We start from the raw sequence: 133,112 nt of genomic DNA, 5'->3' as shown, positions 1-133,112 counted from the left end.
TGGCCGGCGGCGGCAGATGGTGGCAGCCACTCCTCACGGTGGTGGCTGTGGTGGCTTTTCTCACTAATTTCGGCAACCACAACACCCAAACACACATATTGCTAACGGAAATACAACCAAACACACCTATACACGAAGTAAAACACACACACAACCACCACCCACGGTGGCTGGTGGTAGCAACCGGCGGCACAACGAAAACCCCAATGAAACAGTTGTAGCGGCGGCGACGGCTTGGCAGAAGGGAAGAAGAAGCACGTCCGAGGGTGGTAGCATACCACCATGGCATCGTCTACAGCACTCTTGGCCTCGTCAACAACACTAGCGACGACGATAGCGGTGTTTTACGACCACCACAACAGCAACACCCACCCGATGGTGGAACATCGAGCCCTTCACGATGGTAGAAGGCAGGAGGAGAAGAATAAGAAGATACAGAGGGACGGTGGCGGTGGCACGGTCATGCTTAATATCCGTCGATGATTCTCGGCCTCACCACCCGCCGAAAGGCAACAGCAAGGCGGAAATGGCAGGATCTAACGGATGGAGGTGGCGACTGCAACCCTCTTCCCTCCGTTACCAACTGAATGGCAGCATTACGCAATGGTCTCCATCTTCAGTAGCACCGGAGAGACACAATGGAGGCTCGGTGGTTGGAGGAGCAAGAGAAAATGGGTGGCGGCCGGCGGGTGGGAGGCATAAGGGGGGGGGGGTGTGAGTGACGGCTGCAACATAAGGGCTTAGGGTTAGGGTTTGACGGGTAAGGAGACTATATACCCGATCCCTCATCATGTCTTTGCCATAATGACAGTTCAGACCCCTCCTCCATAGAATCCCTTCAAAACAAGTCTAAGATATTCCATTTAAACCTTACCCCCTTCAATTCCTTTACAAATTAAGTCCATCTTTCACAAAAACGACCCCCAATATCTTAAGTATGACATAATCATCCCCTCCACCTCATTTCCTTTTAAATTAAATTCAATTAATTACTACAGAGCCCCTATCTTTATAAATATTTATAAAATGAGTCCCAAACTCACGCTTTTAACCCCCGACTTCTAAAAATGATAATTAGCCCTTCGAACCATCCTTTGGTATATATATAATTATTATTTTAGGACTACTAGCCATTCATTAATTAATTTATTTATTTAATAAATAAACGGGGTTTTACAACTCTCCCCTACTTAAATTAGATTTCGTCCTCGAAATCATTCCATGCTAATCCTAACATACCAAGCCACTCTAATAACATAGTCATCATCATGGGCACACCCTAGCCTTCCCAGGGTAGCTATGACCAATCTTCATAAAGCCATAATATCCTCATATGTACGAATTCCTCGCAACAGGATCACATCTACTTCATCTGAATCTACTATCTTGAGATGATCTGATTCCTCGACAGACCACTCATACTGAATCATTATCATTGAATCTAGTCTCTTTATCCCTCAACTAACTACTCAACTTCTGTTAACCTGTGGTTCCTATTATAAAACAAGGTCATAGGCCCAATTATCCTCGCAGACCACTAATACTTGGCCAAGGCTCGGATACTCTCGCTGTGAGTGACTTGTCACTCCTCAGATCATCTAGCTATTCCGTCCATACTCGGAACCTGAAACACAATTGCTAACACTGCCCATTGCTAAAACTGCTTAAACACTGAACTGCCGGAAGCAGTATGCTGCTACATAGCTGCTTTCCATAATCTATCGAGACTTTCCTGGTCTCAATTTACCCGTTAATCATCTGAATTTGCCGGGTTCCAGCCCGGTTGCGGAGCCAAAGGACTCCCACTTAGCCGCCTCTCACGACTCCTGAACGAAATACTTCCCTGGAACTAGTTGCCACTAGTTATCATGCCACAATGTCTCAAACAACTTTCGGGTCTAACCGATCGGGTCCTTGCGTCGAATCCTGTCATCATCAAATCCAAGACTAAAAGTGATTGCTACTTGACCAAGGGTAGCCTTATCTCACATGACTTCTTATACAGTCCATTTCTTTCCCGATCCCATAACTGTAGTGGCGCTCTTACAGTCCTATCACTGGCTCAACCAGATCCAATCCATCTGGGTAATTCCGAAATCCAATCCGTGGATTTCCTTATCCTTACCGCTACACCCGAACTGGTGGGTACGACTATCCGTTCTACGTCCTAACAACGCGCTCACACTATCTACAAACCTAATGAATGCTACAGCTACCCCATAGTCTTACAACACTTTCCAAACCGGGTCGAACACGCACTCGACCAAACACACCACTACACTTGAGTCCTAACCAGAACTCTAACCTGATTCCCGAAACCTGCTATCATGTGACCCCATTGTATTAGTACCGTACCCATGCTCGTGATCCGAGCGTCACCATAAACCACAAAATCATTTACATCCTTTAGCAGGGTGAGAATTGGTGCCTCGTACAACCGCTGTCTGAGAGCCTCGTAGGCTGCCTACTGCCCAGGCCCCCAATGAAAGGCCACCGACTTCTTGGTCAGTCGGTTCAAAGGAACCGCAATCTCGGAGAAGTCCCATGTAAATCTCCGGTAGTAACCTGCTAGACCCAAGAAATTCCGAATCTCAAATGGAGACCTCGGAATCTCCCACTGTATCACGGCCTCTATCTTGGCCGGATCAAGTAGAATATCCTTCTGATTGACAAAGTGCCCAAGAGATTGCACCCCGTGCAACCAGAATTCACATTTGGATATCTTTATAAAAAGTATCTCCCCCACTTAGATTCGACTAAGTCTTCACATTACATGAGAATTGAAGGATTTCTAATCCTTCTCGCTTTCTAATATCCCACTGATGACAACTTGTACCTACCAATGCTAGCGTTTAATCGCCGATTAAACCTTGAGATCTCCCATCCTCGGAAATCTCGATGAGTACTCTTGAAATTTGATCCAGTCTGACACCTCAATCCATCTAACATGTTGTCGATTGAAGACCTCAATCTTCACTCTAGCTGACGAATCCTCATTCCCACTCCCAATCTTGCAGTACCACTAAGCTCTAACCGAACACAGCCCACGCAAAAACACAATTCTCTTGAACATCCAGTGACCAACCACTTATGCATATAACACCCGTGACTGACACTACGCTCTTCCTGTCACCAGTTCTGTCCTAGCAAAGGTAGTGCCTTGAACTCCAAAGTTCATCCATAAACAATTACCGACCATACCTGAACAATGACAGAACCTCTGAATGCTGACTTCATTGGAGAACAATCACTCCAACCCTGATCGAGTATCCTCTAAATAATACTCCTGCATAGATCCCGACAAAGATCCGAAATGATAACGGTATGCGCGGAACCCACTCCGCAAGACACATCCCTCTTTGGGTTCATCAAGGACCTTTCGGCATGTAGGATGGCATATATGATCCTTGATAACCCAAACACTAGCAGGAAAACCAACCGAAGTCTAAGTTATCCGACTCACTCACAATTCCAAAGCGATACATATTCCCAACATCCAACTAGTAGCAGTAAAATATGACATACCTGCAACATCTGGAGGAATCCGAGTCACCTCCAGCTGATATGATCAACCCTTCCACACCTGTAGCATCCTAAACCCTTGGAGTGACAAACTCCCTCGTACACTTTCTTGTACGCGTTGCACTGACTCCGACCCTGCTGGCCTTTCACCCGATGATTAGAAATCATGGGTCTCTTCCCGAGACCCCTACTATACGCACCTCACACACACCTCTCTTTTCAGGGTACTCCCAAATCGATCCCGCATCTACAATCCTTGGAAATCATATCATTCAGGATCTGACACCCTGTCACGCTCGCTAGCTCGCTTGCCAATGGCTAAGCTGCAACAACTAGAACATCCTCTGTCCCCAAATTGGGTCATAAACTCTTCCCTGAAGCTTCTTAGATTCTCCAAGACTCTTACTGATTCGAGTATGGATCCTATGCTTTCAGTAGTACGGGCCCAATACTACCTTCCACACCTATCCATACTTTCCTCAGCAATCCTCCCGAATACTCCAAGTCACTTCCTCAACTGGTACACCCAAGTCTAACTAAGCCTCACTACTAACTCACTGAAATATATCCTAGGCTTCCGTAGGTTCCCGAACTCACCCAGTCCTCAGTTGCTGAAAGATTCCCAGTAATGTCAACTAGCTACCTCATGAATATAGCCACATGCAACAGAGATCAGATAATCCTTCAAGTAACAGACTCATCCCTATAACGGTTAGACTCAAACGAGAGCTGCGCAATAGGGTCAAATCTATCACTCTGAGATTATCCAGCCCGTGCCACATGTGACTTAGCATATTCACTTAATAGCTAACTCACATTACTAAGAGTCCCACAAAGCACAAAGCAAGCAGCATTCAGACAACGGAAAATCTAACCATCATATTCCAATCAAATCATTTTATCCTCTAATCAGGAATCTGTACATGCAATTAAAAGGCTCGTACAATCAGGCATAACCTAAACAGGCAATCCTATCGCTGACTGATCAGTACTAGCATGCAAGTCTACAAGCACAAATAAACAGGCAATCCTATCGCTGACTCACCAGGAAGTAGCTTGACATCTGCCGCATTGCAGTAGAGAAATCTAAATTCACTACTGCAGAGGTCAAGTTTGAGATCCTGAGGAGAATCACATAGTTAGAGAATGTTAGGAAGTTCTGGTGGATCTTGATCAAATATCTTCGTCTTGATAAATGATCAGAAGTTAAAGAGGTCACTTAGGGGGAAATTGTTGAATCGTTAAAAGTGACTCTCTTGAACTTCTCCCTACCGCAGTCAGCACCGCAGCTGCAGCTAAGATTTTCTACTTCAGTCATCCACAACCAAGGTCCAAGGATCAGCAGTCTTGATTTTGTACTTAGTCTATTTTGTCTTATCTCTTTTATCTCTATTGTCCAGTAGACCTTGCATGACTACTCATAGAGAACTTTTGTTGTAACTCTTATGTCTTTATAAATAGAGACCATGCTCTTTGTATCAGATACGCATCTTCACTCTTTAATACATTTTCTCTGGATTTATCCTTTCTATCTCCTTCTTACTCAACCATACTACTTACTATTACATAGCAGATTACAATCACTCTTCGGAGCAAGTCTTTCTGACTTAATCACTAAGTTTGATCTCACTCACTAACATTGGTTTGAATGCATTCCATGTTATGAATCAACTTATGTGTATACTTGATATAACAATTGTTGTCATTTTCTTTTCTTTACTTTCTGCATCTAACTATCTAACCTTCTAACAATCTAACTTAATATTATTGTTGAGCTTCTATATCCTCTGAGATTAACTATTCTGCTAAATACTCGTTCTAACTTTTGTTCAAGTGTGTCTCAAAGTTTTTCTCTCAACAATTACCAAAAAGTTGAAGAATGTTTGGAGCTATCAAGATTAAAGTTTGAAGATCAAAGATCAAAAATTCTGAAGAAATTCAAAAGTTAAAGATACCAAAAATCACACAAAAAGGTGATGAATTCAAAGTACAAATTGAAGATCAAATATCAAAGAAAGTGAAGAATTCAAGAGCTCCAAAGTGTTATAAAAAAGTTATAATTCTCTAGATTATGTATGCTTGGGCAGCTTTACAAAAATACCTTGAGGTTAAGAGAGTTTTCTGAGGATTGATTCGGAGGAATGCATAAAATGAACATTGTTCGAATGAAGTGGGAAAGTGTTTATGAGGATTGTGAGTATTTAGAGTATGGGGGTTCTTTAGGAAAAATTTTAGACACAAATGCATGCGTTGAGGTCTTGGCAAAATGGTTGGGTTTAATTAGGATTGTTTTATGTGATGTTAGTATGTTTAAAATTCAGTTTTGCTTGGGGGCAAGCAAAAGTTAAGTGTGGGGTAATTTGATATGTGCATATTTAGTCATATATTTTGTATAGAATATTAATATTTTTTGGCTAATTTATTGCAATTATGCAACAAAAGATGCTTAATTACGTTTAAATTATATTTTCAGTTCAAAAGAAGTGCTCGGAAGCAAAAGAAAGCAGGAGAAACTGTCAGGAGCTCGGGGATCAAAGAAAGAAGAAAAGAGCAAAAAAAACCAAGAAGGACTCAGTGAGTTAACCCTAGACTCGACGAGTTCCCACGAAAATTCTCAAAGAAGAAGAGTCCTTGCCTTGCCGTACACGGGGATTTAATGAGGGACTCGACGAGTCAGTTAATGGACTCGACGAGTCGCCCCTAATCTATAAAAAGGGACTTCCAGATCGATACTGGATTTTTACGAGAAACCCTTGGAGGAAAAGCTGCGATTAGAAGACCTGCTAAGGCGCTGGAAGCCAGAGAATCAATCCTAGATCCAATTCTGAGAAGAATCAAGGAAAATTCAAGTCCATTCTTACTTATTCTTTAAGTTGAACTATGTTGAGCTACTTGAATTCGTTTTTGCTCATAGTTTTACTGTAATCATGACCTAAAACTGTTATCTTCTATTTAGGATAGATGACTTTATGGTTATGGTATGATTTTATGGTTGGATTAATTTAATTTGGTGATTATGTTTTGTTAAGTTTGTCAAAGAACCTTATGTGTTAACTACAACTATTTTGTTGTTAATTAACCAGTATATTAAGTTGCATGACCATCTCTTAATTGCTAATCTCATATGATTTATGTGAAAATATTGTTATATGCCTAGGAATAGTGAATGTGAAACTAGGGTTAATAGAGAATAGGTGAGTTAATATGTGAGCTTGTGCGACGAACTATCAGCAAGAGGTTAATTGAACGACTAATTTAATTAACCACTACAAGTCTTACTTAACCCGAATCAATAAAATAGAAAACCTGTTAATTTAACCAACTGACTACTGTTTGAATTGATTTGTTTTTTAAGGATTAGTAATAGTGAACGTGAACCTAATCACACTAATCGGTAGCCAATGAAAAGTTAATCCATTGCACTTGCCATAAAATCAACCATAGGAATAAAGGATTCAAACCTAAACAGAAGTCTTCTTTATTATTGAATTTAGTTGATCTTTGCTTGCTTAGTTGTTAGTTTAAGTTTTAGTTAAATTGCTTAAGCTTCTAGTCTTGCAAAAATAGAGAAAACCCTTCCTTTTATTATTTTCTTTTTAGATAATTCTAGTAATTAGTTTAATTTGATGTTCCCTGTATTCGATACCATGCTTGATTAATTATACCACCAATTGATAGGTACACTGCCTTTTGTGTGTCAAATTTATATTTAAAAGTAGTATTAAAACTAGTTTGTTATACACACATCACTCGTCCCTAGCATATAGCAACCCCCAAGAACGTCCAAATCTATTTACACGGCATAAATACCACTTTTTATACCTAGAACTAATAACCAAGCCCAAGCCCAGAACCTAAACAAAACACTATTAAGCCCAATTGAAATCACATGCGATTTTGGTCCAAACAACACCAAAACATGGTGTTTTCGGTCCTAGACTGAGAACTCTAATCGCTTAAGAAAAACAAAGTATAAACCACAATTTATGACCTAACATTTATTGACCTCAAAAAATATTTTATGTAAATTAGTACTCTATTTTCTTGCAAAAATTATAATAAATCGAGAAAAATGATTTAATTTCTAAAAATTTCCAAATCATCTTATTTTGTTTTGGATTCTGGGAAAATTGTATTTGTGCAGAAAATGAGTTTTAGATATTTATTTTTGAATAAATCCTTTATAAGCATTCTTAACAATGTACTTTGATCATCAAGTCTTTAAGCTTGATGTTCATCACATGCATCATGTTTTGAAGACCATGCATAGACTTATTTTGTTCAAAATGATGTTTCTAAAAGAAAAACTCGAATTCATGTGGTTGATGAACCTTAAGACTTGTAAAAAAAATCATTTTTTTGGGTTTGAAATAGGTTTTGGTCCTTGGATTTCATTTACCATCAAGCAACATGCATGTTGATTTTGGGTGAAATCCTACCATGATCATCATCAAAATCGTGGGTATGAATGCATGTATTTGAACAATCATGAAGAAAGGTGTAGAATGAGAAAAAGATGCAAGAAAACTTGAGATTTTTTGAAGGAAAAATGAAGAAAATATAAGGAAATTGATTTTACCTTGAATATCAACTTCAAATGATGAATATTCTTGAGTAAAATAAGGCATATTTGTTGAAAATTTTGTCGGTTTTGGAGTTAATTCATAGAGGAAAGAATGAGGCCTTTAGAGAGAAGAAAAGATAGATTTTGTCTCTCTTGATACCCAATCTCTCTTGTCATCTCTTTGGGGTTTCTTTCCACCAAAATCGGTCACCAAAACACAAAGATATCTTTAAGCTCATGAATATTTGAATGGAAAAATCTCTCCTAGTAATTTTGTTCCTAGGTTCGAATTTTTCTAGAGAGAAGAAAGAGAGATATTTTAGAGAGAGAGAAGTAAAGAAACGAGAAGAGTGTGATTTTTGGGTTAAAAGATTTAAATTGGGAAAAGAGATGGTGGCAGGGAACGATGGCCGAAAGTATGAAATATAATGCCCTTTCTTTCTCTTTTATCTTTATAAAATTTAAATATATTTATAAAAATATCAAAATTTTATAAAATATGCAACTTAACCTAGTTTTTATTCATAAAACCTTGATTTTTGACTTATAAGTTAAGGTTAAATGTTAATATATTAATTTTTATTTTCATTGATTATATTTTTTTTGAATTTATTTATTTTATATTGATATTAGAAGATTCATAACAAATTTTATGGAGTTTAGGTGTTAAAATTTATAAATTTGAGTTTTTTGGCTTTTAGGGTTTAATAAATCTTTGGGCATCAAAACAATTTGAATTTTTGAGTCTTGAAATTATTTTAGAGTCTTATAATTATATTACAATTGATAATAATGTTTACCACTTGTTTTTGTCGGTTTATTGACATTTCTATATAATGATTGCGAGATTCAAGTGAAATTGAAGAATAAAGTATACTAGTCATACTTTTCAACTTTGACTTAAGTTCCTATGAGACACTAACCTAATTGATCCCTTTTCATTAATCAACAATATATAGTACATAATACAAGTTAAGGCCATAATACATAAACCAATATGGGCCTAATAATACAGAATAATATAAACATCATAATACACATTAAAAATTTCTACTGCCAGGTCAAGTGTATGATATATCTACATGAATGTTCAAAGATGCTCGAGTCAAGGAATGACCTGAATTTGATAGTCACTGCAGTTAAAGTAGTTGTAGAATTCACATATAAATATGAAATCTAATCAATTATCCATCGTTTCTAATTGTTTCCAAGTTTCTAATAGGTCATAACTTAACTTCTGGTTTCTAAGTCTAGAATGTGGCATGCCTACATGTACAACTGAGTTTAGTCAAATTTATAACCGAATTGAATTTTGACAATTATCACAATAGATGACACCTTATACGAGTTATGTCGGTGTTTTACACATGGAACACAAAGTACATTCTATAAGTAAGCTAAATAGACCCAGCCATTAGGTGGTGTGGTCCATGGCTTTCTGTAGAAAAGTACAACATGGTCCAAACTCGATATATATTGAGCGTGACTCGTATAGTATGCTCTAATTCCAAGAATTTAAGGGATATAATCTCTTATTTGACTTAATCCAACCTGTAGAAATTTCTAGAGCTTATATAGGGTTTCAAGGTAGTTGTGTAAGGTAGTTAAGTCGTTATTAAGGGTGTTGATGTGGACACTCCACTCTAATCTAGTCTAATAGGCTCTAATCTATATAGGTTATCATGTTACCTAATATTTTACTAACCTTTACTATTTATTATCTTATTATTATATAATCATTTTATTAACTTAATTTATTTTTCAATTATTGGCACAAACTTTTAAAATTCATGGTAACTTTATCAAGTCATATATATATATATATATATATATATATATATATATATATATATATATATATATATATATTGTGATTTACATATGTTAATACAACTATTTTTTTTAAAAAAAATTGGACAATTTATTCATACGTTTATAAGATAAATAAATAGTAACAAATATGATTTTTCTGTTTCTATGTACGTCGTATTTTTTTACAGTAACATGTTTTAGTCTTTAACTTATTATTGTGATTTACATATGTTAATACAACTATTTTTTTAAAAAAAATTGGACAATTTATTCATACGTTTATAAGATAAATAAAATAATAACGATATAAATTTCAAAAAAAAAAAATTCTAAACAAATCCTCACCAATCTTTTTTTTTCTTTTAAATTTCAAATATTACATAGCAAAATTTTGATACAAAAACAAGCAACAACTAATCATTTATAGTCATAAAAGATCTTTCAGTAGGTTTCAGATGCTTATAAAATTCTAGCCGTGACTTATACATAGTTTGTCATTCGGTTGCTGACGGGGCTTTGTTACGGATCCACAATGTCGCAATGGGATGCATTGGGTACTCTCCTTCCAATTGTACCATCACATAATGATTGGTGTACACAAGTGCAAATGTAAGGACTCGATGATTTTGAAACTCTCTAGGACCTCTCCAAAGAGGAAAAAAAGTTACGGGGCCTTCAGTGGTCAAAAACTGAACGATCACACCAAACCTGTTGGCTATCAAGATGCCTGTCTCAGGCATAAGCATCCAATGTTCTGTTGGTGCTGACTCATTCTTCGTAAAAAAAGACAATGAAGTAAATACTTCATCACATCCAACGAAAACTCTTGTATAGTCGTCATATGAACAAAATAACTCGTCTAACAATTGTTGACGAATGTAAAGCCACTGATCTTCACCATATCCAAGACAAACGGCTACTGATCGAAAACCACAATTTCCATCACCCAATACATTTTGTATATGTGCGATGTATGGATGAAATATAAATGTAATTTCATCCAACAATGAATTATTTCCCAATGGTGGTTCCTCGTTTAAGTCAATCTTGTATGAACATTGGCCTATCGGATCCTCGTTCATGTCTGTCTGGTATGAACATTGCCCTATTGGTTCCTCATTTAAGTCTATGTTGTATGAACATTGACCTATTGGTTCCTCGTTTAAGTTTATATTGTATGAACATTGGCCTATTGGTTCCTCGTACGAACCCATGACGAATGAACTATGTCTGTTCGGATCATCGTTCAAGTCCATAAAGGATGAACTATACCATGGTGGCTCCTGGTTTAAGTCTGAACAACTGTATCTGTGAGGAGCTTGACTTTGATGTTGGACACAATTTATTTTTAGGCGTCCACGGTTATTTTTCTTAACCGAAGGTTCATTGACCAAATTTGTTGATGGATGAGTTATCTCCTCCATTCTCCTTAAATAATTATATTTGATATGATGTGGTTGATTGTTGTATATCTCTTTAAACCTTTGCATACGATGATCACCATTAAGATCACCATATTCCACAGATATAGAAGGCATCAAATCAAGCTTTCTCCAAAAAACATCAACCGAATCTAATGGAATAGGTGAACCTATAGTCAAACAGATAAAATATCATAAAGTGGTTATAAGTATAAAAATGTCAATTTAATCCAATAGATTAAACATACCTGTACCGACATACATCACAAGTTCGTGACCACATGGTAATCCAAAACATGTCCGCAATTGACATCCACAATTCTCAAGAGCTGGTACAAATCTTTTTGACCGATGAAGCTCTTCCAATATTTTATCCATAGCATGCACTGAAACACGTTTTCACAGTACTTCGAATATCTGATCCTTAAACCTTGGCATATAAGTGATTATGCAGCGTGTGAAAGTTTATTTGATAGCGGTTTCTTGTGATTGTACAACTTTTTCAATAACACTTACGAATTTGTCCAAATCACATTTAACAGATTCCAGGTGTTTTTTCAGCTTGGCGTGTTGTCTCTCGACTCTGTTTGTTGTTGAATTTCCAAAATTGACATGTTTGTCAGTCCACAACGATACAAATCTTTCAAAAAAATACTTCCCCAACCAAACAGTATAAAGATAATCAAAAACATCTAAAAGGTGAAAAAAAAACAAATTAGTTTGAATGAATTAATAATAATTGTTAAACAAATTAAGACTTCAACAAATATAAGAATAATACATGCATGTTCGAACAATAATGTTTGAAGGTCTGCATAATTTTGCATATATGCATTTAGTGTTGGAGATTCGACTAACTTCGTCCACTTTAGATGAAAAGAATTCGAAGTCTTTTGTGGTTTGATTCGTTGTCTACAATGCTTTGTTATATCGTTGAATATATGCCACCTACAAAGTAAATGATTACTTTGTGGAAAGACATCTCCACATGCTTTTATCAATGCCAAATCTCTATCAGTGACGATAACACGAGGACAAAAAGAATCGTTAATCGTCAATTTCAAACAAGTCAATGCCCATATATAGTTGCTCGTTTTTTCATTATGCATGAATGCAAACACTATGGAAAACGTCTTGTTTGTAGAAGTGACACCAACAATTTCTAGAAAAGGAAGATTATACTTGTTTGTTTTATATGTAGTATCCATCAACACCACATATGGAAATGCTTGCCACATCTTTAATGATGTTGGATGAATAAAAAATAGATCTTCTAACTCGTTAGTAATCGTGTTTGCACGATACTGTAAGTTGTACCCTTTAGTTTGCAAAATGTGCATAACATTATGCATCGGGGTTCTACCCTTCTCGCCGAGATCTCCCCAACTTCTGGACAAAATTATATATAGTTCTCAATGAAGACACATTATTTTGATTTTGCGCTTTTAGTGTTGGCAAAATATTTCGCGGTTTCACATCCAACTCTGTCAAATCTTGCACCAAACGAGCGTCTTTATCCGACAAACGCATTACAAAAGGATGACCCTCCATATACATTGATGGTTCATGATTGTGTTCATCACGTACGACCCTTAACTTCCAACCATCGTGTGCTTTCAAATAATTTCCTATCAATTTGAATGGATAATTAATTTTTTTTGTTTGCACATCTTTATTCCTGGCTACACTACCACGATCACAACATGCCAAGTACTATTTTAGAATTGAAGTTCTTAGTTATTGCCTTTGATCGTTTAGTGACGATAACGTAACCTTGTGAACATGCCACATTTTGCACCCACATCATTAAATCCCACGAGATCTAAAGACCTAACAATTGAAAAAAAAAACCATGTTAAAAAAACCAATAAAATACATCAATTAATTACAAATAAGTAAATAATAAGATTAGAGACATACTTGGTCCGTTGAAAATTCCGAAATATTTTCCATTTTTTTCTTGCAAAAATAAAAAACAAAATAAAAATATTAATTAATAACCTAAATTTTATTTAAAAATATATATTATTTTATAAGTTAGTGTTAAGTAAATGTAAAGTGATCATGAGAACTTCAAATAGCATAACCAAAACAATTATTTTATAGCACCATCTGATTTTCGGTAATTAAGTTTTAGAAAAGGGATAATGACTTAGGAGGGTAATAACGTTTCCTGTTTGTCCATTTTAGGTCTCTAACGTATTTTTTGTGCGTATTACACCATTAAGGTTATTATAACCGTTTACAAATAGTCATTTTAACAGGAAGAAGCCGGTAAAAGGATTATTTATAAACGGTTATAACAACCTTAATGGTGTAATATACACAAAAAATACGTTGGGGACCTAATATGGACAAACGAGAAACGTTATTACCCTCCTAAGTCATTATCCCATGAAAATATAAATCCCTATATTAAATTTTTACTTTTTAAATAAGAAACTTGTAGGTCTTGAGGTTGGTAGTTTGGATGTTTTTAACCTCGGCTTTCTTTATAAATGGAAGTGGTGGTTTCTTAATGACAAGGGAGCTCTTCGGGTTAAAATTGTCAAATTTTGTCATGGGGAAGGTGGTGGTTTTTTGGAAGATTCAAGAATAGGAATTGGAGGGGGTGTTTGGCAAAAGATTGTAGAATCCATTAATCACCTCCATGAGAATGATTGTATTCCTTCTAATTAAATGTATAGAGTGGTGGGGGTGAGACTCAAACGAGGTTCTAGAAGGATGTTTGGTGCTTGGATATTCCTCGTAGGGAGCGGTTCGGGAGGCTCTTTGCTTTGACCTTTAATCAAGATGCTCGAGTAAGTGAATAATGGGATCCAGAGGGATGTAATTTTCATTGGCGTCGGTGGATTAGAGGAGGGGCCAATGAAAATTACATCCCTCCGGATCCCATTATTCACTTACTCGAGCATCTTGATTAAAGGCTAAAGCAAAAACCTCCCGAACCGCTCCCTAAGAGGAATATTCAAGCACCAAACATCCTTCTACAAGATAATCAAATTGGGTCGATTAAGCCCCTCCTCTAATCCCCGACGCCAATGAAAATTACATCCCTCCGGATTCCATTATTCACTTACTCGAGCATCTTGATTAAAGGCCAAAGCAAAGAGCCTCCCGAACCGCTCCCTAAGAGGAATATCCAAGCACCAAACATCCTTCTAGAACCTCGTTTGAGTCTCACCCCCACCACTCTATACATGTAATTAGAAGGAATACAATCATTCTCATGGAGGTAATTAATGGATCCTACAATCTTTTGCCAAACACCCCTCCAATTCCTATTCTCGAATCTTCCGAAAAACCACCACCTTCCCCATGACAAAATTTAACAATTTTAACCCGAAGAGCTCCATTGTCATTAAGAAACCGCCACTTCCATTTATAAAGAAGACCGACCCCAAGACCTATAAGTTTCTTATTTAAAAAGTAAAAATTTATTATAGGGGTTTATAGTTTGATGGGATAATGACTTAGGAGGGTAATAACGTTTCTCGTTTGTCCATATTAGGTCCCCAACGTATTTTTTGTGTATATTACACCATTAAGGTTGTTATAACCGTTTATAAATAATCATTTTACCGGCTTCTTCCTATTAAAAGGACTATTTGTAAACGGTTATAATAACCTTAATGGTGTAATACGCACAAAAAATACGTTAGGGACCTAAAATGGACAAACATAATACGTTATTACCCTCCTAAGTCATTATCCCTTTAGAAAATGGACACCTTGGTCCATGTTGCCACTAGGCCCATCCTTAAAAGGCTTAAAGAATTGTCTAATATATTTATAAAAAAAACCCTAGTTTTCCCTAAATCAGTTTCCACACCATCTAACATAACGTATCCTCTTCCTTATCTATCTCGTCGGATTGTAGACCTCATTGGCCACAATGTTGCCGCCACAATATATGGCATGTTCCTGTCTCTATCTCGACGAAGCATTGGAGCAACTAACTCGCCGTCTCGCCGGATTTTCGATCTTGTTGGCCACCATGTCGCCGCCGCAAAATGTGGCCCGTTCTCTCTCTCTCTCTCTCTCTCTCTCTCTCTCTCTCTCTCTACGGAGCACTGCCACCACCAACTTACCTCCATTTTTTTTTCTGTCGAAGAACTGCCACCACCAACTCGGATGGCAGCCTCTAATGAACGACCCCGACGAACAACATATAAATGAAGATACAAAGTTGGAAAGAAAGAACTTACCGTTTTCCGGCGAACAACGACTGCGTTGACTATTTTCCAGCGAACATGTTTTCTTTTCCGGCAGCTTGTATTAAGTTTATTGATTTTGTATTAAGTGTACTGAATTAAACTTCTATTAAGTTTACTGATTAAGTAAACATACTTAAATTTAATTAGTTAATGTTTTTTGTGTTTTAATTTTGGAAAATAAAAAATTAAGCATGGGAAAGTGAGTAATTTTCTTGGAAATAGTTATGGAATATAGTCAAAAAGCCAACAAAAATTAGTCAAACATTCCACTAAAAAGGAAGTCAAAATAGTCTAAATAGACTGAAGTGTTTAGAGAGTAGAGTGTAAAAATAATAAACTGTTATTAAAGAGAGGGTTGATCTTAAACCCTAGTAGGCTACCATAACACTTTAATCATGCATGTGTATATAGACCAATAAAATGGAGCTAGATATGTCCCTACTTTTCATAATGTTATACCTACATAACACAAAGTGCACCCAAATTTAAATTGTTACTTTGAACACCTTTATGGACGATAAATTTTGCTTCTTTGCTAATGGTCGATTTAACATGTAATACTTTCGCTCTGTCTTATTTGTTGAGATGCGTGTTAATTCTATGAATGTCATGACCCATATTAAACTCAACATTAAGACATTTTATCTTGAAAATCTAACCTAATAATATATTTTTGAAAATCTAAACTTGTTTAATATGGTTTACCAATTATAATATTGAACTTTAAATCAGGTCACCGTATTATATATAAATAATTTTACTTTTATGAACTTTTATGTCCTTATTCTATCAACAAGTTCATTCAATGTTTGGTTGTAGTTGGTATTATGCCAACATATATAGGGTGTTACAAGCTTGGTATCAAAGATCATAAACTTAACCGAATTGGGTTGCACTAATGCATGCATGGGGGTGAATGATCGTGAGTGTCATAATTACTTTGAATTTATGTTATGCATATAAGATGTTTGATTTAATAATGTTTCAATTTTGTAAACAAAGTGACAATGGCATCTACATACCATGTTTTATATGATGAGATTGTGTTCTTGCTAGATGATATACCATGAACAAATGTGTCGAGCAAGACGAGTGGTTTTTGCACTTAGTGAATGTATCTTTCAAGAATATGAGTACTATCGACTTACACAATATCTCAAGCTTTCAACATACAATATTGGATGTAAAACATGTACAAACAAAACAAGTATTGAGCAAATATACAAGACATTAAATGCATAAACTTCTAAGACAATTTACAACCAGGAACATCAATCCAATGAAGCTCGATTTCGACTTCACCACATTCCACGTTTCTCAATCTCAAACACAAATCTTGAACAACAACGTTGTTTCTCCAAGTTATGCAACTATCTTCTGCTAGGCAATTTGACTTGCTCGGTTTTATCCGATTAATTACAGTGCCACTTGGGGTGTTCTTCAGATTCATCTTTAGACCCTCCAAAAATGGCTTTAAGTGAAATTCTGCGTCTCCCATTTTATCATCCATGCTAAAAAAGTCATGATCCAAGACTGCCTACAATTTATATACACAAAAGTTTGTTACACATGCCAAAACAATCACACAAAAATTGCACCTATAAAGTTGGAATAACATGTAAAAATGCTTTAAATATAAAAAAATTACCAGCTTTATTGGAAGCTCGGGATCATAAACGAAAATAGTCAAGTCTTCGTTCCACACGGGGTTCACATCCCTCTCCATGACTCGAGTCTTAAGTTTCTGCATTAAATTATAAACATCCATGGAGCAAACAATATAACGATGAAGCTCTCAGTGTCCCAGATACAACAGTATTGAAATTTAAGTATCGAAGCAAAATATTGATTATTAGAAGGTAGAATCAATAATTATCTTTCATTAGATTATGTAAATTTGATTACTAAAACCGAAATAATCAATTTGAAATAATTTAACGTAATGCAAGATTATGGCACCAAAATTAATGTATCTCTTCCCAAGAATACAACTTTTTATCAACATGAATCCATTCGTGACAACAAAGATTCAAAAGCATGTATGAGAATTTTGAAATGAAAACCTAAATGGAAGAAACCATGAGGGCTGACCTGTTTACCCATTCGGATGACGATGTATGGATCACTGGAATTGATATCACGAATTGCGAGATTCACACCTCTTTTGATTCGAATTCTGAGAAGCCCTAACAGACGCTCCATCACAATAGGCTAATCGACCAGAATCGTATTGAAAGGAAGCGAATCGAATCACAAATGCAAATGTTTATGGTGATCTTCCTGTGATTTCCGAGAAGATACAGCAGATTGATTTGGTGTTTTTGGTTAGAATTCACAAGTAATTTTCTAAATTTGGAAATTTCGAGGATTATCACGGCTTCATCTCGCCATTCCCCGTTTGGGGTGGTCGTAAGATCTTACCATACCTGCCCCATCCCATAGCATTCAAAATCTTGAATCGTTTGCAATTTGATAACTGTTTGCAAAAATGGGTTGATTCTGAATTCGTTTGTAAAAATTGGTTTATTTTAGGTGGCCCACTCAAAAAAAAACAAAGGATGCATGATTAATATTTTCACACTCGGCCCTTTTATTTTTTTATTTTAAGCCCCACAATTTCATGTCATTTTCTTTTTGTATCTTTTATTTTAGAAAAGTTATTCTTTGATTTTTATTATACATCATATGTAATTTTTTATATTAAAAATGAGAGCTTTTTTTTTTTTTTTTTTTTTCATAAATATGATAAAATATTGACGATTTTTTTTCAAAATAATGGATGTATTTATTTTTTAATTAAATTTTGTTATCTTATGATAATTTTAATGTAATATTTTCCATGTGACAAAATATATTATCTTACAATTATTTTGTTGTATTTATCATATAAATTTATCTTACATATATTCCATTTAAAGTAAAATCAATAATAAAAAAAGTTATCTTAGAAAAAAAGTAGTTGTCAAACAAATAATATCGACGTTGTTAAACACAAACAAGGCACAAATACCCATTTGTCAAAATATATATATATATATATATATATATATATATATATATATATATATATATATATATATATATATATATATATGAAACACAAATTTACACGATACAAATTTATAAAACATGAACATGATACAATTTTATAAAACACCAATACGACACAAATTGTAAAACATGTTTTAGGGATAAAATACGAACACGCCATGTAACTAATTTGTATGATACGTGACACAACACCAATATACATGTGTTTACCGTGTTATACGAAAACACATATTTACACGAATTTAATTCATGTCTTATATATGTTTAAATAGGTAAATTCGTGTTTGACATGTTTAAGACACGAAACAATAAATTTAATACTTTCGTTGACATGAATAGATATAAAACACAAATTTCTAAAACCATACTCGAAAAACTCATGTGGTGTATCAAATTGTCGAGCCTACCTGATCGTAGGATTATATAATCCTATATAGAATATTGATTTTGACAACAACAAATAATATCATTTGTATGAAAACTATAATAAACAATTGATTTTAAAAGAAAAAAATTCGTAATGGATATTTCCTATCAGAAAAAAAAAAGAATACCATAAATTAAATTAAGATAATACAATCCGTCAAATCGATATAATATAGGCAAAACAGCACACAGGGTCCCTGTTCCTCCAATTGAGGGTTTTCGAGCCCTAATCACACATAAATCAAAGTTTTTGGGGCAAGCTTCAATATCTGGTAAAATCACACCGCAAAGAGAGGGTAATTCGAACCCTAGAATGTAGAATTGGAGAAAGTCAAAAGAATAGAAACCGAAGATAGTGGCTATGACTAGTGATGGGGGAGTGGGTGACGAAGGCAGGAGCTGCGATGACAGCTTGTTGTCTGGTTTTTTCTTGTATCTGACCGTTTACGACAAGGGGGAAGGCAGCAGATCAATAAAAGCTTCATTTGATAGAAGAAGAGGGAGAACGGGGGTGGTGACAGAGTTGTGGTGGTTGCACGGTGGCCACACAGTCGGTGGTTTTTAGTGGAGGGTGATGGCAGGTGAATGTTGGAATTGAGGGAAAAGGTGGAAGGCAACAACGACGTTGGGGTGTTTGATGGCAATGGGTCACAACAGGGGGAGGGCGGTATGGACTGAGAACTACGGTGGCAGCCGGTGGTGCTCGTTCCGATGACTCCCGCTGCTTCTGTTTATTTCTTCCAACGAGGTCGACGCGTGATAGATGAGGGGAGGAAGGAGTAAGGGTCGAGGATGTTTGGGGCTGCTGTACTTGACAAAATAAACACGGTGGTGGTGGCTTTTTACCATGGCAATGTCTAGTGGGGAGTGACAAAGGGAGCATTTTGGGGCATTATATATATATATATATATATATATATATATATATATATATATATATATATATATATATATCAAATTGGATTAAAATCGAAACAAATAATATACCAAGGGTAAATCCATCATTTTAAATATTTCTAAATCAAATTGGACTAAAATCGGAACAAAATTAAAACTTTGGACACGTGGGTGCTAATTAAAACTTTTTTTGACCAAAGTAAAAATTTTGTGCAAACCACAGAGATCATTTGTGCAGTTTAGTTTAAAATATACTAAGATAATATGAAAAAAAAAAGAGCCAAAAGAACCCTTAAATTTTAATAATATTTATGAAAAAAAAAACTTAATATTTAGTTTTTGACCGATATACTTGATAAAAACCCAAATAGGTAAACAATACTCGTGTTTTTAGCTTAATTGTTAATAAAAAAAATTATTATAACTTAATAAAATATGGGATCAAAATTTTTTTTTCTGTAAAGCTCCCTTAAATGTTACATAAATTACGATTATATATTTTTAATAAACGAATTAAATATTATAGGTACTAAAGGTCAAAGAGTAAATTAAAAAAAATGTAAATAACAAATTGATAAGTTAGAAGGCTCAAATTATTAAAGAGTCAAAACATTATTAAAAAAAAAAAAAAGTCTATTGTTATAAAAAAAGTGAATGATTATATATATATATATATATATATATATATATATATATATATATATATATATATATATATATATATATATATAAAAGACTTATTTCTCTTATCTAATTCTAAATAATTACCCTTTCAATTTTCAATTTCTAATATAATCACATACCACATATTAATATTATATTATATTAAAAACATTTATTAATATTATTAGTTCGATTCAGCTTATAGTGGTTCGCTTTTAGATATGTATTCAGTTAAACAAAATTAGAATAATACCATATCTTTTAGTAATGATTTGGTTAAATTGGTTCGGTTATATCTGTTAATTTGGTTATGATTTGGTATTTTGGTAAATATGCTCACCGTTAATTTTTGACCTAATATTCGATCAAGACATGCATGTATATAAAACATTGATTTTTAGAATGATTTTGGAGTAAGAAGGCCCTATGGAAAGTTGGAATGGATGTCTTAAAGGATTAAGTGATGAATACATTAAGTTGTCCCAATTTGCTATAGTCACGATGTGACCATATGGAGGTCACAACGTGAAGTGGAGTTTTCCCAACTGTTTTGGTCCGGCTCTGTCATGACGTGATGGCATGGCCACCACGATGTGATGATGGTTTTGGATCGGGGATGGGCCTGTTAGCCACGATTTAACTATGGAGTTTCCCAACGTGAATATGGAGTTTTGGATCGGGGATAGGCCTGTTAGCCACGATTTGACTATGGGCTGGTCACGACATGAGAGTAAACTTTTAGTAGTGTTGACTGTTAACTTAGACTTTGACCGTTGACTTTTAGCATGGGTTTAATTTTAGTTAAATTTCTAGTTTTAGAAGGTAGACTTAGGGTTTACCTTGTGTGGCTTATTAGGAGGTGTTTAGCACCCATTCGTTGGCTGTGAGAGTTGTAGCTGTGGACTATGTTGACAAGGTGAGTCTTCTCACTATACTATATATGATACTAATTGTCTTTATGGTACTTGCATGGAAGACAAGGTGGTGACCCTTGTCATATCTATGAAAGATCAGGTGGTGGCTCCTGACAATTGTATGGAAGACCCTTGATAGTTATATGTATGATGCTAGTTGTATTTGTGATGCTTGCATGGAAGACCAGGAGGTTGCTCTTGGCACTTGTACGTATGACCATGATTTTGGCTCCTAGTATGGAAAGGAAAGACCATGATTGGATCATGGATGATAGTGACAATAAGATTATGGTTGGTCTATAGCATTCTCTATCATATGTACAGTATATGGTATTTTGGGAAACTCACTAAGCTTTGTGCTTATCGTTTTGTGGTTTAAACATTTTCAGGTACTTCTAGTTCCAAAGGGAAGAGTCCGAATTGACTGCACAACATCCCTTGATGGCTTTTTTCACATTGATCACTATTTATTTACTATGATTCTTGAAAAAGGCATGTTACTTTTTTTTGGTTTTGGAACAAATGGTTGTATGGCTTTGATGGTTTATTAATGAAATTTTTATTGGCGTTTTAAAGATGTTACAAGTTGGTATCAGAGCCTTGGTTTGAGGGATCCATGAACACTTTTGGGTGTATCTGAACTCAAACATTGGAGTTGATAATATTTTTAAAAGAAATTTTTTTTTCTAAAAAGATTTTTACAATGAAAGGGGGTGTGATGCGTGCAGTTATTCGAGCTCAAGTAAGTGATTCATAAAATACCCATACATGTTGATATGTTATAGAACGTTTTTCACGCTAGAAGTTAGCATAATGATATGTCTAGTGTTGCATGCTAGAATGCCTATTAGGAGAGAGGCCTATTAGGAAGGATGCCTTTTGATGTTTTTTGTCCATATACACAACTCTTATCTGATTCCAACCGTTGTAGGGCTGAGTCTTTTACTCGAAAGATTGTTAAAATTTTGTTGCAAGTAATTGTATTCATGAAGTAGTTAGCTGACAAGTAGGAGTTTTTCAGCAGTTGATGGCTGTGTGAGATGAGGATCCTAGGAGAGCCTAGGAAGTGCTTTAGTATCAATGGTATGCTGTTTGGCGGGTTTTGGGAGTATCATTATAAGTATGCGACTTAGCATATTTGAGATGATTCTTGAGGAAAATATGGATAGGTGTGGAATGTAGTATTTGGCCCATACTACTGAAAGCATATGATCCGTACTTGAATCAAGGAAAGTCACGAGGTCTATCATCCCAAAAATCCATAAAAATTTCATTTTTAAATCAACCAAAATCCATCAAATAATCAAATTTAATGATCAAAGTATGCCAAAGGGAAATTAGTTATCAGAGTACAAATCCCGAAATCACAAAAATGCTAAATACGAGGGAATACACTACGATCAGACCGAGCCCTTCCCTTTTCAACCGGAAGTACGTGAAACATAAACTTAAACCATAAGCACAAAACTTAGTGAGTTCCCCAAATACCACATACCATACATCATACACACATATCATGCTAAAACATGTATGCGTCTATTTCACCCTTGAGTCCTTTTCGGCTCACTGAGTCCTGTTGAAACATGAAGTGACCTGTAACGCCTAGTTTCATGTTAGTGGAAGAAGAAGAAGGAGCTAGAAGGTTCAAGGAAGCAGTAGATCCAAGGTTCAAGCTACATTTCCAGTCCCTTTAAGGTATAAAGTTGCTTCCTTGACTTTCCTATTGCTAGATCTCTCCATGTTGAGTTTAGGGCCATCTTTTAAGCAATTTTGTGAACCATTTTGAGTATGGAGTGTGATCTGAAGTTGTAACTGCAGATCCAGATCCCTTTCAGCCCCTATAGCCATAAAGTTCACGAATTAATTATGCTTTAACCCTTCCCTTTGGCTTAGACTTCATTTTCGACTTGGAAAGGGTGTTTTTGGCTCATAACACCTTGCATGCACGTAAAGTTTGTAACTTTACGTGTAATATGGACCCTAGGAGGTTAGATCCACGTTTTCGATGTGTTAAGCCTGACTGAAATTGGCTATATGGATTTAGACATTGAGTGACTCGATGAGTCGCTCATACGACCCGGCGAGTTAGGTCACAACTTCCCCAAATCTTTTCTGATATTGAGCAACTTGTTGAGTTTTGAATAGGACTCAGCAAGTTGGGCTCATTTATGGACATGAATATCATGGAACTCGACAAGTTCAAGGCAATGTCCCACCTATATGAAGAAGAACTTGACGAGTTCAAGGAAGAACTTGGAGAGTCAAGGATTAAACACTTCAACTTGTATGATGCAAGACTCGACGAGTTCAAGGATGAGCTCGGCGAGTCATGAGCAAAAGGTCCCGATTCTGTATGAAGAAGAACTCGACAAGTTATTAAAAGACTCTACGAGTATGATCGAAGTCTAGCACTTTAAGGATTATGTAACTCGATGAGTTGGTGGACCAACTCAGCGAGTTGAGTTAACTAGATGTTGACTTTGACCAGGGTGTTAACCTTTATTTTGACTTTGACCTGAGTTGACTCTTGAAAGGGTTAAGAGTATGAATGGTAATTAAGGAAGGTTGGTGTGTGTAGGAGTTGATCCCATCATCGAGGATAGTTTGGACACTTCACGACATTGATGTGAGTTACCTTCCAGTAGAAGTGGGTCAAAGGCACCAAGGCCGACCCACTAGTAAGAGTTATAGTATAAATAATTATCTTCATGATAATTATCTGGTATGTTGTAATCTGTTATGATTATATGCTAGCCTGATATGATGTTATGTGATAGTACGTAGTAAGGGGAATAGTCCCCGTGTTACGGTCATAAGGACCGAAGGGTAGGTCGAGCACCCCAGATATGCTCAACAATATGTTTATGATATGTTATTATGTGGTAGTAGTTGGGGATGAAATAGTCCCTGTAGCCGAAAATCTTGTGTGTGATGGGGTAACTCACTAAGCTTCGTGCTTACAGTTTTCATTTTTGTTTTCAGGTACCTCTTCATTGAAGGGGAAAGAGGTGGCATGGTAGCAGCACATCACACACAAGATTTCCGCATTATGAGATTCTTGGGATTGTACTCAGACATTGTTACTATTTTTATGATATGGTTTTGAGACATGTGATTATGTTTTTAAGAAACGATGTGACTCGACGATGTTTTCTTATAAATGTTTTTCTAAATCTTATATCAAAAATGAAATTTTTGCTTTTGAAAATTGGGATGTTACAAGCTGGTATCAGAGTATTGGTTTGAGGGATTCAGACACACTTTTAGGAGTGTCTGAACTCAAATCAAGGGTTTGAAAGATTTTCACAAGAAAATAGTTTTTCCAAAAGTTAAAGTAAAGAGTTTTGAGAAAGAACAAGCTGTGTGATGCGTGCAATCGGTCGAGCTCAAGTAAGTTTTTCCCCATGATACCCATACATTTTATGTTATGATATGTTATGATTCTGAGATCTGCATGCTATATTAGGGCTAAGGATATAGGAAGGATGCCTTTTTTCCCTGCTGTATATGTATGAGAAGTGCATGCTAGATTAGGCCTAAGGATCTAGGAAGATGCCTGATATTCGAGTTATATGTGCTTATTGAGCCGCATGATAATACTGATTAGTTAGTAATATGATAGCCTGGGTAGGATATGCTTGGTTTGGGTTACTCAATGCCCGAATGCTGCTTGCTTTGTGCTATTGGGAGTTCTAGCTATCTTTGGTTAACTAGTAAACGAATACATTACATTACATATTGCAAGGACTAAATAATTTCAGAAGGTTAGGTCTAGCCCTATTTCACAGCTCTTGTATGAGTCCAACCATTGTAGGGTAGGACCCCTCATTCGAAGCATTATCTGGTCTTAGTGATATGTAATGGTATTCGCGAGCTAGTTAGGTAAAAGTAGCAGGGACTTCTTATGCAGTTGATGGTGGAGACTGAGTCAGAGAGTTACCCTAGGGTAAGCCTAGGATGAGATTAGCAAAGAGTGCAACAGTATTAGAAAGGACTTGGTAAATTCGAAGCAATCCTTGAGGAATGTACGGATATATGTGGAAGGTAGTATGGGCTTGTACTACTGAAAGCAGAGGATCCATACTCAAGTCAAGGACGACCGAGATGGAACCAGGGAACTTGTAGAGTATGTGAGACCTATCGAGATTATGTATGACCCTGACACTTATATATTTTGTTTCAGAATGGTGGTGATTGCGTGACTCGGATCAGGAGGATCGGGATTAGGGTCGGGATCGGGTTCAGATTCAGGTTCCGAACCAGTTGATGAGGGACTATACGAGTTCATTGCATCTGAGATCACGAGAGGCATTCTTGAGTCGACCCTGATGATTTTCGGGTCAATCAAGGAAGGGATCCTCGAGCTGATGGAGGATCGCCTTAGGGCGTTCAGGAGAGACATGACATCTGGCCAGACGGGGACACGCACACTCTCCTTCAAAGACTTTAGTGGATGTGGTGCACCAGACTTCCATGGGGTGAAGGACACCATTGTTTTCAGGAGGTGGATCGTAGATATGGAGTCTGCTCAGTTGATGAGATTTTGCCCTGAGGGGTCGAAGGTATGGTATACTTTAGGTTGTTTGAAGGGCAAAGCTATAGATTGGTGGGAGTCAGTTGGTGATTCACTGGGAGCCTCAACCATTAAGGCCATGACTTGGTCAGATTTTGTGACCAAGTTCATGTCTAAGTTTGCACCGACTGTGGAGCTTCAGCAGCTAACCATGGAGTTCTTAGATATGAGGCAGACGAGTGAGTCGAAGATAGAGATTACCGCCAAGTTATGGGAGAGGGCCTTATTGGTGCTTCAGTATGAAGGGGATGAGGAGATGTGGAAGACCCATTATCATGACATAGACATTCAGAAATATGTCAGCTACTCGACATGTTCGACATTAGATGGCATGATTGCGAGAGAGAGGGAGAGAGAGATTGATATAGAGCACCTCAGGAAGAGGAAGGCAGGGGATGGATAGGTTACTAGGGTTTCAGGGAATAAACCCAAGGGACCTGACACTAGGTCGAAGGGTCAGCCGGGCCAGAGCCATTGTAGGAAATGCAGCAGGCCACATGAGGGAGTTTGTAGATTGGGATCATCGGGCTGCTACAAGTGAGGAGAAACCGGACACTTTAGGAAGGATTCTACGACCCCTACCCCCACATTCCAGATATCATACCTGATTTGCTTCCATTGCAATCAGAAGGGCCATAAAAGGCTGACTGCTCGAGATTGTTAGCAACAGCAGCACCAGTGACGACGCTAGCTCCAGCGACCTTGCGAATTAAGGATGGCCGACAAGGCAAGATTGATACTCCGATGGTGAGGATCCGAGCCTTCCAGTTGACCGCTGAGGAGGCATGTGCCACACCCGATTTGGTGACAGGTATGTTTTCTTCTCCCTAACTCTTATTATATGTTGTTTATGATATTTATATATGTTTTATGTGTTGTTTAGGATCATTTCATGTGAATGATATTCCAGTCCAGGTGTTATTCAGTTCAGGAGCTACCCGATCGTTTGTCTCTCTTGCACTTAGCAAGAGGTTCCATGAGTCTTCGCGCATGTTGGATTTCCCTTTAGAGGTCGAGATTGCTGACGACCGATCAATGCGGGCATTAGAGGTTTTCAGAGATTGTGTTTTGAGATTGTATGAGGAGCACTATCTAGTAGACTTGGTTTCCATTCAATTGTGTGGGAACAAGTTTATCATAGGCATGTACTGGTTGAGCCCTAATGGGGAAGTGATCGACTGTGCGAAGCCCTTGGTTCGGTTCAGGACCCTAAGTGGGGGGGAGGGGGGTGCTGGTGATTCAGGGCGAAAGGCCACAACGAGGACCAGCTTTATGCTCAGCAGCGAGGGCTAGACGTTACCTTCAGTAGGGTTACACAGGGTATGTTGCCAATGTTATCACTACCCGAGAGGTGGGTAACACGACTGTGAGTGATGTACTATTGGTGAGAGAGTACGTGGATGTATTCCCAGAGGAACTGCCTGGGATACCTCCGGAGAGGCAGGTAGAGTTCAGGATCGACCTGGTCCCTGGTACGGCTTCGATAGCCAATGTACCATATAGTTGGCTCCTCCTGAGATGCAGGAGTTGTCTACATAAATTCAGGAGCTATTAGAAAAGGGATTCATTAGGCTGAATAGTTCACCCTGGGGAGCCTCGATCCTGTTTGTGAAGAAGAAGGACGAGTCACATCGGATGTGTATAGATTACCGGGAGCTGAACAAGGTAACGGTGAAGAACCGTTACCCACTCCCAAGGATTGATGATCTCTTCGACCAGCTACATGGGGCATATTGGTTTGCCAAGGTAGATTTGCGTTCAGGATACCATTAGATGAGGTTCAGGAGATGAGGATGTATAGAAGACTGATTTTCGGACTCGTTATGGCCACTACGAGCTCATGGTGATGCCCTTCGGGCTCACCAATGCTCCTGCCATGTTCATGGACCTCATGAACCACGTATACAGAACGATGTTGGATTGGTGTGTGATAGTTTTCCGTGATTATATCTTGGTTTATTCCAAGAAGTAGGAGCAACATGAGGAGCACTTGCGAGAGGTTTTGGATACCCTGAGGAGGGAGAGCTTGTATGCCAAGTTCTCCAAGTGCGAGTTCTGGTTGCTTGAGGTGCAGTTTCTTGGGCACCTTGTTAAACATAACTGTATTCTGGTCAACCCAGTCAAAGTAGAGGCCATGATGAGATGGGAGGTTCCGAGTCTCCATCTGAGATTCGGAGTTTACTGGGATTGGCAAGCTATTATCGTAGATTCATTTAGGATTTCTCCAAGATAGTCGTACCCTTGATCCGATTGACGAAGAAGGCCGTGGTTTTTCACTAGGGGCCTGAGTAGCAGACATCATTTGAGACATTGAGACAGAGGCTACGCGAGGCACCGATCCTAGCCCTGCCATAGGGCGTGGAGGATTTTGTAGTACACTGTGATGTTCACATTTTAAATTTGGGCGCGGTGTTGATGCAGAGAGGGCATGTTATCGCCTACGCTTCGAGACAGTTGAAGCCTCACGAAGCGAACTACCTGACGCATGATCTGGAGTTGGGGGCGGTTGTTTTCGCCCTCAAGATTTTGCATCACTACCTCTATGGGGTCTAATGTACCATTTACACGGATCACAAGAGTTTGAGGTACCTCATGGATCAGCCGAATCTGAACATGAGGCAACGTCGGTGGCTAGATGTGGTGAAGGATCATGATTGTGAGATATTATATCACCTGGGGAAGGTCAACGTTGTGGCCGATGCGCTTAGCCGAAAGGCGGCCTCGATTAGAGACATTTGCTTGAGGATGACGGTGGTGACTCCACTTCTAGAGCGGACCCGAGAGGCACAAGCCGAGGGTATGAAGGAGGAGCACCATAAGTGCGAAAGGATCATAGGCCAGGTGGCCTCGTTTGACTATGACAGTTGTGGGCTGCTGACCCTGCACGGGACGGCCTGGGTTCTGTACTAGGGATGAGTACAACAAGTTTTTATAGATGAGGCGCACAAATCTAGGTTCTCTATCCATCTCAGGGCGACGAAGATGTACAAAGATCTTCGTCATGATTACTGGTGGCCCTGCATGAAGCGGGAAATAGCCTGGTACATCGAGAGATGCTTGACCTGCAGGAAGGTCAAGGCCGAACACTAGAGGCCTCATGACAAGACATAGCCATTGGATATCCCTATATGGAAATGGGAATATATTACTATGGATTTCATCACGAAGCTTCTCAGGACCGCACAGGGAGTGGATTCGATTTGGGTCATCGTGGATCGATTGACCAAGAGCACCCATTTCATTCTGATCCAGGAGATCATTTCGGCCGAGAAGCTAGCCGACATCTACATTCGAGTGGTAGTAGCATGGCACGGAGTGCCAGTCATCGTGATTTCTGACAGAGACATGTGGTTCACTTCCAGATTTTGGAAGAAGTTTCACGACGATTTGGGTACCTTTATGCACTTTAGCACTGCTTTTGACCCACATACGGATGGTCAGAACGAGCAGACCATCTAGACTTTTGAGGATATGATGTGTGCATGAGTTTTGAGCATCCTAACAACCTTAAGGTGTACATACAACCCTAAATGGTTTGGATCTATGTTTTCTTTGATTATACATGTAAAATGTTTTTCCAAAGAATTTCCCTAACTAGCATAAAAACTTGGGTACTTGTATAACAAAAATCTAGTTAGAACACATACCTTTTCTTGTAGCTCGATTCCTTGGACATTTAAGAGCCTAGCACCCCAAATGTGATGCCTCAAATTCTTCACACAACACCATCAAAAATGGAAGGACTTGAGAAGGATTGTCTTGCACCAAATTCGGCTATAACTCTCCAAGAACACTAGGGTGCCGATTTTAGTAGCCTAGAGGCTTCTTATATAGTGTGGAAAAGCTAGGGTTACACCATGTAAAACTTAATGGCCATGACCTTCCACATTCCTCATGCTCCATGGGTTTAAACCTCCATGGATCATCCATGGATTATCACATGGGTTTAGCCCAACATTAGGAATCATGGATCATTGGCCCACATCATAAGAATGAATGATTTACCAAATCAACCCCTTATATTTAATTAGTCTCTTTTGATCACAAAATTAATTCCAAATTAATTCTTGATCAATACTAATTAAATAATATGATTTCATATTAATATATTAGAACTTATAATATATTAATAAATCGTGAATATCCTCTTCTTAAAATTCCATCCTTACAAATTCTTTCAGTGCCATGCAACCCAAGTGGACCATGCTACTCTCGGGTCAAGTACATACCAATTATAGTTATGGGCTTAGACACTAAATCCAATAGTGTCCCACTTGGATAAGTCTAATAATTATAACTACAAGTACGACTTAAAACACCTACTAGTAATCGTAGCTCTTAAAAGCCTCTGTCGAACTGAGACACTCCATTTTAGATAAGTGATCATATAATCCTCTGTTCTCAAGATATCAGCCAGACAAATACATGGAACAACATCATATTTATTATCCAACACTTTGTTTCCCGACTCATAGTCAACAACTTATATCTCTTGGTTTGAAGACTTATATAATATTATCGTCTCACAATAGCTCGAGATAAATTCCAAGAAGTGATACAAGTGACCGTGGGTTTAATCCAATACTCAGACCTTATGAGCACTCATGAATGTTGCAGCAAACTTTGCTATGTCTAATACAATTCAGACAAATCTACAAGCTAAATTCATGACAGTCTTGCTTCAATACCTACTTCCAACGTATGATCGATTGTGGATAGTTTGAATAATATAATTATTCTAGAAGTCAAAACATGCAAAGTGAAACAATAGTAAATGATTGACATAACACAATACCATACTAGTATATAAAAACACCTTTTATTTAAGCATCAAATGCCAATTACATTTCAACTATTACAAGTTTCGAAAGCTATCTAATCATTAAAACTAATATCAACCTTTAGCCCGATGTGCCTTCATGTGAATATTTAATGCACTAGTATTTTAGTTATAATTCCTAATTTATCGCATCTAAACCACACCTTACACGCAATGAACCCGATCGAGTATATTATAGCTTTAATAAGCAAGGGTGTCGAACACAAGGGGAACGGTAGTGAATTAATTTAAAATATTTGATTATAGGTTACAAAACACATGGAAGGAATAAAGAAATGTTTTATTAAATCACAAACGAATAACTAAATAGCAAATCTCGATAAACTGACACGAAAACAAATCTCTTTAGGTACTTTGATTTAGACAAATTACACCTTAAAATCATAGATAATTGCACACACAGATTTATTTATTCATGTTCACCAATTTATAAAATGATTAGGTTCATGTTCATTATTACTAATTCTTTAGCAAACAAGTCAATTCAAAAAGTGATCAATTGATTAAACTACATGCTTCCTAGTGTTCAGTTCGTATCAAGCAAGAGTTGTAACAATAGTTAATCAATTTGGTTTGTTTAATTAACTCTTATGTGGTTTGTCATCACACATGCTCACACATTAGTTTACTTATTTGTCTAGTTAACCCTAGTTTCATGTTCACTATTCCTAGGGATATAATCTTGATGGTCATCAAAATCATAAGAGGCAAGCAATCAAGAAGATGTTCATACAACTCAATATACTTAATAATTAATAGAAAATAATTATCATCAACACATAAGGTTCTTTTAACAAGCTTGACAAGATAAATAAAATAAATAAACCAGTCCAATATAACAATTAATCTATAAATCAAGGTTTCATTTAATCATAAACACAAAGCAAATGGTTTTTACACCTAAATTAGAAAGTAAACACACAATGGAATCACAATGGAATGCTAAGCATGGTCACTATAACAAACCACATGATTACCGACATGAATCCACTCTCCAACACCTTAGATATTTTCGCCGTATCAGTTTAATGGCCCTCTGGCTGCCTTCTAGACCCTCAAAACAGCAGCTATGAAGTTTTCTTGTTGCACAAGTCGAAGTGGAATATCATAGATGATGAAAATGGTGGAATGATATGGGGTATTTATAGTTGAAGGGAGATGGAATTAATATGAAATATTAGAGTTGGATTGGAATACGGAAATGGTGAGTTAGGGATTAAGCAAATAAAAATAAGTTAAGTGGTGCTTGGGGAATAAGTAACTTGGAGGAAATTTCCGTCCAACTTTTATGCTTCACCTTCAAGGCCGATTTTTGATAAGATAAATGTCGAATTAGCAAAAAGGCCCTATCATATAAGTCGTAGGAAATTTTGTCTAGTTTTTAGAACATTTTGAATCTCGTCAATTGAACTTATGAGTCATAATATATACCCGAAATACTAAAGAGGGGTCCATATGCCATCAATATCCTTTTTGCATCTTTTCAACTCCATTTTCTTCCTTCTGCATTCTAGCTCCCATTTTAACTGTAATTAATATTTCAAAGAATATTAAGTATCTTTTAGTTCTAAATAACATAAAAACATAGAATAAAATAATAAGAAAACATCATAAATATATGTATAAAATAGACTTTATCATGCCTCGCATGCTGTAAGTGCTTAACCCTACGCAGTCCCTTCATGAGGGGATCTGCTGGGTTCTCATCCGATGATACCCTCTTTGCCACGAGGAATCCTTCTTCTATTTGATGTCTAATGAAGTGGTATTTTTTGTCGATGTGCCTATATCTTCCATGATCCATTGGTTCGTTGGCTAAGGCAACTGTACTCTCGATGTCCCAAAAAATCTCCATAGGCTCCTTTATGGATGACACAACTCCAAGGTCTCTAATGAAGTTCTTCAGCCATATTGCCTCCTTTGTTGCCTCGCTTGCTGCTATGTACCCTGATTTGCAATTTGAATCAGCTACTATCTCCTGCTTATAACCTTTCTAAGTTATTGCTCCTTCATTCAGGGTAAAGACCCAGCCCGAATGAGAGTGGAAATTATCTTTGTCGGTCGGAAATCGGGCGTCATTATACCCCACCACCCTCAATTCATCACTCCCACCGCAGGTAAGGACCTAGTCCTTAGTCCTCCACAGGTACTTGAGAATGTTCTTTACCTCAGTCCAATGAGCCTTTCCCGGATTCCCTTGATATCTGCTGACAATGCTCAAAACAAAGGCCACATCAGTGCGAGTACAAGTCATAGCATACATGATCGACCCAACCACAAAAGCATATGGTATTCGAATCATCTCAGATATCTCAGCCTCTGATTTTCACCAAGTTTGGCATTGCTCTGGATCGGTAAGTCACCTTTCTTGGAATCCTACATGCTGAATCTTTTCAACACCTTATCCAAGTAGGTACTTTAACTAAGTCCAATCAGTCTATTACTCCTGTCTCTTAATATCCTTATTCCCAGAATATAGGCAGCTTCTCTGAGGTCCTTCATAGCGAAACACTTCCCAAGCCAGGACTTAACCTCCTGCAAGGTTGGGATGTTATTTCCTATGAGTAGTATGCCATCCACATATAACACCAAAAAGCTAACTATGCTCCCACTAGCCTTGACAAATACACAGGACTCATGCTCGCTTCTCGAAAAGCCAAACTCTTTGACTTTCTCATTGAAAAAAAGATTCCATCTACGACATGATTGTTTGAATCTATAAATGGATTTCTCAATCTTACACACTCTATTTGGGCACTTTGCATCCACAAAACCCTCTAGATGACTCATGTAAACATCCTTAGCCAACTTTCCATTAAGGAAAGCGGTTTTGACATCCATTTCCCATATTTCACAGTCATGAAATGCAGCTATGGCTAGCATAACCCTAATAGACTTTATATTCTCTACTGGCGAGAACGTCTCATCATACTCAACTCCCAGAGTTTGAGTAAAGCCCTTCGCAACCAGTCGTGCCTTATATGGGTGTACTTTCCCATCCATGCCGGTCTTCTTCCTGAAGATCCATTTGCAGCTGACTATCTTACAAACCAATACATTGTCAACTAAGTTCCAAACTTGATTGTCATACATGGACTAAATCTCGCTGTCCATAGCCTCTTTCCATTTAGCATACTCGAGGCCTGGCATGGCTTCCTTGTAGCTGCTAGGTTCATCCAAACTTACCAGTGTGATATCACTGATTTTTGTGTCACCTTCTGCAGTAATATGGAAACCATAAAACTCAGGTGGAACTCTAAATCTACTGGAACGCCTCAGAGGTACAAAATCATCAAACCGCTCAACAGGAGTTTCCTCCTCAGGTTGATCGCTAGTGTTTAAGGTTCCTTCACCGCTTGACTCTTGAAGTTCTTCACGGTTAATTTGCCTCCCACTGTCTCCTTAGCTTATGAGCTCTCTCTCATGAAAGACTCCTCTTCTCGCAACAAAGACAACATTGTCACTCCGTCTGTAGAAGAGATAACCACAGGATTTCTGTGGGTAGCCGATGAAAATACACCACTCACTCCGAGGTTTGAGCTTGTCGTGAGTCTCGCGTTTCACGAAAGCCTCGCAACCCCAAACCTTGATGTCGTCTAATGTGGGAACCTTCCCAGTCCACATCTCGTGAGGTGTTTTGGAAACCTTCTTGGTAGGGACTAGATTAACGATATGGGCGGCAGTCTCTAAGGCATACCCACAAAATGAGATTGGTAACAAAGCTCGACTCATCATGGAACGAACCATGTGTAACAAGGTTCAGTTGCGCCTCTCAGCCACACCATTAAGATGTGGTGTCCTAGTTGACGTCAACTGTGAAATAATTCCACACCCCTTAAGATAGTCTTGGAACTCGATACTAAGATACTCACCACCCAGATTGGACCAAAGCATCTTTATCTTCCTGCTCATCTGGTTCTCTACTTCTTGTTTAAACTTTTTGAATTTCTCAATGGTTTCTGACTTATGCTTGATTAAGTAGACATAGCCATATCTACTATAATCATCAATAAAAGTCACATAGAAGCGGTTAGCATCCCTTGTGGTAGTTCTGAAGAACCCACATACATCGGTGTGTATGAGATTCAAAAATCCTTAACCCCTTTCACAAGTACCAGTGAAGGGTGATATGGCCATCTTTCCAAGAAAACAAGATTCGCAAGTGTCATCTGACTTTAAGTCGAATGACTCCAAGACTCAAGCCTTTTCGAGTTGGTCTATGCGCTTCGTGTTGATATGTCCAAGAAGAAAATGCCACAAGCATGCGTTATCCAATTCATTGGAAGAATCACTATGCAACACATTATTTTCTAACTTGTCTACAACCTTCAGAATTTTATATACACCATGACAAGATAACGCTTTAAAATAAAAAACACCATTATAATAAGCATTTATAACACTAATTTCATTATCAAATGAAAAACTATAGCCTTGTTTGTACAAACCATCAAAGGAAATAATATTTCTCACCACATCAGACAAGTAGCAACAATTATTCAAATCTATTTCTAACCCACTACTAAGAAATATAGAGTAAACTTGTTAGGCGTGTCAAACCCAACAAATGATAGGGGTACAACATACTCCTAAGAACACTACTATATTGCACTAACAGGTAGTACAAGGCAAGTAGGATCGATCCATAGAGACACGGGAAAATCGGTCTAATACCTCTTTGCACAAGGTAGTTTTTCAAAAAAGATTAAAGAGGGGAGTTTTGAATGCAATGATTAAACAAACAAATTAAAAACACAAGTAATCAGCTAAATGAGTGAATTAAATTCAGAATTTTTAAGGGCTCCAAATTCATGTATGACAACTTAGCAATGTGATTCAAAGATGACTCAATATTCGTTCGGTTCTCTCTAAGTTGGTACTTGAAAGTGTTAATAAGCTCTAACACTTCCCATTCACCACATTTATTGACCAAAACAAGCTCTTTGATTAACCCTAACCTTACTAACCTAATCTAAACAAGCTCTTAGAATTAGATTAAAAGATTGCATGAAGATTTATGTGAATGCTCCCAACAACACCCAATACTCCTCACAAGCTCGGGAGTCTAAAAGTGTATGAATAAGATTTACACTAAATTCATTCAATAGAGATCAATTTAATGTTTGTTACTGGTTCAATTTCACAAAACAATTACGGATTTTGTAAAAGAGATAACTTGAATGACCTAACCCTAATTCAAATGGATAATAAGAATCACAATTAGAATCAAACATTCGATTAAAGAAAATCAAATTACCTAGATAGAAATTAAGTAGATAACTTCAACTAGGACCGCAACCGAGACCAAGGATGGTCTGTGGTACCTATCAATTCAAATAGAATTGAAGGTCCGGATTCATCATTCCTAACATTTGTAAGAAACTGTTGAGTTTTGTCGAGTCAAGTGCCTTTGTAAATACATCAACAATCTCTTCATGAGTATGGACAAAAATTAGTTCAATGTTACCTTTTAGGATGTGGTCTTTGATGAAGTGATACCGTAGTTGATATTGCCATATTTATACACATTTTTAGGCAATATTGATCTACATTTTTATAAACATTTTGGTTATTTGCATAGAATTATGGTACTTATAAGGATAAATTGTTATGTGTAGCCAAATAGAAGTATTTTCGAAGAAAGGGACCAGAAGTGACAAGACCTGGAACTTTCAGGAGCTTGAAGAAAAGAAGAATGAAAAATCAGAAAAAATCGAGTTCACGACGTGAGGAAGTAATATTCAGGACGTGAATATGGAATTCTAGAAGATAAGTATCCGAGTGAAGGAATCCTTGCCGATCACGATTATCACGAATTCACGACGTGAGACTCAAATTCTCACGACGTGAACGGTAAATTTGGAGATATTATAAATACCCTTACCCATTACGATTGAGGGACTTTTTGGCTGACCTAGAAGGGTTATTAGTGATGAATTTTAGAGGAAAAGAAGATCTGGAAGCTGGTTTTAACACCAAGGAAGCAGAAATTCATAATTTAGTTTATAGATTGGTACACTTAAAGATGTCAACACCGTTCCCTGTGATTGACACCCAACTTACCAAACTATTCTATAATTCGACTAGGTACACTGCCTAGGTGCATTTTAGTTAGTTAAGTTAGTTAGGTTATAAATTATAAAATTAGTGGGTACTTTCATGCACATCAGTAGTTCATTATGCTTGGTATTTGAGTGTTGTATTGGATTGTGTGAAATCTCTATAGAACTATCAGAGTCACAATAGATTGGTATCTGTAGTACTCTGTATTCGTAGTCCAATAGTTGTGTTTTCATCCATAAGACTTGTAAAAAACAGCTGGCTGCGGCCACATATTCAGCTTTTGCGGTAGACAATGATACACAATTTTGTTTCCTTGATGACCAGCTGACGAGTCTTCCACCCAGAAACTGACATCCACCTGAGGTGCTTTTGCGATCAAGTTTACATCCAGCATGATCTGCATTTGTGAATGCTTGAAGGTTGAAGTCGTTTCCTGTGAGGTACCATAATCCAAGAGTTTTGCTACCCTTCAAGTACCATAGGATTTGCTTGGCTACGGTCATGTGTGACATTTTTGGGTGAGCCTGGTACCTTTCGCACACACCCGTTGCAAAGACTATATCTGGTCGGCTTGCGGTGAGGTACATCAAAGAGCCAATGATACCTCTATAAGTCTTGTGATCAACAGATTCGCCTGAGGGATCAACATATATCTTATATCCGAAGGCCATGGGGACCTTAGCCAAAGAACAATTGTCCATTGAATATTTCTTTAACAGTTCTGAGGTGTATTTCTCTTGATGAATGAATATCCCTTGAGGGACTTGTTTCACTTGAAGTCCTAGAAAGAAGTTAATCTCTCTATTCATGCTCATTTGGAACTTGTTGGTCATGAGATTCGCAAATTCATTCACCATCTTTTGATCAGTTGAGCCGCAAATGATATCATCCACATATATTTGTACAAGCGTTAGATGATCACCATTTGCTTTTCTAAATAAAGTGGGATCAATCACTCCTCGTTTGAATCCGGACGAGACAAGAAATTCATAGAGAGTCTCGTACCATGCTCTTGGGTCTTGCTTTAGACCGTAGACTGCTTTTTCAAGCTTGTAGAAATGGTCTGGGAATTCAAGACTTTAAAAGCCTGGAGGTTGCTGAAGATAAACCTCCTCCTTTAATTTGCTATTGAGAAAAGCACTTTTCACATCCATTTGATGAACCTTGATGTTCCTGTTCGCTGCGTATGCTAAGAAGATCCAGATGGATTCCATTTGTGCTACCGGAGCATATGTTTTTATCATTGTCAACGTATTCAAGTTGACTATATCCTTTTGTCAACTAGTCTTGCCTTGTTTCTGAAGACCACACCAGATTCATCCAACTTATTCTTGTACACCCATCTAGTGCCAACAATGGTTTGGCGTTGAGGTTTTGGAACAAGCTGCCATACCTTGTTTCTTTTGAATTCTTCTAGCTCTTCTTGCATTGAGGATATCCAGTCTGGTTCTAGTAATGCTTCTTTGATCGTTCGGTGCTCAATCGAGGACAGAAACACTGCGTAGTGATAGTGATTAGATAAGTCCTTGGATGATCGAGTCTGGATTCCTGCGGATGGGTTGCTGATAATGTGACCTGGTGGGTGGTCTCTCGTCCATACGTGTAGACGGGGTTGCAGATGATCAGCAACTCCGGTGGAGGGAATGTATTCAATATCAGAAAACTCTGCGGTTGGAGACAGCAGTTCCCCCTGGACTTGAGAACATTCTGCTGAATTATCATGAACTGGGAAGGAGGGATCATAATTTTCTTGGGAAGAAGTATTTTGTAACACCGTAAATTTCAAAACAAATTTTTGAAATTTTTATAAAACATAATTCCATCGATATTCATAAAATCAACCATTTAATTATCCAAACAAGACAATACAAAATCCCAAGATCATAATATCAAACTCCGAGCATGTGTGTGTACGGATCAAGCCGGCGCCTTCCCGCGATCGTCACTAGTACCTGAAACAATAACATCAAACACTGTAAGCACAAGGCTTAGTGAGTTCCCCAAAATACCACATATAACACATATTAGCCACTCGAGGCTATAACTCTGTGGGTCCGTGCACCCAAACTCTGTGAACCCTCAGGTTCTAGCTCTGATAAATATGCACCACATAAATCACATAGAAATAATGCAGTACAACACGTAACATACATAGCATACCAATACTCTATCACATAAATCTGGTTACCTACTCAAGGTAAAGTATAATGAGAAGACTCACCTCGTGTGTCTCGGTAAGTCGTAAATCTGAAATCGCTAATCACTCGATCTGCCGAGCTATAGTCCTCCTATAGCACAATACATCTCTAATTAACACTTTCCCAACTAGGGTTGACCATACTATAACAAGTCAACTTAGGTCAACGCTGGTCAACGGTCAACGGTCAACTTTGACCGGACTCGGTGAGTACGCTATAGCGACTCGGCGAGTCTGAGCGTATACACCAATTTCCCTGGGATCCTCCCTTGACACGTCGAGCATTCTCCCAAATCGACGAGTTCCACTGGCATGAGCTGTGGGGCCACCACAACTCAACTCGCCGAGTCTCAAGAACAACTCGGTGAGTCCAGTTTGACTCAGTCCACCTGTCCACTCTGACTCCCCCCTGACTCACTGAGTCCACCCTTCCCAACTCGGCAAGACCACTCACTGTGTGGTCGGGCAACATTCATGCTACTCGCCGAGTCTGTTCTTCGGACTCGGCGAGTCCGTGCCATGCAATGACTCAAACTTGTTCATAAGGTCAGATCCAGTCCATTAACCCATAGATCAAGTCCTTCCAAGCTCATTTAGCACGTAAAGTTACAAGCTTGATGCACATACAACCTCTATATGACCATATATGATGTTTTTGACTCAAATACTACAACACAAGGTCATGAACTCCATTGCCATACAAAAAGCTTGATGAGTGAGTCTCTCTGGACCTCTATGGATCCAGATCCAAAACCTCAGCACAAGGAGGGAACCATTGGGCATCAAATCATCCCATAAATGTCCATAATAAGCCCTAAATCGCATAATACTTCACCAAACAGAATATAAAACGAAATCATACCTCTAGATTGATGATCTAGGCTCCAAATCCACGAAATAGCAACCTCCTTTGCTTCCTCTTGCCTAGGATCACCTCCTTCTTTGCTAAATGGCACCCACAAGGTCAAGATATGCTCCTTTCTCTATCAAATCGTCCAAGCACTCAAGGGTTTCTCTCTAAGGGTTGGGTGAGCACAAATGACAGCCATAAGGCCCTTTAAATAGGTCTCAAACCCGGAAATTTAGGGTTTCACTACATAGCGCAGACTCGCCGAGTCCATATCCTGGACTTGCCGAGTCCGGGCGCGATCCATCGTCCAATCCGCGTCTCTACTCGGCGAGTCTGAGCTCCAACTCGCCGAGTCCCCCTCACAATTTAACAAAATTCAGTTTACATGATACCTGGCAAAAGTCCGGATGTTACATATTTAGTGATACTTCTTCGGATAATGTTGGACTAGATATATCACCATGCTTCTATTGAGCTTCCAGAGACACAAGTACTTCGGATAACTTGGCTGGATCTACTAGATCGAAGAGATCGTCATAGTTTACTTCAACTAGATTTAATGGACCCGAAGAGGCAGGAATATCACTTTCTAGAATTATTGTAGTTTCGGTTGATGGAGCTGTGTTGCGGATGTGATAGTCATCAAATTTTACATCGAAGCTTTCAATTATCAACCTTGTGCGTCTAATGAGAACTCGATAGGCAAGCTTGTTAGTGGAGTAGCCAAGGAAGATGCCTTCATCAGACTTTGGTGCGAATTTATTTAGGTGATCTGTGTTGTTGATTACGAAGCATCTACACCTAAATATATGAAAGAATTGGACATTTGGATTGCGGTTGTTAAGGCCCTAATACGGTGTTTTGTTAAGATGTTTGCACACAATGCTTCGATTTTTTGTACAAAGCAGGCTGTGGCCACTGCTTCGGCCCAAAAGTAGAGAGGAAGGTGCGCAAAATTGAGCATAGCTATGGTAGCTTCTACTAGAGTGTTATTCCTTCATTCTACTACTCTGTTTTGTTGTGGTGTGTAAGGATCTGAGAAGTTGTTAGAAATTCCTTTGGAAACCAAGAAACTATTTAGAAGATGGTTAGTAAAATCGGTTCCATTATCACTTCGGATACGTCTAACTTGTAAATTGATCTGAAGTTCAATTTCCTTGATGAAGTTGATCAACACATGCAGTGTTTCTAACTTAAGGCGAAGGAAGAAGACCCATGTGAAATGTGTGAAGTCATCCACTATAACCAGTATGTATTTTTTGTGATGAAGATTGGCTATGGTAGATGGACCGCAAAGATCAATGTGTAAGAGTTCCAATGGTTCAGAAATTAAGGAGTCAATTACCGTGGGGTGACTTGACTTGAATTGTTTTCCACACTCACATGCAGGACAGAGAGTATCATCGCTGAACTTGAGGATTGGAATACCTCTGACTAGTTCTCCGGTGACCAAATTGTTGATGTATATGAAGTTGAGATGAGCGAGCTTGCGGTGCCATAGCCAGCTGACTTCGGATACTGCTTTGGATAGGAAGCATAACTACGCTTTGCCTATGATTAGAGATACATCCAAAGGATACATGGTACCTTCGGATCTGGACTTGATCAGGCAAGTGCTCCTATCGCTTGTCATTACGTAGCAAAATTGGTCATCAAATTCAACACGATGGCCTGCTTTACATAGGTGACCAACACTGATGAGATTGTGTTTAAGGCCTTCTACATAAGCAACCTTTTGAATAGAGAAGTTTCCCATAGTGAGAACACCATAACCTCAGATTATCCCATTCGCATTGTTCCCGAATGTGACATTTCCATCGTTGAAAATTGGCTTGAAATATCGAAGGTATTCTAACCTTTTTGTAATGTGCAAGGAGCAGGCACTGTCGATTAACTATTCTTCCTTTTGTTCCTCCTTGCACAAGGCCTGAAAATTACACGGTTAGTTTAGGCATCCAAACTAGTTTGTAGCCTGGGATAAAAGATGAGTTTCTGATTGATGCATGAAACGAGGTTGCAAGGTCCGGTTTCGTGTCAACTTTTAATCCTAGTCCTGGGTGTTGGTGAGTTTTTAGAGTGTTGTGCCTTTTTGAAAAGTTACAAGGTTTCTGAAAAGGAATAGTTTTGACATGAGATAACCTTTTCTGACACCTACATTGACATTGAAAGCTGAAATTATGTCTTTTGTTTTGGCACTTTGTTTGGTCAGCGGTCGGAAGGATGTAGTAGATTTGTAACTGGTCCGAGGTTGGTAAGATTTGACATGCGTGCTGTTGGAATTTGAAAAAGTTTGTTTCGAAGAAGTTTTAGCACATGATGATACATTGGACCTTTTTCTAGGATTTGGTATAACGCCCTTCCAGTTGTTGAAATTTTGATGTGATTTTAAAAGTGTTGGAGTGGGTAAGCTATCATTCCATTTTGAGTCATCTGAGGAATAGATTTGAAAACCATTGCTTTGAAAAGAATTTTCTTTCTTTTGGGTTTTGTCAGATGAGTTGGGAATGGATGTTGAAACTGCACATTCCTTTTTGCATGTTTTCTTGATGGGAGAGTTTTTCAAAAAATAGTGATAAAAAATAAACTTTTCTGGACTCTTAAATTTTGAAAATTTGATGTCTTCTATTTTTAGAAAAGGTTTGTCGATTTATGCCTCGAGATAGAATATTTTCTTTGAAATCCTTTTTTGCTAAAGTTTTTAGAGAACCGCAGTCATTAGTGTTCAACTGCGGTTTCTTGGAAACCTTTGAAATTTTTTGACAATGAGGGCTTGACTCATCAGAACATGAAGATTCAAGGTTTTGAGAGTATTGACCTACTTCAAAGTTTTCTATGGGTAGTTCATGATGAATTGGATGAAGAGTCACAGAGCTTTTTATTGTGGACTTTGGTAAGGAAGACTTAGCTACCATAGCGTAAATCTGAGTTGTGACTGGAGTGGGATTTTTCTGAGGATCATGACTGAAGTGAGGGGCACTGTGGTCTGAGGACAAAGGTGGAAAGTCCTGTAAGACTTCGGGACTTTCTATGACAATTTCTTCATTAACAACAAATGAGGTCTGAGAATTTAAGTTGATTGTGCCACAGATAGGAGTTTGATCACATGTGTGATCCAAAACCTTAGGCACAATATCCTCAATGATACAATTATTACTTAGATTATGAAGTCTACTAAAGTGGGTTCTGATATCTTCAGGAAAAGTCTTGTCATTGACTGGAAAATGAAAATCTCGATCCGGAGGGACATAACGTTGATCTTTGTTAAACCGGGGTGAGGAATCCTCTGCGGTAGGATATCCATTTAACCAACTCTAATTGTATGTATTGTCCACAGTTCCATTATTAAACAGATTTTCGATAGCTTCACTTTCATTGAACAATTTTTCTATTAATAGATTTAAGCGTACAATCTCACTCTGAGCTAAATCTTGTTGATTCAAAGCTCTCTCTAGTTGTGTTTCACTTAACATTCTTGCATCTTTTTCTAACTCTAAATCTCTTTCTAACATGGCAATTTTGAGTCTTTTGTTGTCTAGTCATCCTCTCACATGAAACATCTTTTGGGACGCTATGTTCTTCTCATCTAAGGCTTTGTTGTAGTCTGTAAGGACGGCATCACATGTGTCATTAAGATTGTCTATGAAAGGTTGACAGTCATGCATGTTATAGTTTAGAGTTTGGATCATGAGTTTTACCTGGTCGACAATGCCTAGAGTTCCATCCTTTGCCATGTAGCAGTAGTTCCTTTCCATCTTTGTAGACCCACCATCATCAGCAGTTGCTAGCATGCAGATCTTGCCTTTTCCTTTGATATTGCTGATGCTTTCATCTTCATCTCCGGATGACCAAACTTGATGGTCTCTTTTGACATGGACCACATATGCCCTAGCCTTTTCCTTTTCCTCCAGTTCTTGAGCCATTCTAAGGTAGAATGCTCTGTCTTTCACCACATTAGCTTTGCAATCATTTTTAAAAAAGATTCTCTTTGTTGCACTTATGATATATTACAACATCATTTTTTACTTCTGAAGGAGTACCGAAGTCAGAGGTTTGAATGGACTGCGGTGCCTCCATCGGTTGAGTGTTTTGAGATTGCGGTGGTGGGTGAGAACTTTTAGGATAATGAGAGTGATTGTTTTATGGGTTGACGTTATAGTTAAAAGGAGGTTTGTTGAATTGTCGATTTTTGCGAAAAGAGGGAGGTGGTAGCCGGTTGAACTGTTTACTAACAAGAGCAATAACCTTTTAAAATTCTTCTTCATCATCATACTCTGAGTCAGCTTCGTATGACTGTGGTGTAGTGTCATACGAAGGCGAGTAAGATTGATTATGAGGGGCTTGTGCTACAAGAGCAAGTGGTCCTCCGAAGTTAGAACATTCTTTGAGTATAGTGGATTCTTGTGCTTGCAATTCCCATAGAGCGTGTAGAGAGACATGGAATGAATCTTTCTATCTCCTTGAACTATCATCTTAGCAGTAGTCTAATGTCTTCCCAAATCGTTGAGAAATTGAAGGTTTGTTTCATGGTTACTGCGGATGGTGCCAGCATTTGATAACTTAGTGGCTATCAGATTGAACCTTTTGAAAGAGTCTTCTAAACTTTCGCCAGTATGAGCTTTGAAGTTGTTGAATTCGTTGAGTGCAGTTGTAAGCTTCTTGTCTTGAGCTTGTTCTGAGCCTTCATACAAGTTCTTGAGAACATCCCAGATCTCTTTTGCTTATTTACAATTTATGATAATGTCGAAGTTGTTAGGAGCAACCACATAAGAGATTTCATAAAAAGCTACCACATCATTTTCCATTTTATCGAGATCATCTTTGGTCGGACGGTTCAAGACTGGTTGTCCTCCTCCTAGTCTGGCTATGGCGCCATCAGTTTGAACATGTGTAAGAATAGGGACACGTGGTCCTTCTTCAACAGATCTCCATAAATCTCTACCAAGTCTCCTTAAGTATCTTTCCATTCTCTGAGACCAGTGATGGTATTCATTTGCCACCAATATTGGAGCTCGATTTGAACCACCAACACTTTTGGAAACATTCAGAGAAAATGCTTGTGCCATTTTTCTGTTTTTTGTTTTTTTTAAGAAATGAGCTTCAATTGTAGAGACCCATTTTTATAATGAACGGTGAATGTGAAAGTAAGATATCTTGAGATTAATCGTGTTTTGGTAAGTATGAACATGAAGAACATATTATGAGTTCATGGAAGAAGACTAAGAACAAAGAGAGATAATACTAATATTGCATGAAGAACATGGTGGGAGAGAAGCTCTCCCCGGATGGGAGAACCCACCACTTTCTCTCTCTAGAGATTACATTGGAAAAGTAAGAAGTTATCACTAACTAAGAAAAAGTGAGCTAGCTAAAGTAAGAAATGACCAACCCTCCCTTTATTTAGGAGGGAGAGTATTTACACCATAAAATACAATAAAGGCAAAATACAACCTAACTATCACTCATTATTTGTAGAGCATTTACATGCACCAACATGGCCACTCTCACTGGCAAGAAAATGATAAAGAACATCTTGGCTCGCTTTGGAACTCCTAGGATCCTCATAAGTGACAACGATACTCAGTTTGAAGGATGTCCCTTCAAGGAATGGTGTGAGGACAAAAAAATCCATCGCCGGTTCAGTTCATTAGAGCATCCTCAGGCCAACGGACATACGGAGATATCCAACAAAACAATAGTCAATGGTTTAAAGAAACGACTACTTAGATCAAAGTCCGCCTGGGTGGATGAGCTCCTGACAGTGTTATGGTCCTATTGCACCACAACAAGGTCAAGCATGGGAGAAACGTCCTTTAGTCTAACCTATGGGACGGAAGTGGTCCTCCCATTGGAAATAATTGTCGGCTCCTCGCGACAAGAAATTTCGAGGAGGTAACTAACGCGGAAGGGTGATACCAAGAAATAGATATGCTCAATGAGAAATGCGAGGCAACACAAATGTGCTAGGCACTGTATAAGTCATAGACTGAGAGCTATTACAACCGCCATGTCCAGGCCAAGAACTTCAAAGTTGGAGAATGGGTACTAAGAAAAGTGAGTCTAGCCATGCTGAATCATTGGGGAAACTCAGTGTCACGTGGGAAGGGCGATACAAAGTCATAGAAGCACATAAGAATGGATTATGTCCTAGAAGCTCAAGATGGGAATGTCATTCCAAGAACATGGAGTGCACAGAGACTGTGCCACTTCTACTCTTAAAACAAGTGTTAAAGGTAGTACCAGTTCTAGCTAATGCATTGTATGTTCATTATAATATGTAAATATAATCTGCATAAATTAATTTAATATTTTTCGTCATATTTTGCTCTAAGCAAAACTAGAGTAAATAAGAAAGGGAAATTTAGATGCCCCTTATACCTAAATATAAAAAGGTTGTGTATGTTTACTGTGTGACAACAAGGACTGATAATCCAATGTCACACGAGTGAAATCATTACAAGGAGGCAGCCAGGGAGTTTATATTACAAAGGCTCATAACCTTCTTCCCAAAACATGTTCATCAATTGAAGAAAATGTGACATTAGTGTAGAAGGGTCATAACCTTCCACGGACATAAAAATAAAAACAGGGTGAGTCTCAAGATGAGGATCTTGGCTACACCTAGGGTCTTTAAGCAGTGGATTAGAACAAATCTCTCAAAGACCAATTTCAGTAAAGCAAAAAATAGTTCACTAGCAAGAGAATTCAGACCAAGGGTGTAAGAAAACCCTGAGTAAATACCATGTCATGACCAACATAAACCACACATAAAGCAAACAAAACTGGGTGAGCCTCAAGATAATAATCTTGGCTACACCCATGGTCTTTAAGCAGCATATTAGAACAAATCTCTCAATGACCAGCTTCAATGAAGGAAAAAGAGTTCACTAGCAAGAGAACTCTCACCAGGGGTATAAGCAAACTCTGCGTAAATACTATGTGATGGCCAACACAAGCTATACATGAAGCAAATAAAAGAATATGTGCGGTAATAGCAAGCATTCATACCCACAAATACAAAATAAATATTATCAATGTCGCCGGACTCACGGACTTTCAGGTTACCCCTAGGGGGCAGCAAATACAAAAAATAAAGCAAGAAATAGAGAAAATTGTTCAACAAAGTTACATCAAAACAAGCCAAACACAAAAGCTACTTACCAAAAGAAGTTTTATCACCACCGGGGGAAGATTCCTCGTTCTAAGATTCCTGACAGAGACCACGAAGCCCATCTACGTCCAGGGCACCAAAGTGAAGATGACCAGCAAAGTCTGTCTCCGTGAAAGTTACTAGGGCGTCTTCCATCTCTTGAGACTTGGCCGCCATATTCTCCTCCGACTTCGGGTTGACCTCGCTGGCGGACACCTACTCCCAGACTATCTTTTTACCCTGATCCACACCTGCGGTGACACAAGCTTCTTTCAAAAGAACCAAGACCTGGAGGAATTATGGACTTTTAATCAACCTATCCACAACCCGACTGAGCCCATCGCTAAGGATCCAAGAAATGTCCTTCTCCAGTGCTCCCTTTGCGGCGTTCTCGGTCACCATTTTAACCTCCAACTCTGCCACCTATTTGCTTAGACTGGTGTTCTCCAATGACAGGACTCCCACACAATCGTTCAGGCCTGTCACCTATTCTCTCAGTTTTTCCGCTTGATTCACCAAGCTCGCCCTCTCAAGTAACACTGCCTCCTGCCTACCCCCAAGTGGCTCTTATCGGCCGCCAATTTCGCCACTTGGGCCTTCAAATTTTCACATTTAATTCCCCTCCTATCCAAATCGGACTGGAGGGTCTCCATCTTGGAGATGCGTTCGGCGGCCACGACTAAATAAGACGACACCTGGGCAGCAGCGTAATGCAAGCCACCAGCCATATGCTCGTCAGACAGGACACTTAGGGACTCAGTCGTGGCTGGAGGAAATGCATGCTGACACCACTCGAGAGTAATGTCATGATCAGAGACAAGATCCTGGGCAATTAGTCCCCAATCTGGCTTATAAGCATCCGGATGAGAGCCCATCAACAGGGGGTGGTTGTGGTTTTACCAGAAAAGGTGGAGGCTAGACCGTGAGGAGGGGAAGACCAAGCCTTTGTCCCAACTCCTTCGATTGTGGGAACGGGGCTGGTTTTCTCGGTACTTCCTTCTCCCGCATGACATGGCGGTTCCATTTCCCCAGTTTCTGCCCTCTCCAGCAGTTTCGGAGGACCTTCATCAGGGGCACAATTGGAATATTTAGAACCCCATAGTAAGAGACTCAAATTACACTTCTTACGTAGAGGGGGCCCGGTGTTAGCTGCCTCAGTTCGACCATCGGAAGAGGCTTCCAAAAGTACAAAATGCCTCTTAACCCGATGGATACTCCTTGGGGACCCGAATAGTGTAGGATCCTTCTGAGAAGCACCAGTGACGACAACGTCCTGTAGGTCCGGATCCTCACTAGCACCGATAATGCTGTCAGAGCCGATAGTCATCGTAAGTCCTTGGCTAGAAAAAGAAGGGGGAAGATCCTCCACTAGGTCAACCTTACGAACATGAAATATGTCGTCAAACAGATCTCGAAGAGCTCTCTCCAAAGAAACAGTCTCCTCCAGACCTGGTAAGAACAAAAACAATGTCGGTTTAGCCAAAAGCACCTCTTCGAACATAACTTGCCAATCTTTTCATATAAAAAAATGAAGGGGAAGAGAAGAAAAGAAAAAGAAATACCCTCTTTCTCAACAAAGCATTCAGGAATCTTCTGATGAGCCCTCCAAGCAGCACTCATCTCGCTGACAACCAAGAAACAGTCAAGCCAATCTGCACCGGTCATGCTGATCTTCTATAGGGCATCCGTCAGTTACTTGTCAGCACCAAAAAACATGGGGGGGGGGGGGGTGGTGGCACGGTCGACATACACCTTATTCCTTCGATAATTGAGAACCACGCGATCGTTGTTCACACACAAGAATTTCTCTTGCCAGTTCTTCTTTGACTTCTTATCTTGGATAAGAGTAAGGACTCCTCATCGGCGGGAAAGGGTTCGAGTCCCTGACAAGGTAGAGGCGTTAAAGAAGTGCTTGAAAGCAGGAACGATCAACAAGTGACCTAGGGCACGAACAAGGATTTCAAAGCCCATTATCTTATTGATAGTGATAGGGGTCAACTCTCTTACTGAAAACTCGTACTATCGGATGATCTAGTTGAAGAAATCAGTGGTAGGCAAGCGCAAACTTACCTCGAACAGGGCGATTGGGATCCCGAATTTACCCACAAGAGGATTGTAGAAAGAAGCATCAAGCAAAGGGATATGCACCTCATGTTCAAAAACAAACCCGAACCAGAATTGAAAAGATTCTTACTCTTCAATAATGAGATTCCTTCCCAAAGTGCGAGAAGTAGACATGGAAAGATTTGGAGTAAAAATCGAAAAGGTTACTTTCGAAAAGAAGTGTAAATGAAGTAAGGTAGCAGGTGGGAAAGATGTGCCAGGGAAGGCATATATTTAAATGCAAAGAAAGGGGCAGCGAATTGTCTTCATGATGAAACCGTCGATCAACGTAACTTTTGCCCTGCCATCAGTATAGGCCATCAATAGCATCCCGCCAAGTATCTGTGAGTAGATCAGAACAACTCTGCCATGTCACGAACACAGAGGCCTACTGGTCTAAGGGACTTGTTAACGTTACCTAACAGACATGTTAAATGTAACGGAAAATGTAACAGAAACATTACTACCTTAGCAAAGACTCGGTCTTGGCCAAAGCAAGCCAAGGCCTGGGCAGCAGCTCATTTCTCATTACATGGTAAGAACATTCCATGTGATCTTCTTATTCACTCACATCCAATGAGAAGACAACAAATATCCCGGGTGATGCCCAAAACTGACGTCACCTGATAGTTAGTTAGAGTGAATAGCTCTCCTAGTAAGAGGAGGCCACGTTTCATGCTTACGAGGCATAGTCCCCACGATCCGTTAGTAACAGGTACAAAAGGATCTCTTCCACCTCAAGGAAGGGATCCATCTTCTCTCTTATGAAAATGACCTCTAGATTTTCTCTTTCTCTCTCTCTCTCTCTCTCTCTCTCTGTCTCTCTCTCTCTCTCCCTCCTTCTCTCTTTCTCTCCCTCTCTCAGAAAACTAACTTGATCGTTGGAGTGACGTCCTAAGAGAACACCGGTCGTCCTTTAACGAGTCTTTTGTGATTGTGTTCTCAGTGAAGTACCCCAATCAGATCTATCTTTAAGCATCCAAACCCTCTATGAACTTGTCATAACAAATGGATATGGTGAGACCTTAGAATCTTGAGAGAGGAGCCCAAGCTAAAGATGGTGGATACAATGAAGAGAGAGAGAGAGAGAGTGTGTGTGTGTGTATGTGAGATGGGCCCATATTTATTTGTCTTTAATTTATACAACGAGTCTATTATTGAAATGACTTCATTTATGTAAAATAATCACATTGGCTTAGTGTGTGGGTCATCTGGTGAATTTTATATATCTATTTTGTATGTCTAATTCCATCTTGCATTTTATTTCTTAATTTTTTTTCATTTAGTTAATAATTGGCACTTGCATGTTTTGTTTCGAATGTCTGGTACTTCACCATTTTTGAATTATTTTTTAGGCATTGTAGATTTGCAAATTAATGGAGACGTAGAGCAAAAAAATGAGAATATAGACTAGATGAGTTGCACGAGGAAGCTTAAAGGCATAGTCCAAAGTCGTTGCACTTCATCATAGTAAAGAACTATGCTGAAAACATAGTCATGATCATGTTTGTCCTTTTTATCATATATTCAAGCAACATGATTTGGGCAGAAGATAATCCGTAGATAGAATGTAGATTAAAGACCATTTAGAGTTTCATAAAAAGCACGGTCAAGTGCCAAAATGCACATCCGTGTGCCAAAAACACACTGTCGTGAGTGCAAAAAGTACGATCGTGAGATTCTTTTGAGAATTTTATGGTCAGTTAACCGTTAAGCAAAAATAGAGGGAATATGCTCATTTTTCAGGAAGACGGTTTTTGGAACTTTTCTAGATGATTTCAGGAAACTTTGGAGAATTTTAAGGACTTCTAATCATTAAAAAAACTTCAATTTTAGTTTTTAAGAATTAAACACTTTCAATTCTATTACTTTGTTTGATTTGTTTCTAGCCATTTGTGGCTAAAAACCGTAGTTTCCAATTTCCATGCAAAACATGATGAACGTTTAATTTGAAGCATATGACTTGATGTTTGATTTATGATTCTTTCTAGTGATTGTGTGACATCCATTATTTTTCTAAATTGAAAAAAAAAAACTTTTCTTTACGCTTTCAAAACCATGTTATCATTTGCGGAAATTGTCCCATTTTATTAAAATATCTTGAGTATAGATGTTGTTTCAAAATACGAAAACCCTAAGGATGTCATAATGAAAACACAACATAAGTTATAGCATAATAACCTAACAGGTCTAAATACAATTACAAGTTGCCTTTTTATTCAATCGACATCCTAATCAAGTTCCAGTAGCCTTAGCACCGCTACCTATGATGCATATAATTTGAGTGGGTCGGGTTTTGGAAAACCTAATGAGACACATTGGGTTTTCAATCCTACAATATGTTAAAGATAATAAATCATATATATTAACCCTTAAAAACCATCTATTATCAAACAATATAGATATATCACATAACATAGATATCTATATGGCTATCTACCCTTAGCTAACCATCCTGTCGTTCTCACATACTAATCCTATAACAATGATCTTATGAGATCTATCATGATGAATCACTATAAGCAATGAGTTCACTATACTGCTTCGAGGATTCCTTGGTAGCAGGAGTAAGCCAATAAAGCCAACCATGTAGGGATAGAGTGCACGAATGGACATACAATCCTTTTACCTAGATAAGTATAATTTATTAACAAATAAGAGACTATGATTCTGCAAGCATTGTACAAGTCAATTTAGATAGTGTTTGTCATCTTACTCCGACAGATGACAATACATACCCACCAGTTGTTCAATGCAGACACACCATTTCTGGTTGTCTAAAAAGATGAGGACTACTAGTACAATACAATGTTACAAAACTCGTACCCCGACACGTAATAGTTTCATAGAACATATCTTTACTCTCTTTTCCAATCTCACACACGCCACAATATAAAACTACCTACTAATTCAAATTACTTTGAACCAGGTATCCTTGACAAGCTATAGTTTATCAATATACCATTTTTCAATGCCTGTAATTCAATATAGTCTTCATGTTCATTTAGTACTATCATAATACATGGTATAATTACTAACTTATTCAACTTACTTGGAACCAATAATCCTTTATATGTCTTATTTTATAACTCAACAAGGCTACAATCCTTGAAATCAACTTCCAATACAATTTCTTGCTTATGCAATAGAATCATAATATAGGTATACATTTAGAACAGAAGAGTAAGTATTAAGTATACATTTAATCCTTTTAAGTAATAATACTTATGCTAAGATTTTCATGTAGTATTACCAAATATACATTGAATACATATATTACAATATCTTGCTTGCACAATATATGTTATGTAATATTACCAAATATACATTTAGCGTATATTCCAGATAATAAAGATTTAATTCACATAAAAGCTTTCAACATATATTCATTCTTTTAACTGTCCCAAATATACATTTAGCACATATAACTCACCTTGTCAGTTAGTGAAGACTAACAATTCGACTTTAGCTTCTTTCTATCATTGATGCATCTTGATCCATCTTTCTTGCTCTTGACCTAATCATACATACATAAAAGTTCTTAGTACTTGTTTTAGCCTATTAATAGCTTTTGACTCTTAAAATTCAACATACCCACTTAATCGATCCTTAATCTATCTTTTCATTCTCTATATCTTAATCTTATACAATTAATGAATTAAGCATCCAATTATACCTAATTCATTATAATCTACTCTAATGCATCAATTCATAATCCAATTAGTTAGTGTTTCAAAGCCTAGCCTCACATACATTGATCCCACCATGGAAATCACTTTCTAAGCTTGGTTAAAGCTTCTAGACACTATCAATAACATCATACTTCATCTATATACTAATTAAACCAAACAATCTAACCAATTAATCAAAACACCCTTAAAGCCCTAATTAGCTTAATTAAGGAGTAAATGATTACTTCATGTGTTTTCCACCTTCAATCCAAGCCATATGCACCATAGATCGCCTATTGCCTCCTTTTTTTCTTCTCAAAATCATCGGACCATCATATGGGAGGGTGTGGGGGTGCAAAATGATGAGAATGAAGCCTTAACAAACTCTTGTTATGTATCGTTTCCGCGCTGCAGATACCTCTTGACCAGAAATCAATGGCCACTTAAATGTTTTCCTTGTTGAAAAATGCATTTACCTCAGAACAGAAAATGCTTGACAACGGTTACCAAAGATGGATTCTAGCTTTGTGACTTTTTATCCCAAGTTTGAACCCTCATATCTTCTTCGTTTCTTACCCATTTTCGATATTATTATATGCACGCGAAGGTGGGAACATACTCTATACATCCATTAAATCACTTCTCACTGACTTAATACAAGTCCCAGTATATTAAGTCACAAACTTAGGTTGAAAAGTATAAAAATACCCAGTTTATCCTTTTAGCCAAATGCATCTTCTCGTGGATTCTTTCTCTATAACTTACTCATCTAATCTCATTTTAGCGACTTAAACTCTTCTTGGCCATTTTTATGATGTTACAATTTCATATTCTCATTTTTTCTTATAAATGACCAAATTGCCCTTTTGATCAATATTTGACTAAAAGTCAATCTTCTCAAAATTTTAGGTTCTTACAACCAGTCATAGAATGGAAAAACAGTCGAAACTCGGGTGTTACAATCCATTTATTCATAAGTTGTAAAAAGTTCAAACATAAGTGGTAAGCATATAAAACTATAAATATAACTATGTAATATAATATGACAAATGGTGTATCAAATATCATTTTCCTCTTTTAAAGCAAAAATCACTTATTCTCTTTAATCTCCTCCATCACATACATTCTACCACATACAATGAAAGCAAGATAAAACACATTGTCCTAAAACATAAAACCATACTATTCCACAATCATGGAAACAAGAATTATAAATAAATGGTATTAATAAAAACTAGAAAGTAAGTGATACCCAACATTGACGGTCCTTTAGTCTTATATCGATTTTACCCCTAAATCGATCATGTTGTAATCATGATTATTGTTTGATGGTAGGATCGTCAAGATAAGTCATTTTGACAACAATGACATAAACCATCAATAATAGTTTTGAGATGTAAATGTTATAGTCAAAGTATTTTTTCTATTGACACTACTACAAAAAAGGGCATTACCAACGGTAAAAACCATCGGTAATCTGTCAGTAATGGGCCTGACTGATAGATTTGCAACAGACCAAAATTCGTAGGTATATTCTTGTCACTAATTTTTTGTAACAGATTTCCGACGGCTATGACAAAATTTTAGTGACTGATTTTCCGTATGCAAATAGTAACAAATTACCGACAGAACGAGTTTCAACAGATCACTGGCGGAACATGTTTTCAACAGATTACCGACAGTATATACAACTATTTTAGTGATAGATTCTGTCGCTAAGCCGTCAGTAAATAGAAATTTATTTTTTAGAAAAAATTACATAAAAATCCACATTATTCTATATTAAATGCATACAAATGTAATAGAAAAACACAAAGCTCGGAAAAATCTAATATATATATATATATATATATATATATATATATATATATTAACATACATAAATAATAGATAATTTTAAAGAACTCCTATGCAAAAAAAATATAATAAAAAACGCTAAACTCATGAACATCTAATAGAAACTTTTTTAAACATAAATAATAAATAATTATAAACCACTCCTAAATAAGCTTTTATTCCTCCATTGTCGAAAAATGGATGGCCAAAATCTCTAGTTGTGCAGTTCTATCCCATTCATCACTGTAAAAAAACATATTTTTTTAACAAATATGTGTGATGTGTGTAAGGGTATTTTAGGTATCACATGTTTAAAGGGAACATAACACACCATTTTCTAATGTAAAAGTTTCAAAGTATTATTAATTTAATATGATACTAAAATACTAAACATTTAAGAACGGATGATTTTACCAAATAAACAACAATGTAAAAGTAATTTCTTCACCATGAGCCATGTTTTGACCTGCAAAAATAAAAAAAAATCAAAATAAATAAAACCATTTTAAGCACATTTGAATTTTAATGAAGTAAATCTTATATACATTACTACATTACAGAACTTAGTGAATATATATATATATATATATATATATATATATATATATATATATATATATATATATATATATATATATATATATATATATATATATATATATATATATATATATACCTTCAAACGCAATTCATGTTTTATTATTAGCTGCTTGTCATTGTTCCTCTTCAGGCTCTTTTCAAGATGTATCTAAGCATATAACAAGGTATAAAATTACAAATAGTTAACTAAAAGCTATAATAAGATATTCATAAGAAAACTAGTGAAAGGGAACAAAAGTACCATGTTGAAAACAATTCACAACATCACTAATGCACTTAAATGACCATCTAAATATTCAAATCAGGTAAAGAAGTTGTACTTTATCACATAAGATCACATATCAAAATTTGATACACAGATAAAGGTGTTCTCTAGAGAACTGAACAAAACTGGTATCACTAAACACAAACCAATTACAATTAATTTATAAAAGTATTAAAAAGATTAATGGTATTTAGTCATAGGTTTATAATTTAGAAATAGTACCTTAATTAACACTATGCGAGCATCTTGCAATTATCATTACTCTGGCGTTCCTTAACCACTAGTGTTCGAGTCAAATTCTCCATGTTCTGCATTTCTTCCATTTTGCTTCAAGTTCATTGTTCATCTCCTTGATTTTCTCCTGAACATCAGCATCATCTTCATCCCCAAAATGCTTTATACCTGCAACTTCCCTTTTAACTCTTCAATTTCCCTTTCTAACTCAAGCAGTTTCTTTAGAGCCTCCTTTATCTCTCTCTGCAATTTGCAATTCAACTCATCATCCACCCACCAAAACTTGTTATAAACACATACATTACATATAAGAACTTCTTACATATTTACCTTTTTCTCCACAACCAATCTTAACACAATCTTGTCAGATTTCTTTTGCTTAATATAAGCCATTTGCAGAGAGTTGTTTTGCACATCATTCTGTACATACAAAAAGGATATCAATCACAAAAGATGATCTTAAGCCATTAAGGTGAAAAGGAAGAATACGATCACTTTTTTTACTCGTCATCCAGCTTTTATTTCTTACATTCTGTTAGAGTTTCCATTTTGAATGTATAGCTTCTTGAGCAGTTTTCTTTTCATCATCTCAAGAGGTCTCAACTACTTCAGGCTTGTAATTTGAAAACCTCTTGATCTAGTATTGAGTGTTTTCAATATATTCCTCATTCTAAGGATCTTTACCTATATTCACAACTATCCCAGTTCATGGCCAGCAAAACAAATCATTTTCTTCAGAGAATGGAGAAAGAGGTTTGTGCTCAGCCACTTTTTGTGGTTTTTCAGACTTGTGAGCCAGATCATGTTGCAAGTAGATTGCTAAAGCAAGATTATTCGCCCTCTATTTTGCAATTTTGTTAGAAGAACCTTTGCCTGCCCTTGGAGCTTGTTGATGTAGGTCTTTGTACTTGAAGTCTTGTTTATTTTTTCCCGCATAGAAAGGACACAACATACCATTCGGGTATTTAACCTGTAGTGTCCCATCTCTTAGCTCTTATAAGGGTTTGTTTTTGTACTCAACAATCTTTGACTCACTGAATTCGAATTCTTGATCAAAATAAAATAGCATTATTAGTAGCCAAGATTGAGAAAAAATCATAGATGCAATAATAGAGCACTAAATATGAGTATATCACAAAGGTATATGTGCCACTTGTAACCATAACAGGTGAGAAGAAAAGAAACTATTGTAGTCAAACAAGTGAAATAGAAAAAGAGATACAAAGAGTTTCAAGTAGCCATATACATATTCTCGTATAATACATGAGAGATCAAAATTGATGCCTAGCTAGCCATAGAATGTTAAAACCTTATTCAATTCAAGCACAATGTGAGTAATAATTCAAGCCGTCTTCCATATCTCATACAAACTATGTTGGTGATTTTAGTATCATCATGTCATTTTAAGTAACTGGAACTAACATTTGATCTAAAGGGCTTCATAATTTATACTCTAATATATGTATGGGAGGTTGTGTGGAGTGCACACATGTATAAGATCGAATTAGAAGCCGATTCGACGACTAGTCGGGGGTCCGGGGGCATCGCCCCTGGATCCGGGGTTTCCAAAGGGGCAACATCCCTTTGGTGGGGTCTAGGGGCAGTGCCCCTAGTGGGGTCCAAGGGGCAGAGCCCCTGGCTGGGGTCCCAACAGATTAGTGATAGATTATAAATTTGTTGATTTCCGTTGGTAAACTGTTGGTATATTGTAACGGATTACCGGCGGAATGTATTTTGTTGTTAAGTTGTTGGAATACCGTCGCTAAAATCATTATAATTAAGTTTTTTTAGTCCGTTGGAAATCCATCAGTGCTCCGACGTCACTGTTTTCCGAAGGATTTTTCCATCGCTAAAATTCTGTCGGTAACACCCCTTTTTCTAGTAGTGTGGCCAATTATCTCAAACTCAAAATTTGTGGGAATTTATTCAACCAAAATTAGACAAAACATTATAGTTGATATACTGCAAAAGTACAAATGTATAATTGTCAAATCATTTTTACGAAATACACAATTTAAAAAAAAAATAAAAAGCACGATAACTGCTTCATCAGTTTTGTTGATAAACGTTATTGGTAATTTTAGTTTCATATCAACAACTTTTTTCTTCTTGGTATCAAATTTAAGGACAATGTTGAGTTAACTTCGTGCTACTTCGGTTCATTTTATGATAGAATCATAGAATGGTGAGCAAACAATGGAGAACCACCCAAACAGATTCAAACATGAGCGGAATGCAAGGAATTGTATTGGAATTATGACCTTAGAAAATCAATAGAAGGAATGTTATATCCGAATTTGTTGTAGAACCAAGTACCCATAATTGGAAATTACAAATGTACAAGTCTCTTCCACATTCATTTCTTAAACTCCGTATCCTGTAACAAAAACCATCTCCACCAGGACACTGCCCTCATTCTATGAGCCCCCCTCCCCTACCCCGCTGAACTCTCTTGGCTTTTATCCCTTTATCTAAAGGTATATATATGTATATATATACATTCCCTCTAGAATATTATACCAACCTTTTCTAAGTAATTATATTAATATAAAAAGTTGGTGAGAGGGCAACCACATCCACGAACCCCTGGTTGACTCACTCATCGTGTATATGTTTGTTTCTTAATATTAAAAGAGGAAACTGTAGGTGCATACATAACTAATTACGTGATTCCCATTATTACAAAACAGTATCATTTTGTTGTTTTTTAAACACGACGTGAGATTCATGTTTCTGCTACATGCATGATGCATGTGTAACATCTTAATGACAGAAGTTTATGTTGGATATAGGTTAAAGTCGTAATAATGTCAGAGAGTCAGACGGGTAATGGAGCTCACACTGTTCAGTCCCATGGCAAAGAACTCGCAAGAGAGCATATGCATGATTGGTTGGTCCTTTTGCTCTTAGTATCACTCGAATTGTTCCTAAACCTTATCGAACCTTTCCATCGTTATGTCGGGGAAGAAATGATGACCGATATGAAATATCCATTTTACCAAAAGGATACCATTCCTATGTATGCAGTTCCGGTATGTTTTAGTTAATTTGTTATTTTAACGAAAAGAGAATGTAGTTTTACTTGAATGTAATTTTGTGTATACAAAAATAACAATGAGCTTGATGCTGTTTCGATTTATAGTTATATGTAGGAGTATTACCATGTATGGTATTCCTCATGTATTACATGCGTAGAAGAGATGTCTATGATCTACACCATGCTGTCCTTGGTGAGTCTTTTACCTTTTTTTATCTTTTCAATAAATATGATCCAAAATCGACCCATCGATAATATTAAATATGACTACAAATTTTTATAATAAAGATAATGAACTATGGTTTAATAAAAAGAATTTACCAGGTAATTGTAAGTATGTTAATACATTTTGGTGACCCATTTTCTTAAATTTTAGCTACAACTTTAAAATTCATCAATTATTGGTGACCCAAAAATTGTCACATTTTGTTAGATCCTGTTAGTAAAAACATTAGTAATTAACATGATATCTGCTTGTGGAAGTTTAGGTCTTTTCTACTCAGTTCTGATAACCGCAGTTATCACTGATTCGATAAAAGATGCCACGGGTAGACCACGACCAAATTTCTTCTATAGGTGTTTTCCTGATGGTAGAGCGGTATGAAAGTTGCACTTTCTTTTTTATTAAATTTTTTTACGAACACATTAATGCTTGATCATTTTACAACGAAATAACGAGAACAACATAAAAATTCTGATTCATGCATGACATGTGTAGGAGTTCGGCGAGGATGGAGATGTTAAATGCCATGGAGATAAAATGATAATTAAGGAAGGGTATAAGAGCTTTCCTAGCGGGCACACTTCATGTATAAATAATCTTGATTTGTTATTTTTTTTTTCTTTGAGCTTGATATATAGTTTATGAAATAATTAAAGAATATATATATCTAATAAAAAAGATTAATGCAGGGTCCTTTGCGGGTCTTGGCTTCCTTTCTTGGTATTTATGTGGAAAACTTAGAGCCTTTGATAACAAAGGTCATGCTGCAAACCTCTGTATCGTTGTGTCTCCATATCTTTTCGCTGCACTTGTTGGAGTGAGTCGTGTGGATGACTATTGGCATCACTGGACAGACGTTTTTACCGGAGCAATCATAGGTAATTTGCACATTCTTGTTGGCTTTAAACTTTTATTTATTTTGTACTTTTATTTATGAAGAGAATCCTGGATTTAAATTGTTTTTTTGCGGAACTCCAAGATATATTAGGGTTTAAAAAAATAATCATACTTCAAATAAATATATATAAAGAGAAATTAAGGAGGTGTTTTGAAAAACTTTTTTAAGTTAAAAGTCCTTTTTAAAAAAACTTTTTAATCATTGATTTTTCAAGAAAATCTTCAAAAGATGTTTGTATTTTTCTGGGTAAAAGTTATTTTTTTTCCATACAAAAAGTTATTTTAAAAGATATTTTTTAATACCCGGATTTTATTTAACTTTTTGAAAAATTTAAAAGCTAAAATTGTTATAAAAGCAATCCCAAACACCCTTTAAATATCCTTTTATTTTTATTATTATAAATTATTTTACCAATTTAAACTATTTAAATGATGAAATTTGTTATATTAGTATGTTAAAATAATATTAAATTTTATTAAATACACATTAAATGTTATATATATCACCATTTAATTGGGTATATTTATTTATATGAACAAAATTCAGAAAGATATTTGAAAGTTTTTTTTTTTTTTTTTTTTTTTTGGTGTGTGTATAATGGTATTTTCCTTTTTAAATTGCTGAACTGAATTTGGATATAATTTAATTCAGTAAGTTGTATAACTTAATGCATAGATAAGGATTTAATTGAGAAAATATGCTTCCCCATTTATAAGTCATTATTTTTATAAATTTGTTCTTATTTCTTTTAAAAAATATGTTCATATAGAATATCTTTAAACATTAGTTATTCAAACAATGTTAAAAACGATAAAAAGGATTTAAAATGTTTATTATTGCATGCTATAGTGTTTCTTTTATGTAATTTCTCAAAGAAAATGAGTATTTGCCATGAAAAGTTGGTATAATTAATTATTTGAAAAATCAACCACCCTAAAAGTATTATGCAACAACATATTCTCAAAATAACTTTAAAGATTGGTTATCCAAATAACATTGATAAAAAGGATTTAAAATGATTATTATTGCACGTTATTGCAAGGGCGAAGTTAAATACATGGTAGGTGAGTCCTATTATCTATCTTATTTTTTAAAGCTTATGGTGAATTAGGAATAAATTTAGGAACCATCTTTACAAAAATCATAGGACCTATCTTTATATTGTATTGGATCAAAGTGGATGATCAATTTTTAAGATTAACCATTTTTATAATTTGAGCCACATCGACAGCGAAGTAAAACCTATGTGATTTTTGTTACTTATAAAAAAATGATTATGAGAAATTTATTAAGGATTGTTAAGTAATTAAGTTTTACACCTTCCACTCCAACTGTTACGTGAAGTTATTGAGTAAAGTTAATGATTAAAATCCTAGACTGGTTCAAGTTTAAACCAGTTTTAATCACTTAAATATTATTTTCGCATGTTGAACCGTCTTTATTGGTTTAATGTTGACCTGTCAAAAGAAAGATTGGTTTTTTAGGTTAAATCTTTCATTATTTTTTGAGTTTGAAATATTTTCAATTTTCTTGATTGAGTATATGCAAAACTTGCATTAGTAGAGGGTCGAGTCTAACTAACTCATTGGGCACTCGATCAAGTTGTCAAACTTTCGCAACACTACATACATCCGATCCACCATTAGTATTTTTCACCTTTTCATTTTTATTAGTTTCACTTAAATAGGAAAAACACATGGTTATATATCCTAGACTTGACGCTGATTGTGTTCATTTTGTGATTAAAAGGGATTTAAAATGTTTCTTATTGCATATTATAGTGTTCTTTTAGTGATTTCATAATGAAAAACGATTTATTTGCCATGAAAAGTTGGTATAATTATTCAAAAAATAAATCACCCTAAAAAATAATGTGTAACATATTCCAAATGACCATATTTTATTTATATATACAGGAACGGTCGTTGCTGCATTTTGCTACTTACAGTTCTTCCCATTCCCGAATCACGAAAATGGTACTTTGTTTGGCCTTCTTTCTATTAATTGTTAATTTTCATCATCTAAATGTATGCAAAATTACCATTTTGACTTTAAATGTATATATAGGTTGGGCGCCACATGCATTTTTTGCGATGATGGAACGGGAACGCTCTAGAGAGGCTGCAAATGCACATCATGATTTGGAAGCCTAGAAAGGGAGAGGAGACATTGAGCTACATTTTATGGAGATTATCGTATATACACAAAAAATAGCTTAGTTTGCATCTACACATGGAATATAGACGGGTGATAGTTTTTTAGAGATATATCATGCAAAATATAGCTTGCTCGAGCTTCTGAACTTAGTGTTGGGATATTGTTTGATGTATTACTAGAATAACCCGTTTCCCTGAATATATTTTGGGATTTTCCAAAAAAAAAACTAATAATGTTTAAGGAAAATTTCATCTTAAAGACACACATGATCATCATATGAATGTGTATTTGGGATAATTTGTTCATAAGCATTATTTTAAACATGCTCAAGTACCATCTATCTTATGCACAATACCCTTTATAAATGTCTTTCACAATACACTTAATTCAGTGAGTATGTCTTGTGATAAAAAAAGATGGACATTTCCAAATTAATAATTGTAATTATTTAGGCCATCTATAATGAAGTGAACTCATTAGATTTTAATTGGTTGTTACAGTATCATTTTACCATCCATACAACTCTTTTAAAATTTTTCTATAATACATTGGATTCTATAAATTTCAATGGAACATATTTATAAAATCTAATTTATTAGACATTCAATAGTTAAAAGGTTTACTTTTTCCCATTTAGACGCTCAATGATCATTGAATGCGAACATGATAATTTATAATGATAGAGTTTGATACATCGAATTCCAATTAGGTATGTTATCTCATTCCACTCTATCATTGAACTATGTATTGTGTATACTCTAAATTAATGTACTTACATGAAAATCTTCAATGTACATAAATCGAAATAGTTCCGGGGCAGAGGACGTCATGTAGTATCGCAACCAATGTACATAGTAAGTGTAGTAAACACAACCATTACATTATATAGAAATATTTACATTGTTTGAAAACAAAGTGCTACAAGTGTTATACACATATATCATATGAACAAAAGTTAAGACGAATCTTCTATACGCTCCGTCTTCTCCAAAAGATCGCTGTGTACCTGTCTAATGTGGACCTGAGAATACAAGCAGTTTGAAAATCAGCATAAAGCTGGTGAGTTCATAAGCGGTTTATTTTCGTAAAAGAACAAGTTTCCTTTGGTTTTTTTTGAAAAAGTCGTTATCCAAGAAAATCCCATATTTTCTTATAAGCAAGTTTAGTCATCCGCTTGTTACACAGTTAAGTTAAGTTTGGTTATATGTTTATTACATAATCAAATTAGGAATAGTTCGTAATCCAAGAAAATCCCATATTTTCTTATTTGTAAGTTTAGTTATTCGTTTATTCTACAGTTTGGTTATGAACAGTTTGTTATCCCAGGAAAAACCCTTATTTTCCTAAAATTCGTGGTTAGTTCTTGCTTTGGAATGCAATGCATTAGTATCTATCATACTTGTAGTATTAGGTAAGTATTCTGAAAGCCTGGTTATTCTATATGAATGTTGAATATCTACTATACTTATTCGGAATTTCGAATCTTTGGAGACACTCAGAGACATACACTAGCTGCATATTCGAAGTTTTTGTGACATCCAAAGGCGTGTTTTAGACGTATTTACGAAGCTCTGTCGACATCCAAAGGCGTATGTTTTCGAAACTCTGTCGATATCCAAAGGCGTACTTTCGAATTATTTCTGAAACTCTGGTGACACTCAAGGTGTACACTAGCTGTATTTCCGAAGTCTTGGTGCCATCCAAAGGCATTCCCTAGTTGTACTTTCGAAGTCCTAATACTATCCGAAGGTGTATTTTATTAGTAGTAACCTTAGTTTATGATTAGCATGAATCTTTCGTAAAATTATAAGATGAAACATAGATTATAACATTTTATAAAGAAATCTCCAATTAGTCTGAAAGCTAACTCTGGAAATCAAACTGTTGGTTAACATGGTTTTTCGATATTAAAAGCATACAAAATATGAACATTTGAACTGAAATAATAAGTTTGAGTACAAGTTTTCCTTGTACTTTTGCTTGTATTCCCCCCTAAAAACATTTGAAAAACACTGAAAAAGGAGTAGGGGTGTGAACTCACCAATCGAGGGATGTGTCGGTTTGGATGCTAAACGTCAATTCGGGGCTTGAAAACACGCGAGGTTCCTATGTAATATGAAGAGATACATAATTGTATCTAATTAGACTTTGAACTACTATTTAGAATAGAATATACACTACGAAGCACGAAAACACTTTATTTCAAGTGTTAGGAGTGACCCGGGTAGCATCTAAGGGTGTGTATGGCTTGAATATGGAGTTTTCTCTTCAAGAGTAAACTCCTAATGGAGTTTTCAGCCCGATGACCAACTCCCCCATGAGTTTACGGCCAGAAACTCATGGTAGGGGTGTTCTTGGGTGCCTAGTGGTCTTACAACTCTTGTGGGTTAATGCTAGGCTTGGTTTTAAGGCATTTGAATGGAATTTGAACATCATAGGGACCATTTGAGGAGTTTACGGCAGTAAACTATGAGTTTACGGCCGTAAACTCTTATGTATCAATTATTAATGTGTTTTGGTGGTCCTAGGTCAATTGCAAGAGTTTCTAGTGCAAAGTACAAGCCATGGAAAGAAGTTAGGGCACCAATTGACCACCTTATAGGAGTTTACGGCCCATGAACCATTGCTTGGGGGGTTTACGGCCGTGAACTCCTTAGGGGGTGGTTTCTTGCATGTTCAAGGTCCCTAACACCTTGTTGGATGGTTCTAGACTTTATTCCAAGGCTTATGAGGTGCTAAAGGGGCATTTTAACACCTTTAAAGGGGTTTACGGCCTATGAAATGGTGTTTACGGTCCAAGCATGTGCTTAGGCCGTAAACTATTGTTTAGCCCTCAAATGATAAGGTTTAGGTGTTCCAAGTCCAGTATTGTAAGCCCCTAAGTCATATCTAAGCTCCATCTATGTGAGGGTTTGGAAGGGTTTTGAGGCTCAAAAACCCCATCTATGTGAGTTTGCAGCCCAAGGCTGTTCCAGGGCTGAATACTCATGTCCTTGGTCCTATTTCATGATTTTACCACGAATTTGAATGCTAAACCTGCTAATCTATGAGCTAGGATGGATAACTTACTGATTTGGAGCTTGATTTGGATGATTTTTGGATCAAACTTGAGTTTGTAGTGAGAGAGTAGAGAGAGAGAGAGTGTGTGTGTGTAAAAGCTTCAAATGAAGCCCACTCAACCTGATATATGGTTTGGGTTTGGGGCTCGGTGGAATTTTACCCGATACTAACGTGAAACGGGGCTTTTGGTCGTACCCGATTAAGTTACCGTAAACCGACGCGGTCGAAACTAAAAGTTTTCCAATTAATAATTTGGGGTGTTTTCACGCATTACTAATGGATTTGGACACTCACGAGGTCATTATGAAATTCTTAAATTAAATGACCTAACCCAAAATGTTAGCGGAAAAATTGAAAGATAGACAGGTTTCGCTGACGGGAACGGGTTATCGTGACAAAAACATTTTCGGGTTGTCACACGTATTATACTATTGAAAATCACCACAAATTCGAATGTGATTTTCATTAGTTTATTTAGTTAACATGATTGTTGGATATAGTGTCTATGTCCATAACTTTATTTGGTATGTACTTGATCCGACCCGGCATGGTCCATTTGGGTTGCATGACATTGCAATACTTGGATAGACTAAATGAGAGAATAAGGCACTTATGATTATTAATATATTATAAGTTCTAATATATTAATAATAGTATCATTTAATTAGTATTTGATCAAGTATTAATCTAGTATTAATTTTGTGATCAAAGTGAGACTAATTAAATATATAAGGGTTGATTATGACAATCATCAATTCTTTTATGGTGGATTAATGATCCATGTTTTATGGGTTATGGATGTAACCATTTGGCGCTCCATGGATAGTCCATGGGAGTTACAAACCCATGGGTCATGAGAAATGAAGAGTCATGACAATTACAAGTATTCATGTGAAAACCCTAACTTTGACACCACTATAAAAGGAACCCTTTGGCTAGTAAAATCGGACCTAGTAAGGTTACTAGAGAGGGCATAACCGATTTTGAGTGCTACAAGTATTCTCTCAAGTTATTCCAAGTTTTGTGGTGTTGTGTGAAGCATTTGAGGCACAACATTTAGGGTTCTAGGCTCACAAAGTCTCAAAGGAATCCAAGCAACAACAAGGTATCTTTTTCTACTAGTTTTTATGTTTCATATATTCCCCATGCCATGCTAGTTAGGAAATAACCTTGAAAACGAAATTTGCATGTATATAGAGAAAACATAGATTCAAAGTTATTAGGGTTGCATGTACACTTAGGAAGTGTTAGAATGCTCAAAACCCATCAGTGGTATCAGAGCCAGGTTTGTTTTCTGTATACTTGATGCAAAACTGCTTGAAAAATTGAAAATTCTGCATTCTGATGACTGTACTCGCCGAGTCCATGGGGAGGACTCGCCGAGTCCATGAACAAATTCATCCTACTCGCCGAGTAGGATCGAGCTGGGAAGATTTTTCGAGTTTTGTTGCTGGAAATGGATTAGAATCATTATCCCAATCGATTTTGGACTTGTAAAATCTGTTTTTCAAAATGATAATGATTATGTTAATCCATTTTACATGAATTTTAACAATTTCAAAGTATTATATATGTTTATATGATTTCGTGAAATTGCTTGACATGAATTTGTGTTCTTATGAGTTTTTAGAAGATCATAGGTATTATGTGTAACCACTATGTGTGTTTAATTCTTGATCTTAATTGTATTGATGGTGTCCATAACTTGTCCTCAAGTTATGGATAACCAAAGGTCACTTCTTTAATTTGTGTTTAAAGAACTAAAGAGGTTTCATAAAATGAAGAGTCTTCATTTTTATGAACCATTAAAACTCATAAGTTACAAAATTGAAGAGACTTGGAATAGTTTCAATTCTTGCCCTCAAGTTTTGGAATTTGAAAAGTCTTACACTCTAATACTTTAATTCCAAAATTAAACCTTAGATTTTTAAAAGGTTTAAAAATCAACACTTATACTATTATTATAATTTTATTATATAGATATGTATAAGAATATGTCGTTCTTACCGTTAGTAGGCCTCATTCACGAAACCGGTCTATAAGGGGGGTATAAGGTTGTTGCCTATAAAATGGTGACTTAATGGGTGTCCACTCTCACCCACCGCTTCCTTGATAGGTGGAGGGTCGTTAGCCGAACGGGTATGATACGACTTTAAATTTTCATTAAAAGTATAATGAATTATAAATTAGCTATACATTATAAATTCCCAATCTTAGTTACTTTAGGAAAATGTGAAATTGGTGCTAGCCCATAAAATTACACTTTGTACCTTACCAAGTCGTTAGTGGAGCGTGTGTGGTTAACTGGCACACTAACATGGACTAGTAAGAGTGGCAAAGGGTAACTTGACTTTATTATAGATCGGTGGAGCGTGTGTGGTTAACCGGCACATCGATTAGGTAATATTGTTATGGGTACCAAGTCAATTTGTATGGTTATTCACACCTTGATTGTGATCCTTGGCATCCCAGTCACAAACTTGAGAGGGCACATTCGAGATTCAAACATGCCATTGAAAAGTTCAATGTATCTCAAAAGATCTAGGAGTTTCAAAACAAATAAAACCTAATAATAAAATATTTCGTTCTTATGGTGGAAATTGGTAAATCGTCATTTACCTACCTTCAAATATTTTATAGTGTGGATTACGGCATCCCTCTTCCACCTATAAATAGTTTGTTGGATCCTAGCCTTAATATTTCATTTGGGTGACTTATTAAGGACTCTTAATCTAATGAAACTTATCTTCCTTTTATTCTAGAAGTCTTCCAATAACGCTGCTGGCTCAAACCCTACAAGCTCTTTTTCCCTAATGAACTTATGTGGTAAGGTCATCTTTGATGGATCCAACTTTAATGAGTGGATCAGAAACATCAGGATGATTACCTGCTATGAGGACAAAGAATATGTCCTTGATAGGGAGCTTAAGGTTGTTAATGAAGCCACTGCTACTCCAGAAGAGCTCGTGGAGTTCATTGCACATGAGAAGGATGCCACCAAGGTGTCCTGCATCATGATGGCCACAATGACTCCGAAACTCCAAAAATCTTATGAAGATTTCTACCCGTATGAGATGCACCTAGATCTGATGGAAAGGTACCATCAGAGCGCACGTCAAGAGAGGTATGAAATCATTTCTTACATGATAACCGCAAGGATGAAGGATGGTGAACCCATCACCGGTCACTTGCAGAAGATGCAGAGGTTCGTTGACCGGTTGCTAAAGCTCAATGTTGACTTCCCTGAGGAATTGGCGATTGATATCATTCTCCATTACTTACCTTCAAGTTATGATCAGTTTCGTATGACTTATCATATGAATAAGGAGGAAGTCACACTTAGCAAACTTCAAGGACTCTTAAGGACAGCTGAAAATGGCCTTAAGGGTAAAGCGGTTGCTACTTCTACTCCTTTAACAACCCATGTTCTTGCAATTGGGCAAGGGAAGGGTAAGAAGAGGAAAATCCCTTCAAAGGGTACCAAGGTTAAGACTCTTGATGGTTCATCTTCAAGTGGGACAAAGAAAGGTCCCATTACTCCTTCTTCGAACCCTAAGGAAGCACAGTGCTTCTATTGCCAAGATAAGGGACACTTCAAGCGAAGCTGCGCCAAATATCTGCAAGATGTAAAGGATGGGAAGGTTAAACCCACCCATGCAGGTATTTACACAATATTGTCTAACAACTCATCTAATGCTAATTCTTCGGTGCTTGATACAGGGTGTGGTATTCACATTTGTACTGATTTGCAGGCACTAAGAAGAAGTGAGCAAGTGGAGCACGGGAAGATAAACTTAGTCATGGGAAAAAGGAAAGCATCGCCTATAGGAGTTTATTCTTTATTACTTAATAATGGGTTAATGTTAGATTTGAATAAGTTTTGTTACTCACTCGAAATGGCGAGAAATATTATTTCCTTTCATGGCTTGTACAAACAAGGTTTTACATTTTCATTTGATAATAAAGATGGTGCTATTAATGTTTATTACAATGATGTATTTTACTTTAAAGCAATACCTTGTGATGGTGTATATGAAGCTGTGAATGTTGTAGACAATCTAGGAAATAATGTGTTGTATATTGATTCTTCTGATATCTTGGATAAAGCATCCTTGTGGCATTGTCGTCTTGGACATGTTAGCAAGAAGCACATAGGCCAACTCCAAAAGGCTGGAGTCTTGGAATCATTTGACCTCAAGTCAGATGATAGATGCAAGTCTTGTTTACTTGGAAAAATGACAAAGTCACCCTTCACAGGTACTTGTGATAGGGGTGAAGGTTTGTTGGACCTTGTACACACGAATGTGTGTGGGCCCTTCAGAGTTGCTACAAGGGATGCTAATTGTTATTATGTGACTTTTACTTATGATTACAGTAGATATGGATATATTTACTTAATCAAGCATAAGTCAGAAACCTTTGAAAAGTTCAAAGAGTTTAAGCAGGAAGTTGAGAATCAGTTGGGAATGAACATCAAGATGCTCCGATCCGATCGGGGAGGAGAGTATCTTAGCATTGAGTTCCTTGACTATCTTAAGGAATGTGGGATTGTCTCACAATTGACACCTCCCAGGACACCACAGTTGAATGGTGTGGCTGAGAGGCGCAATCGAACCTTGTTGGATATGGTTCGTTCCATGATGAGTCAAGCTTCGTTACCAATCTCTTTCTGGGGGTATGCCTTAGAGATTGCCACCCAGATCCTTAATCTAGTCCCTACTAAAAAGGTTGCCAAAACACCTCACGAGATGTGGACTGGGAAAGCGCCCAATTTGGACCATATCAAGATTTGGGGTTGTGAAGCTTTCGTGAGGCGTGAGACTCATGACAAGCTTGAACCCCGAAGCGAGAGGTGTATTTTCATCGGCTACCCACAGAGATCCTTTGGTTACCTCTTGTACAGACCTAGTGATAATGTGGTCTTTGTAGCAAGAAGAGGAGTCTTTCGTGAGAGAAAATTCATAAGACAAGGGGATAGTGGGAGGCAAATTGACCTTGAAGAACTTCAAGAGTCAAGTGGTTAAGGAACCTCTAATACTGTCAGCCAACCTGAGGAGGAAACTCTTGTTGAGCCGATAGATGAGTCTGTACCTCCAAGACGTTCCACTAGGGTGAGGAACACACCTGATTTTTATTATGGTTATCACATCACCACTGAAGGTGATCCATTTATCAGTGATAGTACACTGATAGATTTGGATGAACCTAATAATTATAAGGAAGCCATGGCAGGCCCTGAGTCTGCGAAATGGAAGGAGGCTATGGACAGCGAGATTCAGTCCATGTATGACAATCAAGTTTGGAACTTGGTTGACAATGTATCAGGTCGTAAGACAGTTGGGTGCAAATGGATCTTCAAGAAGAAGACCGACATGGATGGGAAAGTACACACTTATAAAGCGCGACTGGTTGCGAAGGGCTTTACTCAAACTCCGGGAGTTGACTATGATGAGACCTTCTCACCAGTAGCTAAGATTAAGTCTATTAGAGTGTTGTTAGCAATAGCTGCATTTCATGACTATGAAATATGGCAAATGGATGTCAAAACCGCTTTCCTTAATGGGAAGTTGGCTGAGGATGTTTACATGGATCAGCCAGAGGGTTTTGTCGATCCAAAATACCCTAATAGAGTGTGTAAGCTTGAAAAATCCATTTATGGATTGAAACAAGCATCTCGCAGGTGGAATCTTTGCTTTGATGAGAAAGTCAAAGAGTTTGGCTTTTCTAGGAGTGAGGATGAGTCTTGTGTATATGTCAGGGCTAGTGGGAGCATAGTTAGCTTCTTGGTGTTGTATGTGGATGACATACTTCTCATAGGAGATGACATCCCAACTTTGCAGGAGGTTAACGCCTGGCTTGGGAAGTGTTTTGCTATGAAGGACCTTGGGGAAGCTGCCTATATCCTAGGGATAAGGATATTGAGAGATAGGAGTAAGAGACTAATTGGACTTAGTCAAAGTACTTATGTGGATAAGGTACTGAAGAGGTTCAGTATGCAAGATTCCAAGAAAGGAGAGTTACCAATCCAGAGTAATGCCAAGCTAAGTAAGACTCAGAGTCCGAGCACAGAGGATGAGATAGCTGAAATGAGTCAGATACCATATGCTTCTGGTGTGGGCTCGATCATGTATGCTATGACTTGTACTCGCCCTGATGTGGCCTTTGCTTTGAGCATGGTCAGTAGATATCAAGGGAACCCTGGCAAGGCACACTGGACAGCGGTAAAGAACATTCTCAAGTATTTGCGGAGGACTAAGGACTAGGTCCTTACCCTCGGAGGCAGTGATGGCTTGAGAGTGGAAGGATATAGTGATGCTAGCTTTCAAACTGATAGGGATAATTTTCACTCTCAGTTAGGCTGGGTATTTATCCTAAATGGAGGAGCCATTACTTGGAAAAGTTCCAAGCAGGAGACAGTAGCTGATTCGACTTGTGAATCAGAGTACACAGCAGCAAGCGAGGCAGCAAAAGAGGCGATATGGCTAAAGAAATTCATCGGAGACCTTGGAGTTGTACCTGTTGGAATAGTGTCTAAGGCTATAACTATATTCGGTGGTGCATGGTCCTTTTGGGTTGCCTTCACCATAGCAACTTGAAGGATGATTTGTTAAGAGAGAGTAAATATTATAAGGAATAATATTTAGCTATTTGATTAATATAAGTCATAGATTAATTGGTATTAATTTGGTGACTTAAAGAGATTAATTAAATAAGAGGGTATAAACTGTCAATTGTTTGATAGTTAGACTTTAGACTATAGATCCATTAGGATGGACTTTGGACGGTTTCTAAGAGCTTTAGGATAGCTCAAAATAGTCCATAAGGATATCTATGGAATGGATTTGGATAGCCTTAAGTGAAGATTATCCAATTAGGGTTTAGGGTGAAACCCTTAAGGAGTCTAAAGGTATAAATAGGCCCTTGGGGTGTGGAATTCGTGGACAAGCTTTCAGAAACTAAAGAAAGGAACCTCTGGCCGAATTCCATCCCCTCTCCTCTCTCCTAAATCATCTTGCTTGCTATTGGTGTTTGTGAACCATCAGAGGAGTGACAATTGTGACTCTAGAAGCTCCAAGACAAGAAGATCAACAAGGAACTCAAAGGTATGATTCTAGATCTGTATTAATGTTATTGTTTAACCTAATTAGCCATTAGAAGTCTTGGATTCGGAAGCATGTTTGATAGAAAGCCTAGATCCAAGCAATAGGGTTTTGCATGCGCACATAGGAAAGTTTTTATGGCTAAAACCCAACAGTGGTATCAGAGCCTAGATTGGTTTTCTACAAATTGTTGCTTGTATAACTGAAACAAACCTGCAAAATTCGATTTTTTGGTTTTTGAGTCACTGACTCGTCGAGTTCCAAAGTGGACTCGGCGAGTAGGCCTGACTCGGCGAGTCCATTTGTGTACTCGGCGAGTCCAAGCGTCAGGAAAGGCCAGATTCGGGATTTCTCTGTGTTTATCTTATCCAAACTTACCATAAACTAATTAGATCAATATGAATCCGTTTTTTTGATAAATATAAGTGTTGTATTGATCTAGTTAAAGGTAATTATCAACTAATTAAATATTTAGTTTCTTTATATGATAATTAATTAATTGTTTTAATTATTTTTGGTAATTATCTTCAAAGAAATCAAAGATAAATCAAATAAAGATAATTAAGATATTAATTGTTAATTGAAATTATTTGTTATTTGATCCTCCATGTTTTTAAATGTTTAAAACCTACCCTATAGTTTTGAAATTTAAATTTGTGATTAAAAGCTTTAATTTAGACAACTTAAATTTCAAACCCTAGATTTTGAAAAAGTTTAAATACAACCCTATACTTATATGACATTATTAGAATAATATATATATGTATAACTAAATGCTAGTCTTACCGCTAGTAGGCCTCATTCACGAAGCCGATCTATAAGGTGGGTATAAGGTTGCGGCCTATAAAATGGCGCTTAATGGGTGTACACTCACACCCACCGCTTGCTTGATTGGTGGAGGGTCGTTAGCCGAACGGGTAGGATAGGGCAACCTCATCCTCTCATTAAAAGTATAATAAGAAATACGAAGTAACTAAATTTTTTTTTTAAATTTCCCAATCTTAGTTACTTTAGGAAAAGTGAATTGATGCAATTCCATGAAATTACACTTTGCACCTTGCTAAGATGTTAGTGGAGCGTGTGTGGTTTACCGGCACACTAATTGGTTCTAAGCGAAGGTGGCGGAGGGTGATTCATTGTTTATCATAGTTCGGTGGAGCGTGTGTGGTTTACCGGCACATCGAATAGGTGATCGTAACAATGAAGGCACCATGTAAATTTGCATGGTAATTCACACCCGCTTTGTGATCCTCGGCATCCCAGTCACAAACAAGAGGGGCATATCGAGATTTAAACATGCCATTGAATAGTTCAATGAATCTCATCCGAACCTAGGAATTCTCAAAAACACTTAGGACTAAAAGTTTAAGTTTTGTGATGGAGAATTAGTGAATCGTCATTCACTTACCTTCAATTTATTTGCATGTTGGATTACGGCATCCCTTTTCTAGTATGTAAATGTTATTGTTGGATCCTAGCCCTAATTTTTCTTATTGGGTGATAATTAGGGATTCTTGTTCTAATCTATCTTTGTCCTTTCTATAGATGTCAAACGCAAACAACGCTGCTGCTAGTTCTTTCACGTTGATGAGCCTTTGCCAAAAGGTCACCTTCGATGGAACGAACTTTGGCGAATGGATAAGATACATTCGCACCATTGCTCGCTATGAGGATAAAGAGTATGTCCTCGACGAGAAACTCGAGAAAATCAACCCCGAAATTGCTACTCCCGCTGAAATCACCGCCTTTGAAACCCATGAGCGAGATGCGACGAAAGTACATTGCATCATGATCGCCACCATGAACTCAGAATTCCAAAAGTCCTACGAGGACATGTATCCATACGAGATGCATCAAGACTTGCTGGAGAGGTACCACCAAAACGCGAGACAAGAGCGTTACGAGATCTTCACCAACATGATTTCCGCCAAGATGGGTCATGGAGAATCTCTTACCGTGCACTTGCAAAAGATGCAAAGGTATGTCGACCGCCTTCGCAAGTTAAACGTTGACTTCGGCGAAGACTTGGCAATCGACATGGTGCTTCACTCTTTGCCTCCGATGTACAATCAATTTAGGATGACCTACCACATGAACAAAGAGGAGGTCACTCTAAGTAAGCTCCAAGGTCTCTTGAGGGTTGCTGAGAGCAATTTCAAGGACAAGTCTGTTGCACCAACTCCCAATCCGTCTGCTGCTCCTGTCTTGGCAATTGGTCAAGGGAAGGGAAAGAAGAGGAAAGCTTCTTCAAATAACTATCGAAAGGTGAAAGCCCGAGATGGTTCCTCTTCTAGTGGGACAAAAGTTGATCCCTCTAAGCCCTGCTCTAACCCGAAGGAGGCAGAGTGCCACCACTGCCACAAGATAGGACATTGGAAGCGAAGCTGCCCGGACTACCTGCAAGCCATCAAGGAAGGAAAGATCAAGCCATCTTTCGCAGGTATATATGCAATAAAATCTAACGATTCTAATCATGCTATTTCTTGGGTTCTTGACACCGGTTGTGGTTATCACATTTGTTCTAATGTGCAGGGACTAAAAGGAAGTAGGGATGTGGAGCAAGGAAGGATCAATCTAATCATGGGGAACAGAAGATCGTCGCCTGTGACCAAGATTGGAGTGTATTCTTTGGTGCTTAAGAATAGTTTAGTTTTAAATTTGAACAATTGTTGCTATTCGCCAGATTTGGCTAGAAACATCATTTCATTTCATGGTTTGTATAGACAAGGTTTTAGATTTTCTTTTAATAATGAGAATGGTTCTATTTTGGCTTATCTAAATGGTGTCTTTTACTTTGAAGCTATACCATGTAATGGAATATATGAAACTGTTATGATTGTTGATAACTTAGGAAATGATGTTTTGAATATTGATTCTTCCACTAGTATGGATAAAGCATCCTTGTGGCATTGTCGTCTTGGACATGTCAACAAGAAACGCATAGCCCAACTCCAAAAGGATGGAGTGTTGGAGTCATTCGACCTTAGGGAAGATGACACTTGCGAGTCTTGTTTACTTGGAAAGATGACTAAGTCACCCTTCACGAGCACTTGTGAAAGGGGTGAGGGACTATTAGACCTAATACATACCGATGTATGTGGACCTTTTAGATTAACCACGAAGGATGGGAACCGCTTCTATGTGACCTTTACCGATGATTATAGTAGATATGGGTATATCTACTTAATCAAGCAAAAGTCAAAAACCTTTGAAAAGTTCAAAGAGTTCAAGAATGAAGTGGAGAATCAATTGGGCAGGAAAATCAAGATGCTTCGATCCGATCGAGGAGGAGAGTACCTAAGTCTTGAATTCCACGATTATCTCAAGGAGTGTGGAATAGTTTCGCAATTGACGCCTCCTAGGACATCGCAATTGAATGGTGTGGCAGAAAGGCGTAATCGAACCTTATTGGATATGGTTCGCTCTATGATGAGTCGTGCTTCACTACCTATCTTCTTTTGGGGGTATACCTTAGAGACTGCCGCCCATATCCTTAACCGAGTCCCTACCAAGAAGGTTGCCAAAACACCTCACGAGATGTGGACGGGGAAAGTTCCCTCGTTGGCACATATCAAGGTTTGGGGTTGCGAGGCTTTCGTAAGACGAGATACTCACGACAAGCTTGAACCTCGAAGTGAGCGATGTATTTTCATCGGCTACCCGCAAACTTCCTTTGGATATCTCTTCTATAGACCGAAAGATAATGTTATCTTTGTTGCAAGGAGAGGAGTTTTCCGAGAGCGAGAACTCATAAGCCAAGGAGACAGTGGGAGGCAAATCGAACTTGAAGAGATTCAAGAATCGATAGATGAAGGAACCTCTACCGCTGGCGTTCAACCCGAGGAGGAAACTCCGGTTGAACCGATTGACGAATCCTTACCTCTTATACGTTCCGATAGATTTAGAGTTCAACCCCAGTTTTATGGTTTTCATATTACTACCGAAGGGGACACGTATATTAGTGATGGTACACTAATAAATCTTGATGAACCTAATAGCTATAAGGAAGCCATGGCAGGCCCGGAGTCTGCGAAATGGAAAGAGGCGATGGATAGCGAGATCCAATCCATGTACGATAACCAAGTTTGGAATTTGGTTGATTACGTGCCCAAACGTAAGACCGTAGGGTGCAAGTGGATCTTCAAGAAGAAGACCGACGTGGATGGGAACGTACACACATACAAAGCGCGATTGGTTGCGAAGGGCTTTACTCAAACTCCCGGAGTTGACTATGATGAGACCTTCTCGCCAGTTGCGAAGATTAAATCTATTAGAGTGATGCTAGCAATTGCCGCATTTCATGATTATGAGATTTGGCAAATGGATGTCAAGACCGCTTTCCTTAACGGAAAGTTGGCTGAGGATGTTTACATGGCTCAGCCAGAGGGGTTTGTGGATCCGAAGCATCCGAATAGAGTGTGTAAGCTTGAGAAGTCCATTTATGGACTTAAGCAAGCGTCTCGCAGATGGAATCTTTGCTTCGATGAGAAAGTCAAAGAGTTTGGATTTGTACGAAGCAAAGACGAATCTTGTGTGTATGTCAAATCCAGTGGGAGTGTAGTAAGCTTCCTCGTTCTATATGTCGATGACATATTACTCATAGGAAACGACATCCCGACTCTGCAGGAGGTTAAGTCCTGGCTCGGGAAGTGCTTCGCTATGAAGGACCTCGGAGAGGCTTCTTATATATTGGGAATAAGGATAGTAAGAGAAAGAAGTAAGAGACTAATTGGACTTAGTCAGAATACTTACTTGGAGAAGGTACTAAAACGTTTTAGTATGGAAAACTCAAAGAAGGGAGAACTACCGATACAAGGAAATGCCAAGTTGAGTAAGACTCAAAGTCCGAGTACCGAAGCCGAGATAGCAGAAATGAGCCGAGTACCATACGCTTCCGCAGTTGGCTCAATCATGTACGCTATGACTTGTACTCGCCCTGATGTAGCCTTCGCTTTGAGCATGGTTAGCAGATATCAAGGGAACCCTGGCAAAGCACATTGGATTGCGGTGAAGAACATCCTTAAGTACCTTCGGAGAACGAAAGAATGGTTCTTAGTCCTTGGAGAGAGTGATGACTTGAAGGTGCGAGGGTATAGTGACGCCAGCTTTCAAACCGACAGGGACAACTATCGTTCGCAGTCGGGCTGGGTATTTACCCTAAATGGAGGAGCAGTGACATGGAAAAGTTCCAAGCAGGAAACCGTAGCTGATTCAACGTGCGAATCAGAGTACATCGCAGCGAGCGAAGCGTCGAAGGAGGCGATATGGCTGAAGAACTTCATCGGTGATCTTGGAGTTGTACCGGCCATAAAGGAGCCCATGGAGATTTTCTGTGATAACGAAGGTGCGGTTGCCTTGACCAAGGAACCGAGGGATCATGGTAGATCTCGACATATCGACAGAAAATATCACTTCATTAGACATCGTGTAGAAGAAGGACAACTCGTAGTGAAGAGGATATCATCAGAAGATAACCCAGCAGATCCGCTTACGAAGGGACTGAGTAGGGTTAAGCACTTACAGCATGCTAGGAGTATTGGGCTGAAGGATGATATTAGCATAGATTAAATTGTATTAGAAACGTATAATAGATAAATGTAATTAACATTTGATGATTAAATAAAGAAGTTTTATTTATGAGTAAAGTTACTATCACATGTTAGTTGTTTAACTATTGTTTCACTTTGCATGTTTTGACTTCCAGAATAATTGAGTTTATTAGGAATAATCGAATTATTCAAATGGTCCACAATCGTTCATATGTTGGGAGTAGATATGAATGAAGGTTGTCGTGAATTGGTGTGTAGAGTGTCTAAATAGTGTTAGACATAGCAAGAGTTGCTGCAACGTTCATGAGTGCTTACGAACTGGTTTTGAGCATTGGAATAAACCCGCGCTTGCTGGAATCACTTTATGGAATACGATATAAAAGGTGATCGCAAGACGATAATATCATATGGTCTTAAAACCTAGATATATGGTTTATTATTTGTTATTTGATTGTGCATTGATAATGCGAAAACGCATCAGTAACTTGATGTTATAAAACGCATTGTTGTGTATAGTTGGTTAATGAATAAGTAAATGCATATAAGTCGAAGTTTATCTGTAAATTTTATTCTAAGAGGGTAGAAGAGATATCTTGGCCACTCGATGATTTGATTTGACTTATGTGCCGGGCCCGGTCAGAACTGAATTGATGTGTTCGATTAAGTTCTATGTCAAATAAATCGAAGATCGAGAAATCTAAATGCTAGACTAACCATTCCATAGGATTGTCAGCATGATATCTAACAGAGGACTGTACGATCCCTTATCTAAAGGACAAGATTGATTAGATCAGAGTTGACAGCGTCTTTGAGAGCTACGATTGCAAACCGTATTATACTTGTATAGTTACTAGACTTATCCAAGTGGAAGACTGTTGGAATAGTGTCTAAGGCTATAACTATATTCGGTGGTGCATGGTCCTTTTGGGTTGCCTTCACCATAGCAACTTGAAGGATGATTTGTTAAGAGAGAGTAAATATTATAAGGAATAATATTTAGCTATTTGATTAATATAAGTCATAGATTAATTGGTATTAATTTGGTGACTTAAAGAGATTAATTAAATAAGAGGGTATAAACTGTCAATTGTTTGATAGTTAGACTTTAGACTATAGATCCATTAGGATGGACTTTGGACGGTTTCTAAGAGCTTTAGGATAGCTCAAAATAGTCCATAAGGATATCTATGGAATGGATTTGGATAGCCTTAAGTGAAGATTATCCAATTAGGGTTTAGGGTGAAACCCTTAAGGAGTCTAAATAGGCCCTTGGGGTGTGGAATTCGTGGACAAGCTTTCAGAACCTAAAGAAAGGAACCTCTGGCCGAATTCCATCCCCTCTCCTCTCTCCTAAATCATCTTGCTTGCTATTGGTGTTTGTGAACCATCAGAGGAGTGACAATTGTGACTCTAGAAGCTCCAAGACAAGAAGATCAACAAGGAACTCAAAGGTATGATTCTAGATCTGTATTAATGTTATTGTTTAACCTAATTAGCCATTAGAAGTCTTGGATTCGGAAGCATGTTTGATAGAAAGCCTAGATCCAAGCAATAGGGTTTTGCATGCGCACATAGGAAAGTTTTTATGGCTAAAACCCAACAGTACCAGCTATAAAGGAGCCAATGGAAATTTTCTGTGACAGTGAAAGTGTGGTTGCTTTGGCGAAGGAACCAAGAGATCACGGGAGATCTAGGCACATTGATAGAAAATACCATTTCATCATACATAGAATAGAAGAAGGACTTCTTGTAGCAAAGAGGGTATCATCAGATAAGAACTCGGTAGATCCCCTCATGAAGGGACTGAGCAGGGTTAAGCATTTACAGCATGCAAGGCACATTGGGCTGAAAGATGATATTAGTTTCAATAATTAGATTCCTGAAACTTGTAAAATGTAATTGACATTTGATGATAAATAAAAGTTGTTATTTATTTATGAGTAAGGTGTTACTATATTGTGTTGATTGTTTACTATGTTTCAATTTTGCATGTTTTTACTTCCAGAATAATTATGTTATGGTATATATCATATTATTCAAACCATCCACAGTCATTCAAACTTTGGAAGCAAGTATTGATTTAAGACTGTCATGAATTTGGCTTGTATGATTTGTCTAAAGTGCTTTGGACAATGCAATGGTTGCTACAACATTCATGAGTACTCATAAGGGCTGAGTATTGGATTCAACCCACGCTCACTTGCATCACTTCATGGAATTTATCTCAAGTGATCGTGAGACGGTAATATCATATAAATCTTCAAACCTAGAGATATGAGTTGTTGACTATGAGTTGGTTATTCATTGATTGTACGAAAACGCATTGGTAACTCAATGTTATAAAACGTGCCTTTGTGAGTAATTCAACAAGTAGTTAGTACAAGCATATCAGTCAAAGTTTATCTGTTCCTTCTAGAAATAGGAGCGATATCTGGGCCCCTCGATGATTTGGTTTTGACCTATGTACCGGGCCTGGTCAGAACCTAATTGATGTGTTCAATTTAGTTCTATGTCGAAACAAATTAGAGATCGGGAAACAAATGCTGGACAATAAGTAAGACCATGTTCCATGTGTTTGTCCGACTGATATCATGAGAGAAGAGGATTATATGATCACTTATCTTAAATGGCGTATCATCATCATCTCAGTTCCGAAAGACTTTGAAAGAGCTACGATTGCTAGTTAGATTTTGAAGTCATATTTGCAAATATAGTTATTAGACTTATCCAAGTGGGAGACTGTTGGATACAGTGTCTAAGTCCATAACTTTATTTGGTATGTACTTGATCTGACCCGGCATGGTCCATTTGGGTTGCATGGCATTGCAATACTTGGATAGACTAAATGAGAGAATAAGGCACTTATGATTATTAATATATTATAAGTTCTAATATATTAATAATAGTATCATTTAATTAGTATTTGATCAAGTATTAATCTAGTATTAATTTGGTGATCAAAGTGAGACTAATTAAATATATAAGGGTTGATTATGACAATCATCAATTCTTTTATGGTGGATTAATGATCCATGGTTTATGGGTTATGGATGTAACCGTTTGGAGCTCCATGGATAGTCCATGGGAGTTACAAACCCATGGGTCATGAGAAATCAAGATTCATGACAATTAGGAGTATTCATGTGAAAACCCTAATTGTGACACCACTATAAAAGGAACCGTTTGGCTAGTAAAATCGGACCTAGGAAGGTTACTAGAGAGGGCATAACCGATTTTGAGTGCTACAAGTATTCTCTCAAGTTATTCCAAGTTTTGTGGTGTTGTGTGAAGCATTTGAGGCACAACATTTGGGGTGCTAGGCTCACAAAGTCTCGAAGGAATCCAAGCAACAACAAGGTATGTTTTTCTTCTAGTTTTTATGTTTCATATATTCCCCATGCCATGCTAGCTAGGAAATAAACTTGAAAAAGAAATTTGCATGTATATAGAGAAAACATAGATTCAAGGTTATTAGGGTTGCATGTACACTTAGGAAGTGTTAGAATGCTCAAAACCCATCAATGATATCAAGAGCCTAAAATATAAGCATGCCCTAGTTTTTTTTTTTCTCAGCACCTAAATAGTCTCAATCATCCCTGTCACAACCCACCATTACCTCTCGCCAATCACTTATGTATTTCTATATCAGTGACCACTATAGCTCCTTCACCCACATGTGCTTAAGTTGCCTCTTGATCGTTCATCTATCACCTATCCATTTCTTTTCTAGTTATCAACAAGTATTGATGCCCTCTCATCCTTTTGCTTTCCTTAAAAAACAATCTAACAGTGTTGTTGCGGCCCTACATTACCTCCTTCTTTGCTTTTTTTTTTGTAAACCACAATTGAACCTTCTTGCTATTGTTTACTGATAAATTCATAATTAACTGCATATTTAATGCACATTTCTACTATTTTTAGCTACAATTGTGCTTAATATGGAACAAAAGATACTTATTATGACTAAAATATGTTATGTAGCGGCAAAGACTTTCTCGGCACAAAAAAGGAGCATATGAGGAGCTGGAAGCAGAGAACGGGAGAAAAAAAACAAACAAAGAAAAGAAGATGATTGAAGACCATGTTATGGTGACATGATCACGATACGACAAATGGAATATTCTCGATCATTATGTTGCCTTGGCAGAAACGAGACTTACTCAAAGACCACATTGTGGTGGTGGTCAACCGCACCGTGGCTGTCAGATTTCCACAATTATAAAATACCAGACATTAAGTTGAAATCAAGGAGTTTCATTTGGTTTTCTGAGGTTAAATAAGACTAAGAACACTTAGATACCTAGAAGAATATCGAAATTGAAGTGAAGCTCAAGGATTGAAGAAAATTCATAAGAATTCAACATTGATCTGGTTGGTTTGCTTTTTAAACTTATGTCTAGCTTATTTTACTTAGATCTAATGTGTTTTATACTTTAATGAGAGGCAAAACACCTTTTACTTGTGTTTGATAAATATAAACCCTAGCATGTTTTAGTTCTAGTTTATATTACTTATAAATAAGATTTTGTATGTTAATTGATCATATTAATTGCATAAATCTATGTCCTAGTTGTTTATGATCATTAAATAGTTAGAGCTAGGATTAATCACATCTTAGTTTAAGTAGTTAAATCTAGTAACTTTAATTGTGTTAGAGAGCATAATTAGTCTTAATTAGTGCTTGCTTGCTTATGTTGATCATAGGAGAGTAACTAATATCATTCATAGTCCAATTGTGCTATTATCAATTTGGTGTTTAACTTGTGCATGGCCATTACTTTGTCATTCATAAATTGATAGGACTAGATATTTGATCATAATAGCTAGATAATTGGTAATCAATATAATCTATCCATTAGAAATCAACCATAAGAGAATGTGAAATTAGATCTAGGCAGAAGTATTCTTTTAATTTTTGAAGTTACTTTGTTTTCATTGCTTTCTTACTAGTTAGGTGATATTAAGTTAATATGATCTTGAAAAATCATAAGAACCCCAAAATCATAGTTATTTCTTAGTTTAATTAGAAGTAGATAATTTATTTAATTACATCACATTTCCTGTGACTGACATCCGGCTTACCTAATCTATACTATAATATGACTAGATACACTGCCTATATGCTCATTGTTAGTAAGAGTTTGATAGGTGATAAATTTAAAACTAAGTAGGTACTTTTGTGCACATCAAAGTTTTGGTGCCGTTTCCGGAAAACGTCTTATTTGATTTACAGTTAATTGCTTTTAGTTATTCGACCCTTTTGTGGGGTAAAAACCACAAATAGTTACTTTTGTTGCATTTATTTATATTACTTTTTCTCTAAGACGCAACCACGTCATGGTTATCTTTACCAAGTCATGGTCTCGCTTCAGTTAATTTATTATTTTAGTGATTTTTATTCCTTTTATTCATTTTTATTTTGTTTTTGTTTTGTTTTAGTGATCTATGACCCGGGGAAATAAAACTCCTATTGTTCCTCCACTTCAAGACCTAGAATTCGCTTTTCACAAGAAAGTCAACGAGTCAACAAACACTTTTCAATCGGACAAAGGGTTTGAACGCTTCGAGATGATGTCGGATAAAAAAAGAATTGGATACAAGCCAGAATCCTATACCGAAGGAAGTTCAGACGAGGAAGAGATAAAGATTGAGGTTGAAGAAATGGCGGACATTATGATAATGACGATGGGTGATTACAAGAATAAGATACATGAAGAACAACGTTTAGGTCTAGTTCCATCCAAGATACCAGCCGACAGAAGTTTCGAGCTCAAAGGGCACATTTTATCCATGCTCAAGGACATGCCTTTCTCCAGGAAAGGGTATGAAGATGCTTTACGAATATTAATGAGGTTAAATATATTGCAAACTACTTTCATGTTCCTAATGTGCCAATAGAATCCGTGTTACTAAGGATGCTTCCGGTGACTTTCACCGGTGAAGCCAAGGTTTGATTGAATTCTCTTGCAATCCGATCCATTATCATATGGGCGAACCTTCCTGATGCTCTTATTGAGCAATTCACTCCACCTTAGAAGACTTCAAAGCTTAAAAAGAAGATTGCTAATTTTCAACAAGAGGTTGGAGAATCATTGTATGATGCATGGGAGGGATGCAAGGGCTTGGTTAGAAGTTGCCCTCAACATGATCTTAATGTTCAACAAGAAGTTTCCAGTTTCAACGATAGATTCAATGTAACTACTAGACAACTTCTTGAATCACAAGGGCCAATTACGAAGGAGCTGACAACTACAAAAGAGTTTATTGAAGAATTTGCAAATCACTCACATGAGTACCACAACCTACGTGATGATGTTACTAGAGGAAAAGGAGATGGAGGGAACATGAATTTGGCTTTAATCATAGCTAAACTAGATTCTATGGATAAGCGGATGACAAAATTAAATAAATCCATTCATGCGATTAGAGTTGGGTGTGATAATTGTAGTGGTCCACATTAGCAAGGATTGTGATTTGGATGAAAATAGGAACAAGAAAGCACAAGTGTTCTACTTAAGCGGTGACAAGTATGATGAAGATTAATGAAAACCCAAGAAGTATTGGTTGCCATATAAAGAGTATAAGAAGCAAAAGGATTAGAATTTAAACAAACCGGTAGAGATTTCTATAAAAAATAACAACCACCACCCGAAAAGAAGATGGATTTCGAGTCGGTACTTCATAGATTTATGGAAGCATTTAAAAAGAGACATGATACTACTGATGCCAATGTGAGGAACCATGAAGCTTCCATCAAGAACATAAAGACTCAACTTGGGCAATTGACCACACTTTTCAATGAGAGATTGCCACTTAAAAATCAAGACCCAAAGTCACAACCTCATGTCATGGCGATCTACACCGAAGAAGAGGCTCATTCTTAGCCAACAATGTAACATCCATTTTCTAGGATGCACTAAATTAGGGCTTCATAGGGTCAAAAGGTTATATTTTGGTGAAAAGGTGTCCTCACAATGTGAGGCATGGAGGCTCATGATGTGAGGAGGGCCGCATGAAGATTCCATCCGGGACTGAGCTCACAATGTGTGCAGTAAGAGCTCACTATGTGAGGAGAACTACAACCCAAGTCCACAAAGTTTTAAGGTTTTCCACATATTTAAGCCCTCGTATTTCACTTTTAGTGGTCATTTTTGTAACGCCTCGTTCCTTGTACGCATTTGAAACATTATTTTTCTTCTTATTTTAGAAGCTACTCGAAGAGTTAGTGGCCCTAACTCGTCAAGTAGAAGCGGGTCAGCACGTGAAGTTGGCGTGGCGACTCGACATGTCCATATTCCTGACTCGGCGAGTCCGGCAGTCTGGATGAAGCCCTAATTTTCAGGGTGTGTACCCTATTTAAACATCATTATAGCCCCAAACCAACCTATTTCACCTCTCAGAGACTTATTCCCGAAACCCTAGCCTCCTTTGAAGTGTGTGTGTGTGTGTGAGTGGTCTTTGCCCTTGTGAAGGAATTTTTGGTGCATTGTTGAGCAAGAAGAAGGAGAAGGTAGAAGAACTCTAGGAAGAAGAAGTAGATCCAGATTATACTCCTCTTTGGCCATCCTTTCTGGTAATAAAGCTTTCATCTTGATTATTGTAATACTAGATCTAGTTTGTCCCGAAATTGATGGTTTTGAGCTAAAAAACCCCCCAAATCCCTAGTGATGAAGTTTTGTAATCGAGCCATATCTCGGATCTAGCCTCTTTTGAGCTCCAGGAGCTCAAAAAGGCCACCTTTTGGAAGCCATGGTCTTGTTTTAGTCAAATAACCCCCATAATAGCCAAGTTTGAGTGCTATTGCTTCATTGCATCATAGATACACGTAAAGTTAGCAACTTTACGTGTTCAGATAGTCCCAGAAACCCAGATCTATGTATTGGATGCACTAAAGTTGATTAGAATAAACTGAATAGAAACTGCATGCGAAGGACTCAGCGAGTCGTTCTTCTGACTTGGCGAGTCAGGTCGCAAGTCTTAGATCCTCGGTTCAACAATAGCGAGTCTGTTTAGTGAGTAGAGTAAGGAATCAGTGAGTTAGAAATGGATCTGAGTGAAGAGGGATTCAGCGAGTCTACGCCCTCACTCGGCGAGTCCAAGGCAATCTCCTTACCTATAAGAACAGACTCGACCAGTTGTTCATACAACTCGGCGAGTCAACAGACTAGATGTGTTCTTATGTTGAAGGTGAACTCGACGAGTTGATCATACAACTCGGTGATTCGGAAGAAGGTTGGCACGATGTCAGTAAGGAAGGGGAACTCGTTGAATTGTGGCTAAACTCGGCGAGTAGAGTCGGGTAAGGAAACATAAGGAAAGATTGGGACTCGACGATTTGACCGCCCAACTCGGTGAGTCAGGTCAACAGGTTGTTGAATTTGACCAGGGGCAAAACACACATTTTACCCTAAGATTAGTTATTAGTGTTTGATTAAGTGTCTTTTGGGAATTGTATCCGGGGAGTTACCAGAGTAGTAGTCAGACAGTTCCCGATCATGTTTTCAGCAGACAACCTTACGAGGTGAGTTTTCCTTCCAGTAGGAACGGGTCTACGGGAATAATGCTGGCCCCTTTAGTTAGTAGTAGTTCCAGACTATGGTCCGATGCAGTATTTCAGTATGCTTGATGTCTATGAAATACAAGCAGGTTATGTGTTATGTTTTTCGGACTATGGTCTGATGCAGTAAGCAGTATATGTGTTATTGTTATATGTTATGATTATGTTATGCTATGTTCAGTCAGTTCCAGGTTTCATTTCGATGCAGTGGGCAAGGCCCTAGTTAGTTTCGGACTTCGGTCCGATGCAGTGGCCAAGGCCCTAGTTAGTTCCATACTTCGGTCCGATGCAGTGGGCAAGGCCCTAGTAAGTTTTGGACTTTGGTCCAATGCAGAGGGCAAGGCCCAAGTTAGTTCCGGACTTCGGTCCGATGTAGTGGGCAAAGCCCTGGTCAGTTCTGGACTTCGGTCTGATACAGTAGGCAAGGCCCAGTATGTGCTTAATATGTTATTGTATGGTATGTGGTAGTTTGGGGGAGCTTACTAAGCTTCGTGCTTACAGTTTCAGTTTTGGTTTCAGGTACTTCAGCTAGCAAAGGGAAGGGCTCGGGATGATAGCATGAAACACACCACAATTTAGCCTAGGAGGTAGACTCTGATATTTGATATGACCTTGACACTAGTTTCGATTTGATAAATTTATTATGACATTTTGAGATACGCAATTCTTTGTTTTTATCTTTTGTTATTTGATATTATGGTTTAGTAATGTTTTCAAACAAAAATTTTGGGGTTGTATTTTAGGGATGTTTCAATTTCCTATCCTCCACCTTCCCCTAACTCATAAAACCCTAACCCTAATCCATCTTGGTGATTTTGGATCCATTTTAGTGTTTTGGTGACTAGAAGAAGAACAATAATAGGTTCTAGTTTTGGTTCAACAAGGAGGCTTCATCATCATCCTCATCTTGTACGCATTTTAGACCAATGTAAGTATCCAAGATCCAATCTTTATGAGCTCAAATCAGTAGATCTAAGTTCTAAGATCTTTTTTTCATGTTTATGTTAGATTACATGCTTGGGATCCATAAAGTGATGGTTTTAATGCAAAATAACATCCTATGTGCGCATGCAAAACCTTGAAGCTTGGATATAGACTTCTCTATTGTACATGCAATTCATCAAAGACTTGTAACCCTAGATCTAGCATGCATAATTCGAAATTAACAATATAAGAATAAATCTAAGTGATTAACTCTTTCAATTGGCTTGAAATCATGTGATTCTTCTTGGTCTTGAGCTTAGAGTCACAAGTGTAACTCCTCTAATTGCTTACAAACACCACACAAGCAAGAAGGAAATTATGAGAGAGGAGGGAGGATGCTAAAATCGGCCCTAGGGTTTCTCTTGGAGTCAAGTGGCCGAAAACTGCAACCGAAGGTCTCTATTTATACTGTAGGTTGCTAGGGTTTCAAGTAAAACCCTAATAACCAACTTAATCACCAAGCAGCCGATGGAACCTTCTGGAATGGGGTCTATGGATGAAATTATGATGATCCTTCACCATAATTTCGTTCCCCCTTAGTCTATTAGGTTTCCTAGCCCAAAACTCAACTATCACACATTTGACAGCTTAAGCCCCTTTGTTCAATTAATCTCTCTTAGTCACCAAATTAACTCCTAATTAATTTATGAATAATATTAATCAAATAATATGATTTCTTCTTTAATATATTATTCTCATAATATATTAATAAATCACAATATCTTCTCTTCTCACCTAAATTATCTTGTCAAATTGGTTTGGTGAAGGCAACCCAAAAGGACCATCCTCAACCATGTCAAGTACATACCAAATATAGTTATGGGCTTAGAAACTAATCCAACAGTCTTCCACTTGGATAAATCTAGTAACTATATCTCACATATGACTTCAGGATCCGATCAGCAATCGTAGCTCTTATACGTTGTTGTTAACTCTTATCAGTAACTTATCCTTCAAATAAGGGATCATATAATCCTCTGTTCTAGATATCATGCTTACAATACTTATTGTTCATCACTTTGTTTCTCGATCTCTGATTCGTTTGACATAGAACTTAGTTGAACACATCAACTTTGTTCTGACCTGGCCCAGCACATAAGTCAAACCAAATCATCGAGTGGCCAAGATATCACCTTTATCCTCTTAGAATAAAAGGAACAGATTAACTTCGACTCATATGCTTTTACTATTTACTAATTAAACCATGCACAACAATGTGTTTTATAACATCAAGTTACTAATGCGTTTACACATCATCAATGCATAACCAACCAGCAAACAATAACCATATCTCTAAGTTTTAAGACTAAGATATTATCGCTTTGCGATCACTCGAGATAAAATTCCATGAAGCGATCAGGTTTATTCCAATGCTCAAATCACAATTCATAAGCACTTATGAACTTCGCAACAAACTATTGCTATGTCTAAAACCCTTTAGACAATTTACAAACAAATTCATGACGGACTACTTTCATATCTACTTCCAACATATGAACGAATGTGGATCGTTTGAATAATCTTATTATTCAGGAAGTCAAAACATGCAAAACTGAAACAATAGATAAGTAAGCAACACAAGATAGTAACGTTACGCTTAAATAAACACCTTTATTTATATCAAATGTCAAGTACAAATTATCTATTACATGTTTCCTATCTATCTAATCTAAACTCATATCATCCTTTATCCCAATGCTCCTAGCGTGTTGTAAGTGCTTAATCCTGCTCAGTCCCTTTATAAGGGGATCTGATGGGTTATCTTTTGACGATACCCTCTTCACTATGAGGAGTCCCTCTTCTACCCGATGTCTAATGAAATGATATTTTCTGTCGATATGCCTGGATCTACCGTGGTCCCTTAGTTCATTGGTTAAGGAAACCGCTTCCTCATTATCACAAAAAATCTCCATGGGCTCCTTTATGGATGGCACAACTCCAAGGTATCCAATGAAGTTCTTCAACCATATTGCCTCTTTTGACGCTTCACTTGCTGCAATGTACTCTGATTCACACGTTGAATCAGCCACAGTCTCTTGCTTGGAACTTTTCCAAGTTACTGCTCCTCCGTTAAGGGTAAAGACCTAGCCTGACTACGAACGGTAATTATTCTGATCTGTCTAGAAATTAGCATCACTGTACCCCCATACCCTTAAGTCATCACTACCACCGAGGACTAGAAACCATTCCTTGTTCCTCCGAAGGTACTTAAGAAAATTCTTAACTGCAATCCAATGGGCTCTACCAGGGTTTCCCAGATATTATTGTTGACCATGCTCAAAGCGAAGGCCACATCAGGGCGAGTAAAAGTCATAGTGTACATGATCGAGTCAATTGCAGAAACGTATGGTACTCGGCTCATATCAGCTATCTCTGCCTGTGTACTCGAGCTTTGAGTCTTACTCAACTTTGTATTGATTTGGATTGGCAAATCCCCTTTCTTGGAATTTTCCATACTAAAACGGTTTAGTACTTTATCCAAGGATGTATCTTGACTGAGTCCTATCAGTCTCTTACTTCCGTGTCTCACTATCCTTATTCCCAGAATATAGGCGGCCTGTCGTTTCCTATGAGAAGTATGTGATCTACATACAATATGAGGAAGCTCACTATACTCCCACTGGCCTTGACATACACACATGACTCATCTTCGCTTTGCAGAAAGCTAAACACTCTGACCTTCTCGTCAAAACAAAGATTCCATCTGCAATATGTTTGCTTCAATCCATAAATGGATTTCTCAAGCTTAAACATTCTATTTGGATGCTTCGCATTGACAAAACCCTCTGGCTGATTCATGTAAACATCCTCAACCAACTTTCCATTAAGAAAATAATTTTTCACATCCATCTGCCATATTTCATAATCATGAACCGCAGCTATTGCGAGCACTAACTTAATAGACTTTATCTTCGTAATTGGTGAGAATGTCTCATCATAGTCAACTCCAGGATTTTGAGTAAAGCCCTTCGCAACCAATCGTGCTTTATAAGTGTACACATTTCCATCCATTTCTATATTCTTCTTGAAGATCCACTTGCACCCGACTATCTTACGACCCGGTACGTTATCAACCAAATTTCAAACTTGGTTGTCGTACATGGACTGAATCTCACTGTCCATTGCCTCTTTCCATTTAGCAGACTCCAGGCCTGCCATGGCTTCGTTGTAGCTGCTAGGTTCGTCCAAATTTATCAGTGTTTTATCACTAATAAACGTATCCCCTTCAGTTGTAATATGAAAACAATAAAACCGGGGTTGAACACTAACCCTACTGGAACGTCTAAGAGGTAGGGACTCGTTAATCAGTTCAACAAGGAGTTTCCTCCTCAGGTTGAGTGCCAGTGTTAGAAGTTCCTTCATCACTCTGCTCTTGAATATCTTCAAGATCAATTTTCCTCCCAATGTACTCTTGTCTTATGAGTTCTCTTTCTCAGAAAACCCCTCTTCTCGCAACGAAAACAACATTGTCACTCGGTCTGTAGAAGAGATAGCCAAAAGACTTATGTGGATAGCCGATGAAATAACACTTCTCACTTCAAGGTTCGAGCTTGTCATGAGTCTCTCGTCTTACGAAAACCTCGCAACCCCAAACCTTGATATGTGCCAATGAGGGAGCTTTCCCTGTTCACATCTCATGAGGTGTTTTGGTAAACTTCTTGGTGGGAACTAGGTTAAGGATGTGGGCGGCAGTCTCTAAGGCATACCCCCAGAAAGCTATTGGTAATGAAGATCGACTCATCATAGAACGAACCATGTCCAACAAGGTCTGATTACGTCTCTTAGCCACACCATTCAATTGTGGCAATCTCGGAGGCGTCAGTTGCGAAAAAATTCTGATCAGAGCATCTTGATCTTCCTGCCCAGCTGATTCTCCACTTCATTCTTAAACTCTTTGAACTTTTCAAAGGTTTCTGACTTATGCTTGATTAAGTAGATATATCCATATCTGCTATAATCATCTGTAAAAGACACGTAGAAGCGGCAAGCATCCATTGTGGTGGATCTAAAGGGCCCATACAAATCAGTGTGTGTGAGATCCAATAGACCCTCACCCCTATCACAAGTGCTAGTAAAGGGTGAATTGGTCATCTTCCCAAGCAATCCAGATTCACACACGTCATCGCCCCTAAGGTCGAATGACTTCAACACTCCATCCTTTTGGAGTTGGGCTATGCGTTTCTTGTTGACCTGGCCAAGGCGACAATGCCACAAGCATGCTTTGTCTAGACTATTAAACAAATCGATATTCAACACATCATTTCCAATGTTGTCTACAACGAACATAGATTCATATATTCCATTACAAGTAAATGCATTGAAATAAAAAACACCATTCAAATAAATGTTAATAGAACCATTACTATTATCAAATGAATATCTGAAACCCTATCTATATAATCCATGAAAAGAAATTATGTTCTTTGCCATATCTGGTGAATAACAACAATTATTTAAATCTAATCCTAACCTATTACTCAACACTAAAGAATAAACTCCAACTCTGGTCACAAGTGACGATCTTCTGTTTCCCATAATCAGGTTTACCTTCCCACACTCCGCCTCCCTACTTCTTCTTAGGCCCTGCAAATCAGAACAAATGTGGAAACCACATCCTGAAATCAAGAACCCATGAAGTAGCAAATGATGAGTTGTTAGATTTAATGGAATACATACCTGCGAAAGTAGGATTTATCTTCCCATCCTTAATGTCCTGCAAATATTTAGGGCAACTTCATTTCCAGTGGCCCTTCTCGTGGAAATAGAAACACTTTGCTTCCTTAGGGTCGGAGGAGGGTTTAGTAGAACCTGATTTGGTCCCACTGGAGGATGAACCATCATGGGCCTTTCCCTTTTGGTAGCTCTTTGAAGGAGCCTTCCTCTTCTTTCCCTTCCCTTGACCAATTGGCAACACAGAAGCAGCCACAGTAGGGGCTGATGTAACAGATTTGTTCTTGAGGTTGCTCTCAGCAGTCCTCAGCAGTCCTTGAAGCTTACTCAAGGAGGCCTCTTCCTTATTTACATGGTAGGTCATTCTGAACTGGTTGTAATAGAAAGGAAACGAGTGGAGGATGATGTCGATATCCAAATCCTCATCAAACTTAACATTTAGTTTGAGAAGACGATCAACATACCTCTGCATTTTATGCAAATGAGAGGTTAGGGATTCTCCACTCCCCATCTTAGCGGTGATCATATTAGTAATGATCTCATAGCGTTCTTGCCTTGCGCTTTGGTGGTACCTGTCCAGTAAATCTTGATGCATCTTATATGGATACATGTCCTCATAGGACTTTTGGAGTTCGAGGTTCATGGTGGCCAGCATGATGCAATGAACTTTCGTAGCATCACACTTGTGGGCCTCAAAGGCGGCCAACTCTTCAGGAGTAGCAACATCTGGGTTGATCTTTTCAAGTTTCTCATCGATCACATATTATTTGTCCTCGTATCGAGTAATCATACGAATGTATCTCATCCACTCGTTGAAATTCGACCCATCAAATGTCACCTTTTTGACATAGGTGCATTAGCGAGAATGACCAAAAAGCGTTGTTGTTGTTGTTAGCAGACATCTGAAAATAGAAAGAAACAAAGTTTGATTAGAAATGAATACCCAATTAAACACCTAAATGAAAAATTAGGGCTAGGATCCAACAACATTATTCACAACTTAGAAAAGGGATGCCGTAATCTAAATGCAAATAATTTGAAGGTAAGTGAATGACAATTCACTAATTTTTACCATGAAAAATGAAAAAGAAATTAAGTTTTAAATGTATTTGAAAAATCCTAGATATTTTTGAGATTCATTGAACTTTTCAATGGCATGTTTAAATCTCGATATGCACTTCAAGTTGTGACTGGGATACCGAGGATCACACACAAGGTTCGAATAACCATGCGAATCAACATGGTGCACTCAATGTTTTTATCACCTCATCAATGTGTCGGTAAACCACACACGCTTCATTGAGCTATGACAAACATCGAGCCACCCTCCGCTACCAATGTCAATCTCAAATTAGTGTGCCGGTTAACCACACACGCTCCACTAACGCTTGACAAGGGTACAAAGCGTAATTCCATGGAGTAGCATCATTTTCACATTTTACTCTAAAGTAGCTAAGATTGGGAATTGGTAAAAAACATTGCAGTTACTTTGTATCATTCATTATACTTTTAACGAGGAGAAGATTGCCTTATCCTACCCATTCGGATAACGACCCTCCACCAATAAAGGAAGCGGTGGGTAAGAGTGGATACCCATTAAACGGCCATTTTATAGGCCTTAACCGTATCCCCTACCCCCTTATAGATCAGCTTCGTGAATGAGGCCTACTAACAGTAAGACTAGCACTTTAAGTTATACATATATATTAATTAATCTTGTAATAATATAAGAGTATAGGGTTGAATTTTAAAACTTGTAAAATTCTAGGGGTTTAAAATTTAAATCATTCAAAATTAAACTTTTAATCATAAAATTTAAATTTCAAAACATGAGGGTAAGTTTTGAACTTTTCAAAACACAAAGGATCAAATAACAAATAATATAAATTAAACAATTAATTTTGTGTTTATCTATATTTGACCTCATCCAGTTTTATTCATAAGATAATTACCAAATAATTTAAACAATCAATATTTATCATATAAAGGAACTATTATTCAAATGATTTGAAGTTATCTTTTGCTTTTGTAAGGATAATTCATTAAATACAATAAAATTCATATTTTATTATTAAAAAACGATTTTGACATTTATCCTTTAGCAAAACAGCAAGAAATCCTGAGATATCTTCTGTCTGACTCTCGGACTCGCTGAGTCACTACCTGGACTTGCCGAGTTGGGTAGACACGCCGAGTCCAGATACTGAATCGCCGAGTCGGGTCAGGCAGAGGCTAGAAAGACGATTTTCAGCAAAAACGCGACGATTACATCACATACAACAGAAACCAATCATGGCACTGATACCACTAATGGTTTTAATGCAAAAGAACATCCTATGTGCTCTTAAAAAACCCTAAAGCTTGGATCTAGGCTTCTCTATTGTACATGCAATTCATCTAAGACTTGTAACCCTAGATCTAGCATGCATAATTCGAAATTAACACTATAAGAACAAATCTAATTGATTACCTCTTTTAATCGGCTTGAAATCCTTTGATTCTTCTTGATCTTGAGCTTAGAGTCATAAGTGTAACTCCTCTAATGGCTTACAAACACCACACAAGCACGAAGGAAATTATGAGAGAGGAGGGACGATGCTAAAGGTCTCTATTTATACTGTAGGCTGCTAGGGTTTCAGGTAAAACCCTAATGGACAACTTAATCACCAAGCAGCCGATGGAAGCTTCTGGAATAGGGTCTATGGACGAAAATATGATGATCCTTCATCATACTTTCATTCCCCCTTAGTCCATTAGGTTTCCCAACCTAAAACTCAACTATCACACATTTAACAGTTTAAGCCCCTTTGTTCAATTAATCTCTTTTAGTCACCAAATTAATTCCTAATTAATTTATGACTAATATTAATCAAATAATATGATTTCTTCTTTAATATATTATTCTCATAATATATTAATAAATCATAATATCTTCTCTGTCACCTAAATTACCTTGTTAAATTGCTTTGGTGAAGGCAACCTAAAAGGACCATGCTCAATCTGGTCAAGTACATACCAAATATAGTTACGGGCTTAGACACTAATCCAACATAAAGTTGGCAGCTCTATGGATCAATGAGTCATTCTCTATGATTTAGTCTTATTGATCTGGAGTGTGGTTGTAATTTATGAATATTGTTTGAGTTTGGGGTCATTTCTAGTCATTTTGACCTAAGATGGGTTTAGGACATGCTTGGGGCATGCATGCCCATCATGTAATCGTTTGTATGGGCCCTTGGAGTCCTTGTTAACTTCTGAAAGAAATAGGATTGAAGGTTTAATGGATTAAGGACTTAAAAGTAGAATTTTTAGCATCATACATTCTCACGACATGATAACATAGGGTCTCACGACATGAGAAGCGTTGGTGCCAATTTTGGTCATCTGTTTATGGCTCACAGTGTGAGAAAGGATTCTCATGATGTGTGGCCAACCCTATTGACTTTTCCTTGGTTGAGTTGACTATGTTGAGTCGTAATAAGTTGGGATCTAATTGAGTGAGCTCTCATGACATGACCAAGGCTGGTCACGATGTGAGATGTATTTTTTGGGCATTTGTGTCTTATTGGGCCCTAGTTTTATATATGTGGTCCTGTTGGTGTTTGGGCCCATTTGGAGTTTGGGTATCTGTTTGGTTAAAAATACACAAGTATTAATCAACCAATTTGAATGAAAGGCTATGATGTTCTGATTATTGTAGTGGCGAATGATAAAAGAGAGTGACACAATGGTTTACAAGGAAAGCTCTAGATCCTTGCAAGGGTCACTGGCATAAAACCTTGGGAGGTGATAATGATCACTTGCCTTGATGATTTTATTGATATAAAATGATGATTATAGTGAATCCTTAGTAGGAATAAGTGAACAATTTTTTAGAGTAAGCTTTTATTGAAAAAAATAGTGTGTTGTGTGCAAAATACAAGTGTCAATTTACAGTCTAAACTTGCTAACAAGATGTCCGATATTTTCGGGATCCTCTATGACCAGCTTCATGAACATTATCTGACCATATATTTCGGGTCTTTAGCATAGTTGAGATAATTCTTCGTTGATAATTGATCTTCCTTTGACTACTTCTGCACACATGTTAGTTATAGACAAAATATGATCATTATAAATATTAATAAAAATAATAATAGTAATTAGTTAGGATCCTAATGTAACTGACGATCCTAGATTTTTGAAGATCCTGAATATTTTGAGGATCCTGCCCCTAACAATTGACCCCAAGTTATTCCTGAAAATGTAATGTTAGTTTCAGAAATGTTAAAGGAATAACTTAAATTAAATTTAAAAGAGGAATTTAAAATTAGTATTTATTGGATAGGTCTTATTTTTATCTAGATAATCGAGAATGGTCAAATCATCTTTGTTATCTTTTCCTGGCTATAAATAAGGGCTTCCGGTAACTCCTCTTTTTACTCTCCTAAGTTGTCATCATCTCATTGTGAAGGTAATCCTTTCTCTTATTATTTGTTCTTCTGTTTTCTCGATTTTTCTTGTTATGACTAAGAAAACTAGTCGCTCTCAAGCTGGTGTTGTTATTCCCTCCTAGAATGATTTTAGCGATCAATCAATCTTAACCTATGATAAGGTTTTCTCCTTCAACAATGAAGACATGGAATCGTTGAAAGCCATCGGGGTTTTCCCTTCTAATGTGGTTTTTTGTGTCTTCAACGTGGGTTTGTTTTCCTAAATACCCATTCACTCTAGGTTTAACTTATCCTTTTACTGGTATTATTCATGATTTCTTTATGTGTACCCAAATCTCCTATATCCAAACTATACATGTGGTTTGGAGGATACTCTTTCGGATTGATTGCCTGAATCAATCCAAGAATATGGACATTGGATTACCTGAGTTGGCCTTCATCTATGATCTTTCTACTTTTGCTTCTTCTCGTTTCCTGTTAAGAGTTAAGACAAACAAATCCCACCTCATTCTGAAAATCTAAACAAAATGATGGCGTTTGGAAAGAAAAATATGTCTTCGTGAGATGTGACTCGATTCCTGAGGGGGATTCCATGGCAAAAACACAGATTAAAAAGGGTAGGAAATAAATTTAGATATCAAGGATCCTAAAATTTACTTCCATTATTTTTTTGTTTTGATGCAGTGTTTAGGATTGAGGAGCTTATTCTTGTCGTTGGCGACTTTGATGGCAAGATTTGCAAATTTCTCACACTTCCTGCAGTTGAGAGGTCGTTCAAGCTTGAATATTCTAATCTTCACGAGGGTTCCTCTACTACTATTTCTATGGGCAATGGTAATATTATTTTTCTTAGATATATCTTTTTAGAGGATCCTGATTTGATAGGGATCTCTGGCAGATTCTAAGACTACCCGGTCCAAGACCCGCTTTGGTTTGGCAGATCTTGAAGATGATATGACCAGTGGTCCAGTCAAAGTCCAGCAGGAAAAAGGTGCCATTCTTCCTCTTCCCAAGAGATCTTATATAGATCTTATATTTAAGGCCTTGAGATCCAAAAAATGAAACACTTCTAAGGTTGTAGACTTCAGCTTAGTGAATCTCAACATCGAGGATGCTCTTAGGAAGTTGCTCTCGTTTTCCTAAGATATAAGTATTCTGTGCGTAGGAATTATTTATATTAAACTATCATACCTTTTCTTTTTCATGATGATGTTTATGTTTCTTCCAGGTATTTGCTCACGTTTCCCACATCACCAATGACCTCAGGGTCCATGTCGATAAAGTCGATTTTTGTTCTAAAAGAGTAGGAGAAGACGTGGAGGGTCGCCAATGTGGATCTTGTCCAAAGGGTGGAGTTTTTGAGCAAAAGAAAGTTAAAAAGGTGGAAGAGTATCTCGTGGATCTTGAGGAGGTGATTGCTGATGCAAATACAAGTGTTGTGATAGCTATTCTGCAGGCAAAGCTTAAGCTGGCTAAGGATCTGGGAAACGCAAGTTCCTGGAACGTGGACGGATGGCACAAGGCATTGGCCAAACTGATCGATAAGCCTGTTGTCGCCAATCAGGATCCTGTGTTGTTGTTGACCAAAGGAGGGGAGAAAAAGGACACGACCGATGATGAGCAGACTCAGGTCTAGGCCTGCAAAAAATTGATTTAGATAAGCCTGTTGTCGCCAATCAGGATCCTGCGTTGTTGTTGACCAGAGGAGGGGAGAAAAAGGACACGACCGATGATGACCAGACTCAGGTCTAGGCCTGCAAAAAATTGGTTTAAATAGTTTTTTTTTTGTCAATGATGTAAGACAATTAACCTTTCGGTTGGGTTGATATGCAACCCTTTTTTCTTTCGAATGTCACGGTAGCATTTTCCTTTTATATTCCCCTCACGGTTTTTCTACATGGATGCTATGATATTAAAATCCTTAAATAACTAGGATCCTAGAAAGCTTGCTTCCTGCAAGTAATCCTGAAACAAAATTTCTTCAGTAGTTCATTTTTAGCATATTTGAAATTGGTAATTAATTGATTTTAGTTTAGGACCCTGGGAAGTTCATGATCCTTAAACTTTATCTAAAGCTCTTTGTGTATAAGGATAGATGGAACCTGATTATCTGCAAGTTTTTCCTTAAGCTTTATGAGCTCTTCTATCTTAGGATTTACTGAGGATAAATCTTAACTTAGGAAAGAACTTCAATTAACTGCTAAGAAGGAGGTCCTTTACTAATGAAGGTCAATGAGGATCCTTAAGGGCAAGGATCCTTATTGTCAAAGATCCTTAAAGATAAGGATCTCAAGTCACATGTGGAAAATTTCTCCTTAGGATAACATGTTAATGTTATATTCTAGGGATGATCCTAATTTGTTATATAACTCATGGGAGATATCCTTACTTATAATAACATGAAAATGTTACAATTCGATTGTATTCTCTAGGGAAAATTCCCAATGTGTGATAACATGAAGATGTTATAGATCTTATCTAATTTCTGGTGCAAGATCCCAATCTTTTGATAACATGAAAATGTTATAAACCTTAAGTAATTACAAGGGTAGGATTCCGATTTTTGATAACATGAAAATGTTATAAACCTTAAGGATCTCAACTTATGTTCAAAGATAAGAGGGTTTCCAAGCCACTGAATCATGAAATAATCCCCTTATATGTTTCCCATAGTTGGATATCGTGGATCCAAGCAAGGTGTTTAAACCTTATTTCACGTGAAAGTGGTAACTAGGTCTTTAAACCTTAGAGGGGATTAAGTACCCTAAAGCGTAGGAGACATGATGAATCTCTAGCGTGTGTATATGATAGTCTAAAGATTACAATGTTGGTATAACGAGGCTTCTCAAGTGTTAAGATACTGAGATCTTCATATGTAGAGATCCTCATGTTTCGAGATTTTCATACTCGAGGATCATTGGATTTTAGGATCTTCGACCCCGAGGGTCCTTCATGTTTCAGGATCATAGCTTATGGAGATCCTTAGTTGTGTATAGTTCTGCATGGAAAACATTAGCTAGGGATGGTCTTTACTCTAGATAACGTCCTTTCGATGCTTAAGTTAGTAATGTATTCGAGGAGAAAATAAGTAACAACGAAAATTTTAAGGTAAAGAACATGTGTACCTAGGTAAGCCATGGTGATTTTCCCAAACACCAAAATTTTAAGGATCATACCAAGTCTCCTATTTGAAACCTTACGACTCTTATGTTCCTATTGTAATCCTTGGTGATTTTCTGTTGATGAACAACAATGCATATTTTGGCAAGATCCCTAAGCTCGTCAATAGTGTCAAGATCCTGTTGTTATTCTCCTGGTCTTGCAGTAAGTATTTTTCTGTCAGGATCACTAATTCAGTAGGGATTACTACTTTTTTCCCAAACACCAAAGAATAGGAGGTCTGACCGATGGCAACTTTGGAAGTGGTCTTATTTGCCTATAGAAAGAAAGGAAGCTCTTCTGCCCATCTTCCCTTCTTTTTGTACAGCCTTTTCTTCAAATTGTTTACTATGATTTTGTTGCTAGACTCCGCTTGACCATTAGCTTAGGGATGAACAAGAGTGAACATTATCATTTTGATTCCTCAGCTTGTGCAAAAGTCTCTTGTCCTTTTGCTTATAAATTGGGATCCATTGTCGCATATGATTTCAGTCGGGATCCCATACTTGGTCAAGATATTACGTTTAATAAATGAGACTACTTCTTTGTCTCTTACCTGAACGAAAGCCTCAACTTCAATCCACTTTGAGAAGTTATCAGTCATTACTAGCATGAAGACTTTTCCTCCTGGGGCCACCGGTAATTTTCCCACTATATCCATTCCACATTTCATGAATGGACATAGGGATATAATTGGATGTAGAGGTTCTGTCGGTTGATGTAAGAGTTTTCCATGTCTTTGGCAAGCATCACACTTTTGAGCATGTAGAAAAGAATCTCTTTTAATGGTTGGCCAATAGTATCATGTTCTTAGTATCTTGGAGGATAAAGCTCTGCCTCTAGTGTGATTGCTACAATCTCCATCATATATATCCTTTAAGACTTTTGCGGCTTCAGGATCTTCCAGGAATCTAAGGTATGGACCTACCATAGATGTTTTATAAAGTTTACCTTGGATTAACATGAATCTTGAGATTCTTGTCCTAAACACTCTTTTGCTTTTTTCTTTTGTCAGGATCATGCAATTTTGGAGATACTCCATAATGGGTTAGGTCCATGATCGCATACTTCTTCGAGGATCCTATCTGTCGAGGTCCCCTTGAGGAAGGATCCTAGGGTCAGGATCTTCAATAGTTGCTATGCTTGTCGGATGTTTAGGATCTTCTGATTTGTCGGAGAGGGTTTCTATGGCAGGGGTTGTTATATGGGTTATAAGAATATTTGTCTCTGGTGGGTTTCTAAGGGAGGATCCTAAATTAGCTATGCATCTACTTCTGTGTTTTCTTCTCTAGGAACTTGGGTTAGGCTAAAATATTCGAAATCAGAAGCTAATTTTTTGAGGATTTCTAGATATAATGCTAATCTTTCACCTTTCACTGCATAAGATCCATTGAAGTGATTGGTTAATAATGAAGAATCAACATATACCTGAAGATCCTTGATTTGAAGATCCTTATACAATTGTAGTCCCATAATGATTGCTTCGTATTCTGCTTCATTATTGGTAGTGTTGAATTCACAACTGACTGCCTGGGGTAGGATGTCCCCCTTGTGGCAACTTTAGTATGATCCTTAGCCCAGTTCCTTTTTGATTTGAAGCTCCATCTATGAATGATATCCATTTTACCAGGTGTTCGTCTTCTAGGAGTTGCTTAGCTTCCATGTCTACTTCGTTTCGTAGATCATCACTGAAGTCAGCCACAAAGTCTGCTAATTCCAGTGACTTTATAGCGAATCTTGGTTCATATCTGATGTCAAACATGCTTAACTTCACTGACCATTTTTCCATTCTTCCTTATGACATTCTAAAGAGGATAATTAGTTTTTACATACATAGTGTCTGTTTCGATATAATGTCTTAATATAGTGGAAGAAATTACTAAGGCAAGAACTAGTTTTCGAGGTGAGAGTATCTGGTCTCATGATCCAGGAGACTTTTACTTACATAGTAGATAGGGTGTTAATCTCCGTTAAGATCCTTGACCAAAATGGTGCTTACTGCATTTTAGGATACTCATAGATAGAGAAGAAGTGGTTCCCTATCTACATGCTTCACTAGCTAGTGGAACAAAGCTTAGATATTTTTTGAGTTCATGGAAGGCTTTCTCATGTTCTCCTGTCCACTCAAATTTCTTGTTCTTTTTCAAGATATCATAGAAGGGCTTGCACCTTTCTGAGGATCATAAAATGAACCTGTTGAGTGTTGCTACTCTTCTGATTGGATTCAACTTCATATTGTATTCATCCAGGATGTCAAATGCTTCCTTAAGATCTCTGAGGTGATCTTCAGCTTCTTTGATTTTACTACCATGTCGTTAATGTAGACTTCCATGGCATCCCCCAATTTGTCTTTAAACATTCGATTCATCAGTCTTTGATATGTTGCTCTTGCATTTTTAAGACCGAAAGGCATTGTTGTATAACAATATACACCTATTGGTGTTATAAATGTTGTATCTTCTTTATTGGATGGTTCCATCTGGATTTGTTGAAATCCTGCTGAAGCGTTTATGAAGGTTGAGAGTTCGTGGCCAACCATTGCATTTATCATATAGTCAATGTGTGATAGAGGGAAAGGATCCTTAGGACAAGCCTTATTAAGATCCGTGTAGTCTACACATACTCGCCATTTTCCGTTTTTCTTTTGTATGACAACCATGTTAGCTAGCCATCTTGGGAACTTTACTTCTTTGATCATCCCTGTTTTAAGGAGATTCTCTACTTCTTCTTGGATGATCTGATTTCTTTCAGGTGCAAACTTCCTTATCTTTTAGTGTACTGGTCTGATAAAAGGATCAATATTAAGTTTATGAATAATGATACTCTTGTCTATACCTGTCATATCTTCTTGTTTCCAATCGAATGTCTTGCTTTTGGTTCTTAGGAAGTTCAAGAGATCTGGCTCGATTTATTCAGGCATTAAGGATCCTATAAGGACTTTAGCTTCAGGATCCTTGATGCCCAGGGGCGCTTCTTTCATGCCTTGTTCCTTTTTTGTTCTAGAATATATCGTGCCCATGTCTTAGTTGCTATGCTTGTTGAGGTTTGGTTGTGGATTTCATAGAGATTTTATGACATTCTTTCGATTCTTGTTGATCTCCCATGATCTTTACTGTCCTCCATGGAGTAGGAATTTTTACACATTGATGATAGGTTGATGGCACCGCCTTCTATTTTGGATCCCAAAATTGCTCCAATCGATCAGGGCTCTCCACTCTGGATCCCTGATGATATTCTAAAATAACCACATCCAAATCCTACTCCGGAATTCATGACGGATGAGAATATGAAGATGATCATCTCTGCACTTCAAAAAGACAAAGACAAGAAACCCATGACAGCTTTGTACTCCAGACCTCCTCTCAAATGAAAACATGGATGGTATCAGGAGGAAATAACTCAAGCTCTTGAAGAAAGCATCTGGATCCAGGCTTTGAAAGATAACCCTGACCCAATTTGTGGGATATCTCCTATTTCCCATGAAGGCATCCTTCAGAGTCACGAAATCATTCCAGCCATGTCGTATAACATTCCTACAAGTGACTTTGAGCAACTTGATCTTCCTCTCTCTATCTCTCTCTCTCTCTCTCTCTCCCTACATCAAGTATTACACCAAGTTCTATCCACTTCATCCCAAAGACCCTCCGGAAGTGATCATTCGAACAGAAAGAGAAAGACTTGATACTTTCTACTTTAAGAATGCAATGCCATTCAAGGAAGTATGGTCGAAAAAGAAGGTTGTAACGCCTCATTTCTGGTATGTGATTTAAATAAAGTATTTTCATTTCCTAAGGGGTACTCGACGATTCTGTAGCCCAACTCGTCGAGTAGGGACGAGATAATCACGCAAATTGAGTTGGCTACTCAACGAGTCCACACGCTGGGACTCGGCGAGTCTACCTGTCTGGATGAAGCCCTAATTTTAAGGGTTTGCACACTATTTAAATGCATTAATGCGCCCCAACCTCGCCTCCATCACCCTCAGAGCATCCTTTACCGAACCCTAGCCCCCTTAAAGAGTGTGTGAGTGATTGTTACTTTGTGAAGGAACTTTTGGAGCAAGTAGAAGAAGGAGAAGGTTGAAGAGTTCAAGGAAGAGGAAGTAGATCTAGAACACACTCATTTGTGGTCATCTTTTCTGATAATAAAGTCTCCATGTTGCTTATTGATCTAGTAGATCATCTTTGTCCCCAAGTTGTTGCTTTTATGCCCCAAAACCCCAAATCCTTTGTGATAAAGCCTTATAATCGGATTATACTTCAGATCTGGACCCTTATTGTATTCTAGAATTGTAAAGTTTCAGTTGTGGTCGTGATTGGGGTCCCTCTTGAGCTTAGAAACCCATAAAGAGCCTAGATTTGGCATTTCAAGCCTTTAAAGCCATGCATGCACGTAAAGTTTGCAACTTTACATGATAAGCATGCCCTAGAAGCTTGAATCTGTGATTTGGAGCCGCTGCATGGCTTAAATCAAGTTTGTATGGAAAAAGAACTGAACGGACTCAGCGAGTCGCGAGTTTGACTCGGCGAGTCATATGAAGATAGCCGTGGACTCGACGAGTTGTATGAGCAACTCGACAAGTCCGATGAAGATTTCCTTAGACTCGACGAGTTGTTCATAAAACTCGGCGAGTCGAATGAGTTTTCCCGGTTACAGTAGAATTTGAGTGAAATAGCTTTATTCCTTCTTAGTTACATGTAAAGTTAGCAACTTTACGTGTTCAGATGGTCCCAGGAGCTTAGATCTGTGAGTTAGATGCTCTGCAATGGATTAGAATCGATTGTATAAAATTTGCACGTTAGGACTCAGCGAGTTGTTCTTCGGACTCGACGAGTCGATTCGCAAGTCCCTCGTCTTTCTTCGATTTGTGAGTTCAGAGTGGATCAGTGAGTGGGGAAGGGACTCGGTGAGTTAAAGTCAGAGTTAGTAATAGAGGGACTCGGCGAGTCTGCACCCTAACTCGGCGAGTCCGGTCAACTGCAAGTTGCTTTTGACCAGGGGTAAAATAGTAATTTTACCCTGAGGGCATTTATAAGTACCAGATCTAGTGTTTTTGGGATTTGTAGCCGGATAGTTCCGGAGCAGCAGTTAGCCACTTTTAGAGTTAGCATCTCAGCAGCCAACATTACGAGGTGAGTTTTCCTTCCAGTAGGAACGGGTCTATGGCCACAATGCCGGCCGTCAAGTTAGTAGTAGTTTCGTACTTTGGTTAGATGTAGTAGTTCAGTGTGCTTGATGTCTTTGTAATTCAAGAATGTCCTTGTGTTATGTGTTCCGGATTTCGGTCCGATGCAGTATGCAGTATATGTGTTTATGCTAGTTTATATGTTTATGCTATGCTAGGTTATGCTCAGTCAGTTTTCGGACTTCGGACCGATGCAGGGGACAAGGTCCCAGTCAGTTCCGGACTTCGGTCCGATGCAGAGGGAAAGGCCCTGGTTAGTTTCGCACTTCGGTCTGTTGCAGTTTCCGGACTTCGGTCCGATGTTGTGGGCAAGGCCCAATATGTGTTTATATGATATTGTATGCTATATGGTAGTTTGGGAGAGCTCACTAAGCTTCGTGCTTACAGTTTTTAGTTTTGGTTTCTGGTACTTCCTATAGCAAAGAGAAGAGCTTAGGTTGATGGCATCGCATACACCAGAACTTCAGTTTCTTTTATCCTGGGAGTTTGTTTCAGATACTGTGATATGTTGATACGGTTCTCTTGTCATGACACATCTATTATAACTTTTTGGGATTTGTGAGGTACGGTTTCATTATATATTATGGATGATTGTTAGCTTTTAGCACTATTTAAACAAAAAAATTTGGGTTGTATTTTGGGTCGTTACAAATTGGTATCAGAGCCTTGGTTTGAGTGATTCAGGCACACTTACGGATGTGACTGAACTCAAACTAAGGAAATAGTAAAAGATTTTCAAAAGAGAAGCATATTCGAAAATAATTTTGAAAAAGAACTTAGAAAGAAAAAGAGTTTTCTTAAAAGAAAAGGGTGTGGTGCATGCGATCAGTCGAGCTCAAGTAAGTACTCCCATATTACCCATACAAGTTTATATTATGATTGTCTGTTTCAGTTAAGGTAAAATAGAATGCTAGAATAGGACTAAGGATCTAGGAGGATGCCTTATGTGCCTGCAATATGTGTTTCAGCTTTATGAGAATTGAATGCTAGTACTGAGTATACAGTAGTAGGATAGCCTATTTAGGTTATGCCTAATATTGTGAGCCTAGCTTTGTATGCTAGTACAATTTCTTGTTATGAGAATAGAGTTGCTTGATTAGTTCATGTGTCTGAATGCTGCTTGATTTGTGCTTTGTGGGACTCCGAGTGATGGGAGTTAGCCATTAAGTGAATACATCACATCACATGTGATCAGGGTTGAATAATCTTAGAGTGCTAGATTGGAACCTACTGTGTAATTCTTGTTTGAGTCCAACCGTTGTAGGAATGAGTCTCTTACTCGAAGGATTATCCAAGCCTCGTCACATGTGGTGGTATTCAGGTGATGACTAATTGGCATTATAAGGAGGCCTTCAGTAGCTGAGGACTGGTTTTTGGTTGAGTCATAGATTTCCCTAGGGCAAGCCTAGGATGAGAGTAGCAGTAGTAGTGACTTGGTGGAGTCGAGGCAGTTCTTGAGGAAAGTACGGATAGATGTGGAAGGTAGTAGGGGCCCACACTACTGGAAGTAGAGGATCTGTAATTGAATCAAGGAAGGCCGAGGCGAGACCAGGAAACCTGTAATAATAGCGATCCCTCGAGATATATCAATGTTTGTAACGTGTAATGTTATGTGTTTTCAGAATGGTGGTTTTACTCCCTAGACCAGTAGGCGGCAGTTCAGGTGCCGAGGAGGGATTAGGATCAGGATCAGGATCAGGCTTGGGGGCTGAGCAGTTGGATGAGCGGACTAGGGAGTTTTTCACTTCAGAGGTTACCCGTATCATACTTGAGCAGACTCCTGTGATCTTCGGTTCGATCAAGGAGGGTATTTTGGAGTTGATGGATGAGAAGTCGAGCACATATCGTGCTGAGATGGCGGCCATGATGGGGTCGTGCACACTCACCTTCAGGGAGTTCCGGGCTTGTGGAGCTCCAGACTACCATGGGGCGTGGGACCCCATTGCGAGTACTAGGTGGTTGGCAGATGTTGCCAATGCGTTCCGCAGCAGTAGATGTCGCGAGGGGGACAATGTCAGATTAGCATCATGTCTTCTGAAGGACAAGGAACGTGACTGGTGGGAGGAGGTTGGGAATGGTATTAGGGTTGAGACGACACTTGATACTATGACTTGGGTTGATTTTACCACCAGGTTCAGAGCCGAGTTTGCACCAGTTATTGAGGTGCAACAGTTAGCCAGAGAGTTTCAGTTACTTACTCAGACTACAGGGACAGTGGCGGAGATTACCGCCAAGTTCAGAGAGAGGTCTCTTCTTGTTCCTCAGTACGCAGCTGATGAGGAAATGAAGAAGGCCCATTATCATGAGATGCTACGGAGTGATATCTGCCAGTATGTGATCCGATCCAGCTGTAAAACGCTGGATGATATGATTGCGAGGGCGAGAGAGAGAGAGAGAGAGAGAGAGAGAGAGAGAGATTGATCTTGAGATGGAAAAGAAGAGGAAGTCAGTGGTGGCTTCGGGTACAGGGAGTTCGGGCAAGAAGCCCAAGGTTTCAGATCATAGGTCCAGAGGTCAGCAGAGCCACAGTCGGTGGAGCAAAAGTGGGAGATTGCACGATAGGGCGTGCAAGGCAGGGAGTTTCGGCTGCTACAAGTGCGGTCGGACTGGGCATATGAGCAGAGATTGTACAGCTTCTGTCACTGCCACCGCAGCATCAGATCTGATTTGCTTCCATTGCAATCAGAGGGGACATAAAGAGTCCCAGTGCCCAAGCTTAGCCGCAGCGGAGAAGGTTTCGGCACTTGCCCCTGCTACATTGAGGATTACGGACAGTCGTCATGGTCGAGCCGAAGCGCCAGTGGTGAAGAGTAGAGCTTTTCAGATGATAGCAGAGGAGGCACGAGCAATTCCTGATGTGGTGACGGGTACGTATTTTCCTTTTATCTCTGCATTTATTACTGATTGTTTCTAATGTTATATGTTTGAGTACAGAGTTGTTCTTAGTGCACAGCATTTCAGCTACAGTGTTATTTGATTCGGGGGCGACCCGATCGTTTATCTATCTTGCTCTTAGCAAGAGGTTTAGTAGAGCTCTAGGGGAGCTGGATTGTCCACTCAAGGTAGAGATAGGCGATGATAGGACCATCAGGGTCGCTAGGGTGCATAAGGCATGCTCACTGCAGTTATTCGATGAGCAGTTTTCGGTAGACTTGTCCCTATTCCCTTGTGAGGGAACAAGTCATAGTAGGCATGGATTGGCTGAGCCCTAATGGGGCGGTGATTAATTGCAAGTTGCAGTTAGTGAGGGTTCGCACTCCCAGCGGGGGAGAGTTAGTGATTCAAGGCGAGAGGCCACATCGCAAACTGATTCTTTGTTCAACAACGAGAGCGAGGTGCCACTTCCAGTAGGGTTGCGCATGTTATGTATCATATGTGATGGACACCCGGGATAAGGGTAAGATGACAGTAGATGATGTAGCAGTGGTGCGAGAGTACCCGGACGTATTCCCTGGGATACCTTCGGAGAGACAGGTTGAGTTTAGGATTGATCTGGTTCCTGATGCGGCTCCGATAGCCAAGGCACCATATCGATTGGTTCCTCCAGAGATGCAAGAGTTGTTTACGCAGCTGCACGAATTGTTAGACAAGGGTTTCATTAGATCGAGTACTTCATCATGGGGAGCCCCGATCCTGTTTGTGAAGAAGAAGGATGGGTCGCACCGTATGTGCATAGACTACTGGGAGTCGAACAAGGTAACAGTGAAGAACCGTTACCCACTCCTGAGGATAAATGACTTGTTCGATCAGCTTCAGGGAGCATCTTGGTTTTCCAAGATTGATCTATGCTCTGGTTATCATCAGATGCGGGTCAGGGGTGAGGATGTTCAGAATACAGCTTTTAGGACCCGTTATGGTCATTATGAGTTTGTGGTGATGTCGCTTGGACTCACTAATTCTCCATCCGTGTTCATGGATCTCATGAACCGCGTATGTAGGCTGATGTTGGATCGGTATGTGATAGTATTCATCGATGACATCTTGGTTTATTCCAAGACTCAGGAGCAGCATGATGAGCACCTAAGAGAGGTGCTAGAGACACTGAGGAGGGAGAGACTTTTTGTGAAGTTCTGCAAGTGCGAGTTCTGGTTACGTGAGGTGCAGTTCCTTGGTCGCCTCATCAACCAGAAGGGTATTCTAGTGGATTCGGCCAAGATCGAGGTTGTGATGTAGTGGGAGGTCCCGAGGTCTCCATCTGAAATTTGGAGCTTCCTAGGATTGGCAGGGTACTACAGGAGATTCATCCAGGATTTCTTCAAGATAGCAGTTCCACTCGCCCGACTAACCAAGAAGTCAGTGGTGTTTCATTGGGGGCCTAAGCAACAAGCAGAATTCGAGACTCTTAGACAGCGATTGTGCGAGGCACCGATTCTGACCCTACCGGAGGGAGTAGATGATTTTGTAGTCTACTGTGATGCCTCGATCATAGGTATGGGAGCAGTGTTGATGCAGCGGGGGCATGTGATAGCTTACGCCTCTAGATAGTTGAAGCCCTACGAGGCTAACTATCGGACACACAATTTGGAGTTGGGGGCAGTGGTGTTCGCCCTCAAGATTTGGAGACACTACCTCTATGGGGTTCGTTGTACCATCTACACGAATCACAAGAGTCTGAGATACCTCATGGACCAGCCGAATCTTAACATGAGGCAGCGTCGGTGGTTAGATGTGGTGAAAAATTATGATTGTGAGATCCTTTATCACCCAGGGAAGGCCAACGTAGTGGCCGACGCCCTGAGCCATAAGGCAGCAGCAACCCCGATCAGGGATATATGCCTGAGGATGATAGTGATTACTCCATTGTTGGAGCAGATTAGGGAGGCACAGGTCGAGGGCCTCAAGGATGAGAGGCAGAAGTGTGTGTGAGGATCGTGGGCCGAGTATCTTCCTTTGATTATGAAATTCGGGGATTGTTGACCCTTCATAGGAGGGTTTGGGTACCGTACTAGGGCCGAGTACGGAAGGTGTTGATGGATGAGGCCCATAAGTATTGATTTTCCATTCACCCAGGGGCGACGAAGATGTACAGAGATCTTCGACTCGACTATTGGTGGCCTTGCATAGAGCGGGATGTCACCTGGTATGTGGAGAGATGCATGACCTGCAAGAAGGTCAAGGCAGAGCACCGTAGAACCAAAGACAAGATGCAACCGTTAGACATTCCCATATGGAAATGGGAGGACATTACCATGGATTTTATCACTAAGCTTCCCAGGACCGCACGAGGAGTGGATTGGATTTGGGTCATAGTGGATCGGCTGACCAAGAGCACGCATTTTATATCAATCCAGGAGAGCATATCGGCTGAGAAGCTAGTTGACATCTATATGCGCAAGGTAGTGGCACGACACGGAGTGCCTGTTTCGGTAGTCTCAGACCGAGACGTCCATTTTACTTCCACATTTTGGAAGCGGTTCCATGACGAGATGGGGAATCGTCTTCATTTTAGCACTGCTTTCCACCCCCAGACATACGGGCAGAGCGAGAGGACAATTAAGACTCTCGAGGACATGCTCCGGGCATGTCTTTTAGACTTCGGTGGTAGTTGGGATACGTATCTTCCACTGGCGGAAATTTCATATAACAACAGTTACCACACTAGCATTGACCGTCCTCCTTTCGAGATGCTCTATGGAAGGAAGCGCGGGATTCTGATTTATTGGGGCGAGGTTGGTCAGCGAGTCATCGAGAGCATCGAGGTGGTGCTGAAGACCACAGAGTTGATCCAACAAGTTCATAGCAGACTGCAGACTGGGCAGAGTAGGCAGAAGAGTTACGCCGACAGGAGGCTTTTGGACTTGGAGTTTCAAGTGGGTGATATGATCCTCCTGAAGGCATCACCCTGGAAAGGTGTTATCAGGTTTCGGAAGAGGGGCAAGCTGGGCCCCCGGTTCATTGGTCCTTTTAGGGTTTTGGCCCAGGTGGGTCGGGTTGCTTATCGGTTGGATCTTCCAGCAGAGCTCAGGCAGATCCACAACACTTTCTATGTTTCTCAGTTGAGAAAGTGTTTGGCGGACGAGTCAACAGTTATACCCTTGGATGATATTCAGGTTGATAGCAGCCCAAATTATATCGAGAGACCAGTGGCGATCTTAGATCGAAAGACGAAGACCTTGAGAAAAAAGGCGGTTCAGTTAGTGAAGGTGCAGTGGCAGCATCGAAAGGGTTCTGAGTGGACATGGGAGTCCGAGGGGGAGATGAGGGAGCATTGTCCAAAATTATTTTCAGATACTGCAGCAGCAACAGCTGACTTCGAGGACAAAGTCTAAGATAAGTGGGGGAGAGTTGTAATGCCCCATTTCTGGTATGTGATTTAAATTAATTATTTTCATTTCTTAAGGGGTACTCGACGAGTCTATAGCCCGAATCGTTGAATTGGGTCGGGATGATCATGCAAATTGAGTTGGCTACTCGACGAGTCCAGACGCTGGGACTCATCGAGTCCTCCTGTCTGCATGAAGCCCTATTTTTAAGGGTTTTCACCCTATTTAAACGCATTAATGCGCCCCAAACTCACCTCCATCACCCTCAGAGCATCCTTTACCGAACCCTAGCCCCCTTAAAAAGTGTGTGAGTGATTGTTACTTTGTGAAGGAACTTTTGGAGCAAGTAGAAGAATGAGAAGGTTGAAGAGTTCAAGGAAGAGGAAGTAGATCCAGAACACACTCATTTGTGGTCATCTTTTCTGATAATAAAGTCTCCATCTTGCTTATTGATCTAGTAGATCATGTTTGTCCCCAAGTTGTTGCTTTTATGCCCAAAAACCCCAAATCCTTTGTGATAAAGCCTTATGATCGGGTTATACTTCAGATCTGGACCCTTATTGTATTCTAGAAGTGTAAAGTTTCAGTTCTGGTCGTGATTGGGGTCCCTCTTGAGCTTAGAAACCCATAAGGAGCCTAGATTTGGCATTTCAAGCCTTTAAAGCCATGCATGCACGTAAAGTTTGCAACTTTACATGATAAGCATGCCCTAGAAGCTTGGATCTGTGATTTGGAGCCACTGCATGGATTAAATCAAGTATGTATGGAAAAAGAACTGAATGGACTCGGTGAGTCGCGAGTTTGACTCGGCGAGTCATATGAAGATAGCTGTGGACTCGACGAGTTGTATGAGCAACTCGGCAAGTCCGATGAATATTTCCTTAGACTCGACGAGTTGTTCATACAACTCGGCGAGTCGAATGATTTTTCCCGGTTAAAGTAGAATTTGAGTGAAATGGCTTCATTCCTTCTTAATTACACACAAAGTTAGCAACTTTACGTGTTCAGATGGTCCCAGGAGCTTAGATCTGCGAGTTAGAATCGATTGTATGAAATATGTACGTTAGGACTCGACGAGTCGAGTCGCGAGTCCCCCATCTTTCTTTGATTTGTGAGTTCAGAGTGGACCAGTGAGTAGGGAAGGGACTCGGTGAGTTAAAGTCAGAGTTACTAATAGAGGGACTCGACGAGTCTGCGCCCTGACACGGTGAGTCCGGTAAACTGCAAGTTGCTTTTGACCAGGGGTAAAATAGTCATTTTACCCTGAGGGCATTTATAAGTACCTGATCTAGTGTTTTTGGGATTTGTAGTCGGATAGTTCCGGAGCAGCAGTTAGCCACTTTTAGAGTTAGCATCTCAGCAACCAACATTACGAGGTGAGTTTTCCTTCCAGTAGGAACGGGTCTATGGCCACAATGTCGGCCCGTCAAGTTAGCAGTAGTTTCGTACTTTGGTTGGATGTAGTAGTTCAGTGTGCTTGATGTCTTTGTGATTCAAGAATGTCCTTGTGTTATGTGTTCCGGATTTCGGTCCGATGCAGTATGCAGTATATGTGTTTATGCTAGTTTATATGTTTATGCTATGCTAGGTTATGCTCAGTCAGTTTTCGGACTTCGGTCCGATGCAGGGGACAAGGTCCTAGTCAGTTCCGGATTTCAGTTCAATGCAGTTAATTCCAGACTTCGGTCTGATGCAGGGGACAAGGTCTCAGTCAGTTCCGGACTTCGGTCCGATGCAGTTTCCAGACTTCGGTCTGATGCAGAGGGAAAGGCCCTGGTTAGTTTCGCACTTCGGTCTGTTGCAGTTTCCGGACTTCGGTCCGATGCAGTTTCCGGACTTTGGTCCGATGCAGTGGGCAAGGCCCAATATGTGTTTATATGATATTGTATGGTATGTGGTAGTTTGGGGGAGCTAACTATGCTTCGTTCTTCCAGTTTTCAGTTTTGGTTTCAGGTACTTCCGCTAGCAAAGGAAAGAGCTCGGGTTGATGACATCGCACACACCACAACTTCAGTTTCTTTTATCCTTGGAGTTTGTTTCAGATATTGTGATATGTTGATACAGTTCTCTTGTCATGACACATCTATTTTAACTTTTTGGGATTTGTGACGTACGTTTTCATTATATATCATGGATGATTATTAGCTTATAGCACTATTTAAACAAAAAATTTGGGTCGTATTTTGGATCGTTACAAAGGTTACTCAGGTCAATGGCTTCGGAAGAAAAATTTTGGTGAAGTTTGAACTACATTGTCCGTTGTACCGTTTCCGGATTCTCCGGAACAAGCTCACTCCCCTGACACTTACTAATGTCTATTTCTCATCAATGAATCCGAATGACATTCTTACTTTGGCCGCCTACTTCAGAGAAAATCAGAAGGATGACCTTAATATGGAAGCCTATCATGTTGCACTAAGCTTACTAAAAGATTATGTTGTAGAGTTCAGCTAAAGAGATTATGAACTTCCCTATCTTTACGGAACTGAGAAATTTGTTCCTAAGATAGATTTCATCCTTCGAAAAGTTGAACTCCTCGCAGATGGTCCTATTGAAGAGCCTGTTTAGGGTTTGTCTACATTACAAGAAAAACAAACAAGAAGGACTGCTTCCAAGTCCTGGACAAACAACTGATTCCTACCAAAGCTCTAAGGAAATTCATTTCGCGTGCATCCAAGACTGATACTCTAGAACATGTGAAGGCAAAGTTTTTGAGTCATCTGGCATGGTACATTGAAGTTCGTGATTGGTTGTTCCGGGCCTACACCTTCATCAATGAAGAAAAGATCTAAGCTTGTTGGATTGCTAAGTTCACTTAGGGGAGATTGTTGGAACCTGAAAGTGAACATCTAGCAATCCCAAGTACTTATTCTGAAGCTTATTGGTTCCGAAGTGAAAAGTGCTCTGAAATCTTTCCGGAGCTGAAGAGAAGAAGAAGAAGAATAATGTGAAGAGGAACATATTCCGGAGTGACACTCACGTCCGAAATGTATGCTGATCCAGAAGAACATCTCTTTTGTCTTTTGTCATTTATTAACCTTGTATTGATGTAACGTTACATAGGAATTAGCCTTATGTTGTATTCGACAATCAAAATGCCAGAAATAGTTCTATTGTCCAGTCCGATGAAAGTTACTCAGTTAATTCACTATAACATTCTCTCCTATATAAAGGAGCTTTCAATACAAGTTAAAGACGGATCTTTTGCTCAACTTTTGGTATTTACTTAGTTATCTCAAATCTTTCAAACATTCTTATTGTTCTTCATTTATTAGCTTTACTTTGATCATTTACTTTTATTTTTCATTTAGTTTCTTGATCATTTGTTTAATATAATATCTAAGACTTGACTGGTCTTTCTAGTCTAGACTTGAACTTCATATTGTAAGCAGACATTGATCTTAAGCATTCATTCAAGGTTTGTATTCTCAAAATTTGTCCCTGCACAACTGATCAAATTCTAGTTCTCACATCTTCCTCTTTTTCCCTCTACCTTTCCTGATTACCAGGAAAGGGGTAGAGTTTGGAGTAGGAGTAGGAGTGGTAACAACCTACTTTCCTTTAAGACTTGTTTCAGCGGTCTTAAGGAGTCCTTGAAGCTTGCTGAGGGTAACTTCCTCCTTGTTCATGTGGTATGCCATGTGGAATTGATCATAACACGAGGGTAAGGAGTGCAAAATGATATCTATTGCCAACTCCTCAAGGAAGTTCACATTTAGCTTCAGCAACCGGTCCACATACCTTTGTATTTTCTCCAAGTGGCCGGTGATGGGTTCACCATCCTTCATTCGGCTTGTTATCATGGAGCAGATAATGTCATACCTCTCTTGGCGAGCACTTTGATGGTAGCGGTCCATCAAGTCCTGGTGCATCTCAAAAGGATAATAGTCCTCATAGGACATTTAGAGCTTGGTTGTCATCGTGGTCATCATGATACAAGCCACTTTTGTGGCATCTCTCTCATGCGTCCGGAATTCAGCAATCTCCTCAGGAGTAGCAGTTGACTCATCAATTTCCTTTAGCTCCTTGTCAAGGACATATTCCTTGTCCTCGTAGCATGTGACCATCGTGATGTTCCGAATCCAATCCATAAAGTTGGAACCATCAAAGATGACTCTCCCACAAAGGTTCATGAGAGAAGGAGCCAGTAAGGATTAAGCCAGAATCAATATTGTTGGAAGACATCTGAAAAGAAGAAAACAAGTTTAGATTAGATATAAAGATAGTCCTTAATAAAACACCCAAATGTAATATCATGGCTAGGATCCAATCACTATATATTATAACTTAGAAGAGGGATGTCATAATCTAACCTATAACATATTTGAAAGGTAGGTGAATGACGATTCACCAATTTCCACCATGAAAAACGAAATATAAATTATTAGGTTTTTAATTGGTTTTAGAAACTCCTAGATTCTTTTTGAGATTCCTTAAACTTTTCAATGGCATGTTTCAATCTCGAGTGTGCCCTTCATGTTTTGTGACTGAGATACCAAGGATCACAAAATAAGGTGTGAAGTAACCATGCAAATTACTAAGTACCCTTAATGTTTTCACTTAAACGATGTGCCGGTTAACCACACGCGCTCCACCGACCTATGAAAAAACTTAACTCACCCTTTGCCTACCTTGTTAAGTCCAATTTACTGTGCCGGTTAACCACACACGCTCCACTAACGACTTAATCAAAGTTCAAAGTATAATTTAATGGGTTAGCACTTTATTCACATTTTCCTAAAGTAACTAAGATTGGGAATTAATAAAAACATTTAATTACTTTATAATAATCGTTATACTTTTAATGAGAATTTTAAGTCATTGTCCTACCCGTTCGGCTAACGACCCTCCACCAGTCAAGGAAGCGGTGGGTGAGAGTGGACACCCATTAAGCTGCCATTTTATAGGCAACAACCTTATACCCCCTTATAGACCGGCTTCGTGAATGAGGCCTACTAACGGTAAAACGACTTTTTGTTCGTATATATATATATATATATATATATATATATATATATATATATATATATATATATATTAACTTATAATATTATAAAGTATAAGGGTTGAATTTTAACTTTTAAAATTCTAGGGATTATAACTAAAGTTTACTAGATGACTTTACACGTTCCAAAACTTGAGGGCAAGTTTTGTAACTTTACAAAACCTTTCAATTCATAACTTATGAGTTATTAAAAATGAAAACTCTTCATTTTTGTAACTTATGTGTTCTTCTAATGGATTTAATACAAAGTGACTTTTGGTTATCCATAACTTGAGGACAAGTTATGGACTCCATTAAAACACATAAAGATCATGAATTAAACATTAAACAAGTAATTCCTATGATCTATCAAGAGCTCATAAGAACATGAATATTCATATCAAAGGGTTTTGATATTAGCCATTGTGAATGGATTAGAACACCCATTACACACCATCTAAAACAAGTTTTGAAACACCAAAACAGTTTAGGGTAATGTTTCTAGTCCATTTCCAGCAGGAAAAATCGAAAATCTGCACTATGCATGGCAAACTCGTCGAGTGCAAGAACCAACTTGCCAAGTTGGTTGAAGATTCACTTGCATCAAGTATCAAACAAAAAAGCCTAGGCTCTGATACCACTATAGGATTTTGATATTCTAACACTCCTAAGGTGTATATGCAACCCTAGAAACCTTGGATCTATTTTTGTCTAATATACATGCAAATTTTGATTTCCAAGGTTCTTAATCCTATCTAGCTTACATGAGGAACTTTAAACATAAAAGATAGCTAGAAATACATACCTTGTAGTGATTTGGATTCCTTGAAAACCTTGTGAGCCTAGCACCCCAAGTGTGATGCCTCAAATGTCTCACACAACACCAACTACACTTGGAATAAACTTTGAGAGAAATGTCACACTTAGAAAAATCGGCTTGCCCTCTCTATTCTTTCTAGTGGCCGATTTTGGTGAGCATAAGCATCCTTATATAGTGTGTTACAATTAGGGTTATATCATGTAAACCTAATTGTCATGACCTTTCATTTCTATCACCCATGGATCCTATAAACACCATGGAGCATCCTATGAGCCTTAGCCCAACTTGATAATCCATGGAGCATTAAGCCCACTATACAAGTATGAGTGATTTACACAATCAGCCCATATATTTAATTATCGATCAATAATAATTAAATAATATTATTGATATATTAGAACTTATAATATATTAATAAACCATAAGTGTTATTTCTCTCATTTTAGTCTATCCAAATGCATGATGCCATGCAACCCAAATGGACCATGCCAAACCGGGTCAAGTACATACTAGAAATAGTTATGGACTTAGACACCTTATCCAACAAAAACTAAGATTGAAAAGAAGTCTTGCACTTGAGGGAAGGCTCATACTTGCCAAAACTGATGACTTTATGGATCTAGAGGCCAAAGGGAATCCAGATCTAAAGTTGCAACTTTAGATCTTGACTCAAACACAAGAAACTTTTCCTAAGACCCACCCAAAAGTGATTAAAGATGAAATGAGCCAAGGAGACAACCAAATACCTTCAAGAGAGTGCCAACTGAAGTAGATCTTTGCTTCCCATGAGTTCCTAGCTTCAATTTACTTGTTTCCCCCCAAGTGTTTCCTCACCAAGATCCCTCTTCCAAGCTTTATCACAAAAAAGAAACACACACACACGATTTAGGTTTTAAGGGTGCCAAGGAGCTGTAAGGGGAGGTTGGGGGAGGCCAATGATCCTTTAAATAGAGTGCAATACCCTGGATTTTAGGGTTTCATCAGCCAACTCCTACTCGTCGAGTCCCTTGTTGGACTGTGCGAGTAGATCACTAAAACACATGGACCAACCCGCTGCTACTCGACGAGTAGGGCAACCAACTCGTCGAGTAAACCTTTAAATCAAGAAATTCTTATATAAATCAATACCTAAGAATCAGGGCATTACACAATATCTCATAAAGTCTCCAACATTTGGGACAAAACCCTAAAATACTCTACTATGATGAATAAATCAAAAGAGTGAGAAAACTTGAGGGTTTATACCTATATATGAAGCTCCCAAATCAGATATGCTCAGATCCAAGGGCCTGGACTCTCACTCCTTCATCTCCAAAGCTTCTTCTTCACTCCAAGAACACACAAAATCACTCAAAGGCTCCCAAATGCACTCACAAGCTCTATGAACGAAGGTTTAGGGTTTAAGAGGGTTTGTTGTCTGAGAATGGTGGCCAAGAATGAGGCCATCATATCCTTTATATAGGGGACTCACCCTAAATTAGGGTTTTCACTCTGGGCCTAGTATGCCCAGCGTACCCTCTGGTACGCCCAGCGTACTAGGTGGCTTCCGCGTTAAAAGCACGCATATGAGTACGCTAAGCGTACACTCACGTACGCCCCGCGTACTCATTCACCACATATTCTCAATAAGGGGCTAAAATGGACAAGTACTCAAAAGATCAAGGGTTACAAGGTATACCTGGACTTGGGATGTTACAAATTTATTCTGTGTTTTTACAAATTTATTTTGTTTGATTTTGCGTTTTTATAAATTAAAAGGAGTGAGATCAAGAGTCATGATATACAACTTAGACGCTTACATGAACAGTACACAATGTGAAATTCATTTGAAAGGAAATTAAACAAAAGAGTTTTAAAATGGGTTTGTTTTTGTGAAATTTTAAATATATTATATAGTGTATTCTGTAATAATATATTTGTATGAATGTATTCTGTCAGAATGTGTTTTTATTTTATATAAATGCATTCTTTAATTATGTTGTTCTAGTTACATACAAATCGGTTCACTTGATAGGATTTTTAAAGAAGATCAGACGATGTGAAGTTTTTCGATTGTTGGAATCAAGTGAGCTTGCAAAAATGAATTATCTCAAGTGAAATGGATTCTCATAGAATATCAAGTGCACTGTGGATTTGGTAGAAGATGAATTGTATTATATTATAATGCATTTTGAAATTATTTTGATACTATTCTAACATCTTTTGTTTTTTTAATGCATTTAAAAATCATTGAATGGTATATTCATATGTATCATAATTGTATAATTAAGAATCAGGTATATCATATGTGTAAGTAGAAGAATTGTATGTATTCTTAATTAATGTTATTGTGAAAATCATTTTTTAGTGTATTATAAAAGATTGATATTCTAGATTGGTAAAGTTGATTATTTTCAACCAAAATTTATGACTCTTTATTAGTTTATGGTTGGAATTCTCGTAAAATATCAATCCAACAAAATATAATTCTAAAAGAATAAAAAATTTATGATTAAAAATTATGTTGTAATTGAAATTAAATTAATAAAACTAAAAGTTTAAAATTACAAGAATTAATTATCCATAAAATCCAAAAATTTCCTTTTTTAAATATAGTCGAGCTGACTTAATTACCCTTACGACGAAATTTGTGTGATTATATAGTACATGTAAGTTCATTGCAATATTATAGACCATCAAATCATAATTATTCATTGCATTCATTCATTGGTTCAGAATTATCCTTACGACCACACAATAAATATTATTCACATTATAACTTATATATATATATATATATATATATATATATATATATATATATATATATATATATATATATATATATATATATATATATATATATACATAGTGTTCGGTTCCGGTGAGAACTCAAAAAATAGTGAGGACTGCGAGAACAATTCCCCACCACACATTTCATCAAGGGCAAAAACTTCAAATCTAAATATTTGGTCGTGGTACGTTCACATACGACTCACATCCATGATAACTAATATGGACCGGAGGATTTTATCACGTGTAGCGAACATCTGTGAAACGCCATTTAAGTAAGTTTTATTATTTTGTTTAGTTTATTTTTGTAAATTTTATTTTTTTATTTTTCATTAAAAAAATTAAATAGATATATGTTCAGTTCTAACGTTTTTAATTTTTTAATTACTATTTTTTCTTTTTTCGTGCAACATCCATAAAATTTTAAAATTTTTCAAACCAACTAAAAATCATAATTGTTTACATTGTAGTTTTCAAATATGTTTAATATCAGAGTTTTCCCAAAATCACAAGACACTACACGAGGAGGTGCACGATCAAGCATTTACCTTCCCACAATCATCTGAGGTACCGGAAACATAACCCAAAACTGTAAGCCCAAAGCTTAGTGAGTTTTCCCCAAAGTACCAACACAACAAATAACACATATACAATAACAACATACTATGGGTCCAATCAACCATCGGGTAGGAATACCCCAGACCCCTCAACCATCGTGTTAGAATGCTAACATACCATGGGTCCAATCAGCCTCGGGATGGAATAAACTAGGCCCTCAACCATCGCGTTGGAATCCCACGACCTGTTGGCTTACGCACAAAGCAGTGAAGCCTCAGCCATTGACCAAACCTGTGCACATATAACAGATAATCATATAACAATCTACAGTCAGTCAAACAGATCTATAGATCACTAAGCATAGCAACATCCTATCTCTTAGGATACTTATTTAACAGATCACAACAGCACAAATAGCATGTATAACATGATATCAATCCAATAGGTTGGCATTGGTGCCTTCGACCCGCAAGAACGGTGAGGAAAACTCACCTCACAAGCTAAACATAACTGATAAGGCCCGACTCTGAATCTCAGCTCTCAATTCAAATGCCTACAACCACCAAGTGACCAATTCCATCAAAATCCCAACAACATCCAAAATACCCTCAAAAGTTAAACTTGGTCAAACATGGTTAACTTAAAGTCAACTGGTCAAAGTCCATAAACCCACTGAGTCAACCCAACTGAGTTAACTCAACATGGGCTGACGCATATGAGTATGCGGGGCATACTACAGAGGTACGCTCAACATACAGAATGCTTTGCAATGAACCACCATCGGGGTGGCTAACCGGGTATGCAAGGGCGTACACCAGGCTACATGGGGCATACCCTCGCAGACCCAACTTCTTCATTAAGTGCTTAATGGCTTTAGCACTTAAGCTTATACTTTAGATCTAAGGTCTAGAGGCATACTAGGGTTATAAAGTCCCCAACTTTATGACTTTTCTCGTCTAAAAGTTCTTAATGCAAGGTCTTAATCCATTAAGACCTTCTACAAGAAGCATAGAACCAAACTAGCTAAAGGGACCTCATTTTTATGGCTTAGGACCCTTCCTAAGGTAAAAAGGGACAACCCAAAACGTCCAAAACCAAACATGCATAGAAATGGGTCTTTGAGACAAGAAGAGCAACATAAAGTTACCAAAAACGAGATCCAAGCAAACAAAGCATCAAGGTGAAGACTTTTTACCTTTTGGAGCTTCCCAAGAAGGTGATGATCTAAGATCTACAAGCTTGCTTTAATTTCTAATCTCCTAGATACAACTCCTTTTTCCTTAAGCACACAAAGGACACACTTTTAGCTCAAAATGCACTCTTATGGGGGTTAAGGTTTGCCAAAAATGACTTAAGGGCTTAGTGCCTGAAAAGATGGGGTAAATGATCTATAAAGATGCTTAAATACCCCCACAAACCCTAAAAATCAGGGTTTTCACTCGGACATGAGTACGTCCAACGTATATATGTGTACGCCCAATGTACTAGGGTACGCCTTAGTACGCTTAGCCTACCCACATGTACGCTTAGCATACTCCTCCCACATCCAAATCGCAAACTTGACACTAGAGCTTTCCATGACCATTCCTCCCAATCCATGGACCAAAAATGACATAATTTAAAACAAGAGATGAATTTGAAAATACCTAAAAATCGGGGTGTTACATTTGTTTTTTAATATCTTTACTACATACTTGAAGGTACTAATGTTTTTCTTTATTTTTGTTTTTATACTTTGATTCTTTTTGTTTTTGTTTAGTTTTGTTTTTTATTTCTTTGTTTTTTTTAAACTAATTATTGGTTGTAGTTTTTAGACAAAATTGCAAAAATGGTCTATGTGGCATGCATTTTTTTGGGGGTTTTAGTCCAAACCTTGACTTTTTGGATTCATGGTCCTTTTGGCCTAGTTTGCACATAGAACTGGTCCCCGCGCTTAACTTCCGTTAAGTTGTTGTTGTTAACCCCCTTATGTGCCTCCCACATGAGGGTATATTTGTCTTTTCACTTCTAAGGAACTATTTTTGCACCTAAAAAAAGTATATCCTCTTTTTTTTTAAATTAATACCTATTTATTTATTTTAATAATTAAAAAATAGAAGAGGTCTTTCTCTATCACTCTCTCCCTCGCACATACACACACACGCACACACACACTCTCTCTCTCTCTCTTTCTCTCTTTCTCTCTCCTCTCTCTCTCTCTCTCTCTCGTTTTGTGGTAAACCTGAAGAAACACACACATTACACACCATTTTCCTACCAAAAACCTTCAAGTCCATTTTCATCATCTTCTACGTCTTCATCTTTCAAGTATATCACACAAACCACCACCATACACCACCTTTCAACCACCATCTCCAACCCTAGTATTCATATCGCCATCATGGAATTTGTCTTGTTCAGATTCGTGTGGTTTCTTATTGAGTTTGAATTTTGGACCTAGTCAAGCTCCCTATGAAACTGTTACTATGAACATATTCAAGTTCATTGCCACGTACCCATCTCCTACCCTTGGATTTTTTTTTCTTTTCTCTCGAATTAGGTCAGACCAGGGGCAATGGTTGGTGGAGATGTTTCATGAGGAAAGAAAAGCTTATAGGTCATCTGTAATTAAGGTTTTCATGTACAAACAACCTGGTTTAATGGCGGAAGAAGTGAGTAATAGTTGTAATAGAAGGAAAGAAGAAAGACCCTCATTTTGGGTTCTCAATCACATACACTTGCTATGTATTCCGATTGTAGATTTGGGTAAGATCCATTGCTTGTAAATGGATGGCTCAATTTCTGCAAAAGTTTTCTTCCTTTTCACTTGTTCTTGTTTTATTTTTTGATTCAAGTTTAGTACTTGTTCTTTTTTTTCTTGTTCATCAACGGATGCAAATGTGATTGATCAATAAATCTACTTTAAGATAACATTTCAAAACTTACCCATCAATTTCCAATTATGACCCATATATTTTTTCTTGATTCAATGGAAACAACTAGCCAAATGGTGGCTCTTCTAGATGAACCAATTCATAAAGCAGCAAAATTACCAAATTTCGTGGAATTAGAACCTGTTGAAGACGGTTTTGGGGTGGAATTAGAACTTGTTGAAGAATGGTTTTGGGGGTGGATTAGGCAGAGCAGATGAACCAATTCAACGTTTGCCTCATTCATAAGGACTCTTAATGTCTCATACCTAGTCTTACTTTGCTTCCTCATCATCGACAGACAAGAGGTTTGGAGTGTCCTGGAAATCTCTGTTACTTTAAAATAAAAGAGAAACGAAAAGGGAGAAGATAAAGAAAAAGAAGAAGAAGAAAGGGAGATGAGAACAATAATGGGGGCGGTGTTGGTTGTATTTTTAGTGGTTGATTTGTGGTAGCTAAAAGGAAGAACGATGGTGAGGATCTGATGGTGGGTTTTGAAGAAGATGATGTATCTTCTTCGTATGAGATAGAGAGAGAGAGAGAGAGAGAGAGAGAGAGAGAAAGAGACCTCTTTTCTTTTTTAATTATTAAAATAAATAAATAGGTATTAATTAAAAAAAAGAGGATATATTTTTAGGTGCAAAAATGGTCACTTATTAGTGAAAAGGCAAATATACCCTCGTGTGGGAGGCACATGAGGGGGTTAATAGTAACAACTTAACGAATGTTAAGTCGGGGGACAAATTCTACGTACAAATAGGTGTGAGCATTTGGACCGGACCGGACCGCACTGACTCTTGGACCGGAATGGTTATGGAGAATTTTGTGGACCATGGACCGGACTGGATGATTCGTGTCCGTGTCCGGGTCTGGGTCCGGGTCCAGATCCGGGTTTTCCGGTTTTTGGACCCGTTTGGACCGGTATAACTTTAATTTCATAGAGTATAAGTAATCTACATTGATGTATAATATTATAACTTGCAAAATTAATATGTTTCCATTTCATACATAACTAATCTACATTGATATATAATATTATAACTTGTAAAAAATAATTTTCCAAATAAAGGCAACTAACATATAAATCAAGTTCACCAACAAAAGTTATACAATTAAGACAAACATACAAAAATATTTCCGTAACAAAAAAAATCATAGTTTAAACTTTAGAATTAATCAAACTAACAAACTTCATAAACTCATAATCTAATCATCCACTCAAAAGCTGAATTTTTTCAGCTTTGATAGCTCTACTTTGAAGGATTGTAACTCAGTGAATATAATACCAAAATAAATATTATAGTCTAAAATCATTTACAAACTGTAAACTAAATTTTGGAAAAAACCGGAGGTCAATCCAACTTAAAACGAATGAGTTATAGGTGTTTAAAAAACATCACATATTACAAAATTTTGCTGAAAAGCTGAATTTTTTCTGCTTTGATAGCTCTACTTTGAAGGATTGTAACTCAGTGAATATAATACCAAAATAAACAAAATTATAGTCTAAATTCATTTACAAACTGTAAACTAAATGTTGGAAAAAACCGGAGGTCAATCCCACTTAAAACGAATGAGTTATGGGTGTTTAAAAAACGTCACAGATTACAAAATCTTGCTGAAAAGTTGAATTTTTTCAGCTTTGATAGCTCTACTTTGAAGGATTGTAACTCAGTGAATAAAATACCAAAATAAACAAAATTATAGTCTAAATTCATCTACAAACTTTAAACTAAATGTTGGAATAAACCAGAGCTCAATCCAACTTAAAACAAATGAGTAATGGGTGTTTAAAAATCGTCACAGATTACAACATCTTGTTGAAAAGCTGAATTTTTTCAGCTTTGATAGCTCTACTTTGATGGATTGTAACTCAGTGAATATAATATCAAAATAAACAAAACTATAGTCTAAATTCATCTACAAACTTTAAACTAAATGTTGGAAAAGACCAGAGGTCAATCCGACTTAAAACGAATGAGTTATGGGTGTTTAAAAAACGTCACAGATTACATATCCAACCGGTTCTAAACCCGGTAAAAACCGGACCGAACCGAGGAAAAAACCGGACTGGACCGGATAGAAAACTTACAACCGAGAACCGGCCCGGGGGTCCAAAAAAAACGGTTTGGTCTGGTCCGGTCCACTGGTCCAAATGCCCACCCCTACGTACAAACTAGGCCAAAATAACTATGAATAATAAAAAAAAAAAAAATCAAAGTTTGGACTGAAACCTCAAAAAATGCATCTCACAGGGACCATTTTTGCAATTTAGTCTAGTTTTTAATGTTTAACAGTTATAAAATTTTAAATAAGAATAATATTAAAGATCACAATATTTTGCGTTCATATTTTTTAATCATATTATTTATGAATCATAAAATTTTGAATCAAATTATTTTGAATTGTAGTATTTTGAATCAAATTATTTTTGAATCATATGATTATGGATCAATAATATATTCAATTAAATAGAGTTTTTGTTTTAAAAAAAATTATAGATTGTTATATATTTTGAATCATTTAATTATAAATCATAAATTATATAATTAAGGATTATAAAATATATATATATATATATATATATATATATATATATATATATATATATATTTCTTTTCCCCTTCTTTCCTTTTACCTATTTAACCTCCAAACAATTAATTTTTGCCGGAAAATATCAAAATCTCGCACATAATTACAAAAACATCATATAATCTCACTAATTATTGATGATAAATAAAATAATATCTGTACATTTTATTTTTTCAATCATGCGGCAAATATTTGTCATCGCAGTCCTCATTTATGAAAGTTTTTTTTGTCACTTATCACACTCTCATTCAATTTGTCAAATGTTGTTTTGTGGTTATTTTAAATTAAAAAATTTTCCATATGTTATTTTATGAGTTTTTTATTTTATTAAATTTCACATAATATTTTAATATAATAATTATAATAAATGTACTAATAAATAGATATTAATTTCACTAATAAACTTACATTTGAATTTCAAAATTCTCAAAATTAAAAGTCTTTAGTTTCTTTTCTTTATTTAAACTATTTGTTTAAATTTAAAAGATAAAAAAAACATTTCTATTATAATAAATTTATATTTTTCTTATTTTCTTATAAATTCAAAATTCTCAAAAATATATATATATATATATATATATATATATATATATATATATATATATATATATATATATATATATAAAATTTATTTCTTAAACAAAAGCTAAGTTCTTTAATATAATTTATCAAAGAAATAACAAAAGAGAAATACAATTTGCATTTAGTACGTGAGTACAAATCAGGTGTCCTTTTGAGAATACCTTACAGATCATTGTGATCATATTTAGAAGGTACAAACCTAACAACTATGGTTGAACATTTCAAAACAGTATTATTGGTTTTTAAGTTACCGTTTTAAATATAAAATTAGAATTGATGATAGTTGAAGAATCAACCATATCGCTTTAACCCATATTTATAATGGTTTTATGTTTTACAAAGTTTATTAAATTCTTCCATTTTCCCATCTACAAAATGATATTAAAAATGAGTTAGAGAACTTACTAGGGAGTGTATGAAAACCCAAAATACCAAATTGGAGCCAAAAAAAGCAAATTATTTCTAAAAAAGACAGAAAAAATGTCTTAATATACAAATCAAATCGTTTTTTTATTAAACTTAACTGTTTAGCGTATTAATCAATAGTTACTAGTATCGTCTTAATTACTGCGAAACATATTTAGTTCCCTAAAACAAAGAAATCGGAATATAAATCAATAACTGATCGGTTGTATATATATATATATATATATATATATATATATATATATATATATATATATATATATATATATATATATATATATATATATATATATATATATATATATATATATATATATATATATATATAGGGTAAAGTGAATATACCTAACAACCTTATATAAGCTTAGGTACCTAACCTCATCAAACTACGTCATTTTGCATTAAATTTTCATTGCAATCATCCAAGGTTTTCTTAAATTTCATTCCTAAATTTGATTTACTTCAAAAAAATTTGAAAAATTATCATTATATTTCTCCTACATCCTTTCATTTGTAGCGGTAGGATATGAAGCCCATTAGGTGGTATTCGATAGAAAGACGTGATGTAAAAGAAATATATTGTTGAAAATCCAAAGATTTTGGAAGTAATCAAGTTATAGGGTTGAAGTTTAGGAACCTTAGGCAATTACAATATAAATATGATACAAAACGATGTACTATTATGGAGTTAAGTACCTAAGCTTATATAAGGTTGTTAGGTATATTCACTTTATATATATATATATATATATATATATATATATATATATATATATATATATATATATATATATATATATATATATATATATATATATAACTTCAATCATTAACTTGATTTATATTTAGTATTTTTAAATTTTCACTATTATCTTTCTCTTACATCACATCTTTTTGTCAAACACTTCCTAGGCTATATATATATTATTGGTGAAAATGACAATTATGTAAGAGGAAGATAAATATGAAATTTATAAAAATCTTTGAAATAATTCAAGTTAGAAGTTGAATTATAAGAACATTGGACAATTACAATGTCTATATATATGATACAAAACGATATAGTATGGTGAGTTTGGGTACCTAAACTTATATACCCTTAAGGGTATATTCACTTTTCCCTATATATATATATATATATATATATATATATATATATATATATATATATATATATATATATATATATATATATGTTAATGTTCATTTGAGATCATTCTAATTTTGTAAAACCGTGAGACAAATCTAAAAATAATTTTAAAATGCAAAATAAATGGAAAAATCCAAAAATTCTTTTTTTTTTTTTTAAATATTATTTCTGGAACTTGAATTAACTAAAAAAAATTTTAAAAAGTTAAAAAAAAATCCCGTTTTTTTTTTTGAAAAATACGTGAAATATTCTAATAGAATATTATACTGACATATTCTAAAAAATAATTTTAAAATGCAAAATAAATGGAAAAATCTAAAAATTCTTTTTTTAAATATTATTTTCGGAACTTGAATTAATTAAAAAAAATAAAATAAATAAATAAATCCCATTTTTTTTAAAAATACGTGAAATATTCTAATAGAATATTACACTATACATATTTTAAAAAATAATTTTAAAATGCAAAATAAATGGAAAAATCTAAAAATTCTTTTTTTAAATATTATTTTTGGAAATTGAATTAACTAAAAAAAATCTCGTTTTTTTTTTAAAAAATACGTGAAATATTCTAATAGAATATTAAACTGTACATATTCTAAAAAAATAATTTGAAAATGCAAAATAAATGGAAAAATCCAAAAATTATTTTTTTAAATATTATTTTCGGAACTTGAATTAATTAAAAAAAATAAAAAATAAATAAAAATGCGTCTCACGATCTCATAAAATATAAGTGATCTCAAATGAACCTAACCCTATCACTACAAAAAAAATGCCAATTAGTGACAAAATCAAAATGGTCACTAACAATGGAAGGTGTCGTCACTGAGTAATTTAGTGACCAAATATCTAATCGTCACATTTCGTCACTATAGGTCCGTCACAAAAGTGAATTAGTGACCAATTGTAAAACTGGTCACTATTAGTGACCAAAATATATTCGTCACTAAATCTGTGACACCCTGTTTTGTCACTAAAATGACGTCACTAATCAATAAAAGTCGTCACTATTTATATAATTAGTGACCTATTTCAGTGACCATAAAACGTCACTAATTTTGGGTAACCTATTAATGGCTATAATGACCAGAAAAAGTGGTCACTATATACTTATCATCAGAGACCAAAAAGGGTGGTCACTGTTATAATGACCAAAAAAGGTGGTCACTAAATACAATATGCTATCAATTGAGTTGCTATACATTTTTCATAGCTATAATTGGATAGAATTTTCATAGCCAATTCTATAATATGAACAAATAGAAGTAGACTGTTATAAATAACATATCATCGAAAGTATGTTTCTATTTCTTGCATATAGTCATCAAATTTTTACAAACCGAATATTTTAAAATTAAAAGACATCCAAATTAAAATAAACATTTTCAAGTGTGTCTTCATGGCCATTGAATTATGATGCTTTGAGGATCTTCATAAATGGATGAACCCTTTTTCTTTTTATCTGAAAACAGAAGTTAAAGATATATGAAATAGTTGCTTCTATTCCACACTCCCTTTTTAAGGGACTATAACACCAAAAAAAAAATCTGGAATTATTTAGTTGAAGTTATATTACATTTGTGAGTATGTTTTGGAAGTTAAATAAGTAGTGTAAGCAAGTTAAAGTGAAGTTTTGACTAGTTATACAAATATCAAAGTAGGCCACCTATGTAACATGAAAGATAAGAAAGGGGGCAAAGTTGCCAAGTGGACAAAATATAGATACAAAGTGGTAAAATCCTAGAAATGTGTGAAAGAATATAACTAAAGAGAATGCTAAAACTATTAAAATTTGGAATATTGGACGAATGAATCTTTACTTCTTTATTGTGACCATATGGCTTCTATCAGATAGCTAAAAACATCATCCATCATATCAAAAGAAGATTACCAAAGAGCTTATATAACACAAGCTACTACCCTTTATGTATTTTCCATCTTATTTTCTTAAAAAGGATCACCAAACAATTTATAATTTCATTATCAAAATTCAAAGAGGTTGTATTCTTGGTTAAGTTATAATTTCATTATCAAAAACAATTTACAATTTATAATTTCATTATCAAAAAGATCATCAAGAGGTTGTATTCTTGGTTAAGTTATAATTTCATTATCAAAAACATACTTAACCAAGCCACACTTGTTCCACCAATAACTTTTACTTCAAAAGTTTAACCACCTACTTTCAGTTTTGTTCCGTTCTTGTGAAGTTTTGTATCTTTTTGTTCTATTTTTATAAATTTTTTACACTTTAACCTTTAGTGATGTGATGCCATGGGTCAAAAATAGTAAATTTCATTGATCTTGGCATATGCTACGGAATTAATGCTTATTAAACTATAGTACTAATACCGTAAAAGATATCCTAATTGTGTGTTTTTATTAGATTACTAGTATTATAATATTATGTCACATATGTTTTTTTTATATCTATTGTGTTGAATTATTAAAAATAGTAAATTTCTATATAAGTTTGAAACATAAAAATAAAATATAAGATACCTCATAAATTAGTACCAAGTAAGAAATACTCATCATCAGTCCAGGCATAGCCAGGTAAGATGCCAATTTTCCTCTTCAAAGCAATCAACTACAAAAATATGCATTACAATGAAAAATCAGAAGCTAAATTAAAATTTTCATATGTATGAACAAGATACAAAATTACAAATTGTTAAAACTGTTCAGTTTTTCACCTTTGCTCATTTACCAAAAAGAATGCCATGCACTTTTCTCTTAGACAACTTGTACGCCACTGAAATAAAATTTATGGTGAAGGTAGTATAAACACACACACACAAACATATATGAGGTGGAAATTTTAGAAGGCAATATAGTGTTAACTAAACATCTAACCTTGGTGGGACCCATTTTAGGTGTTGGACAAAACATAACTTTGTGATCATGCTTTTGAATGGCACAGAAACCTGCAAGCAAAGATAGTTCCTCAAAATCCCAAGTGATATCACAACATTCAAGGAGACCTACATGAACTTGGATATAGATTCTTATTGAAAGAATAAATAGAAAAGTAGGAAAACATCTGTAATAACTAATTCCACATTGGTGAATCAATTAGAAAGACTGAAAGACACTACTTAACTAAGATAAAATTACCCAACTTATAGTATCACTCAATTACCTTGATTCACGTATGAAAAAAAAATTATAGATGGGAGAAGATGTTCAGTCAAGTTGCCTTCTCTCATTAACGTGATCAAATTCGTTTTTGCGAAGTCAAGTTTGACCATTGGTAACTGCATAAATGCTATACTGAACAATTCACTGTTATTTATATTGAACAGTTGTCCAATAATCTACATTGACAATATCAGTGATCAACATCATATCAATCGATTAAAGTCACCACATAGATAAATTCCATTCCTTTTCCAATTCGATCATACCAAACAATACTACTGAATAGCTGTCCAATAATCTCAATTGACATGCCTGGTAGTTGGGGCAAAAGGTATTTTGGTCTTTATGATAACAAATTCAAGAAGGAAAGTGACATGGGTGAAGAGTATGGTCAAAGAAGTTGTTTGATTGGAAAAAAAAAGTAATGATATTATGTACTACTGCAGAGGTTAGTATGATGAAACTATGATTTAATGATTAAAGACACAACTTTACTAATGTACTCATAATCATGATGCTCAATTGCAAGAACTTTATGGTTTTATAAATATTCATAGCAGCACAAAAGTTTTATAGACCCTTGGATCCAAGATTTGGATTTTTAATGGTAAATGTAGAACTAATAGTTGTTTATGACATCCAGATTTATGAAGATGCAAAACCATAACTTGTAATGGATACATGATTAAACAATTGAAATAAGTAATTATGATAGAAATATTGATGAAACATGTATATGCTTAGACTTGTTATTCTCATCGGGAAGACGTGATTGTTGAAAAAACTGAGTATTCGGTACCTAACAATAACCATAGAGTGTTAATAAGAAATTAGTACTAAATAATAGCCAAATGTATTCAAATCTGAAAAACTAGGGTTTGCTCATCAGCGATCGTACAACAAAAGATGGAGGATTGTTCTTCCGCAGCAAAAATAAAAATTAGGGATTCAAATATAACCTGGAAATCACTCTGTGGAATCAAACCAAATACCGAAAATTACAAAGATATCAATACAAAAAAGTAACAAATGCCGACTGAAAAGCTCTTATTAACTATAACTAGATCAAAATATGATACGATTCATCAAGCAATCCGAACTACCATGGGATTAGCAATATATACGGAATCCTTAACGCGTGTGACATAGATAACGTACCTCAATAGAAGAAGATGGTGGAGATTTCGCTGGGATAATCATCAATTCGATGGTGGCTGAGGCGATCCGGAGGGGATGAGAGGAGGAGGATTGGGGAAAATTATTTATCAAATAAATTAACGGATCGGAAAAAGGTACGACTCATATTCCTTTTTATTGCGTGGAAAAAGGCTTTTGTATAAAAAAAAATTAGGGCGTTGTGTAATATGAAAATTTAATTATATCTAAAATAGCAAAATAAGGGCATTGTTGTAATTTTAGCGTTAGATAAATTATAAACCATTTTCTTATTGATGAAGTTAAAGAAATAAAAACAAATTATTGCCGCATTGTTTTTCCATGTAAAAAGAAAAGAAATTCGTTCATGTTTTTTTTTTATTATATTAGTGACCACTATTATGTAGTCATTAAATTTTTTCTAATGGGTTTGTAAAATAGGCAGTGACCACTGTTACGTCGTCACCATGTGTGGATTTGAAAAATCAATAGCACTTAATGACTATTATTTTTGGTCACTATGCTTCAATAAAGTGACAATTATTTTTAGTCATTAAACATCAAAGCAGTGACCACTAATTTTAATTATTAATACTTATCAAATTGAATAATATTAATAATAATTTTTAGTGACCATTCAGTGACAACAATCTCAGATTTGATCACTAAATGTTTACAACTACCAAAATTTAGTGACCACTTAATATATGGTGACTAAAGAATGTTGTTAGTGACTAGATTTATAGTGGTCACTAAAAAGGGATTTTCTTGTAGTATATATATATATATATATATATATATATATATATATATATATATATATATATATATATATATATATATATAGATCCGGTAAGAAATTTTTTTTGGTAGGAAGG

General features: G+C 37.2%; 4 protein-coding genes, 1 non-coding gene and 1 pseudogene across 7 annotated transcripts; 1 reads left to right on the top strand and 5 right to left on the bottom strand.

The window, feature by feature from the left end:
• Positions 1-10,392: 10,392 nt before the first annotated feature.
• Positions 10,393-12,671, bottom strand: LOC145016312 (uncharacterized). The gene is made up of 4 exons (XM_078974671.1): positions 12,101-12,671; positions 11,853-12,011; positions 11,568-11,705; positions 10,393-11,489 (listed from the first exon to the last, which is right to left on the bottom strand). Exons 1-4 carry the CDS (start codon positions 12,669-12,671, stop codon positions 10,393-10,395), a joined length of 1,965 nt encoding a protein of 654 aa, XP_078830797.1.
• A 3,963-nt stretch (positions 12,672-16,634) lies between these two features.
• LOC145015699 (protein C2-DOMAIN ABA-RELATED 4-like) lies at positions 16,635-18,079 on the bottom strand. The gene is made up of 3 exons (XM_078974172.1): positions 17,628-18,079; positions 17,185-17,280; positions 16,635-17,073 (listed from the first exon to the last, which is right to left on the bottom strand). The coding sequence occupies exons 1-3, from the start codon at positions 17,736-17,738 to the stop codon at positions 16,783-16,785; spliced, it is 498 nt and encodes a 165-aa protein (XP_078830298.1). The 5' UTR covers positions 17,739-18,079; the 3' UTR covers positions 16,635-16,782.
• Positions 18,080-54,943: 36,864 nt separating this feature from the next.
• Positions 54,944-58,595, bottom strand: LOC145016311 (factor of DNA methylation 1-like; annotated as a pseudogene).
• On the top strand, positions 58,213-62,503 carry LOC145015625 (putative lipid phosphate phosphatase 3, chloroplastic). Its single transcript, XM_078974094.1, has 8 exons — positions 58,213-58,343; positions 58,659-58,898; positions 59,009-59,096; positions 59,392-59,501; positions 59,622-59,712; positions 59,816-60,004; positions 61,941-62,000; positions 62,092-62,503. Exons 2-8 carry the CDS (start codon positions 58,674-58,676, stop codon positions 62,175-62,177), a joined length of 849 nt encoding a protein of 282 aa, XP_078830220.1. The 5' UTR covers positions 58,213-58,343; positions 58,659-58,673; the 3' UTR covers positions 62,178-62,503.
• A 21,431-nt stretch (positions 62,504-83,934) lies between these two features.
• LOC145019005 (small nucleolar RNA R71) lies at positions 83,935-84,041 on the bottom strand. Its single transcript, XR_013667324.1, has one exon. It is a non-coding gene; the product is annotated as a small nucleolar RNA R71 (small nucleolar RNA).
• A 45,182-nt stretch (positions 84,042-129,223) lies between these two features.
• On the bottom strand, positions 129,224-132,390 carry LOC145017484 (uncharacterized). 3 transcript variants are annotated; one of them, XR_013666544.1, is made up of 6 exons: positions 132,238-132,389; positions 131,081-131,255; positions 130,795-130,865; positions 130,635-130,693; positions 130,441-130,528; positions 129,224-129,400 (listed from the first exon to the last, which is right to left on the bottom strand). XR_013666544.1 is itself a non-coding variant. In XM_078975508.1 (5 exons), exons 1-5 carry the CDS (start codon positions 132,277-132,279, stop codon positions 130,525-130,527), a joined length of 351 nt encoding a protein of 116 aa, XP_078831634.1. In that variant the 5' UTR covers positions 132,280-132,390; the 3' UTR covers positions 130,438-130,524. The 3 variants fall into 3 exon arrangements, 1 of the variants encoding a protein (XP_078831634.1); XR_013666545.1 differs by lacking the exon at positions 131,081-131,255 and having other exon boundaries at positions 132,238-132,385; XM_078975508.1 differs by lacking the exon at positions 129,224-129,400 and having other exon boundaries at positions 130,438-130,528; positions 132,238-132,390.
• Between the last annotated feature and the right edge of the window lie 722 nt (positions 132,391-133,112).

This window comes from Lactuca saligna, chromosome 9 (genome assembly GCF_052625555.1).
Source record: "Lactuca saligna cultivar CGN05327 chromosome 9, ASM5262555v1, whole genome shotgun sequence".
NCBI lineage: Eukaryota > Viridiplantae > Streptophyta > Magnoliopsida > Asterales > Asteraceae > Lactuca > Lactuca saligna.
Note: the sequence above shows the minus strand (reverse complement) of the source record. Positions and strands in the feature narration are given on the sequence as shown.

Coding starts and splice junctions, on each gene's coding strand:
- LOC145017484 (XM_078975508.1), bottom strand. CDS start 132,279: ATGATTATCCCAGCGAAATCTCCACCATCTTCTTCTATTGAG. Junction 130,866..131,080: donor TTTTTCATACGTGAATCAAG/GTAATTGAGTGA, acceptor CTTTGCTTGCAG/GTTTCTGTGCCATTCAAAAG. Junction 130,694..130,794: donor CTAAAATGGGTCCCACCAAG/GTTAGATGTTTA, acceptor ATTTTATTTCAG/TGGCGTACAAGTTGTCTAAG.
- LOC145016312 (XM_078974671.1), bottom strand. CDS start 12,671: ATGCATAATGTTATGCACATTTTGCAAACTAAAGGGTACAACTTACAG. Junction 12,012..12,100: donor ATTATTGTTCGAACATGCAT/GTATTATTCTTA, acceptor TTCACCTTTTAG/ATGTTTTTGATTATCTTTAT. Junction 11,490..11,567: donor TGTGATGTATGTCGGTACAG/GTATGTTTAATC, acceptor GTTTGACTATAG/GTTCACCTATTCCATTAGAT.
- LOC145015699 (XM_078974172.1), bottom strand. CDS start 17,738: ATGGAGCGTCTGTTAGGGCTTCTCAGAATTCGAATCAAAAGAGGTGTG. Junction 17,281..17,627: donor TCATCCGAATGGGTAAACAG/GTCAGCCCTCAT, acceptor AATTTAATGCAG/AAACTTAAGACTCGAGTCAT. Junction 17,074..17,184: donor CCGAGCTTCCAATAAAGCTG/GTAATTTTTTTA, acceptor TATAAATTGTAG/GCAGTCTTGGATCATGACTT.
- LOC145015625 (XM_078974094.1), top strand. CDS start 58,674: ATGTCAGAGAGTCAGACGGGTAATGGAGCTCACACTGTTCAGTCCCAT. Junction 60,005..61,940: donor TTTTACCGGAGCAATCATAG/GTAATTTGCACA, acceptor TTATATATACAG/GAACGGTCGTTGCTGCATTT. Junction 62,001..62,091: donor ATTCCCGAATCACGAAAATG/GTACTTTGTTTG, acceptor ATGTATATATAG/GTTGGGCGCCACATGCATTT.